This window comes from Castor canadensis, chromosome 3 (assembly GCF_047511655.1).
Source record: "Castor canadensis chromosome 3, mCasCan1.hap1v2, whole genome shotgun sequence".
NCBI classification, from domain to species: Eukaryota; Metazoa; Chordata; class Mammalia; order Rodentia; family Castoridae; genus Castor; species Castor canadensis.
In genome coordinates this window covers 148,430,513-148,535,921 of record NC_133388.1, presented here as the reverse complement: position 1 = coordinate 148,535,921, position 105,409 = coordinate 148,430,513, and the positions used below count along the sequence as shown (strand labels likewise).

General features: G+C 38.0%; 2 protein-coding genes across 3 annotated transcripts; one reads left to right on the top strand and one right to left on the bottom strand.

Moving 5' to 3' along the window:
* Positions 1-14,796: 14,796 nt before the first annotated feature.
* LOC109696212 (small ribosomal subunit protein mS33-like) lies at positions 14,797-15,396 on the top strand. Of its 2 annotated transcripts, XM_074068794.1 has the most exons (2): positions 14,797-14,993; positions 15,057-15,396. In XM_074068794.1, coding segments are annotated over exons 1-2 (153 nt in total). In that variant the 5' UTR covers positions 14,797-14,841; the 3' UTR covers positions 15,058-15,396. The 2 variants fall into 2 exon arrangements, with proteins under 2 accessions (XP_073924895.1, XP_073924894.1); XM_074068793.1 differs by having other exon boundaries at positions 14,797-15,396.
* Positions 15,397-37,360: 21,964 nt separating this feature from the next.
* Atp6v0d2 (ATPase H+ transporting V0 subunit d2) lies at positions 37,361-86,001 on the bottom strand. The gene is made up of 8 exons (XM_020179171.2): positions 85,631-86,001; positions 74,389-74,560; positions 50,238-50,416; positions 48,750-48,829; positions 47,294-47,371; positions 40,876-41,052; positions 39,638-39,712; positions 37,361-38,101 (listed from the first exon to the last, which is right to left on the bottom strand). Exons 1-8 carry the CDS (start codon positions 85,758-85,760, stop codon positions 37,940-37,942), a joined length of 1,053 nt encoding a protein of 350 aa, XP_020034760.2. The 5' UTR covers positions 85,761-86,001; the 3' UTR covers positions 37,361-37,939.
* Between the last annotated feature and the right edge of the window lie 19,408 nt (positions 86,002-105,409).

Below are 105,409 nucleotides of genomic sequence, written 5' to 3'. Positions count from 1 at the left end.
GTATTTATTCTCTTTCTTCTTTTGTAATATTTTTAAATATCATTCAAATTTAACCAATAATATATTCAAGTTAGCAGGATAGATGCATCCATTTATATTTTATTACTTATTTATTTTCTAAGCCAGTTGCCCATGTGGGCCTTATGGTTCAACATTCCCTCCACATGAAGCCTCCATCACATCTATGCAACTCTATAACAGCATCATTTCCCTCTTCCTATGAGCTTCTAACACAGTAGATGGCAAAAATAACTCTTGAGCTTGGTTCCATAGAAGTCATTCATATTTTTTACATTAAAGGTCAGAACTTAAGATTTTAACTGCCTGAAGATATTTGGATAACACATGAAAAGAACCATAGATTTGATTGATATCAGAATTAGAAGAAAGCTAGAATGTCTATAGCACCCTTGTAAAATAATTCACTTACCTAGGCTTATACACTTCTAGGTGTGGGGAAATCATAACCTGCTAAAGATGCTGGTCCTATCTTTGTTTTTCCAGAAGCTTTGCCTAGTATGAAGCAGCAATGTAATGTCTACTGCTGGGGACATCCAATCCTCTTTCACATGTTGTCCCTTCAGACATGGAGTAAGAGCTGCCTCATGGGTCTGTGTCTCTTCCAGATTAACAACCTCTCTCCCCCCATATTCAACAGTTGATGCTTTTAAGACCTTTGATCCCTGGGCTGGAGGTGTGGCTCAAGTGGTACAGCACCTGCCTACCAAGTGGGAGGGTCTGAGTTCAAGCTCCAGTACCACAAAAAGCAAAACGTTGATCCCTAAAATGTTTGTGCTGTAAACCATGCAGTCTTTCTAGATATTATCTGACTATGAGCAGATAATAAGAACCGAGCTATTCCTTTGGCTCATTCTGAATATTATAATTTTGCTCACTGTTTTGGCACTACTGTAGACTTAGGCCTCCTAAGCCTTTCCTGTGAATTATGGCTGAGACATGCCATCTGGGCAAGTGTGATAAGCCAATAAAACTTCTCAGGGAAATTTTTATTCTATAACAAATTAGCAGGAAATTGGTTGATGGTAGGAAATGCAGGGGCTGTTCTAGGTCATTAAGTTTTTATATCATTTTGGGAACTAAGGCCTATTTGCATAGTAAAACTTCTGCTTCTATCTTCTTTTGTAACACTCCTGACCATCAGTGAGTTCCCTTCCAGTCATATTTACTTTGAGAGGAGTCTGTTTTGATGATGGCAGGCAAGGGCTTAATTGCTCAAGTAGGGTTAATGACATTTAGCTGTTTGGCTAGAGTGTACCATGGAGACTTGCTGGTTGTATATGACCACACTTTCAAGCTGAAGAGTAATCGCATGGCTACCATGCAAGTAATGCCTCAGCGATATTACTTCTTGTCTGCACCATGAAATTAGCAGAGCAGACACCACCTGAGAAGTTTATGCCTCCTTTCTTTCCAGAACAGATTTAAATATCTCTGTAGGGCTGGAGATGTACCTCAGTGGTGGAGTTCTTGCCTTAGGTTTGATTCCCAGCACTAAAAAAAAAATTAAAAATAAAAAGCTCTGTGAGGGGGTATTAGCTTTCTAGAGCTGCCATAACAAATTTGATAGCTTAAAAACTACAGAAAGATATTCCTTTGCAGAGGGCCAGAATTAAGGTTATGGTAGGATTTATTCCAACAGCAGGCTGCTGTCGAGGGACAATCCATTCTGTTTCTGCCCTAATTCCTATTGGTGCTAGAAGGCCTTGGTGTTCCTGCACTTGGAGCTGCATCACTCCAACCTGTGCTTCTGCCCTTACCTGGTTTTCCCCCATGTTGCTCTGTTGATATGCTGGAATTTTCAGGTGGTGAGGGTCCTTGTTCCATGCTTAAATGGAAATCAAAGGCAGACTTGAGCAGCAAAGGTCAGAAAAGTTTTATTTGTAGAGAAGAGAAAGGAAAGGCCCCATGGGGTCGTGCAGTGGGAACTGGAAACCAGTGGTCCACTGAGTCAGGTTGGAAATTGGGTTATATAGCTTTTTATTGCCCCAGGACAGAGATTTTGGCAGGACGGATGTTGAAGGAGAGGTGTCTCTGTGGTGTGAACAGATGTTTCTTGGGAAGGAGAAGGGGCATTTTGCCCCTGGCTAATTGTCACCTTTTGGGAACATGTGGACCTCCCACAGTCTGGCCTTCACTGTACCATCTCATCTCAACATCATTAATTGCATCCATAAAGACTCTTATTTGAAATAAGGTCCCATTCTGATGACATTTCTTTGTGTTTCCTGTTGTGCCATATTTTCTCCTTTTTCAATGACTGGCCTTATTCACAAGTATATTTGGTGTCAACACATTTACATATACTAATGGTACACAAGGCACAAAATCTATCAAGCCTGACTTACTGTTTTATCACTCTCCAGTCCCACATTTGTAGGTTCATGGCATATTCAAAATTTCTATCTCGGTTATAGTCTTATGAAAGATAAAGTGTTTTGTGGCATGCTAGATAATTCTTTATTGTGTGGATTCTAGTGTGTTAGTAAGACCCTAATGTTTGCCCCTTTCCTTGCTATGAGAAAACATTTTGTGCAGGGAAAAGGCAAAATCATTCCCACCTTCAAGGGATGAACCATAAATGATCTTAACTAATCACTGTAACCCATCTTTTATTCTCTGTGCTTTGGTAGAGGCATGCAATCCAATTTTTGTCAATGAAATGAAAGGGAAAGTCAAATATAGAGTTTATAAAATTCTCCTTCCTAATTAAAAAAAAATGAGAACAAGCTCTCTATTTGTCCCTTTCATAGGTAGAAGGTATGATGCTGGAATTTGTGATAGCCATCTTGAGGCCCAGAGACCAGAACCCTGGGAAGAGAATCACCCTGTTGTTTAGTTGCGGACGTGAACAACCCTGGGACTGCCTGCCTCCAGACTTCCTGTTATGTGACTTCAATGAACAATCTATGGCACAAACACATTTACCCAGTTCCACTTCAAGCCAAAAATGGTTTAACCAGTACAATTGGTGGTCACTTAGTGATGAGAGAGGGTAATCAACTTAAAAATTTAAGTCTGTCTTATTATTTATCAATCAGAGTTAATATTAGAATTAGATAAGATAATATATTAAAAATAAGAAAAGTGTTTTTCTCAGTGCCTGACACATGATAAATACCAAATATCTGGTTGTTAAGATTATGCTAAATTAATACCTCTATTTTCTTTCTTCTTTCAGGTAAAAGTTTTATTAATTGGAAGGAAAAGGGAGTTCAGGAAAGGGGGCGACACTGATTATGGGAGATGAAGGCTGTCCTGCAACAGAGAATAAACCAGGCAAAGACCTCTATTTTCTTTCATTTTAATAACTATGCTAATAATTATTACTCACGGTATGGCCTAAGGAGGTTATGCGAATTATAGACAGGCACGGCTATTTTTTATGGTTAAAATATGGCACATACTAAATGCTCCATAAAATTTTAAAAACAAGTGAACATAACAGATGTAAGACTTTTATTAAATGAATAAAAAAAAGAGTGAGTGAATAAGTGTTAATACTTTCTAATGACTATTTGTCATTTCAAATTGCTAGAAGAAACAGTGGCATAGTATCCAAATAAATACTGTGGAAAACTTAATAGACACAGTTCCTTTGGAGAACTTACTATAGCATGTTAAGTGACAAAATATGAACACTCCATAGAAAACTTCATGGTGTCATTTACTAGTGATAAAGTAGTTCATTACATAATGGGAAATTCCTGGAGCCCCTCGTGGGAAATCTCTGAATTGTATTAAGATTAGAACTTGTCTCCCACCCTACCTGGGATTTTATCTGAGCATCTTACATGTTTATGTAGCATCAAATTTGAATTTATATAACACACAGTTAGTAGTTTGCCATAAACAGAACTCATTAAGATGAATGAAATGCAGCAGTGAGGTTTTCACAGAACAAGGAGTTCCTCCTCATAAAAGCCTATGGCTTCTATAATTCTCTTCTCTTTCTGAATTGGTGGGCTCCTTGTGAGCTCAAGCAGAATCCCAACAAGAATTTCGTCATCTGTTGGTCCCAATCTTATCACAACTGTTTGAATTTTTAAAAGAAATACTTAACATTGAAAGATAACATTATTTTCTTTTGCTCACAGGAAACGTGCACTGTGTTTTTCACTGAAAAAATTCTGGCTCACATACTTCTTGACGTCACACCTGAACTCAAAGTCCATTCTTGTTTTGGCATTTTTTAAAAGCAAATTCTTCAGAAGTCATAATTTACAAAATACCAGCTCAAATCCTGATGATGTTTTTGATGCTGATTCAACAGAATCTTACTTACCTAAGGTCAATATAAAGGAAATGACTTAAACCAATTATTAGATTTGTGTAAAGTTCTCTGGAAAGAAGTAAATGACTTATGTGTAAATATTTTATGAGCCTAAAGGCTGAATTTTAGAGACAGGGCTTTGAAAAGCCAAACCCATTGAAGAATTAGCACTGTAGTTCCTTTTATTGCTCTTGGGGAAAACCATTGAAAGATTTTGGGTAGTTCTTTGTGGTTGAGGGAAAAAAGCTGCTAATGGGACAATGCCATAGACTTTCTTCACCCTGTAGATGAGCTGGAAAATGGCCTTGGTTTAGTTCCAAAGAATGAGTAGCCTTGAAGGTCCAGGCAGAGAAAGATTCAGCTTTGGTCTGATGAGTACAATGTTCATTCACAAACTTGTGAATTCACAATGGCAGAAGACACAGTTAAGGTGACTTAGGTAGAAACTGACTGCATTGAGGAAATTTCTAGTTGCAGTAAAATGAATTTGAACTCTAGTATGGGAGACTATCCAGTCAAAAAAAAATTTTTAATTAGGGTATGCAAAAAAAAAGTTTGAGAATGACAATTATCACTCTTTGCATTAGAGATGGAACTTTTGTTTGCAGGTTCATATTGACAATACCCATTCTCCTAGGATTCGTTTTACATAAATGAAATTATGCATACAAATTCCTAGTCTACAATAAGAGCCCAGCAAATGTTAGTGGATACTATTATTATATGTGCTGTACAAAATAGTTATTGCAAAGACCCAATTATTTAGATTGTCTTTAGACACTACTATAAATCATGCAGCTGTGGACTGAATATGTTAGCCATTTAGTATCAGGCTTCCATGATTCATATTTTGATAACAAGATAGAATGGATGAAAGACTTTCTGACATTTTGAGAGAGAATTACCTTTCATTCCACATATATTAAGGGTTCTTAAAAAGCACTAGAAAATGTTCAGTGAAGTTGAAAACTGCTGTGGTTTACATGTGATTTGAGTGCATTCCCCAAGAGTTTATGTGTGGGGAGGCTGGTCCTCAGTGTTGGCCATGTTAGGGGGTGGTATGGAACCTTGAGGAGGTAGAGGAGGCATTTAAGTCATTGGGAACATTGACCTCAAAAGAGTGAGTTATAGAAGAGCAACCCTGACCCCTGAATCTCTCTCTTGGTTCCTATCTCACCAGGTGACCTCTCCTTCTCATATGTATTCCTGCCATGATGCCATGTTATGCTGTAGCCAGGGGCACCCTCACCAAAGCTGGCACCATACTGTTTAGACTTTTTGCTTCCCAGCTGTAAGCTCAATAAACCTATTTTTATCTGTCTTTTTCTTAATTAGTGTATATTAATTATACAAATAATTGGTTTCATTATGATATTTTCCTTCTTTTTATTCAGTATTGGGGATTGAACTCAGGGCCTTGCAATTGGTAGGCTATCAATCTACAACTTGAGTCATGCCTCCCTCTCCTCCTTATCATGTGTTCATACATATATATAATGTACTTTGGTCATATTCACTCCCTCCATTGTACTCTCTTGTCCCACTTCCCTCTATGTGATAGTTCCTTTCCTCTTCCCAAATAGTCCTCCCCTACTATAATGTTTTTCTTTTTTAAAAATCTAGATTCTGCATATGAGAGAAAACATGTGATATTTATTTTTCTGACTCTAGCATATTTTACTTAGCCTGATAATTTCCAGTTCCAAACGACTTCTTATAAATGAAATAATATCATTCTTCTTTATAGCTGAATAAAATCCAATGTGTACCACATTTGTTTATCCATGCATTGATTGATAGGCACCTAGGCTGATTCCATAACTTGTCTATTGTGAACAGTGCTATGATAAACATGGGTGTGCAGGTGTCTCTATTGTACACTGACTTACATTCCCTCAGATATATACCCAGGAGTGGTATAACTGAATTATATGGCAGCTCTATTTTTAGATTTTGCAGAACCTCAATACTGATTTCTGAAGTGAATGGACTAATTTACATTCCAACCTGCAGTGTTAAGGGCTCCATTTTCTCCTCAGTCTTACCAGCATTTTTTGTTCTTTGTTTTATTGATGATAGCCATTCTGACTGGGATGAGATGCAAACTCAATGTAGTTTTGATTTGGTTAAAGAAGTTCAATGCTTTTTCTATATTTATTGGCTATTGTATTCTTAGAACTGTCTATTCATTTGCTCATGTATTGATTAGATTGGTTTTTTGGTGTTTAATTGGAGTCCTTCATATATTTTTAATATTAATCCTTTGTCATTTGAATAGCTGGCATTCTGAATAGTCTCCCATTCTGTATGTTGTCTCTTCATTCTGGTAATTGCTTCCTTTCCTGTGCATAAGCTTATTAATTTGATGTGATACCATTTGGCAATTCTGCTATTATTTCCTGAGTGAGTGGAGTCCTATTCAGAAAGATGTTGCCTATGTCTTTACTGTGTTTCCTATAGTTTCAGAATTTCATGTCGTATCTTAAAGTCTTTGAACCATTCTGAGTTGAATGTTCTGCAAGGTGAGAGGGATCTAGTTTCAGTCTTCTACATGTATATATATAGTTTTCCCAGAACCATTAGTTGAATAGAATGTCTTTTCACCAATGTATGTTTTTGGCACCTTTGTTGAGCCCCTAGTTCTTTTAGGCTTCAATTTTTTTTCAGATAGGGTCTCTCATCTTTGGCCATGGGCAGCCTTGGCCTTTAATCCTCCTGCCTATGACCTCCCATGTAGCTGAGATCACAACTATGTGCCACCAAACCTGGCTTATTTATTAAGATGGGGATCTTTCTAATTTTTGTACAGTCTGGCCTTGAATTGCAATCTTTCTGATCTTGCTTTCTGAGTAGTTGAGATTAAAGGTATGAGCTACCATCCCTGGCCACTTTTGGCATTTTAACTGAAGTGATATGGAGTGGTTCTTTCCTGGTTATATCTATTGGGGTTTCTAAATGTGTCAAGTACTTGAATTACCATTGTTTCCCTAGATTTGGAAAATCATTTGCTATAATTCCATTGAATAAATGCTCTATGCCTTTAGTCTGCATCTTGGTTCCCACTTCTGTACCTCACATTCACAGGTTTGATCTTTTAATCATGTCTCAAAGGTCTTGCATATTTCAGTCACAAATGCTTTTTTTCTTTATTACTATTTAAATGCAATAGTTTCTCAACCTTGTCTTCAATTCCTTTGCTCTGCCTAGGCTACTCTATTAGTGATATTTCCATTGACTTTTTAAAATTTGACTTATTGAGCTTTCATTTCCAAGATTTCTTTCTTTGTTTTTTTCTTCAGAATCTCTATCTCTTTGCTGAATTTCTTGTCCAAGTTGTCCAATTTCTCATCCAGGTCTTGAATTGAATTCTTAACTTCAGTCATCTGTTTATTTGAATCCTCTTTGAGGTCACTGATCAGTTTTAAAATGAGACTTTTGAATTCTTCATCTACCATTTCTACCATTTAAGTATCTTTGGATCCAGTTGTTGAAAAGTTATGAACTTTTGGAGGAGTCATATTGCCTTGCTTTTTCATATTTTTTTTGTGTTTCTAAGTTATGATTACACATTTGGGAATGGATATCTCTACTAGTTTTATTTGGGGGTCTCCATAGCAAGCAGCCTTCTCTTTTTTTTTTTATTGTTTTATTATTCATATGTGCATACACGGCTTGGGTCATTTCTCCCCCCTGCCTCCACCCCCTTGCTTACCATCCACTCCGCCCCTTCCTTCTCTCCCCCACCCCCTCAATACCCAGCAGAAACTATTTTGCCCTTATCTCTAATTTTGTTGAATAGAGAGTATAAGCCATAATAGGAAGGAACAAGGGTTTTTGCTGGTTGAGATAAGGATAGCTATACAGGGAGTTGACTCACATTAATTTCCTGTGTGTGTGTGCGTTACCTTCTAGGTTAATTCTTTTTGATCTAACCTTTTCTCTAGTTCCTGGTCCCCTTTTCCTATTGGCCTCAGTTGCTTTTAAGGTATCTGCTTTAGTTTCTCAAGCAACCTTCTCTTAAGGGCTCAATCCCCAGTACCACTAAGAGAGGAGAAAACAAACCATTATAATAGCAACAACACCAAAACAAACCAGGTATAAAAATAAAATTAAAATCAATTAAAGTCAACTACTGCACTAATAACCATAGAAAATAAAATGGCAAAAACTATGAAGTTAAAAATTGATTAGAATAGAAGTATTAATAACAAATAAATCAAGGGACATGACTTAAGTGGTAGAATGTGCGAGGCCTTGAATTCAATCCCTTGTACCACCAAAAAAAAAAAAAAAGGGCTTCATATACATATACAAAATGTAATGATGAAACCTCTTGCAATTGCTTTAAATAGGGGGAGGAGAGGGCTGTAGGGGGGTAGATGGTGAGGGCAATCTAACCAATGAATAATTCAAGGCTATTGGGAATTGTCACAGCGAATCCTCCTCTGTACAATGAATATGTCCGAATAAAAATGGAAAAAAAAATAAAAACAAAAACAAAGGAGGAGGCAGGGAAAGAGAAAAAAGAAAGAAGCATGGTTAAAGGAAAGAAAAAGAAGAAGAAATAAGATTAATGGGAAGAAAAAGAGAAAAATCCTATTACAAAATAAAGAAAACTCACAAATAAAATTAGAGAAACAAAAGTACAAAAGATTAGAAAACTATACTAAATAAAAAAACAATAACAAGATAGTAAAAAGCATGTGAAAGTTAAAAGAATGACAAAAATTTGGAGCCACTTCTTTCTGGGTTCTCTGATAAGAGACTTATCCCAGGCAGAAGTCATCACTGGAGTCTATTGTAGATCCTACAGTTCATCTTGGTGCTGTATGAGGGCTGAATGCTGAGCAAGTCAAGGGTCACTTGTCACCTTCAGGGCTAGTTCACTTTAGAGCCACTGCTGACCCAAAGAAGTTTTGTGGCCTGTGAGCTGAGCAGGTTCCCACTTGCTCCTGAGGCCCCCCGTTTGTGCACGCAAGGGCAGAAAACACTCAAGACTTGGGGTCTTGTGCCCTGGAGAGAGGAGGAAGCAGAGCACTGACACCTCCAATGTTGGGAGAGAACCAAGAGAACGCAGTGCTCTTCTGTCCTCAGCACTGTTGGCTTCCACCCAGCAGTAAACCACCCTGCAGGATAGAGAAGGCTGTGGATATCCAGTGATCCAACCTCGGAGCACTCAGTCCTAATCAGCAGCAAACCACAGATGGCAAGAGGCAGTTCCACAGGCCTAGCAACCTGCCAGCTCTCAGTCTATGCAGCAAACCTCAGACCACTGGGCTTGCTCCTGTCACATCAACCACTAGGCTCTTCACAAACTCAGTTCCTGCTGCCTAAACTTCTCAGTGTGTCCAAGTCTGATCCTTCCGCTGTCTATGACTGCCTCATGCAGTCTCCCACCCAGATATTGTGCTGAGGTGTTCTAGAATCCCTAACTTGTGAATGTTCCTTGTTTTTGGGTCCCCAGAGTAGCTTGGTATCAGACAATAGGGCTCTCTTGATATGGTACCTGGCTACAGCTCTCTCAGACATAGGGAGCAACAAAATGGATTTCTTCTCCAACACTGGCCTTGTGCAGGAGAAGTCATTGTCACACCAAATTCTCACTGTGGATTTAAGGATTAGAACGGGGGGTTTCTCCTATAACCAGGACTGCCAGTCTGTTGTCACCAACGTGCCTGGCTTATCTTATGGTTGTGGCTTGGGATTGTCTTCTCCCTGGGGACCTGGAGTTGAGAATGGTTTTTAAATTTTCTCTGTGTCCCATTTTCCTGATGCTCTTCTCTTACTCTCTTTGGAACGTAGTCTCTCCTTTGTTACACTGATTCCCCACACTCCCTGGCCTCTATCGGTACTGAGGTTTGAACTCAGGGCTTCACACTTGCTAGGCAGGCACTCTAACCACTTGAGCTGCTCCATCAGCCCTTTTTGGAGATAGGGGCTAACTTTTTGCCAGCCTGGACTGCAATCCTCCCATTTTAAGGTTCCTGCCAGTCATTGGGATGACAGACTCCCATGCCATTTCGCCCAGCTGTTGGTTGAGATAGGGTTTCATTAACTTTTTGCTTGGGCTGGCCTTGAATCATGATCCTCCCAATCTCAGCCTCCCAAGTAGCTAGGATTATAGGTGTGACCCACTGGTGTAAGCTGGAGTGAGCTTCTCATCTGATATCTGATCCTGGAAGTCCCAAGTTCTAAACTTCTTTTCTTTTTTAATTTATTTCTTTTATTCATATGTGCATACAATGTTTGGGTCATTTCTCCCCTCTTCCCCCCACCCCCTCCCTCTCCCTCCAGACCCTCCTTCTCCCTCCCACCCCTTTGCTACCAGGTAAACTTCTTTTCTTCATAAGTTATTTAGCCTCAGGTATTTCATTATAGTAAAAGAAAATGGACTAATAGAAAAACTATATTGTGAGTTATTATAATCAGAGCCTATTGACCAAATAGTGTGTCTGAGGTTGTGTAGAATAATCTTCCTGTCCCTGTTTTGTCTATCTCATATCCTCTCCCTTCCCACCACTCTCTCACTATATCTTGCTAGATTTCTACTCACATCATTTCAATATTTTCAATAAGGATAAGATATGGTTAGCTACTTGTGGAAAAGTTGAGTATATTTAATGATTGCTAAGCTATTATTATTTTCATTTTTTGAAAAGGTACATTTCAAAATATAGAAAAGCAGAAAGAAAAGGAAGCCCTTTAAAATGACATACAGCAGCAAAGGAAACAGGCACCAATCTACGGAAACCACACAGACAAAAGCACTACTTGTCTGTAGGTCAGTGGTAGCATGTCTTCTATAAATTGTCTAAAGGTAATCCATTCAGGGATTTGCTTATACTTTGTATTTTCTTCTTGTCTTGGGAATCACTGTTTTCTCAACTTGCTTTCTTGATAATGAAAATGATTTCCAAATGTTTGAGTTTCTTTTAAAAGTTATCCGAGAAATGGCCCAAACAATGTATGCACGTATGAGTAAATGAATTAAAAAAAAGTTACCTGATAGGGAGGATAAAATGTCAACATGAACATGTCCCTTTGTTTTGTGCTGGTTTAGCCAGTCTCCACGAAGACATTTTTTTAATACGGTATGAAATTGTTATGCAACTGTCGCCTAGTATTTCCACCTGCCTACTTGAGCTATGGAATGTTTCACTGTATTTCAAACTCAGCATGCACAAAATTGAATGTCTTCCTTGCCAAATTTATTTTCCCCTTCAGCTAGTGGCATCAGTCATCTCTCAGCAATGTAGACTCATACTTAAGAGTCATCTCTGAGTTCTTCCTCTCCTCACCCTCTCATATTCAGTCAGCTATCCAAACTCTATTAGTTCTACCTCGACGGTGTTTCGCGCATTGACACTCCTACTTCTCTAGTAAGAGTCCTTAATATCTTTTTCTAGCAGTTACTGTAATTCCTTCCTAATTAATCTTTCTGCATTTCCTTGCATTCCTTTCCAATCCATCATTCTCATTGGTAGAATTTCATATTCTTGAAAGCATAGCTATGAATGTCATTCCCCTGTCAAAAATTCTATGATGTTACCCTATTAAGATTAGGACAATGTTTAAAGATCTTCCATGATAACTGCATATCATATATTATTATTTTTGTTGTTGTTGTTGTAAATGGGATCTCGCTGTGTTGCCCAGGCTGGTCTTGAACTCATGGGCTCAAGTGATCCTCCTACCTCAGCTTCCCAAGTAGCTGGTACTATAGAATATGCCACCATGTCTAGCTTACACTGTGATGTTTAAAATGTCCATGTTTGTTGGAAGTATCCATGTCATGAGATGGTAGAGGTTTCACCTGTATTATTTTTATTTCTTGTTATTAAACCAATGTGATAAGACTACCAACTGTCCCATATTCCTTTGGCTTGGGCACGAGTTTGGGAAGGGATTCTAGTTATCAGGAAGGTTTAGTTGGCCAGGGAGACTTCCAAAGATGACTTCAAGGCTCATACAATATTGCAGCGTGCATCAGAAATTCCCTTCTTTTTTTTCATGTTTCATATTTTTGAGATAGTGTCTTGCTATGCTGCCTAGGCTGGGTTCAAACTCATGAATTCAAGTCATCCTCCTGCCTTAGCCTCCCAAGTAGATAAGACTATGGGTATGCACCACTGCACCTGGCTAATTCCTTCATTTTTAAGACTGAATAATTTTTCATTGTATGCATATATTATATTTTGCTTATTCATTCATCTATACATGGATGATTGGTCAATTCCACGTTACATAAAATAACTAGAGTAAAATGCTGCCTTTCTCCCTAAGTGTGTGTGATTTGGATTTTATTGCTAGAACCTTGAGCATGAACAGGGCATCCTGAACTTTGCTTAGAATTTCCTGTGTAGGGCAGGAGAAACTTCTCACCATTGTTGGGGGCCAATTCCATAGCAGGTGATGGAGACTTCCAGTCTTTGCATGAGGATGCTGAGTTAGAGAAATAATGTTGAGTTCCTCACCCATCTTCTCCATCCCCAACTTCCTATCCTTCACCTCCACAGGCTAAAAATAAGGACCTTAATAAGGTCTGCATGCAGCTATTTTATGTAAGACGATCTTGAAGCTGTTTGAGCCAGAGGTGGTACAGTGCCAAACCAAGAGCTGATCTTAAATCTCTCTGTATTAACGTTCACACTAATACCATCACATTACCTTTTACTTAGAGATAGCCGGATTCTCACACCAGAGTGAGGTTCCTGGGCCTGATGGAGGGAGCGGCTGCATTGCTGGTGGAGAGGGAACGAAGAAGGCTATAAAGTGTTCATAAAAATGTACCATTCTTTGAAGTCTCTCAAGCTGATGATTTCATATTTCTTTAAATATATATTATATATATAAGTATATATATTTATCATAGTTTTAAAATTCATCATGTTAGCATGTTACCTTAAAAACTGTGATATATCAATTTTAGAGAAAGTGCCCAAAACAATTGCTTCTTCTCTTCCTACCTCTTGTTCTGATAAACAGAAGTGTCTCCTTTCCTGGTCTTAAAATTTACAACTTCCAACATATATCCACGTGAGGATTAGGGTGCCGTAGTTGCTATTCCTTCAACATTCAAGTTACTGTTCCATTTCCACATCTTGTTTACAGTATTCCCACCTGAATGCTTTTCTTTTGTCTCTATGTTATTAAAAGGTAGTAGTTAGAATCCTTCCTTGAAATCTCTGTTCTCTAAGCATTAGTAACCCTGTCTCTAATGAACTCTGTTTCCTACAAGACTTTACCAAATCCCAGCATGTATTTTAGGTAGGCTGTTGATGACCATTTCCTCATTTCCAATTATAAGCTTCTAGACGGCAGGGATATATTTTAGTGTTAAGGTATAATTTTCAAAATGATAATATCATGAATCTTATGTAAATGTAAAATGAATATGTATCAGAGGGCTTATTTACATCATTAGTTATTGAAAGAACGAGAAAGATGCTAAAAGACTGGTTCGCCTCAAGTACTGTTTGAAAAAGGGTGGGAGGAGAAGAGGGCATGGGAATATAATGGAGGGGTGAACTTGTTCTAGGTACACTGTACACATGTATGGAATTATCACAATGAAATCCCCCCTGCATTGTTAATATGTGCTAATTCAAAAATAAATTTTGAAGAATAATTTTAAAAACTGGTTCAAATGTGAATTTGACTTACAGAGATTTATATTCTTAATGGGACAGAATTAATTTGCATTGCCATGGGATTAGTCTGTTTTTCATTGCTTTGGCAAAATAACTGAAGGGAAACTATTCTACAAAGAACAGGTGTTTATTTAGCTTTCAGTTCTGGAGATTCAAAGGGCTACATCTAGTGATGGCCTTCTCACTGACAGTGTCAAGGCAGCACAGGGCATTACATGGTGAGAGACAGAGACTAACTGTTCCTGTGTATCCTCTGGTTTCTCTCTCTTTTTATAAAACCACCAGGATTCAATTAGGAGTGGGGGAGCACCCTAATGACTTTATCTAATCTTACTCACTGTCCAAAGGTCCCACTTCTAAACTCTGTAGTTAAGATTAAATTTCTACCCTCTTAAAACCTCACAATGGAGATTGGATTTCAACACATGAATCCTTGGAGGACATTCTCAAACCATATCCAGCCATAGCAGCCAGACCAGAGGAATTATTTATATTGTTATCAGCTTTCTACAACTTAACTTCTATCCCCACAGAGTTATAAAAATCTTATTTGACCAAAATTTTCCAATAAGGTTTTCATTTATTATTTTATGTGTAGGTTTTCCAACTTGTTTTGTAGTACTACTGAAGGGATTTCTAAAGTCAAATGATTTTAGAAGTTTTGGATAAAGCTAGATATATTTATTTACTGAACCATTTAGGAGAAGTAGATTCTTTGAGGTAATACCAATCAAAATAATTTGGGAATGCCCTATGTATGATTTATTTTATTCACTTAAAATTGATTAATTTTCATTGGTCATCATAATTTTAGATGCCTTGATTAAGCTAATTAAAAAACCAGATGAGGTGGGTGAAGAAGGTCAGGACCAGGGAATTTTGTTCCTTACTGCTCAAGAAATGTCTTCACTTTCAGAATATGCATCGCGCATGTCTCGCCTGAGTGCCCGCCTCTTTGGTGAAGTTGCCAGGCCTACCGATTCCAAGTCCATGAAAGTGGTGAAATTGTTCAGTGAACAGCCCTTGGCTAAGAGGAAGGAGACTTATGACTGGTATCCAAATCACAACATGGATTTTGCACTCACGGGCACACTCCGTTTTCTTGGCCTCTACAGAGACGAGCATCAGGATTTTAAGGATGAGCAAAGACGTTTAAAGAAGCTTCGTGGAAAAGGGAAACCAAAGAAAGGAGAAGGGAAAAGAGCAGCAAAAAAGAAATAGTGCCAGCCCATCAAGAAACAACATATCTTCTTTAGTGACTGAGAGGAGGAACATAATAGAGGAACATACTTCCTCAATGAAGATTATTTGGAGAACTACATCATCCAATCCAGTTAAAGTGTGACTGGTTTCTTGAACATACTCTTAATTCTGAAAAATTATTTTGGTCTCGGTTTTATAATCTGAGGTTTACCTAATCCTCTAAAAGAACAAATAAATTGTTGTTTAATGACATGTTTGGGGTAGGGATAGAATGATGCGGGAGTAGAGAGGAAACCTTATTAAATGTGTGTCCCATACTTTCCTCATCTCTTCCTTGCTTCCCACTCATCCAGCCCTAACTTTCTTTCATCACTCTGGCCATTCAGCCACTGTCTCCACCACCAAGCTCACAAACTTTATGGCTGTCTTCACCTACTCCTTTGAGGGTATCTAAGTGGGATGAAAGGCTTTTCTGGGAAAAGAGTACTTAACATCCACTGTATACAGGTACTGGGACACTGATGATACAACAGTTAACCAGATAAACAGTTTCTGCCTCATAGAACTTTTAGTCTATGGGACAGACTAACAAAGTGACATACAATTGTATTAGATGATACAAAGGAAAAAGGCAGACTTCTGTGAGAGGCTGAATGGATGAATGTATGGATTGCCAAGGTGATTCTTCTAAACTTTAGGAAGTTTAAAGAAGGCCTTTATAAAGAAATTAACTTAAGCTGAGTCCTGAAGAATAAATGAGAAAAGAAAAATCTTGAGAAAGTATTTGAGGCAAAGAGAACACCATTTGTAAAGCCCTAAAATAAGAAGAAATTGTTTCATTCAAAAAAATTGAAACAAATCACTGGCTCAAAGTTGGCAATAAATATGCAGATAGATAAAAGCTTGGACATAACCAACTTAACCAGAGGTCAGAGAGTAAGATCTTTTGTTTGGAGATGATTGTTGTATGTGTTTAAGTAATTGCTAGTTTTATTGTATTATAGCCCTGAATTCCAAAGAAGTTTTGAGGGGTTTGTGTCCATGTGTGTGTGTGTATAAAAATTTAGTTATTCTGAATCTTACTATCCAGTAAACTTTCTTCTTTTTCCCTCTTTATTGTGGTTAAAAAAAAAAAAAAGAAAAGAAAAAAATTAACATCTTTAAGTTGCCACAACAGTGTTAACTATATGTAACCTCTGTTTCTACCTCTCAGACAAAAAGCAAAATGTAGCCAGGCATTGGTGTCTCACCTGTAATCCTCGAAATTTAGGAGATTTGAAGTGCAAGGGCAGTCCCAGGCAAAAAGCAAGACACCATCTCAGAAATACCCAACACACAAAAAAGGGACTGGCAGGATGGTTCAAGGGGGAGTTCTCCTGCCTAGCAAGTGTGAGGCCCTGAGTTCAAACCCCAGTATTGAAAAAAGAAGCAAAGTATATAGACAAGAGGAGATACAGCAACCCTCCAGATACAGCTGTCTTTCCCTGCAATACTGAATGACTCCTGGACTAGTGAGAATCACCAGTACGTATGTTTAGACAATGTTATTTATACATTATGTAAATACATATGTTAGACAATGTTATTTTTAAAGATGCATAAACCAGATGGTATGGCTGGGGTGTATAGCCTGTTTAAAAAAATACTACCTAAAATTGGATGATTTATGTCTAATAGAACCAAGTTCAAACAGAAAAAAAAAAAAAAAAAAAACCAGATGAGTTGGGACTGGAAGTGTAACTCAGTGGTAAAGCGCCTTCATTCAGGGAACATTTCTATGCCTTCTGTTTGATGGCCAAAAGCTTTTTACCACTTCAAAAGTGTTCTTAGGGTGAAAATGGGAAGCAGATTGATAAATAGGAAGCTACAGCTATATGACCCATTTAACATAACAAATTTTCTCTACACAGTAATGTTTTTATTATACCTGGAGAAAGTGCCATGAATCAATATAGAATTTACATGATATGGTTTCAGTTGAGATTAAAGACAGAGCTACTAACAGACCAGATCAGTATTGTGTGTAATGTAAGATCAAGCTTATCTCTGTAATTGGTCCAGCTAAAATTACTTAATTAGTCAATATGCCGAATTAATTCATAAAAGGAGACTCCACTGTTACTGGCCTCAGACTTTCAGAGGAAAATGCAGATCAACCAAATGGTTGATGGATATATAGACCTGGTCAGATATTAAAATAACAATTCCATTGTGCCATTTGGCTTACATTCTCCTCCTTTCCTAGATTAGTCTATGTAACAATTTTAGTAGCTGGAGAATTTTCCAAGGAGCTGGAGTCACATGCCACCTTCAAAGCAAAAGTCTCAGAAGCTGTTGCTAATTGATGTTAATTGTGGAGTTGGATGAGGTACTTCAGAGTAAGGCCTACTGGAAGGAAGACAGGAAGAGAGCCTCTGGTGATCATTCAGTCTAAATAGCAGCTGAGGAGTGACAGGGTGAGATGTATAACCCTTTATGTTCAATTAAGGAAACTCTGATAGAGAACTTAAATGAAATGGGGTGCCAATGTAAAATGAATGCATATTAGCTGAATGGGTGTTTTGGCTTTAAGTTAATGTCCGAATTGGAGAACAGCTGATAATGTGTTTATATGTAAACAGTACTTTTAAGAAGCATTTAACAATTTTTTTTTTGCAGTGCTGGGGATCACACATAGGACCTTGTGTGTGCTAAGGCAGGCATTCTACAACATCGCCAGCCTAATAATCTTTTTCAGTAGCTATTGAACTAAGTACTGTGACATCAAACTTTCAAAATAAATGTTTTGTAATACAAGGAATCTGCTATAAATTTATTGTATGTCTTTAGAATTCTATGTTCTTTAAATGAAGGGCATTATCATATCATCTTTCTTTCCAGAAATGCCCCCATGAATCACTAGGACCATTCAGATAACCATGACAGTCCACAAGTTACTTAGTAGCTATTGGTCTTCTTGTCTCATACATATGGGCAAACTCTTTGGAAATAGAAATATTAAGTTCATGATGAACTATAGATAAGGTTCTTAGGAGAACTGTGGATCTCTTAACTCTTTGACAAGTTAACACAAATGAGAGTCAAATAACAGTAGCTCAGAGAAAGATGATAATGCTTTTCAGAGTAGGGAGCTCCATCTTTAATTTGAGATATTGTTTCCTTACTGTATGACAATAGTCCCTTCAAGGTACCTCTAATGTCCTCTGACTCTGTCCCATAAAGGGGCACAGGCCACTGCCCATGGGCTCCAAGAAGGATAAGGTGCAAGCCCACTCTTTTTTACTGCCATCCATCACTACAACACACAGAAAAGTCTTCTCTTACTTTATTATACAGTTCAGTGTAATTTAAAGTTATTAACAAATATGCCTGAAATATGACTTTTCCTGGTATCCAGAGAGACAAAACACAAGCAACTTAAACATTCTTTAAGGATTCCCTTTTGGGAACATCCACACTTCTTATTTGGCTCTTTCCACTCCATGAAGTTTTTCTGACTTCTACTCTGCAAATCTTTATGAGAATACGGCCCACAATGAGAAAGCAGAGACTCATCAGACACTGGGTCAGTGTTTGAAATTGGGCTTCCCACTTCCAGAACTTCTAGAAACACATTATTTTTTAGGTGTTGAGGATCCAACCCAGAACACTGTATATGCTAGACAAATGCTCTATTGAGTTACAGCCCCAGACTCCATTTTTGTTGATCAGAAGCTACTCAGTCTATGGTATTTTGTTACAGCAGCCCAAACAAATAGAAACCATGCCTTTCGTCCACTCCTTCTCTTTTAACCACCCCGTTCTTCTCTTCCACAGCAGTATGTTTTCCTAACTGTGAGTCATTTATTTGAAGTAACATTCTTGGGGAGGGTGGGAGAGATTCAACAAGGCAATCAATGATCTGTGCTGATACTCCCTAAGTAGCTTGGCAACATTCAGGTTGGACATGAGTCTGCCTGGATGGATTAACCCATGAAAGCACTGGAAGTTGATAGAATGGCAGTTTCTTACCATTTTTTACATTTAAACACACACACACACACACACACACACATACACACACACATATACACACACAAACACACTCCCAAAAGTATATATTAATTCTGAGAGATAGTGAATTCTAGTTCGGTAATAAAGCAGAGAAATATTTTTCATCCATAACTGAATTACTATTACACATTTTTAGGGTAAGCATCCTAAAAAAACTAGGTTTTTTTTTTCTTCCCTTGTTTCCAAATGTTCTTGTTTAATGGGAAGCCTCTTTTTTTCCCACAGAGGCACCGCTGAAGATCTTGGATGACTTTAGCCTCTGGGCGGGGAAGCGGGGGAGGAAGTTCTAGTTACTTCTTGTTCCTACAGCTCCATTTTAAAGACAACAACTCAGGAGAATCACTATTTTTTTTTGTTCATTTACTGATTCATTCAACAGACATTTGTTGAGTATTATTATGCATTACTTAGTGCTTACATGAAATAAAAAATTTTTAGTCCACAAATATTTCATAATATAGCTACCTATAGTGACATGTGAAATGCTATAAAAAGTGCTACGTGGGCACGGAGAACATTGCAATTAAATTTTACTTGAAAAATAATGAGCCACTTCCCATTTATTTTATTGATAATAGGAAATAGCAATTCAGTCATAAAAGAAATGTTTCTTTTTCCTTATTATGGAAATATAATTAATATTCTATTAAACTATATTACAGTTTATACTGCACTGTGTCTCAAAATTCATATTTGTTTTTTGCAGATGTGTGACACGTGTGGGTGTTCACAACCCTTTCTGTTCAATGAGCAGAAGGAATGTCTGAGCCTTCAACTTTGAGCGGTGGATGATGCTGTGAAGGATGGCTGGACCTGGACGACCCCACCTGCCTGATTATATTCTGAAATGTCTTCATATCATCTTTTTCCCCCATTTTATTAGGATATATTCATGTTCAAGATGGTGGTGAATTCAAGTATGATATATTAGATTCATTGTAAGGACCTTTGTAAATGCCACAATGTACCCCCACCCAGCACAACAATAAAGTGAGAGAGAAAACAAAAAACAAAAAACCCTAAAGATTCTCACACATAAGTAACATAAGTATCAATCTCATCAGCTTTAACCTAGCAAGAAAGTTGCTTCCTGGCCTCCAGAATAGCCTCTCTCACATTTCTGTTAAGTCTTCTGGACCTGGTGCTCTTCCTCTTGATTCATCCCTGTCTGATTGGGAGAAGGAAGGGATTAGGGTCAAATATAAATGGTCAGTGATGGGTATCCATCCATCCAGTGGGTATTTATGGTGCTTAATCACTGTGGAGCAAGCAAGCACTGTGATAGGTGCCAGAGATACAATGTTCAATAATAACAGACTGAGTTAGTGGCAAAAAGCTAGTTGTGTCCCCATATTTAATGTCCTCTATTTATTTCCTAGTGTCAGTGGTTGCCAGCTAAAACCTACATTTCCCAGGTCTTTTGTAATTAGGTGCAGTCAAGTGACTAAGATGCTGCTCTGCAATGTGGGTAGAAGCCTCATTTGCTACTTTAGGGAACTCACTTTGAAAATTATTGAGCTTGTGCTCCTCTAGTCTTGCCCCTCTTGCTGTTGACAGGAATATAACTAGAACTTGGCAGCTCTCTTGACTCAGAGGTAGAAGCGTGTGTTGAGGAAAGCAGAGCCATCCTACCAGCCCCAGACTGCTTCACACTGGATTGTTATCTGAAAGAGAAGTGGACTCACAGTTTGTACAAATTGTATCGTTTGGGGTTCTCTTGGTTAATGCATTCAAGCCTGTAGCTTAATTAAGGCAATCTCTGCCTTCAAGGAATTTATAGTCTACAAGAAAACTCAGACATTAGTTGAATAATCTCAGAATAAATATATGATGATAAACTGAAATAAAAGTTATGTATGAAAAGAACATGGGCTAAGAGTGTTTAATGAGGGACTTGATCTAATCTGAGGGTCAGAGAAGACTGGAGAAAGAGCAGAAATGAAGTGCCAGAGATGTATTAGGCACAGTATTTGATAATTTAAAACGCAGTGAGTTTTACATCAGTTGTTCAATGGACTAAGTTACTTTTCTGTCTGATTTTTCCCTGCCCAATATTGTCAATAAACTTGAAGGAGCAATTACAAATGTCTTGTATAAAGAATGGTCCAATCAAATAATACAATAAAATAAAAAATATTTAGTGACATAAAACAGTGAATTAGGATATATAGTAAGATATATGTTACAAATCTTATTAAAAAAGAAGAAACTCCTACATTCAAACAGAACAACTATTAGTACTCAAATGATAATGGTTGGTTTAAAAATAAAAGGCAGAGAAAAATGTTCATTTAAACATATTAGGGTAGCTGAGTACATAGAAAATCAAAGCAAAAACTACAAGTTATTTCTCCGATTCAGAAGAATGAGGTTATTTTTTGATTTACATTGTTGGCTTGTTGTCTGTAACCATCAAATGCAACTACAAGACTGTAACCGTGTGTTCACTTTGTGTAAATTTGGAGCCAGGCTAATTATACCAAATAGTGTGTCCTGACAGGGAAAGACGACATTAAACTAGAGCAATGCTTCACTGAAGAATAGGAAAGAAACACATTCAGAGTGATAGACACACAGTAAATTTGATAAGGTGATGCACAGATGTGCAGTTTTGCAGCTGAGGGACATTACATTGTTGGATAGCATCCAGATAGAAGAATACAGAAAGCAGTGAAGAGAGGCCAACTCAAAGGTTAAGAGATGACCACTTACTCTGAAAATTCTAGGTTGTCTTTGTTTCTGTTGTGTCTACTATGGAGATAATTTGGACTTGAAAATATAGGGGAGTTACTAAATCTCCAGTATTAATCTGAAACATATCTACCCAATCTCAACTGATACTAACATTTTTTTAAAAAGTAATGAGTAATTGTAGTAAAGTATAGCAATCATTCCCCTATACTATCTCATGTTAGATCATTTAAATTATCTCATGTTAATCTCCCTAAATTAAGATGCAATAATAGAAGAAATATGGAAGAAATAGATACATTAAGAAAAAAATGTGATGTTTGCAAAAAGTGTTGCCTTAGCTAATTAGTTCATATGCTAAATTAATATATGATTTGCATTAAGTGCCATGGGTACTATTCATTGGGAAGAAGAGAACAGCATGAAAAATGTATGAATAGTTAAAAGAATCAATAGAGAAATAGTACCAAACATACTTTTCCATATGTATGGATAATTCTGCCAGTGGATATAATTTTGATAACTGTAATGATGATGCAATTTTCACTTCATTAGAAGTTACTGGAAGTGTTTTCTAAGAGAGTTCTGATAATTTACATAGACATATTTTAAGAAGAAATAGTTTAAAATTATGTTTGAATCATATCGGCATGTGAAGAGAAGGAGTGTCTTTCTGGAAAGCTGACTTTTAAAATAAGAAAGAAAAAATTTCATAAAGTCCATTGTAACTATCATCCTCATCTACTCTGACATGATTCTGTTATGATAATAAAGTCATATATAATTCAAGTTAAATCATTAATATCTAGTTTAGTTATGAGTGTTTTGCAGAAATAAAAATTTCATCATTTATAAAATTAATCAAGATACCATTTTAAGTGGAAAATAGAAAAAGCTAATAAAAGTAGAAACTCATTTGCTCAAGAAACATATTTGAATGATTTATGATTATTTCTAATCATATCTGTGCATTATTTTATCATTGCTTAGGTATGTGAAGTCCGTGTGAGAGCAGGTGCTTATCCACAGTTGGTTATTAAGCACTAATTATGTGCCAGGCACTGATTGGCACCAAAGATGTAATGTTCAGCAATCACAAGTCACTGACTTCTTTGAGTGTATAGCTTCATGGGGAAGTGGGGCCGATATATTCATTAGTTCTTAAAAAGGAAGAAATATGACACATTTTAGGAGTTTAATATGATCAGTGTGGTTAAAGTATAGGATGGAAGAAGGAGAAATGGGAAAAGAGAAACTGGCAGGGTGTGCTGATAAACTGGTTCTCCCAGGGAAATATGCAAAACATGGCTGTCAACCAATTTTTCATCCTACAGTTTCAATTGCTGAAATGGAATTGGCTCTGTATTTCTTTAGTATAAAATCTAAGAATCTTTAGATGATAGGGATACTTTAACTCATTTGAATTAATTTGCCTCTCCTCATTCATTCAAGTGGTTCATGAGGTTGAGTTCTTTGGACAAATTTGGATTAGATTTACTGTGTACTGATTAACCCTGACCAGGGAAACATGACATCTCTCCTTATTCCTTTCCATAGAGATGGAACTGCTTTGGGAGAAAATGAAAAGAGGAAGGAGTTTCCAAGAGGAACTGGCTGCTCCATTCTCATTGCTGATGGTGCTTCCCTCTGCTTCAGCTCGCATGTGGCCCATGAGTCTTACTCTTGCCTCCACTCTCATGAAGGTGCTGAGTTAACTATGGTCTTACCTCTCACTTTTCTTTCCACAGCCCAGCTCACTGAAAGTGGAATCTATACTCATTTTAATTTTTCTTATTTTAAAGTCAGTCCTCTGCCTACCATAATTTGATTTACTCTTACCACTCCAAGAAACTACACTTACTAAGGCTGCCAGTGATTAATTCAATGGACACTTTTCAGTCTTAATCTTATAAGAACTCTCTTCAGTCTCATTGTTCACCAATTGCTGCATTAAAGATACTTCCAGTTGCTTCCCAGAATCCATTTTCCCCTTGCTCCTTAGCAAACTAAAACCTCATTTTCAGTTGGAATTATGGCTGTCCAGAGTAAGTTCTACATTTCTCAGCTTCTATTGAAGTTAGATGTAGCTACGAGGCTAAATTCTGCCAATCAGTCAAGTGCCACTGGCTGACTCCTATAATCCTACCTACTTGGGAGGCAGAAATCAAGAGGATCTCAGTTAGAGGCCAGCCCAGGCCTTGAAACTATCCAACACAAAATAGGGCAGGCAGAATGATATAAATGGTATAGCACCTGCCTAGCAAGTGTGAGGCCCTGAGTGAAAAAAAGAAACAAAAAAAAAAATGTCCTGCCAATCAATTGCAAGTAAAAGTGCTGTGTAAAACAAGTAAGTGTCTCAGGACGGATTGGTGCTCTCTCCTTCAGCATGTCCTCCTAACCCCAGGGACAAGACGCAAGTAGAATGTAAAATGAACCAGAAGATAATGGAGCCCCAAGTTAGGATCACCTGCTTAACCCTACACCCAGTCTACGTGAGTAAGGATTAACCTGTACTAAATCAAATTCTAACCAACACATACTCTTTCTTGAACTCCTTCCCCTCCCTGCTGTTTGCTCCTTACTGACCTTCTTCCTCTTATTCGTGGTTTTGTAGCTCAGTCTTGTTTTCCTTGACGCATCCATTAATTGTCTCTTGGGATCCAGGTGCAGCAGTCTGTGCTTAATCTAAGTATTCAACATATGAAACCTCATCAATACTCACACTTTGCACTGCTGGATTGTGTTGTTAACTCAGAAATACAAGGTTCTATTTTTTACTTCTTTTCCTGACTGCATATGTATGCATGCACTTGACCTTTTAATGGTTTCAACATTTTCAACCCCACTATTGGATCTGCTGCCTGAGAAAGAAGACTGATTTTCCTAGATGGCGCTGTTCTGCTCCACTGCAGAAGTCATCACTTATTCGAGATCTCCTTCACATTGCTCTCAGCATGGTAATTCCAAAATTAACCTTGATCGTGTCATTTCTCTAAATCATAAGTCATTCAATGACTCTCCATTGTGTAAAGCATCAAGTCCATTCACCCTAATGTTGCCTAATGGGCACTTCAGAGACCTGGTTCTTGCTCCAGGCTCACTTTCAGAAACTTCTTTGGGTTCCAAAGCTCCAACAGCAATGAAATTTTGCAGTGTTAAATGAGCCATCCTCCCTCTTTGTTGGCATTGTATGCTTTGAAATGTACATTTTCTTTTTTTGGTGTGACTGGAATTTGAACTCAAGACTTCACACTCGCAAAGCAGGCACTCGACTGCTTGAGGCACACCTCCTGTCTGTATTGCTCTGGTTGTTTTGGAGATGGGGTCTTGCAAACTATTTGCCTAAGTAGACTTCGAATCTTGATCCTCCCAATCTCAGCCTCTCAGATAGGAATAAGGCACCAGCACCAAGCTGAAAGGTACTTTCTTCCTATCTCATAGCAAAATCCCACTTACCCTTTGAAATTCACCCAACACATTCTTCCCTCCGAAAAGTTTCTGTGAAAAACCCTTCAGGTGTATCTAGATTAACATTTTTCTTCGAAGCTTCTAATAACTTCCTATATATGCACAGGCCTGATTGTATCTACTCTGGTACTAATCACTTTATTTATACTTCTGCATCTCCTACTTGAGTGAGAGCCTATCTTCTTATACCTAGAGTGTTGCCATCTTCCTGGCACACTATAGGTACTTAATAAAATGTTGAAATTATTAATCTAAAAAAGCAAAAAGCTAGGAAAAACAAAGTTCTGCTTATAGCCACATGAATCCAGATCCCAGTGATGTGCTCACCAGTGATAATAAACCCCAAATCATTGTCACTAGATAATGATTTTCTGAGAGGCCCTGTTGAGATTGTCTTCCCTTTTACATTCTCCTTATATCCTGAACATTGGCTATTAATCCAAGGACTGAGATGCTCGATCTGCCTTGGCCAACAGGATACTCCATCCCTTGGCATTTGAGAATGAATTGAGATGTGCAGACACGAAAGGCTCTCGGCGCTGAGTCATCTGATGTGAGTGTCCTCACACAGACAAGGTTCAAGAGCAACCAACCCCCATGGTTTGGTTTCCCTGGATTGGTTCCCATTTGTGTTCTCTTCAAGAGCTGTGTACCCTGTTCCTTCTTTGACTTTTGTGAACAGTCCCATTAACACACCCCTACTTTGCTGAGATGAGTTACAGTCCAATTCTTTTGCTTGCAAATAAAAGAATCTTAACCAAAGCACCAATTATAAGAGCACTGCACTGCTGGCTGATTCTCTGCTCTGAAGGTTAATGATGAGGTTCTCACAAATCCATGTGGTGAAGCTCTTTGAGCATACAAATTTTATAGCTTGCTAAGAGATTATTAGATCTGGCAGAAACAAAGGCAGACAAATTCACAATAGTTTTTTCCACAAATCACATAAACTCTATTTGAGTTTTTCTTTTTGAATGTTCTTTTTCATGTTTTCACAAAAGAACACTTTTTTCCCTTTAACAAAACAGATATTCCATCTGGGCATCGTGGTACAGGTCTGTAATCCCAGTCCTTGGGAGACTGAGACAGGAGGATTGAGAGTTTGAGGTTAACCTGAGCTACACATCAAGACTCTGTCTCAGAAGAATTAATAATAATAAAATAAAATAAATATACTTTCCACTTCAAATTTAAAATGCCATGTTAACTTAGAAAAGGATAATGCTTATATTATTCCTGGATGTTAGGACCACTTCCTCCCCATGCCAATTAAAGTGAGGCGTGTAGTGTCTGATGTTTCCATAGCAGCTAGCAGTGAGCAGCCTTACTGACTAATTGGCTTGACAATGCACTGCAAAATTCTTTCTACCCAAAGATGAGAGGCTCTCAAATGTGGCCATCTTGTAAACATAACCTTATATGACAGGAAGCCAAAAAAACCAAAATTTATCCCGATGAAACAGAAAGGGGAAATGTGCTCAGCCAAAGTATTACATTCAAGCTGAGATTTGGCAGAACACTGGGAAGAAAACATTCTCTCCAGTTTTGTTATCACACATATGCAGTGGAATACCTAATAATCAGAAGGAATTAAAGAGTTGGTTTTGTAATGCAGTTTGGCTACTGGCATTTCCAGCACCCAAGGTCTCTCTGTATCATCACAAGACATTATTTAGTACTGTTGGAGGACATATCAGTCTGCTGATTCAGCAGCACCACATCCTGTCAACAATGATAATATAAAAATCCTTCATGTACTCAACGGTTATTTAACAAAGTAATCTCAACTCTCAGGAAATAGAGAATAATCCATCAACAAAAAAGCTTACTGAGAATTCAAAACAACATTACATGGTACTAAAACTTAGTCTGATATCTACTTACTCCTGTTTTATGCCTTATTCTAACTGTGATACAAGTTTAGTCTTATAGCTCCCAGTAAATAAGCATCAAAGCAAATGTAGTACAAGGAAGTTAGAGAAAAGTTAGAAAAAGTTAACGTCTATTAGATTGACAGTAAGAGAAGGGCAAAAAAGTGATAGGAAAATTATGCTTAAAATTACAAAACAGAGACTTGTTTAGAGTCATTTCAAAGAAGGGCAATAGTCCTATCCAAATTTAGTACCCCCTAAAGCAACCCTATATTATGAAGGGTGTGTGTGTGTATATATGATCATTCCTAGTCATTAAGACGAGTTCAAGGGCTGGGGGATATAGCTTAAGTGGCAGAATATCGGCCTAGCAAGCATGAGGCATTGAACTCAAAACCAAGTACCATTAAAAAAAAAAAAAAGAGTTCGTATCTTATACGGAAGTCTCTGTTTGAGAAAGCAAGGAGAGATATTTATTTAAATTTCTGTAAGAATTTATTACAAGTCCAAGCTGAGTCATGGGGAGGGGGAGGAAACTGAAAAAGGAGCAATGAATCCCCAAAGCAAAACAGATGTGATTCAGGGCTCCATTGTCCTTTCAGCAGACAGTGCCATGAAGGATTTGGGAGGGCAAAGAGGAAGGAGACTGGAAGAGGAGTAACCGGAATTGCAAGAGAAGCTCACAAATGGCTCCAGGGGTTAAGGAATGCAGGCTGTGGGTTGGTGACAAAGAAAACCATGCTGCTGCCAAGTGTGGGTGGATAGGGAGGATGAAGCTCCTCATTGATTATAATTAACCTGTGACCAGCCGTAATTTGAGAATAAAGTAAAATTATTTTACTTTCAATCTATACATATCAACATTCAATATTGAAACCAAAAGCTTGATTTTATTTTAAAAACATGTATAATTTATCTTGAGCAAGCCTTGTGCTGTGAACTAATGGGGACACAATGATCAATAGGAAACGGTGGTCCCTTTCCAGGTGTGTTCGATCTAGTGCCTGGGGTAATGACACACACGTCATTCCAAGTAAGGTGTCTGAAGGGGGTGAAAATAGAATGTTTATTTATGCCAGGCTGTTTACTGAGCATTTTGAACATATTATTTAATTTAGATCTGATAGAAATCTGAAGAAGTAGATATATTTATGTCACTTTTTAAGATGAAGAAACTGAATCTTAAAAGTTCAGTAACTTGCTAGAGGCTACACAGTTCTGGAAATTAGAGGAGGTAGATTCAAAATCCTTTGATTTGCAAACTAAATTCCTTGTTTTACTCTAATCAGTTAATTTCTTAGAGTTCAATTAGGTTAGTTGTTTCAAATCCATCAAGATTTAAAGCATTTATGTAAAGGCCTTTGTCAACTGGCCTGTGCCTAGGACAGTGAAGGCAACTGGTTTTGGAGGGCTGAGAAATAAAAGGTTGAGAGGGAGGACCTCCTTGGAGTTTGGACACCTTTCCATTATCCCACATTCACCAAAAGGTGACTATGGAGAACAGAGCTTACCTCTAAAGTCAAATAATGACTAGAACATAGAAAGTAACTTCGTATTTTACGATTTTCCTTAAGGTAGACTCTTTCATAGATTCCCCTAAGTTTATGTGTATTATAGTATTTGGACATTGAGCAGATTTATTTGGGGAAATGTACCCTTGAAGCTCTTTTTTGGAATGTGAGAAACATTTGATGAGGTTAGGTTTATTATTTAAGTGCCTGGTTGAAGCAGATAGCACTGAGAAAACAATGCCAGGGCTTGATGAGTGCACTTTCAGCCTTCCTCACCTCGAAAGAGAATTGTGCAACTACAATGTCTCATAAGACTATGTTTGTGTGGCTTTTGGTTTGTCTTTGAACAATACTTTTTCATTTTATCCTGTACCCAAAGGAGCCTGTTATGGAATGTCTCTCTCCCTTCCCAAGGGTTCCACATTTATGTAAAGAAAATTGTTTGTTTTGCATAGATGAGTAAATGTTACCTAATAATCAAAAGCACATACTATGAGCTCATAATAAGTGAGAGACTCCTCAAACAATTATTTCCAAAAATCTTCATTCTTATTCCTCTAGCTAAATAGTAGCCAACCTGAGTGCCTTTCTGTTCTTGATGGGATGAATAGTTTGTGGTTTGGTACTGGTACATAGACACTGGCTTTAGTAAAGTCAGGGGCTTTGGAGTTAACCTTAAATGGCTTTTGCAAATGCTTCAAATAATTTCTATCCTTTTCTCTTTTCTTACATCATTTATCTTTTCCCCCTCAATATTCTCATTAATTTTCATCAGTGAGATGGAAAATTCTGTGATTCTGCTTTTGCCTAGAACACTTTGAAGGTGAGACAACATAATTAGTTGAATAAACAAACAGTACATAGCAAAATAAATCTCACTTGATAATTCAGTCTAGTTTTTTCTCTTTTAATACACTCCATAAATGAGGGAATTAACCAGATCTTTATGTATTTTAGATTCTGATGACTTTTAAGGTAGATGTTAAGTGTTTGAGTAGCAGACAAATTAGATTGAGAGTTATTGCCTAGGTTTGTCTTGGTATTTGGGGCAACAGGGAGTAATCTCTGTACATTTACCTGCCCTTCGGGTTTGTCTTCTACAAACACCCATATTTGTAGACCTTGTGAAAAATGATAATTTAATTAAGTAGTTGTTGGTTGATGTATAAGTTCTGTTATGGAACTGGGCTGGCTTCTGACTGGTAGGTCGATGCCAAGTGTTCCTGAAGGCCAAAAGTGGTGATCTGGCTCTCCCCATCTCTTGCAGAATGCTGGGCTTGGTGAGGATCCTAGATTCATGGTTTTCCACCTTTGGCCAGAGGTCAACTGTGGGTGCCGATGTAACCATTGCTCCAAATGTGGGTTTATTCATTCAACAAGTACCTGTTGGATGCTTACATTGTGCTGAGCATTGCAGTAGGCTCCAAGATTTGTCAGTGAAGGAGACAGCAGGGTTCCCTACCTTTGCATGTGTTTCTGTGTGTTCATAGAGTGAGGTAGTGGCAATCTTCTAGTTTCAATTGCTTTACCTTCCCTATTCTTAGGCACCAAAAGAAATTTATGGATATATTTGCCTAGTTATGAGTTGATCTTTCCTTCCATGATTTGAATTAAACTTTGCAGATGGTAGAATTTACTCATTCCTTCATTGAAGAAGTGTATATTAAATGCTGCCATATGCCCCATATGCCAGGCTCTGTGCCAAATACTGAGTATATAGTAGTAATCAAAAGATAAATTTCCTACTCATGCAGAGCATAGTTGGATGGGGAAGACCAACACTGCAAAACAAACAAATTTATGGTTACAAACTATAGTTAGAGCTATGAGGTGAAAAACATGGTGTTTTGAGAGAGGCAATTACAAGGTACTTCTTTAAGATTGGAGGACCTTTTTGAGGATGTGGTACAGAATATTGTTATGCACTTGTGGTTTGAAGAATTCCCAAGGTAAACCTACCTCCTGAAGTTGGGCAACAGGTTGACATTAAAACCTAAGGGCACAAAGAAGCCAGCCATGTGAAAATCTAGTGGAAAAAGATTCTACATAGAGAGAATGTAATGGCCCTTAAATGAGTTTCAGAGCTCAATTGACTGGCAGTTTCAAAAGAGGCCAGTGAGAATTGGTTCTTGAACATGGGGAAACCAATTAGAAATGTGAATATAAAGGTGTTTCTGCTCATCCTGGGCCTTGTTAGTCATGATAAATATTTGGTTTTATTTCATATATAATGGGAAGTCATGAAAGTGTTTCAAATGAGGGGTGGCATGGTTTTTGGTTTTTGAAAGCTTCCTTGACTATAGAGAAAGGAATGGATTGAAAAGAGAGTAGATTTGAGTATGAGTTCCATAGTCCTAGTCCAGACAAATGTCAGTAAAGGATTGAATTTAAATAGTAGATCAAATGTTTTTGTTAGTATTATTGGAAGGATTTATTGATGTGTTGTACATGATAAGTAAGAGATCTTAAGATGTCATGATATAACTTAATTGTTAACATTTTAAACTTAAAATCTTAATAAACCAATATTTTGCTAACTAGAATTCCAAATAATTTTAAGGTTGAACAATGACAACATTACTTCCAACTAGACATCTTAAATTACAGAGCACAATATGACCTGGTAAATATTTAAATACACATTAAAAGAATGATTAAATATAGTAGAGAGTAGTATTTCTACTATTTAGATAAGTTATAAAGATAATTTAATTTTCAAATAATTTCCCCTGATTTTTCAAGTATTAGTGGAATAATAAATACTATAGTTGGAAAGGTTTACCTGAAATGCCTTGGCAACCCAGTTACCAGCAAACCCAGAACATTTGTGTTGCTATTGGATGAAAGGGACACTTGCTGCTGGGTAGATATGGATACTCAGTAGATTGTGAGCCAGGGCTACAGCCCATTTCTTTAACATTACATGGGGAAAGACAGACAAACAGAAATTTTTGAAGCCCTGGATCATATTCCATGAGCTCTTCATTTCTCTATGACATGGGACAAAACATTTCCCTTTTGCATTTTAAGTTAGTATAATCAGATGTCTGTCATTTTTCACAGAATCAAGTATTTTAGGAGATTATAATTGAAAGAAAAAAAAACCAAAACCAACACTAATAAGATCATATTTACATATGAAAGAGTGAGGATGCTTGACATTTAGTTTGTTTTTAAATTAAAAAAAAAATTTTTTGAGACAAGGTCTTACTATATAGCCTAGGCTCACCTCTGGTGAGTTGGAATTACAGATGTGTACCACCGTGCTAGATGTCATCTAATTTTAGCTCTTCTACCCTTCACTTTTCTGAATTTATTTATAGTAGAAAAATTAAGAGATTGTTTATGTATGTCAAATGATGTATGGGGATTTTTGTAAATATTTAGTTTGAATTTTTGCTGTTAAGACAAAGACCTAGATACAGAGACCGGTAATCCCTTAGGAACATATAAACCAAATTTTGCCAAACAGGTGTTTTGACATCTATAAAGGGTACCAAAAAGATAAAAATGGGCTCTGCTAGTCTTGGCTTATATCTCTTTGGAGAAACTATGACTATTCATCTGCTGTTCTGCTTGGTTAAAACTGCTTCCCTATTTTCCACATCGTTTGCACAGAAAATGAGAACATTGGTGTGGCACCCAGGGGTGGGCAAAGAAGGTCAGAGGAACTGGAGACCATGGTCATCTTGAACCTGTGGGCTCACCATTTCTATACCCCGTAATCCACATGGGGCCCAGCTGTGTACTTTGACATGCTGCCTGAGAAACTCTGGTTTAAAAAGTAAATGTGACAGGTAGGTCCCCATTAGTGTTTTTCTTCAAACTAGTACTCAAAAATGCTTCTTCTTAAATGATGGCTTCAGGCTTGTATCAGTGGGCTATATCATTTGATCCCTAAACTTAATATAGCAGGGCTGCGAGGACATTTATAAGTCTGAAAAGAAAAGCCCTCAGTTGACATCCATTTAAACAATAAGCAGACTCTTAGAATTTCTATTTCATCAGAAGAGAAACTGTGCTTGTACCTACTTTTTTTGGTGATAGTGGGATTTGAACTCAGGTCTTGGTGTTTGCTAGGCAGGTGCTCTGCTGCTTGAGTCAAGCTTCATCCCTGTACCCACATTCATACAGTAGGTGATCACTTTCTATTAACCATTTCTTGAACTGGAGGTGAGTCTTCTTAATGTACATGTAGGGCTTTTAACTAGCTGCTTTTAACTGGCAGGTGCCTTGGATATTTAGCAAAAGTTACAGTACTGCCTTCCCTTGTGTCCAAGAGGTTAAATCTTGTTGTTTTCATGGTGTTTTGTGAGTTACATTTAAAGTCAGCTTTATTTTTTATGCTAAGTCTATTCTTTTCAATTAAGTTTTTTCTTATACTGCAATGGTTTTATTCCACTGGGAAAGTTATAGGAAAGTACCCCTAAAAATAGAAAGAAAAAAAAAACCAGGAAAACAGGGGGAAAATGTTAAAGCATTTGCTTGACTTAAAAAAGAGTGAAGAGTGTGCTATGTGTCTGACATTGAGGTGTCCACTTATTTTTCCTTAGTTAATCTTTACAGCAGACAATTCTCATGGTTCCAGTCTACAGCTAATTTTGAAAATATCACATACTCTGTTGAGTTTTCCACTGGGCTGACTAAAGATGTCTACTTTGTTTTTAGAGGCATCCCTTTTCTCCTTGCTGCTGCGTTCCCATATTTTCAAATGACTACAGTCTTAAGTCAGTTGAGGCTTTGCATGAAGCTCAGCAGGGGAGAGCTACTGATTTATATCCAGTCACTCTCTCCACAGTCTTATCTGAAAATGGCCTTCTCATGCAGGATGGCATAGGCTACTTCCTGAACATAAAGATATATGCTCCCTTCTGGGAAATAAACTGATTTAAATTTCTGCCTGCTTTTCCTGGATTGACAGTATTTACTGAGGAGGTCATGCATTTGTCCTGCTAACTCTTTACTCTTCCACTTGACTTACTTTTATTTGGCTTTATGCAGTAAATGATGACTAAAAAGAGAAATGATTCATTTCTGGGAGACATGAGGGAATAGGAGAGCACAATTTTCTTTTATCTCACTGAAGATGAAACCTTAAAATAATATTTCCCACTTGATCATTCAATTCCAGAGATATGCTTCAGGAAATATTTCTGGTCAGCATTTATTTCTTAACCAACTCACAAAGTTTTCACCTACTCTTCTTGCAAACTCACAAGCATTGGGTAATGCATTTCATGGATTGGAACAACTATAATTTTAAGAAGTAACACATGCATGCTTTAGTATTGGAGCAAACTGGTGATGGTCTTTGCCCCTCCACCTGTCCATGACTGACATGCTTTCTTATGTTGGCCAGATGGGGAGCCCTTCTCCACCTAGGCTGGTATTTCCTTGAAGCTGCTTGTTCAGCTTAACAGGATGCCTATCTAAGCAACTGGAAAGGTATATGAGGACTTATGACTTATTTTTCACATCCCATCACTTTCTTACCCATGATTGTCTTCCATTCTTCAGTCTCTGCGATGGAGATTTCTAACCTGTAGTCTATACATCTCTAGTTCTCATGGATGGATTGTAGAGGATTCAAAGTCCTTTCATATATTACACAAAAATTTGAGTGGATATGTGGCTGTATATTATTCTGAGGGAATGTGTCTTAGTGCTCATTAGATTATCAAAGGTCATTTGGACTCAAATTGTTGGAGTCACCCCAATGACTTATGTTGAATTCTGTAGCTAACTAAACCTGATAGTTCACTAATTATATTCAGCTCAGGGAATAAACTGTGAAGTGTTAATTCCCTGTATTATAATTTATGCTTATTTAATTAATTGCATGTATGGATCTAATTCAACTTTCCTATGACTTTTCTGCTGAAAGCCTTTTGAGGCTCGAAAGGATTTATTCTGCATGCACTGTGCTCATCACCCCACCAGGCTGAATCCTTGTGCATAATGACATGATCTGGACATGGATAGCTGGGATCCATGGCCATTTGCCTTCCATACCTCCTCAGCTCTTAAGAACTATTTATGGCTGAGGGTACCTCAGAAGGTAGATTGACTGCCTTGCAAGGACAAGGCTTTGAGTTCAAATTCAAAAAAAGAAATGCACTATTGAACTTAAACAATCTAATTATGAAGATTATTAAAATCTCAGTTTGTAGCTCAGTGGCAATAGTGCTTGCCTAGCATGTGTAAGACATGGTTTCAATGCTCAGCACTACAGAAATAAAACAAAACTTTCCTCATAGGTTACTTTTTTTATTTTAAAATATTTTTTAATTTTTAAAAATTCCTGATGTTGCAGAAGTAAACTTAAATATGTATGTGTATCCACTCTTACATTTAACAAAAAATAAAATTGTTCAAAAATCCAAATTGAACTAAGCATGGTGGTGCATGCCTATAATTCAGCACTCGGGAGACAGAGGCAGGAAGAGCTTGAGTTCCAGGCCAACCTGGGCTCCATAGTGAGACCCTGTCTCAAAAAAACCAAAACTAAAGCAAACCAAACCAAAACACAAATCAATACAATCCCAACATATAAAGCAGTGAACACCTTACATAATGAGCTATGCATCTCAGTGTTACTGAGCAGAGAAATAGATGCTTTAATTTTAAAAATCCTACAAAAATAGAAATGTAGAAGTTACTTAAAATCAAGAATTGCTGTGTGTTCACAAGATAAGAAAATTAATAACGACTATTGTTGTTGAAGAGCTAGACCAATGTGGGAGAATCTGGTGCTGACATCAGATTGTCAATAAGACAGCCACAGTTTATCTAGCAAGTTCCACCAATCAGAAGTCTACTACAGCCATTGATCTACTAATGTCTTTGGCTCATTTGCCAGTAAGGTTGGCTTTTAAATGGCATTTGTGGATCTGGATACACTGATCATGCTCTGGAGACATCTTTCTAAAACAATGGCATGCACACTGATCTCTACATGCATCTTGGACTGGAGGAGTGGCTCATGTGATAGAGCATGTGCCTAGGAAGTACAAGATTCTGAGTTCAAACCCCAGTACTACCAAAAAAAAGAAGACATCTACATGTACCTTTTTTCCTTAATCTCCTTTCTTTCCAGAGATAATTCCAGCTTGCCTTCCTTAGCATAAGCAGCCAGGGGTCACCCATGTTGAACAGTCTGGTATGTTGAACTTCAGCCAATGATCAAACCGTCAGTGAGTGTTGATAACTGAATACTGCAGCATGAGGGACTGAGCAGGCAGAAAGTAATTGATGGGTGGCCAGAAAGAAGAGCGAAGACATGAAATAAGAGAATTGATTTAGGGAAAGAGATGTGGGCCTTACTATAGTGTCTAGATTTTATTTTTGTGTCTATATAAAACACATTTTATGGCTATGCAGTCATCTGAAATGACATCAAAACTTCTGGGCTCAGCTATTAAGAGACATAAAGGATGAAGTCACTAAAGAATTATGCCCTTTGATAATGTCACATATACTTCCTAACCATCCTTATTATATATATTTATAAGTATTACTATTTCCATTGGCTACAGAGAAAATGACTTGAAATGAATTACACAATAGGGACAATTTTGTCTGGTCCTGAAAGTAAGTAAGACAAAAGAGGGTGAAACTATAATTGTAAGCTTCCCCTATGTCTTATTTGTGAATCTAACATATTATTAACAGCATTTTGAAGTGGTAAACTTCAGAGTGACTATTAACAAAGGCCCTCCAATCTAATCAGCACTGAGGTTTTTTCTCCACTGTTCAAAGATATCATTTATTTTTCTCAATGTCATTTTACACTGCTTCTGTGCTGGGCAGAGGAGAAGGGGCACTTCAGACTGGTCAACTGAATTCCTTCATTGTCTAAAACTGCCTATGTTTGGGCCAAACTCACCCAGATTCAGGATGGTCAGCTCCAACTGCCCTGGTTCAGTGTTGCTCATTCCTAAACCATTTGGAACATGCTTATATTTCTTCTTAGATATTCTCTAAATGTCTTGAGAATTGCAACTGTTACATTTGGATCCCTTAGAGTGTCACAATTCTCCTGGTTGCAAAATCTTGTTGGAGACCTAACAAGTTCCAGCAACACAGATAGTCTAACCATGAGATCAATGCTAAAGGGATGAGAAACAGAGAGCAGAGGATGGGAATAGCCTAAAGAACACACAAATGTGTACAGGTAGGCTGGCTACAGATTGCTGCAAGGAATTCTGGGTATGGAATTCATTGTAATATACTGTTCGAGCACCAAATGCAACAGATGATAAAGGCAGAAATTTGAGATTGACAAAATGTTGGGAGCAGGTTGGGGAAGTGATTCTGAGGAGTATTAGCTTAAAAAACTTACAGTGAGTTGGGCACCTAGCACAGGGAGGCAGAGGTAGGAGCCTCGTGTGTTCTAAGCCAGCCATGCTACATAGCAATACCCTGCCTCAAAAAACCCATAGCCCCTATATAAACCAAAAACAATTAATTCAGAATGAGAAACAAATTTTGGCCTCATTGTTTTCCATGTTTCTATATTTCTGACTTTTTAACATCATATGATAAAATATTTTCAAAAGTCCGTGTTATCCATTGTAAACCATTTCCCTGACCATGATGGGTAAAGTATGAAGAAACCACAAGAAAGAGAGATATATATTTTATTCAAAGAAAGTTGCAGGAAACTAATTTATTAACAAATTTAATACTACTCACATCTAGGGAATTGTGTAGCTTTCTCAAACCTAAGATCAAAATGTCTTAGAAAAAAAATTGTGATCCATGTTGGTTACACCCAGCTGTGGAGTTTTGTGGATGTGGGGAAGGAAAAGACCACTAAGAAGGAAAGCAGGATGCTCAGTATTTGGGCATGTGGAGGAGCATGGAAAAGCAAAAATGAAGCATTTTTACTGGGTCTAATTTTAACATGACCATATGACAATAGAAAAGTACCATAGGGTTCATTAGAATTAATGTGCCCTTAAGGCCCAGTGAAGAATGAGACATACAGAAAATTTAAAGCTGCTGAAAAAAAAAAGAGAAATGCTTAGCTTCAGGTATTGATTTCTGGGTCTCCAGTGAATCTACATGAAGTGCAGCGTGTGGGGGGGGGCGGCGGGTATTTTTGTATAACCTAGGTAGTATAACACAATTCCCTTTATTTTCTTCTATAGCTTCCTTTTAATGCTTGTGGTTTTCTGCATGTGAGACCTCTTTGCTGGCTTATAAAATTGGAATGTAACTGTTGATTTTAGTTCGATGTCTCTGTGAAATGCATTCCGCTATCCACACAACATTTCTCATTTCTTGTTCCTTCAGCTTTACATACGCATAAAACACTCCATAGTGGAACTGCCTGTTAAATGCCAGCACATTCATTTGTACCTGAGGAAGGAAAAAAATAGCATGAACCATCAATCTATTTCAAACTTACTATACTTACGAAAATGATATTAAGCAACAGATGGCCCTATGCTTGTAGGGTGCTTATTTGTATTTAAATGGACAATGTCCAATTGGACCAAAAAGAAGGAAACAGAGGCGACTCAGCAAGTTCTAAAACAAAGGGGTCACTTTGACAGATGCAGAGAGCAGTGGTTTCAAAGATAAGGTTATAGACCCAGAAGACAAGTTTCAAATCTTAGCAGTCTTGCTGGCACAAAGGTTTCTAGGTATATGTGGAGTGTGTGTAGTAGTATTTATCTCATTGTTAGTTAGTGGACTTGCCTCATTTAGGTAAAGTATTTCTTCTTGGCTACAGCTTTTCAAATTTTGAAAAGATATTCAGGCTGTCTAAGTCCCCTCCAGGGCAATGATATTAGCTCTTTTAGGATGCTCTGTGCAACCTTCCATTCTGTTGAACTGTTTTATTCTGCAAAAGCTAAGTGAGCAAAAGAAAAATTTCAAAATAAATATTTTTAAACTGGAATAAAGTCAGAAATAGAACAACTCCCTCATTCTTTTCCATTTCAACATTTAGGATGGAAAAAAGCAGAAGATGCACTGAGTCCCTCACGCAGCTCTGAAAACCTCAAGCAAGGCAGTCAGGAGGGGGAGACTACCTCTGTTCTCCGGAAGGGACACTCATTCTTTTTGCCAAGTGAAGCTTCCAGAACAGCCTCCTTTGCAGCCATGGTGCAGCAACATGGTTATTTTTAAAGATTCCCAATAAATTGGGTAATTTGCCTTGTTTTTATTTCTTTTTATAATAAACACTAGAGAGCGGTTGGAAAATGTCTGAAGTCTAGGTACAAGAAGGTTCTCAAAGTGCTCTCTGGAACCAGCTCAACCTTAAACTTTGAGTCTTTATTAGTTTCAATCAGATCGGGATGGATGGTCAATGGTTTTAGAGAAATGGATACACTAGAAAAATTCTGTAGATTTTGGGAAACTTACGCAGTAAGGGGTGAATAAATCTTTCTTTAAAACAATACAGTAGCTATACATAGTGACTAAACATGGATTATGCAGGCTTCTGCCTTTTGTAGGGAAAGAGAATAGTCTAGGCTATCTGGATGGACTGACAAATGAATAATTCCTGAGTAGGAATAATTGTGCCCATGTATGATAACCATGGATAAATCCTTCTTGCAGGAGAGATGGATTAGACCAAAGTACAACAAACAGTGAAGATGGTAATATTTGAGGGGGAGAGTGTCCTAGCTTTGCTTCTCTAGTGAACTAATTGTGGAAAAGCTATATTCCTTCTAGAGCTTCACTGTGTGCACAGGACAATTCCAGGTGAAGCTATCATTTGTGAGCCACAGGGCCCTGGTGCTCCGAGGAAGTTATTAATATACTATTGATTGACAAGCAGTCAATTGGCCTGATCAACTGTAAGAAGAAAACCCAAAGAGAATACTTAAAATCCACAATAAGAGAAAAGTATATAAACTAGCACTATTTTTGCATATAACATACCTCATGCTCATAAAACACATCTTCCAATGTCTTTCCCCCACTGCCACCTACAGCCTCAAACAAAGGTTTGTATACCTTAAAAACAAAGACAAGAGATTCATTTTTACAGAAATTTTCATTTCTTATAAATGTATATGAATATATTTTCTTAGCAATTTAGAAATTGTGCACTTAGTTTTAAAAAATCTATACCAGAAGACCTGAATTTTCTTTTGGTGGAGGGGGCTTCCTGACAAAATACTAAAAAACTTCAAATACCAAGAGTGTGAAGGAAATTCTAATCTATTGGCTTATTCAGGGCTACAAGGCAAGAGGCAAAAGCTATTCTATTCTCAAAATACTCTGTCAGAGCAAATTTTTACCCTCAAGTTCGCTGGGCTCAATGAATGCTTGTATTTGATCAGTATGTGTTCACAGGTTCTTTGAGATGACAACTGACAAAATTCACATGGAATTTCAAGTGTGGAAGGGATGCAAATGGGGGGGAGCCCAAAATTTGATATTATGTTGAAGAGTCTTGTGCAATCATAGGTGATTTGTTACAAAGGGTTATGCATATTTTGCTGACTTTTATCTTTTTCTGGAGGGCCATAGAAATCCACAGAAGAAGAGACAAATGTCATTTTAGTACTGGAAAAGCAACCTGGCAGGTACGCACTTAACTATCCACAATCCCTAAGTCAGAGAGAGTAGAATCTGGAGGACGCTTGGAACCTCCAGCTGAGAAGCTGCAGGCTGTCTTGGGGCAGTTGGCTGCTGGAAGAGGGGAAGGACATAACAGCTCAGCAAAGGGAGTAGAAAAAAACCCATCCATGTCCCTGGAATGTCCCCAGAGTCCACATAAATATTCTGCCTCAATTCTGTTTCCCCAATGGGTACTTGAAAGCGCACCTAGGTCAGACTATTTTACGTAACTCTGACATGAGCTCACATTTGCAGAACACCACCCCAGTCTTTTGGGGAACCTGCTTTATCAAGCACTTCAAAGAAGTGCTCACATGACCATTCCTTGGAGAGCTAAACAAGTAGTTGCTTGGCAGGAATCTTAAAAAAACTCTAGCTTGGACTGGAAAGTTGAAGTAGTTCTTTGGAAGATAGAATTACAGCAAGAGGCACTGCTTGCTATCTCCAGACATTATAACTTCTTAGGATGACAAGTATAAATTTGATATGTGAACTTTTAAAGCATGAGTGATCAACTAGCACAAGGAGCCCTGGGGACTTGTGGAATTACGTACACCGTAAAGATCGGCTACTCTCTTCATCTGGTCAAAGTCTTCTGCTTGAGCCAGCAGGTGCAACCCCTCAGGATAGAGCTTGCCGCAGGTGGGGAAGAGGGTCTCCCGGTCTTCTTTGCTCAGCTCAGTGCCAAAGGAGTTGAGGGTGATGATAAAAGCACGTCTGTCGGCCTCAAACTGAATTTGCACAACATAAAATCAGTGAAATTGAATAACCTGCTAAATGTCATAAACAGCACCCTAAGTAGACAAATTCATTTATTTTTTTAATAAAAAATTGTATTTACTTGGAATTATTCAGAAGGTTAACAAAACAATTGTTTTGCAACTTTTTTTTGCAATTACAGAGTGATACTTAACAGAATAATCACTTTGTATAAGCTGCATCAAAGACAACCGAAGATGAAAAGCTACCATCTCCATATATAAGTAATTTGTGCTGTGCTCCAACAAGAACCTGCTTTAAGTTTCCATGCCAATTTGCAGCCTCCATCCTGTACCAGGCAAGGTTAGTGGCTACTGAAAATACTACCAGGACAGGGCTACCTAAAGACACACTTGGTTATATAGTTAACAACTAACAACAACAACAAAAAAGACAATGTACAGTTTAAAAACAAATCTTACACAGCCTTAGACAAATTCATTTCTGAAGTGATTTGCTTTCTTTTTTCAACCTATACCTGCTTATAATGCAGACATGGGTTATTAATATTCCCTTAGTTTCTTCTTGGAATGGAGAAACTTTGCCAGAGGAAGATCACACAGAGCAGTGATAGCCTATGACTCTTGAAACCCCACCAAGATTTATATACCAGGCACCCTGCAAGGAGTCACCCCTATGTGTCTGTCACGTAGGTTACCAGAGTCACAAATGTCTCTTCCATAAAAATGAGAGTACTATCTACTATAGACCAGTCAGGGATAGAGTAAGATCATGTAAGTGGAAGTCCCTACACTTTTTTGTGTTTGGACAAAAAAAAGGTCCATGTCAAGCATGTTAATATCCCTTTCTAATCCTGATATCAGTGTTGGAATTATTATCATTATTAATATTTGTAGTGTTCAAGATCAACCCAGGGCCTCATTCATGTTAGACAAGCACTCTACAATGGTGCTACATCCCAGTCCATAATTTTTTATAGTAAATTTTATGCTACCTACCATTTGTTTGTATTTTCACAGATTTGGTTTTCTTTTTTGATGTTCTAGGCTAGATATAAAAAACAAATCTAACTGTGTAGCTAAGAATTATATGGCTTGGGATGAGTTATTTTTCTCTCAGGACCCCTGTGTGCTCATTGTAAGGTGATGGGGTTGACCACATGCTCGTCAAGGAAGCTCAACGTGTACCCATGAGTTGTGCTTCCTGTGCTGAACACTGGGCACCTGAACTCATACCACCTCGAGCCTCTGATTTCCTCTAATCACTCAGTCTTTCTTGATGTTTCTTTTCTATTTCTTTGCTCTCCATGTTTCTACTCTCTTGATTCTCCTCCCCACTTTGACCATTGTGTCTCAGTCAGATGCCACTTCAGGGTCACTGCCTCTGCTTACCCTGGGTGTTTGCTGTGGTGCCTCTGGGCTCAGAAACTGTAGGTCCTCAAAGTGACCTGTATTTATCCCATTGTTTAGAAATCTGTGACTGTATTTTCACACTCACTATAACTCCTAGTGAACATGTCTCTCTTGTAGATTTTTGAATAGTTAGTCCCTGTCACACAGGAATATCTTAATTGTTTACTGAATCTAACAGAACAGTCTATGGTTTCACTACTTTTGAAATTCTCCATAAAATTGTTACTCAAAGTCATGCCTTAGTAGTTTTGACATCCCAAGGAAGCTTATGAGAAATGCAGAGTCTCTTGCTGCAGTTCAAGCCTGAAAAACTAAAATCTGCATTTTACAAGATTCCAAGGTTATTTGCATGTGCACAAAAACTAAAAAGGATTGCTCTACACTATCCTTCATTACTTTTGACAATTAGCCAATAACAAAACTGGCTTGCAACAGATTTTACTGGAACCCTTTTGTTAGAACAGGTGTTTCCTATCAGAAGGAGAGTGAGCGTCCCCTCTGATGCCTTTGATTGCTCTCACGGAAATTATGGGTGGGCCAAAAGCAGGGAGTGGCCTTATTTGGAAGCAAAGGCAGCTGCCTCTGGCTACCAGTCCTGTCAGTAATTTTAGACCTTTTCAGAATAAGAGAACAAATGCAAGAAAGGGATTTCATGGCAAAAAGAAATCTTAAAATAAAAATTAGGACAGAAGGAGCAACAATAGAGGTAATTATCCCAGATGTTCTTTTATGTGCCTTCTAGTTCTAAGATCTCAGGATTTTATGGAGAGAAACAGGGAAGGGCAGGCAGCACTGCAGCCATGCAAGACAGCAGAAGGTCATGCTGCAGGAGCGATCTGCATGAGAAGAACATAACTCAAATACTGGGGAAGCAACTGAAGAAGTGGATGGACAGGTAGCTGGGGAGAGAACACGAGGGCTTCATGTGCCATGTCAAGAAGAGTGGACTTTGACTGATATGATAGGTTATCTGAATACTTGCATACTGCCTGACTCCTTGAATTTGAACTTTGTCCTTCTACCTACAGTGCATGTGTTCCATTCCCTGGCTCTGCATGCTGAAATCTGGACCTGCATTGGAGAGTCCCATGAAAAGCCATTGTTTTCATAATAAGGCCTTCTGTTCTTCCCTAATTGGGTGTGATTTCCTTTGAACTCTTATTACACTTTAGCTGCCTTTACATTATAACTATGTGCACAGCTACCTTACTGTTTTCATCAGGACGTTTTGTATATGAGTGTGTGTAACCTCGTAGAGAAAACAGCTATAATTTTAGAATTGTAAAAAACAAGCCTGATCTTTGATCATCCCTAAGCAGAATCTGACACAGCAGCTGATTATAGGAGACTAAATAATGTGGTATTAGTTTGATTTAGCTCTTGTTTTCTTTGTGTGGTATGAGGTATATTGGATGTCCCATATCTTTCTCTTACTCCTCCCTAGGAATATTCATTCATTTCTAAGCCATAATATTTTGTCATTATTGTATTATAAGAGAAAACAATAATGTTGACTTATTCAAAGTCATTAGAAGTTGCACTTCATAGAGTTGGACTGATCAGGTCAAACATTCATGCCTGTTCCTTGGAGGAAGAAGGGTACACCTGGTGGAGGGCAATGACAGAGGTGTTGGTGGCACTGGAAGAGTGAGGTGACTGCAATCAAGTCCAGTCTTATTGTCATGTGCAGTGTCCCATTAGCCATGCACAGTAAATGGGAGAGCAGGAATAAAGGGCAAATAGTATGCTGCAATGCATTTGCCTTGAACGTGAGCCAGTTTCTTTTTTTGAATACAAAAATTATAATCTTGTAATCAGGGCAAATTTTCACATTCTTTCTGCAGTGCTGGGAATCAAACCCAGGGCCTTGTGCATGCTAGGCAAGCACTCTAACACTGAGCTACATCACCAGCCTTTTAGTGCTCTCTTTTATCATGTTAACTCTTTTGAAGACTCCTGTCAAATGAGATTAAATGAGTTTGTACATGGAACTTTATAAATTGTAAATGCTCATAGCTGCACATAAAAAGGAAGATAATTACATGATCTAAAATACACGTGTAAAACTGACAGATCTCCTGATCATATTAATAGAAAAATTGTAATTGCATGCTATATGTAGTTAATATTTCTATATGAGTGTATTAAGGTGGTTGAATGGACTTTATTTTTCATGCTCTTTGAAAACAATCTAATCTAATCATGAGGGCAGGAAAGGAAAAATGAGATCACTGCATATGGAGCAGTTCGATCACATTCTTCCCCTGACAAGCACTTTTCTAATGCTATACTGGCTTTTTTTTTTTTTACACTATTTAGGATTACAAAGACATAATTCTGTCCTATTTCTGATTTTTATAGGCCATACAATAGGATCTTGCTTATGAATGACCACCTACTTTTATACAAAAGAACTGTGAATGGGAAATTGAATGCAGAGGTAATATGGCACAGTGGATAAGCACATAAGAACGGGAGCCAGGCTGCCTGCGTTCAAACCCTGATTCTACCACTTGGTAATGTTCTAGCCTCTTGTGTCTTAGTTGCTCCTTCTGAAAAATAGATAGTAAAGCACCTACCTTGTTGAGCAGTTTTGAAGTTCAAGTAAATTCATGCGTATAAAGCACTCAGAATGTTATCTTAGCATACGGCTAATGTTAGCTATTTTTTGTTTGGTTTTTATGCTGCTAGGGAGTGAATCCAGGGGCTCACACATGCTAGGCAAGTGCTCTACCTCTGAGCTATATCCCTAGCCCAATGTTAGCTACTAATAGTGCCGTTATATACCCTCTGTAAGGTTATGAGTTCCTTTTTTTTGGTATTGCAGCGGTTTGAACTCAGGGTCTTACGCTTGCTAAGCAGGCCCTCCACTACTTGAGCCACTCCACCAGCCCTTTTTTTGTGCTGAGTATTTTTGAGATAGGGTCTCTTGAACTACTTGCCAGGGTTGGCTTTGAACCATGATCCTTCTGTTCTCTGCCCTCTGAGTAGCTAGGATTGTAGGCCACCAGTGTCTGGCAGGTTATGAGTTTTAATAAAACTTCTATTTCAGATATTTCTAGGTATTAAATACATAAACTATTTCTAAACCACAGGATTATGCTATAGAGAAGCTTCAGTTTTGAACTACAGAGAATGTGGCTTTTTCAGTGTGGCTAGTCATTGCATTTATGAAAAGAATGGAACAAATTTACAGGGTCACTAGGTTACTTATGTTATGTTACCAACCTAACATTCTGGCTTTGAGTATGCCATGAAGAGAAACACTACTTACTTCTTCAGTGCTAGCTTTCCATGTGATATAGATAAGGACAAAAATATTTTTAGTTATCCAATGATAAGACTTTTACTTCAAGGACTGCTTTATTTTAAGAATTTCATCAGGGGATAACAAAGTAACTTTAACTGTAAAATGTGAATGATTAAATGTTTTGAGAACTAATTTTATCATAGGCAGTTGCAGAACACTGGGCTAAAACATATACAAATGACATTAATAGATGTTTCTTGTTTGCTCATTTGTTTTGCCTAAAGGACACTGCTTATGAGATTTTGCTTGAAATAAGGTCTTTGAGCTATCAGAATATCTGCCCACCAGTAAAGTCACTGTAACAGATTATCTGGTGATTAAAAACATTCCTTAGGTAAAATTTAGGTTCAGAGGGCAAAACAAGAGCTTAGAAAAGCTGCAAAGTGTTATTTCTTTATTTTTCAAGTGGATCAGGAAACCAGGGAGAAATGTGTGTGAAACTCTCAATGCAAACTTTGCCCGTAATGTCCACAGACCCTCCTGACTTCCACCCAACCTCCCATGCATTTGCATGGTCAACTTTCTGGCAAGAGGACTCCAAGCATGGATGGAACCTGTGGTAACAAAGGGAATTCAAAGGAGCCTTGCATTGCCATAGAGCAGGCATTGATGGTGGCATCTGATATAAAATTAAATGAGTTTGCCCACTGTGCATCACCTCACTGAAGTCTTCGGAAGGTGAAACACTGGAGGACTGCCTGGGGCAGCCTTTATTTTAGGATTTGTATAAGGGATGATATTGCTGTGACTGGGACTACCATGGACTGTGGTCCCGAAATATCCCCTCTTTGAGTAAATTTGAGTGATTATATAAGATTACCTATTGTCCATATTACACAAAATTAATGATAATCTCTCTTCCACATACTCCACCAAAATGAATCATGACCAAACTGTTGTCAGCAATTTTCCTTTGCTCTTTGGCAGTCCTGGGATTTAACTCAAGGCCTCAGGCTTGCTAGGCAAGCACTTTACCACTCGAGCCTCACTCCCAATCTTTTTCTTTTTCTGTTTTGCTTTTAGTTTGTTTTTCAGATAGGGTCTTCTGCTTTTGTGTGAGCTGGCCTTGTACTATAATCCTCCTACCTCCATCTCCCAAGTACCTATGGTTAAACAAATGCACCACCATACCGAGCTTTGTTTCTAAGATGGTTCTCTCTAACGTTATTTTACCTTGGCTGCCCTTGAACCTTGGTCCTTCTATTTCTGCTTCCTGAGTAGCTGAGATTACAGGTATGAGTCACCATGCCCAACCCTTGTCAGCATTTTTCTTTTTTTGTTTTTGCATTGCTATGGATTGAATCCAGTGCCTTGCCTGTTAGGCAATTGGTATATCACTGAGATACATGTCTAGCCCCCAAGAAAATACTACTTTTAATTGAAGATGTTGATTGATCCATACAATAATTTGTACTGCTTATTTAATTTCTAGATAACTTTTAAGATAAAGAAATATAAGCAGGGTCAAAACAAAGAAACATATGTAAGCACATTTATTTGGCATAGAAAAATCCAAGAACTCTGTCTTACCTCAAGAATGGGACACATAATATCTGCTGTGACATCACCATGATTCTTGCAGAATTTATAGAATGCCTCCAGGTAAGACTTAAAAGGAGAAATATCATAAAACAATAAAATGAATAGTTTTCCTTTTGGAAATTTCTAGATCATCTTTTCATGGTTTATTAAATGCTTTAATGGAAATTGAATTCTTTCCTCATAGGAGATATTTTATGATAAATTTCGTAGAAACTCTCATGTTGTAGCATGTTGCATAGACTTAAAAAAGAACCAAATTGCACTTATCATAATTTACAATTACTTAACAAGCATTTTTTTTTCTGGTAAGGTTTTTGGATTAGTTTGTATGGTTAATTCTGGCTATTGTAACAAAAGTACCAAACTCTTTTTTGAGCTCAGCAAGTGATTTTCATGGCCCTGACATTTAATCTCTTAGAAACATATGTTGGATGGTTCCAAGTGTGGGATATATTGGAAAGGCAAGTCTGGGCTGTAGGGTAGACAGCCTGTGTTTGAATCCTAACTCCACTTCTTACTAGCTAACAGGCTTCTGTCAAGAAAACCTTACTTCTATGTGCCCCAGTTTAGTGTCTGAGGAGTAGGCATAGCAAATATCTCACAGGTTTGCTGCTATATTAGGTGAATTAAAGCCTATAAATGGCTTAGAACAGTGCTTTCTTCTGTTAGTTATAACTGCCTCCTCAAAGCTCATATGTTTCTTTATAAAAAGAAAAATTTCAGGTAATACAGTGCTTTTTAATAACAGAGATGTCTCTTTATGAAAAAGAAATTTCCTATAATTAAAAAGACTAGGTGTTTAACTATAACATGCTACTTAAATGGCATGACAGTATGTATTCATTTACTCTGTGAGGGTAACCAAAGATGCGATATTGTATGAGTGAAAATTAGCAGATTTTGCTCAGCTTATAACACCAGCACTACTCTACTGGTGGCAGCACAGTCTAGATAGTCAGATTATGCATAGTGTACATAACATCCACCGTTTAGTCATTCTGGTATGCTGCACACTCTAGTTTAAAACTCATGAGCAGGTTAACTGTAAGATTCAAAGATTCTATAATAGAGATGCACACTGTGTAATGGAAGATTTACTGTATATGCTGCTTCCCTTAAATGGATTGATATGGTTTGCCTCACTCAGTTATCTGTCTACCTACTACCATCCAATCAATACCTTTTATGTTCTGGGCATCATATAAAGATAGGAATACAAAAGAACAGGCCATGCTATTTCTTCTCCAAAATCCTTCTGGTTGGGGGAAACTGACATGCATAAACATAACTAGAAGATGGGCCAAAACAATAAAAAATTATTCCAAATCTCTATAGCTTCATATTTGCAGAAGTTGGCTAATAGGAAAAGTAGCTTTATTAACATAGAGCACTAGTTATGACAGATCATGTAATCAAGAAAAGTAATATTTGGGAAAGCCATTACCTTGTAGAGTTTATTGCGCAGTAATTCAATATTCAGTTCATCAAGAGTATTTTCAGACATACAGTCTTGAAAGAATGGAGCTGAAAGCAAAAGTTATCACACAAAATACATGATATGAATCAAAAGCAAGACTATACACTGTTTCCTGGACCCACCACCCTTTGTTCACTGTTAATGAGAACACTGTGGAGTTGCAACCCCCAGTTTCAGCAAGACTAATGGCAGCCAAGGCTTTATTTATGAAGCCTTTCCTGTGTGAGAGCCCTAAAAACTGAATGCACTTTAGCTTATTTAATCTTCACAGTGCCTTGGAAATATTCACTTTTTGGAATCTCTCCCTCACACTCTTAGTTATCTAACAGTAATATTAACAATCTGCAACATAACTTGCACCAAGCACGAAGTTGTACTAAAATTATGTTTTATTTTATTTTCAAAACTCTGTCATAGTAAGATATGATTATTTCTGAAATGAGGAAATGGAGGTGAACAGAATTGCCTCAAGTCATCTTGTTGGGACTAAGAAGAGCCTGGATTTATGTTCATGGCTGTCTGATTTCAGACTCACACTCTTTCCACCCGGCTATGCTGCCTGGCTGAAATTTGTGATGCTTAAAGGTGACACAAACATTTGTTTTTGCTTTTTTTTCAAATTTCTATTTTAAATGCAACTATTTTGGTTAGAGGTAGGCTCAGTGGTAGAGCATATTCTTAACATGCAAAAGGCCGCAGATTTAGTCTCCAGCCACCCCCGCCCCCAATTAAGATAAAGGCAAACTATTTTGACAGACTATCAATAGTGAATTGCTGCTCCAGACGTTGCAACAATACAAGATAAATAATGCTTATAAAGTTATCCACTTAGCATTTTGAATAATACAAGTGTCAGTGCTAAGTAATAATTAAATTAACATTCATTTCATTGCTTCAGATCACTCGACAGATACTCCTTTTAGAAAATCTTTTAGAAAAATGACATTTCTAAATTTCCTAAAACAAGATGCTTTTTAAGTGTGACTTTATTTAGACAGAAGTTTAAAATGAAAGGAGGAACTAATCACATAAAACTCAGCTTCTAGGTTAATATTTTAAAAATCACAATGCCTATCATTGATTTGCTACTGTCTGGTAGAAAGTTCAAGGGTTTGGAGGTTAGGAGATGTGCCTGAGCAACTTCTCTGCTATAAATGGTTCTTACCTATCCTGAGCAGGTGGCCTTATTTGTCTTGATCTGACAAATGAAGGGGCAAGAGGAGATGATTCTTTTTTGGTGGGACTGGGGTTTGAACTCAGTGCCCTGTATTTGATAAGCAGGTGGTCTACTGCTTGAGCCATACCTATAAGGTTAGGTGATTCTTGAATGTCCCTTCTGCAGCTATGAGTCTTTATAGCATGCAACTGCATTCTTAGAAAAAACTATGCACTGAAGGTACATTTGTGATGACCGTGATGACATACACAGGCTGTTATTTACTTGTATATTCATACCTAATGGTGTTTCAACCAGCACGGCGTTAAAGAGATCTGAAGTGGTCTCTGCAATGTTGACAGCTTCCATTTCTGTGAAACGGCCCAGTGGGTGACACTTAGACAGAACTTCTTTCACTGATTTTTTTTGCAACGCACCATTCATGAGTAGAATCACATTGTCTATCATGTAACTGCATCTGGTTCAGAAGAAGATGCAGTCATCAGGAAAGCAATAGCATGAGGGTAAGGAGCATCCCACAAGCACAAAACAAAGTTCAGGCACACACTCTTTCATTAAAAAATACAACTTTCTTTTTTATTTTAAACTCTGAAGTTTAGGAGATATGTGTGGGGAAAAATATCCCAGAAGATGCCATAGTTTGAAAAGCCACATTCAACTAACTACAGCAAAATAGAACCTTGGCTGATGGGTAATGCCAAAGATGGCCCTTATACAGTGATTATCCCATGTGATGGGTGGGGTGAGGGGAAAATTGTTTTGCTTATCGGAAAGGACTGTGGTTTTGAAAAGTTGAGCAATACAAACTAGAGCATCTCACTCTATTTTAAAAAGTTGTTTGAATCTGCAAAGAAACCTATGATCTGGGGATTCTAAATTTATGCTAAAATATTCTGTATTCTTTTCCTCCTTTAGACCAGATTTGCCAGCATAAGCTAGAAAATTCACTAGCATAAGCTAGAAAATCCTCATATCCCCAAGAGTTCATAAGTTCATACTTTATGTGGTTTCTTTACTAAATATAAGCTCTGTCCAGGATACTCCGGATATGTGTGCCTGTTTACTCACATTTTCAGCACTTAGAATATTCCAGGATGTGAGGTGGAGAGAAGTAAAGGAGACTCAGTCCTGTCCTTCACAAGAAAATATAGTTAAAAAGAAGAACTGGATGGTTGACTGCTGGTGGCCCATGCCTGTAATCCTAACTATGCAAGAGACAAAGATCAGGAGGATCAAAGTTCGAGGCCAGTGGCTGGGAAATAGTTTGAGAGACCCTATCTTGAAAATACTCAACATAAAAAAAGCCCTAACCCAGTCCAGGAATCAGACTTCAACCTGAAACCCCGAGTAAAAAGTAGGAGGGCCTGAGAAAGAGGGGGAAAGAGTGTTTCAAGGCAGAAGTAAGAAGTGCATTTGAATAGACCTTGAGCTGATGGCACAAGAATGTTCAGGATTTCTATTGTCTGGGCCCAGCACTGGAACAAGGTGGAGCTGCCCATACTGGGTCCTAAAAACCAGATAAGGAACTTGGATGTTAAGGGCAATGGGAGACACCGAATGCCTTTAACCTGAAGGGAACACTAGCTGGGTGTGCCAGCACACTTCTGTGATCCCAGCACCCATGAGTTGGAAGCAGGAGGACTGTGACTTTGAAGCCAGCCTGGGCTGCATAGTGATACTCTATCTCAAAAAAGCCAACTCTCCCCCTCCAAAAAAAAAACCGTAAAAGGAGTAGTAACTTTATAGTCTATGCATTAAGTACTAAGGAGACACTAATAGAGGAAGGTGCTTTATGAAAGCTGGTAAAAACACTGTACAATAAGTACTATTATTATTTCCATTTTACAGATGAGAAACCCACGGCCCAGAGAGACATAAATGTAGTCCAGGATAACACTCACAATTAACAAACAGGACAGCTGAGAATCAATCTTAGGCAGTCTGCTTCTGGGACCGTAAACTTAACCCTTAGATCATATTGCTTTTAGTCATCAAGGATGGCTTCATGGGTTTCTAAGTTTAATGGTTAGGTTTGGGCTATTGATTGAGATGAGAGTATTAAGGGAAGGGAGGGGAGGTTGCAGTGGGCAGATGAATTTAAGGTGCTCAGGAGATAGCAAAGAGGCCAAGTGCTAAGAGGTCTTAGATGTCTGTGTCCTGAAGTCACCTGCAGACAAGAGGCTGCTGAGAGGGTCAGGAAGGGTGTGTGTACCTGCCCCTACCTTCCCTTCCTCCAGTGTTCTCATCTAAATCAATAGCCCACAAACCTAACCATTAAGCTTAGTAACCTACTTTGATGGAAGCCAAAGTCTTGAGAATAATTATGTTCACATCTTAGAGGGCATATAAAATATTTTTTCCTAATCCCTGGGAATCCCAATATTTAAGGGCTTTAAAGGAAACTGACAGGAACGACCATATAGAAGAAGGAGAACCAAATGGAGCGAATTCTAAAAAAGTTTTAGGAAGAAGTGGTAGAGTGTCAAAGGCGACAGGTACATCAAGGTAGACACCGAAATAGACATTCTCAGGGTATAGCAACTAAGAGGTTATCTGAGAATACAGAGGAACATTTTCTGTGGGGTGTGTTTGTGGGAGAGAGAAGGGAAAGGAAGGCAGAAGCCTGACCACGGTGTGTTTAAGTGAATGAGAAGTGAGGAGATCAAGGATAGAGAGTTCATACTCCAAGTTGACCTTAAAGTAGGAAATAGCTCTGTGGAAACACAAGGGCCAAGGGAACTTTGGTTTTGATTAAGGTGGTAGCTAAGTGGAGAAGTGTAAGTAGGAGGGGAACGAGGCAGTGAGAAGGTGAAGTTGCAGACTGGAAGAGGGAAGGGACAGTCCATTGATGAACTGAGGTCCCGAGATTTAACAGAGGTGGGAGGTTGAACCACAACCACAAGGTAGACTTGAAAAATGACACTTTACACCAGAATTAAATTAACCTGGACACTTAGAAGCACTGTCGCTGGAGCCCAGCTGCGTGGGTTACAGACTTCCTAAGCAAGAATTCATTTCTGGGTGGAAAAGCAAGTCTGCTTCACTGTGGAACGTCTGCAGCTTACCCAAATGAAAATTCTAGCTAAAGAAGTTCTTGAAACAGGCAATTATCCCTTTATAAAAAGCACATGACTAGAAAGTTTCTCCACCTCCAAACAGCAGTGCCAAATTTAGACACTATGGAATTTTAGAATCCTTTTTATCTCTTGAAAATTATATTAACATGGAAGTGCTTATTTAACTGTCCCTTTATGACTCAAAAGCCATTACCTGAGAGGGGAATTACCAGCACTTAATAATCCTTAGCAGGCTGTAGACATTTAATTGTTCCCCACAGCACCTCTGTAATGTAAAAGCATATGAGATGCTAACATTTCCAATTTGCAGAAGACTGGAAGACCAACACTGACAGGCAACCAATGTCAATGCGTGAGGCTTTCTCCCACGTCTAACATAAACTTATGACTACACAGTGTGTGAATAGTGTGTTCCCTGGATATGCTTATTTTTGTTATTATTTTACTAATGGAGAGGTGATGCCCTATATTGCAAAGAACAAGAGTTGTGTAGATTGGATTCTGTTTTATTTCAACTTACTCTTTGAGTGGACTTGTTTCTAAAAATGGGATGATAACACCAGTTCTCACAGTGTTGTTCAGGAAATGAGTGAGAACCCAAGGCTTGATTTGTGCTGGGGGACGGAGGTATCTCTTTCTTAATCTGTCCCTTATCTCCCACTCTCAAACGCACCAGGAACATGATTATCATCAGTTGTTGGGATAGGGAGACAGTGTCTCCAGAAGACAGTCCACTTTCTCCAGCTGTAATCTTTATAGACCTCCCTCCAGGGCCATGCATACAGTGGAGAGGAATGAAATAATTGCTGGTGTTGCCCAACTAATGTCTGATCTTCAACACATGTGATTAGACACTTAGTTAAAAGCCCCATCTTTTAGATATTGTGTAAGTAGCCACAGAGCCAGGATCAGTGCCTATTCAGTCAGGTTAATTTTTTTTTTTTTCTAACTCATGGCCTACACAAGCATCTTTATTTTTAGCTCTTTCTAAATGTTTTATTCTACAACTTTGATATGGGCACCTGTGAAAATCATGAAGTCACCTAAAACTATGATAGAGTTAATGAGACAAGACAAAAATTTTTAGGTTGTAAAAAAATATTTTTAAGCAGGGGGTGGTGGTTACTGTAATCCCAGCACTTGGGAAGCTGCAGCAGGAGGATCACAAGTTGAGGTCAGTCTGTCTCAAAAAATGGTAAACACTAATCCCTTTTAGAGGATTTTACTGTGTAACAGGAATTATATATATTTTCTCTTTCAAATTTCCCAACAGTTCAATGCCATAGGACCATTATTAGCTGTACTTCCCAGATAAGGGAATGGAGGCGTAGAGGTATGAAACACCTGGCTTGCAGACTGTACTGCTCTCGCTTGTTGCCACTAATGCTTACCTGCCTCACTATTTGGGTTCCTTGGCATTAGAAGCCCCTGCAGATGTGCCGAGCATGTTCCTGTCCCCTGAGTGTGCAAAGCCTAGGCCACACTGAAGCCAGTGGTAAATAAGCAACCACTTTTCCAAAGCCTCAGGTTCCTGTATCAAGTAAAGCAGTTCAAGCCAGACAATATTTTTAACATTTCCTTTTGGTCTTAGAGTTGTTCTTTCTCCTCTTGTTCTCTAACTTGTTTAAGGATCTTAAAATATTTTTCTATGACCATGACCAGATTCTGGGCTTTATGGTCAGATAACGTCTAATTTGCTGAGTTAGAGGCACTTTCTTCTATGGATAAAAATTTTAGCACTTCAATGTCCTTAGCAATAACTAGGAAATGACTGTCATTTGCTAAGCATGCTGGCACAAGATAGAAAAAGACAAAGGCCTAAGACAAAATCATATCAGCAAAGATCTCCCATCATCTATACCGTCATACCACTTCTTCTCATTCACCATTCTTAGATCCCAGAAAACACAAATCTGTTCTCTCCATAGTTTTGCGATTTTGTGATTGATATATAACTGGTCACACACATTATATGACATTTTGAGATTGACTATTTTAACTCAGCTCAATGCCCTTTAAGTTGTTGCATATAAATCGCTTATTTCTTTTTTCTGGTGTGTAGTGCTCCATGATTTTGATATATGACAGTGAATTTAATTATTCACCTATTGAAAGGTATTCGATGGTTTTCTAGTTTTTGTTTATTACAAGTGAAAAATGGTATGGACAATAGTATCCTAATTTTTATGTATAAATAAATTTTAATTTTCTGGGATAAATGTCAAGAAGTATAGTTTTATGAGTCACACAGTGAGGATATGTTTAAGAAATTATGAAACTGTTTTCCAGTTTAGCAATACCAGTATTAGTGCAATGTAAAAACTTTACTTCATTTTAAGTTTCTTTTATTTGTTTGTTTTTAAGACATGGTCTAGGCATGTAGCTCAGGAGGGCCTTGAACTCACAATCCTCCTGTTCCAGACTTCCAAGTGTTGGGATCAAGTGCCTGTGCCTGGCTCTCTTTTAAGTTTCTTTATCTTCCCTATTTATAATTGTCTTAAATATTTCCTTTGTGGACATTGAGAAATGCACCAAACAATGTCATGATTTTTGCTTCAAATATCAAATACATTTTAGAAAACTCAAGAGGACAAAGTCTATTGTATTTACCCAGTTGGGGACATAGGAGGCAAAAGGAAAACCCAGAGAACTTGCCACCAAAACCTTAGTGTCCTAAAATTTCAATACCTCAGGGCTACGGTTTAGAGGGAAAGGGGACAATTGTGAACAGAGAGGAGAAAGGGGGCTCAGATGGTACCCTGAGCTTAGGTGTTCTTAGGTAGTTTCAGTACGTATATTCAGGATCGGGAAGTTGATCACCTTACAATGATCCATCCTATCTCCATGGCACTTGGAAAGCCATCCCGGCAGACACTTAACACAGCTGGAAGATTCTCATATCAGGCAGTATTCAAAATTATTCAATTTTAATTCCTTTGCCTTTAATTTTTATGTACACTTTTATTTGTTTATTTTGTGTTTTTGAGATGGGTTCTTAAGCATATTGTTTAGGCAGTTCTCAAATTCAAGGGTATAAATGATCCTCCCACCTCAGTCTCTCAAGTTTGGTGATCCCACATCTAAGTGTATATATTTATTAAATGCACATAGTGTATTAGAAAATGTCATGTGCATGTAATCAAATATATGGACATACTGAGCTGGTCTCAGTTTTTAATTGCTGGAATATATAACCAAAGGATGGTAATCACTGATCTAAGGGACAAAGGGACACTGACCACTACACAGTAAAGAGCTGCTTCTTTTTGCAATAGTAGAGATTGAACTCAGGACCTCAAACTTGGTAGGCAAGTGCTTTACCATGGAGCTCCAGCCTTTTTAAACTTTATTTTGAAGCAGTGTCTTGTTAACTTGCCCGATCGGCCTTGTACTTTTGATCATCCTGCCCTAGCCTCTGGAATAGCTAGTAGTACAGGAGTGAGCCTCCATGCTCTGTCTGATAAGCCCTGAGTCAGAGTGAGCAGGGCTTTAAAACAGAATAAAAGGGAAAAAATTGTGGAGGGGAGTTATTATGGCCATATAAAATATAACAAGGCTTTTCTGTAGGACTGTGGGGAGGAGAGCAGGAGACCAGCAGCTGGGCAGTGCATTCTTTCTCTAGAATACTAACAGTGAGGAGGATTTCATTCTGGGAAAGGATGCTTCTCAGGCTTGGTCGAGAGGACTTCAGTAGTAGTGGATGGGTTTGAGTACTTTTCCACTGCAGCTGCCTCCCACCCCGTCTTAACCTGAATTCTAGATAGGTGCTGCCTGTCTCGCAAGCCAGCCCAATTGTTTTCCTGTCTGTTAAACATTGCACACCCCAGGGTTTCTATCTTGTATTTTTTTTTAATTTGGGGGGTGCTGGGGATTGAATCTAGGGACTCTTGTATGCTATGCACATGCTGTGTCACTGAGCTACACTCTCAGAGTTCTGTTTTTCAAAAGTAATTTTAATATATTTTGTTCTTATAAAGCAACTTTAGATTCACAGAAAAAAACTGAGAAGATAGTGTAGACAGTTCCCATGCACCACACACCCCATTTCTGCTATTATTAACATCTTAAACTAGCAGGGCACGTCTGTTATAATTGATGAATCCATACTGATATATTATTATTTAAATTTATTTAATGATGCCTTTTTGTTGTTGTTGTTCCAGGATACCATATCACAACTAGCTGTCACATCTCTTTTGGGCGTCTCTGGGCTGTGGCCATTTCTTACACTTCACTCATTTTGATAATTCTATAATTTTGAGGAGTACTGCTCAGGTATTTTGTAGAACACCTCATTACTATAGTATCATTATTATTTTAGGGCTTGAGTTATAGGTTACTGGGAGGGGCTACAGGGGTAAGTTTTTCTTTTCATCACATCATATCAAGGGTATATATTATTAGCATCATTTGTCACTACTGATGTTGACTTAGATCACCTGGCTGAGGTGGCATGTGTCAGGTTTCTCCAGAGTAAAATTACTCCCTCCACCCTTTTCCATATTGCAGTTTTGAAGAGGAAGTCTCTGTGTGCAGCACATTTAAGTGGAGATCTGTGATTCTCCTTCAGGGTGGAGTAGCTACATAAATTCTATCCAATTCTTCTACAAGGGATATTTGTTCCTCCTCCTTCCTTGCTTATTAATTTATCTAATCATTTATTTATAATGACTCATGGATATTTATTTTTGTTCCTGGGGTGACAATTCAGTGCTACTTCCTTTATTTTGTTGCTCAAGTTGGTCCACACTTGTGCTCTTTCAGTTGGCCTCTTGCTCCTTTCATACCTGCATCCTTGTGGTTTTACTTGTTTTTGTTTTTAGCACTTCCTTTCTGTCTTGATCTACGAGACAGTTCATGCTCGTTTTACATATTTCCGGCTCCAGTTCTAGTACTGGCTATTTCTCCAAGATACCTTGGTTCCTCACGTAGGAAAATGATATTAGAACTAAGGGCTGGGCACTTGTGATGAGGGTGTTGTTTCTCTTAGACCCACTCAGCTGACAGCCAAGAAATGCATGTGTGTGTACTAAGCGAGCATTCCATTTTAATATTACTCTCATTCAGTATGTTCCACTCAAAGGTCTCATCCATGGCTAGGATTTTCTTCTATCACATAGAGGCAGACTACTTGCAAATCCTCAGCTCTAGGCAAAATCTCTCTCACAAGATTCAAATTCACAATCTTATTTATTTATTGCAATCCTGGGAATTGAACCAAGGGCCTCAACATCCACCACTGAGCTACATACTCAGCCGAGGTCTATACTCTCGTACTCCCTGTGGGTGGATGTGATGGCTTGATTGTCCCACAGGTACTTCAGTCACGTGATCTCAAAACCCAGATACCCTAATCTGTTTCTCTTTTCTGTTGTCCCTGTCTTTATCAGCAATGCCACTGTTTTCATTCCTAAGTATCTATCAATGGTTTCCTTCTGCCTTTAGAGCAAAACATCATTTTATACAAGGCCCTTTATTCACTGGTCTGTGATTACTTCTCCAGCTATTGTGTGGATAAAATCACTAAAAAGAAAGCTCAGTGGTAAAGTGCCTGGCATGCTCAAGGCCCTAGATCTGATCCCCAGCAATGAAAAAAAAAAGTGTACATTTTAGAAGAGGGAATAGGACAGACCTCTGAAAAATTTTTGAAGGCAGAAAGGACTTTGTAAGACAGAGAGTCAGAAGAGCAAAAGGAGTGAAAACTGTCATCATAGAAGGAAGAGACAAGAATGTTGGCAGCTTGAAATGCCATGGTGAGTTAGAAAGTATCCTTGGGTCTTAGCACCTGGCATGGTTTTAGTGTCATGGTTGGGTTGAAAGCAAGACTGAAGTGGGTGAATAAATAAGTGAGGAAGCTGGAGGGGTGGAGGAGAGGAAAGGAGGGAGATTAATCTTCAACATACAGCATCACAGACCTCACAGGGTGCTGTGCAAATTAAATCAAATCATGCATGTAAATAAATCCCAATGAGGTTGTCACAGTAGAAGGAGCCTTTAGAACAGATAAATCTAATTCTAGGCCTGGTTCTGCCACTTAAAAACCAGTTTAACAAGCACTCCATTTCCTCTTGTTAAGGATGGAAATATTTATTCAATTTTGAATGGCTGGCTCAGGATTAGTAACACGTATGAAAGCACAAGGGAGGCCTTGCCTAGTGAAGGAGGGCGACGCACTCTGAGAAGAAGGTATTTTCTTATAAACTAGTCTTTGCGTTGATGGAAGAAGAAAACTACAAACCACACAATCTTTGCAAAAATTTGCAATGCTTACACTCTTTTGTACTTCTCCATCTTTGTACTTTTACATTCAGTTGTGGCTAAAATAAACCTTTCAAAGAGGAGGTGAAATAGCCCTTGCAGTGTGGAGACCAAAAGCTGAGTATTGCAGTCATGTGGAAGTGAGGAACATTCACAAGATCGTTAATCATCTTACCTACTGGGAAATTAGCACCCAAATTTGATTCATGAGTATTTTGAAAAACCTATTACCATTCTGTTCTGCATCTTTTATTTTTGAGCAGGATCTTGCTATGTAGTCTACATAGGTTATCCTCAATCTCATGACCCTCATGCCTCTGCCTCCTGAGTCCTGGGATTATAGATGTACACCACCAAGCCCAGCTTCTTCTGTGTCTTAGAATCCTAGGTGACTTTGTGTGATCATCTGATGTTTTCTTTAAGATAACTTAATTTCAAAAAGTTCAATGCTACCTACCTCTTTGGGAATGTAATTATTCATTTCAAAATAAAATGATTAAAGTACATTATATTCGTCTATGAAAATGTCACAATGTTGAAACCTATCATTTTGTACAATTAATATGCACTAATAAAAAAATCCAGAAAACCCCATAAAAATGCTTCCTTCATGGTTGTAAATAGCAGTAATTTTTATACACCAAAAAGCCTGAACGTTTTTGTTAAAGAGATGCACTTCAAGACTCAGTCTGAACTTTTGATTCCAAATGAATAATAAATAACTTGGTTGTTATGACAGATTCATTGTCTAAAAGCATGGTGACTGAGATTTGGCCTATTCATGGGGTCACACCCATATTTCAGACCTTGATTGCTACAGTTTCCTTTCTACTAACTGTTCACATCAGCATCTCTCAGTGATGCTCAGTGATGCTCCAGTTCTGTTTTAGCTGCCCAGAACTCTGTAATATGTTGTTACGAGGTCACATTTATACACAGGTAAATACAGAGACAGGGACATAAAATGCATTTTCAGGAGTAACTGTTCACTGGAAAGGATTGGGGTGTGTTGTGAAATGTGTTTGGTATGTTCTTTGTAACTTATTTCACTCCTGAATGCAACTCTTCTACGAAAGGTTCTTAGTCTCCCATAATCGAGGTCCACCAGGTACTTACTGTGACATGGACAAGGACAATAAGAGCCATATTGGAAGTATTTCTCAGTGTATTAATTTTTAAATGGAAGTTTTTCTGGATTACATTGATAAATATTTTGGTATTTCATGGATTTACTCAATTCAGCACCAACCACAAATGCTCACATGGGGGAGGCCTGCCATTTTGCATGATTTGCTGTAAAGTCTGTTGAGATCCAACCTAGTCCCATAAATACTTTGCTCCTTCTTGCATTTTTGGTGACATTTCTTGTTTCTCTGAAGTTTATTTTTTAAAAATTAGAGGAAGTGAAAATTAATTGAAAAAAAAAACATTTAATTTTGCTGTCACATTAATTTTTCCTTCTAGCAAAATAGAATGCTGGAAAATTACTCTGAAGTCAGCATTGCCTACAGTAGCATATTTCTGAACAAGAATGCTGATCACTATGCCTTTCCCAAGCCCTTCCTAGTCTGGAACCCTCAAATTCTTTAGTTTTTAATATTCTCTACAGTCTTGGTATAACCTGTCTATTTGGATTAGAAAATCCTCTAATTTGTTTGTCCTTCTGTACATTGATATTTTTGTTCCTACTCTTCTCTAAACATATAAAGATGCTACAAGTCAAAATCCTTCCTGTCTTTTAAGGCCATATTCAATCTTATTTGATCTTAATCGTTTAAAATGTCCTCAGTGAGAAGTGGTATCTTTCTTTCTCTCTAAATGTTTGTATTTCTGTTTGTCCTCAGTAAAGTTAATTTTCAGCATATATTGGAGGTAGTAGTGATGAGTGCAGACAACAGTACTTTCATTCACAGATATTTATTACATATTTAATACAGCACATGACCTGGGTTCTACTACGAATTCTGCTACTTTCAACTGTGTGCTCTTGGGTAAGTTATTTTACATGTCCATCTCAAATATTTGTAGTTAATTCTTACCCATCTTAATTAACTATCATGTTTGTGAAGACAGGAGCTTATTAAATATATTTTTATGAACTTATAGAGGCCTGAGTACTGCTTTGCACAGAACAGGAACACAATTACCATTTTTATACTTGATGAATAAACTTTTCTCCATGTTTACACAAACACATTAAAATTCATTGAGTAAATAGAAGTAAAGGAAATGACTGGCTACCTGGTATCTTATCCTGAGTTCTCTTTCTAGGAATCATAGCTGCCTCTTTCTTGCATTTTCTGTAGTTTTTCCATCCAGATGAATTATCATAATATTAAAAAGATTGCCTCAATGTCCCTTCTCTTCTAGCTGTATATTCCAGTAACCCAGAAAAATGCCCATGGAGTGATTCTTCTTGTCAGTTAGATCAGGTAACCATGGTGTATCTATCACAGCCTGCTTTCCACACAGTCAAGGACACTGGTATCTCGTTTTTATTGTATTTAAAATACCAGTCAGAACAAGTTTCGGAGAATTTCATTTTTTTCTAACTAGGGGCAAAAAACCCCAGCTGAAAGGATGGGAGAGAAGCAAGACTTTCAAATATTGCTGGAGTTTTAGACAATGATCTGCTAAATCTGCTAGTATCTATCAAAATCTAAAACCTGAACATTCTTTGACAAAGCAATTTTATATTAGAGAATCTATCCTAAAGAAATTCTGGCACAAGAAAGTAAAGGTATATGTACAGTGGTATCGGTTATAGAACTACGTGAAACAGCAAAGAAATGCAACAATCTAAGCTGGGCATGGTGGTACACATCTGTAATCCCAGCACACAGGAGGCAGAGGCGGGCAGATCATGAGTTAAGGTCAGCCTGGGCTTTACAGGGATACCTTGCCTCAGTACAAACAAGAAACAAAACAAAACAAAAACTCTAGGTGGACAAAAAGGGACTAACTAAATAAATTATGATACCCCCAACATAATGGTATATACTATAGTCATTACATAAGACAGATCTATTTGTACTTATGTTCAAAACTTGTAAGACATTAAAAAAGCAAATTGTAGACAATACAAATAATATGGTCCTATGGTTCTAAAACCAACATGAAAGCTATTATATGTTTATATTTGTGTTTACATATAAACATATGCTTACATATATATGAAACTTTTTTTACATCAAGTTTATGAGTGGTTACCACTGGGCTTTGGGCCATTAGTACATAATTTATTTCCTTATTTCTAAAAATCCAATAAGAGAAACTAAATAGGGTTTTATAAGAATTAAGTGAACCTAATAGATGTAAAATGACTATAAAAGTATTGGCTTGTAGTGAGTATTAAATTTTAATTAAAAACTTTTTTTGACACTTGCTTCTTTTCTATTAAAAAAAAGTAAGACAAAGTAAAACTAGCGCAATTGATAACTGGATCAGTGCCAGAGTAGATTTTAGACTCTATCCTGAAAATAAAGATTATGGAAACAGCCTCAAATCTCTTAACTAAGCAATTGTTGGGGAAGGAGAAAGCTGGTTACCCGGATCAATTATGCCCCCTGGTGGATGATTGGTGGCTAGCCAAAAAGTTGAGAAAGTCCAAAGGAAAGAACATGGCACCTTGGCCTGATTTGTATCCCCTTGGGAGAACTGTTGTATTGATGACTCCTGAGCTTCTCCACATCCATTACCTCAACACCGTTAACTCTCGATGCTAATTTTGTTGATGTTGCTTGGCATCAGCAACCCAACAGCCATATTAGTTAAACCTGTGTTTTCTGTTCTCTCTGCCGGGTTTGCTTGGGCCCTGCCACATTCACATAGAAACATAACCCCATCCGACAAGTACATTGCAGATCTATTAATATATTGTAGATTTGTATACATATATGTATATATATATATATACATTATATACATATGATTGGTTTAATGTTTTCTTGAAATTATTAAACATTTCTTAACAAAAGGCCTTGCATTTTCATTTATAATTGGCCTCACAAAATACATACCTGGTCCCATTTTTAAATTAAAGTCACAACTCCATATTGTATATAATTACATATCTCTATTAGAGATATGGAAACCAAGGCTTTGAATGACTAGACTTTTTTCGAGGTCCCACAACTGGTGTATTGTATACCCAAGTTTAAGTCTTCCCACTGGTTGTGAATTTCTCACTATCAAAATGCAGATTCATAGAATGCATGCTGGAATGAACTAAATCATAAGGTTTGGAAGCATAGCCTTGGAGTCTTTCCACTGGTTAGAAAAGAAAGTCTATAGCGAATTCATTTCTGATCTTCACAACTAGCATAAACCTTCACTCTGCAGTCACATAATGAGTGTTACGCTGGTTAAACAAATATCATTCAGTTGTAGGCTAAGTTTTGCTTCTGCAGAAGAGTACTGGTGTTTCTGAATTCATGGAGTGTGTGAGTTTTAGATGCTCAGCCTTGCCAGCAACTGCAGCTCAGGCAGTCTTGCCTGCACTTGCTCCTCGTGGAACATTTCACTGGAACCTCTGGGCATAAAACCATTGGGTAGTGTGAGCTGTAAGACTTCAAAAGAAATTTCCTGGCCAGAGACTCGATCACAAATGCATAGTGGCGTCAAAGAGTAAATCTCAGAATAATACTGGGTATGTGAGGACTTAAACCAGAGCTGAACAAACTAAATACTATGCAGAATTTGTAGGAAGGAGGACACTAAATTCAACACACATCCAAAATGTTCCTGGCCAAATGGAAGACTATATAGGCATTTTAAATTATGTTGGAAAAATTTTCTGCTAGTATATGTAGTAAAATTAGGATTCAAAATTAAATATAGTGATTGCAGTTCTTCAGAAATGTGTAGAAAAGTATAAAATATATCAGATGATGGTGAGATGAAGCGTGATAATAATTACTTACATAATTTTCTCTCATTTAAAATGGGCTTTCTATTCTTTTTGGTTAGAGATAAAAATAAAAGCCTGCATCTTACTTGCATATTCTACCTTCCTTTTGCTAGGAATTCCCAGGAATCACTGCCAGCTTTCTCTCACTCATAAGTCAAGATACTAATTTCTGGTAAGATTACCTCTCAAATGTATCTAACCATTGTCCCTTCCTTCTTATCTCTACTGTTGAGATTTCTCGTACAAACTTTAGTTTTCTCTGCTTTAAGTCTCATTCCCTCAAAGCATCTTTTATTCTACCAGCAGAATCATCCTCCTAAAATATCTCATTCCTTCCACACTGTGAGGCAGTTAAAAATTGAAAAGTAAAAACAATAAATAAACATGGAAGAAAGGAAGGAAGGAAAGACATAGTACATTTTGAAGGCTGTTTGGAGTGGCCCAATCTCACATACGTGCTGTAGTTACTGGTTGTGGCTAGTCATGGGTTCATTATTTTTAAGTATGTCCCAGGAAATAAGGACAAGAGGAGCACTGCCAACTACTGACTGAGCACTATGTACACAATAATCCTAAGAACTGGTACTCACTACCCCATTGGCTAGATAAGAAAGTAATGCTTAGAGGTTAAACTGCGGAAGTGTTTCATCTAGCCAGACTTGTGGAAATGTTCCATCTCTCTGTCTTATGGTCTCATGGTGGAAAAATGCTCCTCATCCTATGGGGTGATGACTAGTAAGTGAGGAGTAAAGACTGCACATGTGAAAGGCACGTGAATCACAGCACCTTTCTGCAAGCCTTCCTTTCTTGACTTGTACTAAAAGTCAAAGCCAAGCCATGAGCCTAGGGAAGCTTTGGTTTCTTATCCCTTCCTATGCACTTTCTCCTCCTTTCTGGCCTCCAACCACATCTGAGATGAGTTCTTACCTCCAAACACAAAATCTTTTCACACCTCAGTTATTCCTGAAATGTTAGCCCATTTAAAATATTGACTCACACTCTACTTTCTCTGCAAAATCCTTTAAAGTCAGAACTACTTGTTCCAATTCTCTGACTGAATGCCCTGACCTCCGTGAGAGCTGCCACTTGATCCTGGCTTATTTCTTCACCATTTGTGGACATATCTGCTTGCGTCAGTGGAATGGAAGCTTTTAGCGAACCAGAGTCACTGTAAACATTTCTTGACTACCAGGTGGTAGGTAGAGTGACCAACTGTGCACTGCTGAGTACTTCCTGCTTTTAGCACTGATAGTCCTGTGATATACACCACTGCAACACACAGCATGGTCCAAAGCCCACAGATGATTTGTAACAAGAACTTTGATTAAACTTTATAAATGAATTTTAAATATTTGTTCAGTTGGCAGCCCTTAGCTTCTCAGTAATCTTAAATCCTTAAGCTAAGATTCCCCATTACAGTCATCCCTTGGTGTCTGCATTGGGGATGAGTTCCAGAACCCACTGTAGGGATCAAAACCCACAGATACCCAAGGTCCTTACATAAAAAGGCTTAGTATTTGCACATAACCTGCACACTCCTGCTATGCTCTCTAAGTCATTGCTAGATTATTTATAAAATCCAACAAATTATAAATGCTATGTAAATACCTATTACACTGTATTGCTTAGGGAATAATGACAGCAGAAAAGCTGTACATGCTCAGTGCAGATGCAAATCTTTTCTGGATGTTTTTGATCTATAGCTAATTTAATCGGCAGATGAAGAAGACAAAGATATGCAGGACTGTCTGTACCATGTAAGAATGTAAAATTATATTTTTTCAGTCATCTTCAGAAATTTTATAGTCACAAACTGGGATAACTTAACTGCTCAAGAGATTATTTTTTAAAGGAGAGTGGTGGAGGGGGGATTTCAAGTATAATATACTTGTTACATTGAACTTTTGTAAATGCCACAATGTACCCCGACCCAATATGATAAAAGATAAATAAATAAATAAAAAGAGATGATCATTTTAAAGATGGCTAATTTCAAAAGAGATGAGAAGTTGAAATGCTAGAAAAGTATTGGGTAGGAAGGAAGGAAAATAAAACAACCCAGGCCTATATTAAATACTCTGTGAAAATGCAGTTGGATCCATTCCTTTGTTTCATACACTGTGTGTAATTATAGTATATAAAACCTTCAGATCTTCCTGCTATTAAGTATTTAAAAATATCTGTTCCAGATTTCCAAAATAAGTTTCTCATGTACAGTAATTATATCACATAAAATGCGCAACGCCTTAGATTATATTTGTTACATCAACTTAAATTTAGACTGCCTCTCTTAGGGTTGACTTAGTCATTTCTCTAATGTTGCCATGGGCATTTCCAAGTAGGACAGGAAGTAATTCTATTTGATGGAAGTTTATGGGTACTAGATTTGTTTTGCAAAAAATTCTGGAAGAGAAATAGGATAAATGGTTTTAGAGCTTTGGGATAACTTTCCCCCGTTTGTATACCTTTTGTTATTGAAAAAAAATCTCTAAGTTCTGCAGAGAGCAGCTGGATACTCCCAGGGCTGGCAAGTCACGTGACATGACAACATGATAGACAAAACGTGCATGGACCTGGGCATGATGAGGCCTTACTGTAATCCCAGCACTCAGGAGGCAGAGGCAGAAGAAAAAAAAAAAAAAGGATTTTGAGTTTGAGGCCAGCCTGGGTGACACAGCTTGACCCTGTCTCAAAAAAAAAAAAACCTAAAACAAAGCTAACAACAAAACCCAAAAAACAACTAAGGGCTGGAGATGTAACTCAGTGGTAGAGCACGGCCTAGCAAGCAAAAGGCTGTGGGTTCAGTCCCTAGCACTGCAAGACAACAACGACAACCACAAAACTGTGAATGGAGACAGAGTTTCAGAAGACCTAGGGCTTTGGTGCAGTTGAACTGTCTGATCTCTGATAGGGTGATAATGCTACCCATTTAGATAACTGTCCAAAGAAACTCGTGGAAATAGTTGTGAAACTGATTTCCAAGTGGTAAAGTTGAGACACCATGGGAGACAGTTTTAATCAGAGCTGCACATCAGGACAATGAGGGCATCTTCTGAAATGCACATGGCCTACTCCATTAGGACCAATTAGACCAGAATCTCCTAAAGGAGAAGGTGCACAGTTTTTGAAGACCCACAGACATTTGCAGTTTTCTTGCTGTGTTATAAAATTCTAGGACAGTGGGAAATCACATACTTTCTAAGCTGATGGGCCTGGGATGGAATCCTTTCAAGTCTCTTAATTTTCTGACTTTGAAAATCCATCAATTCATTGAGTCTCAGCTTCTCTAGTTTAAGAATGGAGATATTAACACCTTCTTTGCAGCACTCTTGTGTAGAAATACAGGTAGAATATTTAGCTTACAGTAACTTTCTTCAGGGGTCTGATAAGTAACCTAACCATATAAAGCTTGAAAACAACAGGGAGTGTTAAAGACTGCAGCTAATTGGGGAGTACACGCCCTCATTAAGTGTAATCATCTTAAAAAATTTATTTTAAACACTGAGCTAAGCTGGGCATGGTGTGCATGCCTGCAACACAGCTACTCAGGAGGTAGAGGCCTAAGGATAGAGAGTTCAAGGCCTGTCAAAGCAAATCTAGGGAAACCTTATCTCAAAAATACCACAAACAAGCCAACACCAGTGGCTCACACCTGTAATCCTAGCTACTCAGGAAGCAGAGATCAGGAACATTATGGTTCAAAGCCAGCCCTGGGCAAATAGTTCCTGAGACTCTATCTCAAGAAATCCATCACTAAAAAAAGGCTGATGGATTCTTGAGATAGAGTCTCAGAGACTCAAACAATAAGAGTACCTGCCTAGCAAGCATGAGGTCCTGAGTTCAAACTCCAGTGCTGTAAAAACAACAAACAAACAAAACAAGAAAGCAAACCCCAAAATCCCCACTGAACTAGTGCCAGGGGTGACATCTGGTTTTTATCTAATGTATTGTCCAATAAATAACCATTTTCAAGTGTTATATAAAGTATATAATGCTGAGTTCTGCAGAGTATTTTTCTAGCTCTGTGTCAGGGGCTGCTAAATGCAGGATTACATAGTGATTCAACAAATAATGACAATTATGTACTAGTTGGTCCAGATAGAGACAATGAAAGAACTAATTTAGAGTAGATAGCCAATAGTGGGTGTAAACTGAACTGTGTCCATTGGTGACAAGAATAAGACTACCAAAACTCCTTTCCAAGTCCAATTTAATGCTAACATTCTACCTACGACTTTGTGACAATCTGTATGCATATAATAGATAGATAGATAGATAGATATACATGTATGTATATATAATATATATAACTTTATTAATGACTAGAACTATTTGGAATTTTAAATAATTTGTTGTTAAGAAACAGGAATGTATTTAGCATAGAAGTTTGTGAGGAAGCAACAACCACCACAGCAGTGTATTGTGAAAGAAGGATGCTTACTTAATTAGTGCTAAGGTTCCTTTCAGGTCTGAGGTTTTATGATTAGGAAACAACAAATCCATGGCTCAACACCTAAGAGGAACCACTGATCACATGAGTCACTGTCATTCTTAGCACTAGAGCATTTCCTGGTATAGTTTGGGCAAATTTCCTTTGTGTGATATCTGTCTCCCTACCTACAAGTACAGAGCCTGGCAGTTCTCTGACCCACTTCACACTGCCTTTTGTCATTACTATCAGATTTTTCTGAACTCAACTAAAATCAGAGCAAAATAATTTTATAAAGCTGATGGCTAATATTTATTTTAAATCATGATTTTTCCATTTGTTAGACCTGTGATCCTGCATTTCAGTTTTGACTTCTTAATCCTTATAATGGCGATGATAGCCATGAAGAAGAACGAAATGTTATCATTCGCTGGTAAATGGATGGAATTGGAGAACATCATTCTGAGTGAGGTTAGCCTGGCCCAAAAGACCAAAAATCGTATGTTCTCCCTCATATGTGGACATTAGATCAAGGGCAAACACAGCAATGGGATTGGACTTTGAGCACATGATAAAAGCGAGAGCACACAAGGGAGGGGTGAGGATAGGTAAGACACCTAAAAAACTAGCTAGCATTTGTTGCCCTTAACGCAGAGAAACTAAAGCAGATACCTTAAAGCAACTGAGGCCAATAGGAAAAGGGGACCAGGAACTAGAGAAAAGGTTAGATCAAAAAGAATTAACCTAGAAGGTAACACCCACGCACAGGAAATCAATGTGAGTCAATGCCCTGTATAGCTATCCTTATCTCAACCAGCAAAAACCCTTGTTCCTTCCTATTATTGCTTATACTCTCTCTACAACAAAATTAGAAATAAGGGCAAAATAGTTTCTGCTGGGTATTGAGGGGGTGGGGGGTAGAGGGAGGGGGTGGAGTGGGTGGTAAGGGAGGGGGTGGGGGCAGGGGGGAGAAATGACCCAAGCCTTGTATGCACATATGAATAATAAAATTAAAAAAAAAAAGAAAAAAGAACAGGAGGGTTCAGTGAGGTGATATTTGTAAAGCATTAGCAGAGCCCCTGTTATCTAGTAATATTCCAAAATGGTGTCTAGCATTTTGATTATCATTATTTCAACACAGCTAGGGCCCTTTTGTGCAGGGCTTTAGTGTCTTAATTACTCAAGTGAGGCATCTTTACAGGGGGCATTACTGTGTGCAAAGCCAGCAGCTGTTGAAGATTAGGTAAGAAGGGGATCCAACTCAGTCCAAAGCCAAGTATTCTTGCTTCACCCCAACCATTGTGGGGAGGTGGAAGAAGCTCTATGAGTAAATCTGGTAAATCTGGCCTCTTCTTCTGTCTCTTTTATATTTCAGATTTCTCCTTGAGATTTTAATATTTTATTTTTACAGACACCAACCAAACAACACAAACATATGCACGCACACACACACACACACACGAAAAATATTCTGATGTGTTAAGTTCAACTCCCTCAGCCCGGCATTGAAAACTTTCTGTGATTTGGCTGTAGTTTACTTCTCTAGGTTCCCTTCTGCACACCCCACTCCAGCCTACCCTGGCCTGAGATTCATGCATTTGGCACCCTTCTCATCCACATGCTTCAACCCCAGATGGTGAGCCTTCTCCCACATCACCAAATTTACCCCATTTCAGGCTTAGCAGCAATACCAGCCCTGTGGGAAGGCTTTTCAGAATCCCTGGACTGAGTCAGATCCAAGTTCACATCTTATCTTCATCCCTACCAGCTATATAATTGTGGATTTTAATCAAAGCCAGCATTTGAATCTTCCTATCAATAAGGTAGAGAGAATAATCCTAATCCATGGTGCTAATAGAAGGACTGATTATTGCCAACTATAACCACTGGCACTAATCACATATCTCAGGTATGTCAATTACTTCCTTCCTTGAACTACAGTCATTTCTTCTATTTACTTACTCGTAGAAATGGTGTGGGAACAACTGCAGAGCCATTGGGGAATGAGAGTAGATTCTTGGTCTCATTCATTTTTGGGGTAGAACTCAGGGCCTTGCACATGCTAAGCAAGTATTCTACCTCATAGCTACATTCCCTACTCTTCTTAGTCCCATTCTTTACCAAAATAAATTCTAATATAGACCAAAGTTTTAAATATTAAAAAAATGAAATATCAACAACAGCAAATTAATGAAAGAAAAGACAAGAGAATTTATTTATGAATCTGAACTAGAGGAGGCCTTTCTAAGCTGGAGATAGCCAGAAGCTAACAGATGAAAACATTGATGAATATGGCTAATTAAAATGCTCATTGGGGCTGGATGTGAAGCTCAGAGGTAGAGAACTGGTAGGCCCTGGGTTGGAGCATCAGTACCCAAAGGTTAATATTTCCACAGCAAAATAATAATAATAATTAATACTATAAAAATCAAATCAAGAAAATAGTTTTGCAACACAAATAAAAAGAGCAAACTTTCTTAATTTACAAAGTGACTCACATATCAATTAAAAAGGACTGAAAATTCTATTAAAATAGGTAGTCGGGTAACAAACACAAATAATAAATATGAAATAACTCATTTTCACTGCTAAATAAGCATATACTGAAGGAAAAGGATGCCATTTTTTAAAAAGTATATTAGACTGGCAAAAATTAAAAAGGATATATAACTTTGGTAATAGCATAAGAACACAGGCCTTTTCATCTAATGCTGTGAGGGTACAAATTGGTGCCACATCTGTTGAGAATAATTTAACAATATTTACCAAAATAAAAAATGCATTTTCATAGGCGGAGGCAGGAAGGTCATAAGTTCAAAGCCAGCCTGGGCTACATAGTAAGACTGTCTCAAAAACCAAAAGAAAAACAAAATCAAAACAAAACAAAACAAAATAAACCATCTCCCCCACCCCGCAAAAAAAAGAAAGCCCTTCAAACTCCCACTGTCGTTGTACTCATTACTTCTACTGATACAAATTAAACTCAGAAATAAATTCAAGACCTGCGTAGATGGCTGGGGATGTTGCTCAGTGGTTGAGTGCTTACCCAGCACACATAAGGCCCTCGGTTCAATCCTTTGCACTGAAAAACAAAACAAAAACCTTACAAGCTAATTGCATTTCTTTGAGTAATGGAAAAAAGATTTAGCTACTTGTCAACAGACAACCATAAATGGACAAATGACACAGACAAAACACAGCATTCTATAGTTATTTCAAAAGAATGATATGTACAGGATATTCCTGAAAATATTAAGAAGGGGAAAAGCCCAGAAGGAAAATGATGCGATTTGAATACAGTTGAAATGTGGGGTGAGGGAGTAAGTGTACGTACATCAATAGACACACATTAGCGTAAGTATTATTCTGGAAAAACATGAGAAACTGAGAAGTAGTTATTTTTGGGAAAGGAACTGGTAGAATAGTGCACAATTTTTGCTTTTCTGAACTCTTGGAAAGTTAAAATCATTTCCTTTCATATCTCTCCTCCTCTTCCTCCTCCTCCATCTTCTTCTTTCACTCAGTGCAGAGGATGGAACCCAGGGTCTTGTTCATACGAGGCCAGGGCTGCACCACTGAGTCACATCCCTAACATGATAGTACTCGTGAAGTAAAGCTGATCCCACAACAATGTAATGCAATATGAAATCCCAATCGAAGAGCCTTCCCTTATTTCTACTCTTACCCAGTATTGATAACAGAGTTTACATTGATTTTCCTCTGTGTCAACTGCCTGGGAGTGCAGTTCTGTTTCCGTGGAGTAGTTTCTGATTGCCATGTTCAGATTCCAAGAAATATCTGTACCAGCATGAGAAATCTTGCTGACTGGCATATTATTTCTCCTCACACTAATGCCAACGTGCAATAGTTAGAGCCCAGCTAGCTTTGCTCAGCTCAGCAAACACAATAGATATTCTTAGTTCTGTTCCCTTGCTCCCTGGACTCCAGGTCCAGAATGGATGATAGTGAAATGGAAGGATGGAAGAAGAGAAAAGAGCAGAGAATGAGTGTCTTTTTGGTCAGCCACACCGATTTTTCTCCTCTCTGGAACTTGAGGCAGCCAGCTCCATTATTTACATCATTTACTTGGTACAGAACAGTCAACCAGGCAGGGGCTGAAACTACTCTTTCATGAGGTGCCTCTGCCACCTGCCCGTCCAGCCTCTCTCTTACTTCCTGGAACCTGACTCTAAGAACCCTAGGTTGTCTCCCAGAGCCTCCCTGCACAGGCTCTAATGCTCCACTTCTTTTATTAGACATTTTTCGAATTTCCTATCTCTAGTGCTGAACACAATGTTTGACGCAAAGCCCTAATTCTTTTGTTCCCTTTTCACTGAGTTTTGGCTTATACAAACCAGCACTTGCTTCATTGTTAATCTTTCTACAAATATATTGAGTGCCTGGGTGCAGAAACCAGAGTGGGGCTCAGGCCTCATAATGGTAACTTTGTACCTTACATCTAAATGTTATTTAAATAATATACAGTTCATTTATTGTAGGCCTTTGTCCCCATCTAGGACACTAGAGAGAAACAAAGGTATTCCAAATGGCTCATTTGAACACTAGCTGTAATTTATGAACCAGATTAATAAAAATATAGTTGATTATCTTTAAAAAAAAAATGGAGAACAGGAAGATAAAACAGGTCCTGCCTGGAGGTTGGTACCACTGAGGGGGGCTGGATATGAGAAAAGGTTGTAGGAAGGCAAATATAGTGGAAATATCATGTACCTATATATGAAACTGGAAAAATGAGACCCATTAAAACTATTCCAGGAAATGGGGGAGGGGTGGATTAAGAGAATGATGGAGTGAGTGAATTCAACAACGATTTATTGCAATAACTTTTGTAAATATCACAATATACCCCAGTACAAAATAATATGATAATAGAAAAAGATAAAAAAGGAAGTTTCAAAATATCTCTGAACTGTAACTACATAAACTACTCTGAACAAAATATCTCTGAACTACTTTTACATAAAGTAAAGGTGATGTGTAAGATAAACCAGGAGTATAAACCCAGTAGTCCATTGTTATAAGGAAACATTTTTTTTAGCTTTGAAATACAAGTTTATGTTTTCTACATTTTTCTTAATTCTGGGAGTTTATATGTTTTTTTCAACACAATTGTTCTTAAATCTTGAATTTAATCAATAAATTCAATAGCAAAAGTTTTGTCAGCTGTGGGATTATGTAATTATTTTTATGTAATTAAAAAACTCATTTTTGGCTTTTTAAAAAAATACGATTTATTATGTGGAGGTTCAAACATTTCTTAGCATGAAGTGCCCACACATTGGAAGACTGGTCATGGGTAAAAATAAAACACATGTAACCGTGACAGGGAGCACTTGCAGTAGAACACTGGCAATCAGGAGAGTAGAAGTGACCTTATGAACAATTCGTGATAACTCAACCCTACCCCCTCAAATTATATAAAAATGTCATGTACAATTTACCTTCAGTACTAGCATGTTAAGCATCAGCTGCACATATTTTTTTAAATGAGATATTTAAACACTGCTTTATAAGAAGGCCACCATCACCTATGTTATCTTTAAATTCATGAAAATCTGTTTTTTTTCTAATGTGAAAATGTAGCTGTGAGATTATCAGCTGATAAAACTTTAAGGTATTCAAACTCACAACCAATGGAAAAGGTCTTAATCCAGTACCCTACCTGTAACTGTTAGGGTCATTTGCACAGTCACATTGGGGTTTAGTGGAGCTTCCTGCTGTTACTTATTACTTACGTCATGTAGGTAAAAAATGTGCTGAGTGGCTCCAGGGAATGATTCCGCAAATAGTCAAATTCTCTGCATAGCCTTTTCCTCATTTCAGTGTCGATTTTGGAAACAGTAAGAGGATTGGTTTGATTGGCCAAGAAGTTGCCATAATCAGTGGTCTGGAGATGAATTTTCAGATCTGAAAGTAAAAGAAACCCCAAATCAAGTTAAATTTTGAGAGTGTATTTGTGGTAACTTTAAAGTAAATACATACTTATTATCTTATTAGAATTTAATATAAGGTCTATACATTATTTAGACTTGAGTGAGAATCTCTAAAGCAATGAGAAGTTAATGCAGGTGTGAATATTCTAGTACTTCATAAAAATTTCCAATTAAGAAATCTGATATCATTTCAGAGCTTAAAAAAAAAAGAATACTAGTAATAACAAACACCTAATCCAGAGATGGCTTTGCCTGAACCAGTTTTAGTCATTTGGAAAACTGTTGCGACTACTAAGACTCCATTCCATCTTGATGGAAAAGAGAAATTTACTAGTAATAGTTAACAGGGGTGCAGGCAGCCAATACTGCTGAATTTCAATATACTTTCAAAACAGATGAAGAAACTGAAGCCCAGTGGGGCTAACTAGTGGAATTGTACAGGTTGATCTTAGACTAGGAGAGGAGGCTCCTTGTCTTAAAGCCCATTGTCATTTCTACCAGGCCACGCTGGGCATCTTTAAATGTCAATAGTTTGGTCAAGTTGTCAGATGACTGGGTTGAATTCCAACTTCATCTGCTGTGTCTTCCTCCTGAACAAACCAAGTGTTTTTCAGTATCTAAACTTCTGTTAATATTGACCCCGCTCCACTCTCTAGAATGCTCTCTCTTTTCAGATTTGCTCATTATAATGTATTCTTCAAGGTCTGATTATAACATCAAAATAAGTTACCTGTTATTGAGTACTTACTATGTACTACACTAAACTTGTATTCTCATTTAACAAATCCTCAAGTCAATCCTATGAAATAGGAGTGATTTTTATGTCCTTTTATAGATAAGAAAGAACACTGAAGCTGGGTGGCTTAATAACTTTCTCAACAGGGCATAGGTAAAATAGGATCTTAAGTGACTTCAAAGTCACTTGTATTTTATGCCAACCAGTGCCATCAGATTATCACAGCTTCTGTAATGCCTTAGTTCTCCCAAGTTCATTGATCTGAACTTGAAAGTATTTTAATAATACCTTTAATATATTAGCTACTATAGGATACTACCTAGATTTAACTAACATGCAAATGTTATTGAAAATATAGAATGTCTAAAATGTCTTTGGCTCCATCTAGCACACATAGAGCCAATACAGCATTTTAGTACTTATTGGTTCTTCCACTTAAACATTTATTGAGCACCTATGATGTGCTATCAACTACCAGAACCTCAAAGATAGACTAGACATAAATTCCTCACCCTGAAGGAAACTCACAGTCTGGTGGAGGAGAAACTCACCACGTCCTATTCACACAATAAGCTAAATTTGGTGAAAAGATCCTTGATTTATGGGACAGAGAGAATGGCACAGAGGGATGGGAGCAAGAGGACTTGTAAAGTGTCCTCAAGGAGGCTAAGCCATAAATGAATATTTAAGTGCTCTATACGAGTAGGAAGACCGTGTTCTATGAATTAGGACAGGAGCAAGAAGCTTTAAGCTCAGTGTTGCTCAAGTGTTACATGGAAATATGGAAATTAAAAACAGAACTATATATGATCCAGCAATTCCACTAATGGGGATATAGCTAAAGGAAATGGTGTGTGGAAAAAGACACTGCACTCCCATGTTTGTTTCAGCACTATTCACAATAGCCAGAGTATGAAAGCAACATAAATATCCATCCGTAGATAAATAGGAAAAGAAAATATATAGTGAAATGCTATTCAGCTATAAAATAGGAAGGAAATTCAGTTGTTTGTGACAATACAGATAAACCTGGAGGACATAATGTTAAGTGAAATAAGCCAGGCACAAAAAAGCAAAGAATACGTTATCTCATTCAGATATGAAATCTAAGAAAGTTGAACTCATAGATGTGTAAAGGGTAGAACAGTGGTTACCAGGGACTGGGGGTGGGGGAGGATTGGGGATGCTGAGACATTGGTCAAAGAATACAAAAGTTCAAGTCCCTAGAAGGAATCATCTCAAGAGATATATTATACATTATAGTGACTACAGTAAATGACAATGTATCGTATTTTGAAAATACACTAAGAGGATAAATTTTACTGCTATTCTCACTATAAAAAATAAGTGTATAAGAGAATGCATTTGTTAATTTGCTCAGTTGAGTCATCCTACAATGTATATATGTATCTTTCAAGATATTGTGTTGAAGTTACAGTTAGAGTAAGAAATTTGGGCGTGTTTTGCACAGTAGGTTGACTATAAATAGCAATAATGTACCGTATATTTCAAAACGTTAGAAGAAAGGGTTTGGGAGTTTTTATCATAAAGAAATGATGGTGTTTGCGGTACTGGTTTAAACAGTACACAGTGTGTACCCATTTTGAAGCATCATAAGTTACTCCACTAATATGTACAATGTTTACGCTTTATGTGTCACTTAAAAATAAACTAAATGCTGACATAATATCAACACTCTGTAATATCAGCACTCTGGAGGCTGAGGCAGGAAGATCATGAGTTCAAGGCCACTCTGGGCTATATTGTAAGAACCTATCTAAAAAAACCTCAATATTATTCTTATAAGTTTAATTTACACAAAAATTTTAAAAAGCACATTGCACACGATAAATAGGCAAATTTTGTTTTCAGTACTGGGCTTGAACTCAGGGCCCACACCTTGAGTCACTCCACCAGCCCTTTTTTTAGAGGGGGATGGTTATTTTCGAGATAGGGTCTTGCTAACTATTTGCCAGGGCTGGCTTCAAACCACGATCCTCCTGATCTCAGCCTCCTGAGTTGTTAGGATTATAGGCAAGAGCGACTGGCACCCAGCCACATAATTTTTATGTGTCATTTTTTAAAGGTGATAGAGAAGCAGAGGTAAGAATTGAAGTCAAGGAAATGGCATATGTTGTCATAAGGAGGGCTTGGTGTCTTTATCCTCAGGATAACGGGGAGCCACTCAGACTATGAAACAACTGCTCTGGTTGGGGAAAGGAGGGTTGGATCTGCAGTAAGGCAAGGTACGGGCATCCTTCCTCAGAGTCTGGAATAGATTTTGCCTGGAAAATGCTCTTTATTTGACTGCAGAACTTACTTGCTCAGATACTTATTTAATCCACTCAATATAAAACAATTATAGTTTTTTGCTATGCTCTTATTTTGGCAGTTCAGATTTTTATGTAATTTGACAGTTTGCATTCTCAGCACCAAGGAATATTTGCCAACAGAAGTGACACAAATGGTATTTCTTTCAAAACCATGATATTTTGCTCCATGACATATGTTTCTTTTAAACTAAATAAAGTTCAAACCTTTCAGCTGCCAGAGAGATCCTGAAATTAGACATTTCGAGTGTTTCAGACCCTGGAGGATCTTGGAATACTGACACGGGAAAGGCAAACGGTACAGAATCTGCCTCATGCCCACTCCCTTCTCTAGCACCAAAATGATCCAAGACACCTTTGCATGCAGATTCTAGGAAAATCCTAGGATCTCAAATATTTACTGTGAGATGCTGACAAATTGCCAATAATAACAATATCACTCATACTTTCATAGTTTTCAAAATGGGCTTATTTAATCTTTTTCTCTACATTACCCTAAATGCTTATCTAGATAGGTACGTCAGTAATAAAACTTTGTGGTCAAATAACTTTGAAATAAATAGTCTTCTTTACCATAGAATAAAAAGTCTTTAATACATTAATGTAAGAGATTTGTTTGAAAAAAGTATGGTATGAAGCCTCCCAAGCTATGAAAAAACACCAGGACAGCCTGGCCCACAGGACACACATGGGAAAATACACTACACTTTATCCAGAAAGTATGTGGCAAGTGGTGTTTTTTTTTTTTTTTTTTTTAATGAGGACGGGAACCCTACAGATTAAATCAATTAAATAGGTCCTAAATAGAATAAAAGAATAAAAGGAATCCATTAGGCTAGTCTCTCAAGTATCAGAGTGCATCACACAGAAGTGCAAATGTTTCCATGGTATGATATGAAACAGTGTCTTCCCAGCATTGCAACCACAGGGTTGAGGGAATGATCTGACATCACATGGCTAGTGAGTGAGTCAGGACGGGGAGCTGTGACTTTGTGATTACCCTCTCTTTATCAATTTGTTGGCAGTTCATTCTTAGAAAAGTTATGATTTTTTTTTCCATGCAGCTTCCTGTTTGGTCCTCTCCATAAAGCCAACATACGACCTTTCATTCTCCAAGGAGGTTATACCAAGGAATTACCTTTAGAGGTACCTGTCCAAGTAGTCAAGGGGATCCCCCTGCATTTCCCCCACTTTGCTGTTGCTGAATTTTGGGAGGTTATCTGTGCTTTCTGAACTCAGTTTCATCATCTACAAAATGGATGTAGACAGCTTGGGTATAGCTCAGCGGTAAGGAACTTGCCTAGCCTGCATGAGAACCTGGGCTTGATCCCCAGAAATACACACGGACACAGAGTCTATAGTTTCAGACTATAGCAGAGATTAAATTAGTGACATTATAGCCCTGGTTTAATCCCCATCTCAAAAACAAACGAACAAAAAAGATAATGCAGGTAGTGAAGAAACAGCATATAGAAGCTACTACAAAATATGATTTTTTTTTGCTTCCGATATGTGCCTGTTCACTTCCAAAATAATCAGATTCAGTTGGCTAAGAACTTTGATTTTTATTCTCTACACTAGGAATTTCCCAACTGATATATCGAATTCTTATATCAGATCTAATAGTTATTCAGACTTTAAATAAATATATCAATATCTATAAAACTTGATACTTCTTTTTCTTTCTTTCTTTCTTTTTTTTTTTTTTCCAGACAGGGTCTTATTATGTAGCCCAGGCTGACCTTGAACTCACAATCCTCCTGCCTCTGCCTCTGCTGGGATGACAGGCATCCCTACATTCCTCCATCTCTTCTCTGATCTCCACTCCTAATGGATGTGGCTTAGAATGACCATCTGACCCCTAGATTACTGATTTTCCCAAGTTCTTTTCTTCTCAGGAGCTCCCAAGCCTCAACTGTTATCAAACCTAAGAATTTTTAATTTTTATACTGATCTTACAAGTAGCTTGCAGCCACTGGAAGCTTTAGGTAAATTAAAAACAGACTTTCACAGTGTCTGTAGAGTGTTTTCATACCCATCACCTCTAAACTGTCACAATAGCCCCCATTTATAGGTGAAGAAACCGAGACTCAGCCAGGTGACTTGTTCACACTGTCCATGCTTACAAACATTTGACCAACTCTCAGACATGACTTGTCCGTATTCAGTGTTAGTTCAGTATCTTGAAATTTAAATCAGGCCTTCAAGGTCCTTCACCATTTTTCCCAGTCTAAACTCCAGCCTTCTCTCCAGGTAGTCTGATATTTCTGTGGAGCTAATTTACTCCCCACCTGAACATGTTGATATTTTCCTCTCAGTACACTGCTTTTCCCTGCCTGCCTGGAGTGTTTTGCCATTTTAACTCTTTCCCGAATGACTTTTTCTCAACCATTCTTATTCAAGATTTGTTTTACTTACAGGTTTGAGCCATTTTTGTATTTTTATTTATTTTTTTAATAAGCTTTGGTTTTTTAGACATGGGCTCACCATGTAGCCTAGTCTGACCTCGAACTTGAAACCTTCCTGCCTCAGCCTCTGGAGCACTGGGATTAAGGCATATGCCACCATACCTGGCTTGTGTTTTAAATTTATATTTATTCTTTACATACTAATCATGTCTCCAACTAAATAGCTGCTTAGGTAGTGAACAGGTGTACTGATTTTCATATTCTCCATAGACTGAATACAATTTTGACACATAGACAAGCCTCAAGTATTAGATTTGATTTGTGATTAAAACCTGAGATCAACAGACTGGTAGTCATACAGCACTGTACATATACTCTATGACTGTTAACAGAGTTGGAACTTTTTGTTGTTGTTGCTTTGTTTTATTTTGATTTGCTTTGTTTTTAGACACAAAGTCTCACCCAGTCTTGCCTCAAACTTGTGATCCAACTGCCTCAGCTTCCCCTGTGCTGGGATTACAAACATGTACACCATGTCTGGCTTCCTCATTTTGATACAGAATGAACATTTCTAAAAGTGCTGTCTGAAGGAGAACAGAATGAACTAGTCATATAACAAAAACCATTAACAAGACCATGAAGTGGGAAGAACCATTTCAGGAACTGCAAAAACTAGCAGAAGAGATACATCTAATTCTTGTTATATATGCACTGCAGATCAGAGGCAAACCCTCCGAACAGAGAGGACTTAAGAATTGTACTTTACAGAACATCTTCAGATAGTTCAGATGCTCCCCTGAACTGGAGATAGGCCCAGGAGATATCACCTAAGTATCAGATAAGAAAGTCTATGCTAAAGATACTCAGCTTGCTTAACATCCAGAGCCAGGAAGAAGAAGAGCCAGGACTCGAATTCAAACTCGGGTATTTCTAGTGCATGCCTTCAGATTTGTACTATACAAAGGAATCTTGGACTGTAGGAAGAGGAGAAAGAAAAGTGTAAGGTGCGTTTTCTGTCCTGAGGAAACCTACAATAGGGCTAGGGAAGTAGCTTAGTGGGAGAGTGCTTGCCCAGAAAGTGCCCAGCAGGCCCCAGGACCTGGCTTCAATCCCCAGCATTGTAAAAAGGGAAAAGAGAGATGAAAGAAAGAGAGAGAGAGAGAGAGAGAAAGAGGGAGGGAGGGGAGGAAGAAAGGAAGGAAGGAAGGAAGGAAGGAAGACTGCTGAGTCTTTTAAGCTAAGAGTGAGGTTTATCTTGCCTGAGAGGAGCCATCAAAGTATTTTTGAACAGAGACAGTGTTGGATATGCATTTTAAGTACAAAACATTTAAAAAGGTGCTATAATTAGAGGTACAAATAATGTCTAAGGAATTGTAGAGAAAACTGTAAAATAAAAGTCTTCCTCCTATGTGTATTTTTAAAATTTTAAAGTAGGTAGAAGGCATATACACAGGTAAGCAGTGAAACTTCTCCTACAGTTGTCGCATACCCATCCACCACTCCCTGCTACTCATTCCTGGCCTCAGTTAATTACTAGTTTTTCATTTCTTTTTGATCCTTCCATAGTTTTTTTTTTACATCTAGACAATCATATAGAAAATGCTTAAAAATTTATTTCCCCTTTGTTAATTAAAGAATTGGTACCAGTGGGAGAGGGGAAGGTAAAAGGAAGTGGTGTAGGAGGGTGAATATGGTGAAAATATTAGGTACTCATGTATGAAAATGAAAAATGAGATCTGTTGAAACTATTCCAGGAATGGGGGGAGGAAGGGTTAAGGAGAATGATGAGGGAGTGAATTTAACTAAGATATATTATAAGAGCTTTTGTGAATGTCAAAATGTACCCCCAGTCAACAATAATATGATAATAAAAAAATGATAAAAAAAGGGTATTGTGCCACACATGTTTCTTCCCCTTGGGAATCTTGGTAATCTTTCATTCCCACCCTCCTGTATCGCTCTGTGTGCTTTTTTTCATTTTTCCTTGCTGCAGAATATTCCAATACATGCAGGCTCTGTAACATACTTTACAGAGTTCCCTAAAGAGGGGCATCTGATTTATTTCCATCTTTTGCTTTTCCAAACAATGTTACATGAGGAGCCTTGTACAGCTGTCATCTCACCTTTGGGCAAGTCTTTTTGTGGGACTTGCAATTTCCAGGCTGAGTGTATAGGCATTTGGGATTTTGGTATGTATAGTATGGGCCAACTGCCTTTATTAAAGGTTTCTTATTTTTCTAGTACATTTTTTTTTTCTCCAGAGTAGGAACCCCTTTAAGGCAGGAACTATATCTTACTCATCTTCCTTGGCCCTTGCTAGAAAGTGCTTACTATATGGTTAGTGAATTAATTCCTACCTGAAGAGAGTTGGAGAAGCTCTAAATGTCAAGTTCCTTGAAAGGGATACAATTGTTAGAGGGATGGAATGGATTCCTTTCGCTCCCACCAATAACCTTGTGGCAAGGAGGACAAAGTGAAAACTCCATCCAGCGTGCAGTCCACCCCTGCAACCTGAGAGCCAGTGCACACTTTTACCATGTTTCAGAAAAGACCATTTACTGCTAATCTAAGTATTCATTTCACCATCTTGTGTTTGTCAAAGAGGAAAGAATTTTTACACAACAGTCTTATTTGTGATTAAGACTGGTAAAAATAGTGGTGTTAATATTTTTAAAAAGAATACTAGCTTCCTTCTTTTGTACCTAGGAAAGACTGAGTCACAGTGGGTGCCACTGATTGGTTCAGGCCCCTGTTAGTCGGGGTCAGACCAGCCTTGGAATAGATGAGTACTTTCGACCACACATGCCCAATTATGTACACAGTCCAGCACGACTGTGAATACTAAGACTTGCCAAAGCCTTTTCTCTTTTCTGAATTTACCTGAAGCCCTATGTGTTCCTCATAAGTGCTTCTAAAACAGTCTGCTCCTAATTAGGATACAAAAGACTTTAAGAGTAAAAGCAGCTTCACCCTTTGCCAAGTTAGTTTTTTTTTTTAACAGAATGCACCTACTTCAACATGTGGTACTGTAATGACACAGTTCCCCTTCTCTTCTTTACCCATAATTGACATAATGCATACTTTGTGCAAAAGTAAACAGAAATCTTTACGTCCTTAACTTTTACTCAAACAAAAGCCCTTGACTGATTCCCACTCCAAATCTAGCTCAGGAGGTGGCTGGGTCTCTAAGAACATTCCCAGAAGCAACAAGCACACTATTTTCTGTGCGTTGTTCATTTCCCAACATCCTAAAATATATTCAGGAATGGAGGTCCATATTATTGTCTATTAGCAAAATGGAGTAGACATCAAAGCCCCCCAGGCCTCTATGTACCTTCAGCTTATACTCAGGAAGCAGTAACATTTTGTGAAAAAAAGAGGCAGGAATCTCTAACCTCCGTCACTGGTAGCCTGCAGTTGGTCACAGTCATTCTGAGCCTCAACTGTTAAGTGAGGACGTGAAATTCTTTTAGATTTATCTTTTTTGCAGCCATGACAACCCAAACGTGTTGTTAGTTCATATTTGATATTTCTGAGAGTCTTCAAACATCGATTATACAAAGATTCAAACACAGTTGGGAAATGAATAATTGAAAAAGTATATCATATTAAAAGAAAGATAGAAACCATGAGATAATAAGCAATAAAGCAATAGTGTATGTGGAGAGGTTTCTTAACCAGGGTGCAGGAACCTTTGGGTGGTCCCCAATCCCCTGACCATGTGCTCGCTACATGTGCACAGCCACGTACAGTTTTCCAAGAAGCTTCTTCTGAGGTTTCCAAAATGTCTGGAACCTGTTCTTCTCTCCCCCAAAATGAAAAACAATTTACTACATTTAGCTAAATGCCTATTCCAATAACAGATTTATTAATTTCATTCCTTTTTTCTTTTATTTCTCCTTTCTAAACACAATCTTTTGGTCAAAGGATCCGTGGCAGGAAATATTATAAGCAACTTTTAATTTTTGCTTTTTATCTTTTTTAACTGTTTATTCCCTAGAATTCTTTCTGTGGCTTTAGATATCCCTGTTTTGATATCACATAGGTATTTTATGTTTTTCCTGCATTTAGATTTGCACTCTTTACCTCATTTAAAAGCTTAACTGAAAACTAAGAAGAACTTATTCAAATGGATTCTCTCAGAAGCACTTACTGCGCCCTGGGTTCTTTCATTTTTCTACTTAAAGATATACAGATTTTTTCATACATGGTTAACACTCTCCAGTCACCAATCTCCTAATGGAATATGTGAAGGGATTTAGCATTTGGAACTATATAGGTTGATTTGTAGCCAACACAGTAAATGAGTTGAAAGATTCTAGCTGTTTCCAATGCTAATGAAAGGGCTGAGTCTACTTCAGCTGGGTAGTTTGGCCTTAGCTCTGGCTTTCACTGGTCACAACAAAAACAGGTGGCCTCAGCCCTAGGAAGCTTGCAAAGTCACCTTCAGAAGGGCTTAATGTTTGTTTTTGCCTGCTAGTACTTTTTGTAGGAGGCTTCATCTTTCTTCTACAATAACCAGGAAGTTTTAAAACACCTTATCAACTTTATAAGGATGCTTCAAAATGAGCAAGTAAAACTGTTTTTAATAATAAAAATACTACTACAGATGTGGGTTCCTTGGTAAAATTTTGAAAAAAAAATGTGATTTAAAGATAATTTTCATCTATTGAGTGTCATCTTATCTATTTCTTCCTATTCCTCAGATGAACAGGTGTTCTAATCACATTACCACCGAGAACCTTGACACTCATGGAGTCCCGGGTCCCCTGTATAGAAGCAGCAGAGGTCAAAGCCAGTGCTTTTGAATTCAGGACTGGGCTCACCATAGTCCTGATTTTTTTTTTTTTTTTTAAGCTTCACTTAAGGCAGACCTCAAACTAGACAAAAATGTTTAGATTTTTTTTTTTTTAGAGATCACCTGGCAATTTGATGAAGCCCTTCACCAAGTAGTGTTTACAAGTACATAGAATGAAAATACAAAGGATTACAAAGAAAACCAAATATTTTTAAATATAGTCATAAGAATGTTTTGTTTTGAATTTTTTTTTTGAGCTAAGATATTGCTATGTAGTCCAAACTGGACTTGAGTTCACATCCTCCTGTGTGCTGTGATCACAGGCGTGTGCCACCATGCCTGACTCAGAATGTTTTAAAGTGTATAGTAAATATTGGGCTTCCTTATTAAAAATATTAAAAATCAAACTTAATAGGTGAGTGTAATATCTACTCTAACTTTAAAATAGAGAAAACATTCATGAGATTTCAGGTATCTGCAAGAATTTTAAAAAAGGAAAACCACAATATTGAATTTCTGTTGGGGACAAAGTTGCAGGTACTTCTTATACCAACCACAGTGATATGCAGCCTTAATGAAAGGAATTATTAAATTTCCTTTGGAGAATATTGAAAATAGAGATTTAATTTTCTTTCCTTATCCAAGTTCATAAACACCAGAAATCTGGATCCCAGGAATAAGAACTTACACAGGAGTCTCAGGCCATGGGATCATAGTCCCTTCTCCTTGCTTCCTTCTTTTTCTTTCAAAGGGTGAGGAGAGCCACACTTACCTTCCAGGGTTTCACACTGCACTAGGTTGATGTAGTCCTGCTGGGTCAGGAGGCTGGCCTTGCACCCTCGCACCAGGCCCTCCAGGTAGCCATGGTCCACATTGAAGTACAGCTCTGCACTCTCAAACATGGGGAAAAGATCAGCCAGTTCTGGCTAAAACAGTTCTGGGGACCTGGTCAACTCTGGAAGACTTGCAGTAGTGTAGGAAAAATTCTGGTGGCACGGTCTCTCCACTGAGAGTCAGGATTTTGTGACTAGTTTCCTCTGGTTTCAGTGGCTTTCTGCACTGTGCACTCAGCCCTGTTTTTACAGTAACAGTGAATCACCCAGATGACCCAGTAAACCCGGGAAGCAATCCACTACTGGGAGGGGAGTGGGAGAGTGAGAGGGAGGGTCCTGGCTCAAGTCTTCCCCTCAGGTAGCACCAGCCCTGACTGCTTTGCCATTGGAAGGCACCTGAATGTTTTGTAAACATCTCCACCCCACTGGAGCTTTCCACTGTAAATGACATTTGCTCCATATTTTTCCCCTGAGGACTTTTAATAAGAAAGAAGACTAGGCTTTTTTTTCAAATTAAAATTTAATTTATAGAAGTAGATCAAATGTGAGCAGACAGTTTGAAGAATCTAGATACACCAATTCCACAACAGAGTAGAACAAATGGTTAGTAATGTCTTAAAAGTGCCAAAGATTGGTAGGTGCTTCTTATTCCACCAAGAGACAGAGCTCTATGATTCTGTAATAATCAGTCACTACCTCTGCAACCCGTACTGTTTCTTATGCATGCTTCTGTTTTACCCACTGAAAGAGGGATCTGCACAGATAATATTACTATCCAAATCACAGATAAGAATTAGCTCTCAGAAGCTCTAACACAGGCAGCTGAAATTGCACAGCTGGAAATACAGTAGATATTAATGAAACAGGGACTTAATTACTGAGGCTCATGCTCCAAAAAGGAGTGCTTGTTCTCCCAGAATACTTAGTTCAAAAATTGTGTCAACAGCATTTCCAGACTCTTTGGGAGGAGTTTTAAAAAAAGTGAATCAATGTAAATTTTGCTTTAGTTTTTAAAAAATCAGATAAGCAAGCTTAGCTTTACACAGTGCCCAAATTTGAATTCAATGGTTAGCAGAGGTTCTTATTATCTCATAATTATCTACCCCTCTCCCCACAATTCCACAATCCTCAAATATCCTGAGTATGTTTTATGTTGAGTCATTTGAGCTTATTTATCACTTTGATAGTTCTAAAGATGGCTACATATCAGTTATTTTACATAGTTGAAATTAGTGGAAACTTACCTGAATTTATTGCTTCCTTATCATTTTAGTATGTTTTACTATTATCTGTACACTTGAGGTTATTATGTCTATTATACATGTATGGTAGATTTTCTTTTTTCTTTCTTTCTCTTTTCTTTTTTTTTTGCAGTGCTGGGTATTGAACCCATGGCTTCCCACATGCTTCTACCATTGTGCTATACCACCAGGGAAGTAAGATAGATGTTATGTATTATCCATGTATATTCACCATCGATCTCTTCTTGGCCAACCATTGCAGGAGTGTTTATACCATGAAAACAGGCAGATGCAAAACCAAGTAAACACAAGGTCAGGACATGATTTGTTACTCAGACTTGAGAAAACAATGGAGAAAATGTCAATAAAGCAAATTTAAGTTCAAAAGCATGTGCTGTTAATAGCTTTTATGTTGTGAGCTGCAAAGAAAATTGAAGACAGTTCTTTCAGTATTTAAAGTTTTAGCAAAGAAGCTACTCACATTATGCAGAACAAGTGACATTCTAACTTTCATTGTTTCACTTTCATTTCATTAGTGAATATAAATGAAAATAATAACCAGCATTCCCATGGGAAGTACACTTACCCATCAAGAGCTGAGCAACAGGGCTGGGGTTGTGGCTCAAGTGACAGAGCACCTATCTAGCAAGTGTGAGATCCTGAGTTCAAACCCCAGTACCACCAAAAAAACAAAGAGCTGAACAGCAATGAAATCAATAAAAACATATTTTGAAAATCAATTATATAGAATTTACAATAGTAGTATTATTTTACTGTTATTTGTAAATTGGGTAATAAAAGATTCTTTCACATAAGTAAAACTTATAATCAATATGCACACATATATTTTTGAGAATCAGTTATTAAACATGTAAACGATGAAACCTTCACAATTTTGCCCAGAGACACTGTTTATATTGTCCAAAGACCAATAGAATTTTGCTGAGTGTGTAGAAAATAACTTTTTAATTTACCATATTTTACATAACTTTTTTACCTATTTACAAAACTAACAGCAGTTCTTTTATTTTCAATTTAAGCTTGTTTTTCTTATAATATCTTCTATCATGGAAAGTTTCTGTCATTTACAAAAGTAGAAAAACAAGTATAATAAATGTCCATTATACACCTTCAAAATCACACATTTTCAACTAAATTTGTTTCATCTATCCATAAATTATTTTGGTGCCTACACCAACACCATATAATTTTCTCTCTAAATATTCACTATGTCTCTCTAAAAGAGTTAAGACTTTCTCAAAACTCACAACTGTAACACCATTATGACATCTGAAATTTAACAACAGTTTCTTAATGTTTATATTAATAACCATGTTTGTTACTATATAAACTACATGACTACATAATGTAATATGGCATAAGCTTCATGTTAACTAGTCATTTATATTTCATATTCATTGCCTCGCTTTACATTTATACATAGAGACAAGTTTTGAAGCTGTGTGTGTGTGTGACTAGGGTTTGAACTCAGGGCTTCATGGCTGCGAAGCAGGCACTCTACCACTTGAGCCTCACTATCAGTTCATTTTGCTCTGGTTATTTTGGAGATGAGGATCTCATGAACTATTTGCCTGGGCTGGCCTTGAATCACAGTGCTTCCAATCTCAGCCTCCCAAGTACCTAGGATTACGGGTATGAGCCACTGGCACCTGGCCCAATATTCCTTTAAACTGAAAGGCAGCTATGTTCTCTGCTATTGTGAAACTTATGGATGAAGCAGGCTGTGCTCCCACTTCCATCACATTATCCTTTTGACCTGGCAGAAGAACACAAGTCTCATTCCCACTAGAGGTACTCATCAAACATAGGATCAAGGTCATGAAAGATGGGAGGAAACCCAATCCAGTGACAAGATCCAGAGCTTCTTTATAAACAGGTCCTTATGGCAGAAATAAAATAAGAAATTTCTTTTTTGAGTTTACTAATGACATTTAGAGAGAGGGCTGTATAGTGTGACAGGCCTGAGCTTAAGTTAATATAACTTACCTCCAAGGTTGTTTTAAAGATGAAATGAGATAAAATTCTTAAAATGCTTAGCACATGTGTGTGAAATACCCCATTAAAGAAAGCTATAGAGATTCCAAGATGGCGGCTAGAGGTAGGAAGCAGAAAGCGACCCTCCTATAGTGAAATCTTGGAGAGACGCTGGAGACACACTTTGCAGGCATAACTTTGACCCCTCCACATCTCCAGCCGGCGCAGAGAATCTCCACTTCACGTTAAATGGAGAACCGAGGAGGGCCCCCGGGGCCGCCAGTGGCCGGCGCCCATACGGCTTGGGAAGACGCGGACCAGGTGAGCTTCGCGGTACCGCAGTAGCCCCACAGACAAGCCTGGGCCAGAGCAGCATAGCCCCCTGGACAGACTGACCTCCACCCGGGAAAAAAAAAGAGAAATTGAGTAATAAGCAATAAGAACAGTTAAGACACGCTGGAAAGAGGGTGGGGCGCCCTGAGCGCTGAAGATTGGGGGAAGGGAATCCTTCCCGGGACTGTAAATAAACAAGCCGGGAGGGCCGGAGAGGCTCTGGCGGGAGCGGGGCATGCACCCAGCAACCAGGAGCAGGGACGCTTGTGAGAGTGGAGGAGGGAAGACCCACTTCCCACGTGAGCTGTAAACAAACATGGTGGCCGGCAGGAGCAGCAGCACCACCCGGTAAGCAGGAGCAGGAAAGCTTCTGAAAGTGGCAGTGGGAGGAAAACTTCAGAGGAGAGGGGGGAAGACCCACCTCCCACATGAACTGTAGATAAACACGCAGGCCTGACAATGCGGGGGCAGTGTCACCTTTCCCAGTGCTTGGAAAGGGGAAAGCCTGTAGCAGAGGCTCCCACACAGGAGAACTCTGAGCAAACAAAGCCTGTGGGACCAGGTGAGTGCTAAGCTCACCCCAGAGATCTGCATAAATAACGCCACCAGCTACAGGCTGAGAGCAGCCACAGTTGCAGATACCACTCTCAGTACTGTCTCCAGACTCTTTTTTTTCTTTTTCTCCCTACCTTTGATGAGAGAACAACCGAATTACACCTGCAAGCCAAAAAACTTACTGAAACTGTATTGCATTTGAACTGGGGACACTTGGTGGGGCTTTTTTTGTGTGTGTGTGTGTGTGTGTATGTGTGTGTGTGTGTGTGTGTGTGTGTGAGTGTAGTTTTGTTCTACTTTATGCATCCCCTTTGATGAGACAACTACAGAACAACATCTGAGGCACCAACTCCAGGACTGGAGATTGAGACAGACACCCAAATTATTAAGACTGAAACTGCATTGCATATAAACTTGGAATTTTTTTTTTCTATTTTCCATTTTATTTTAATTCATTTTTATATATAGATATTACTTTCATTTACTTATTTTTTATTTTTTTATCTTTGATTTTCAATCCTCTCTCTGTCTCTCTAATGTCTGTTCAGCTTACTGTCGATTAGTACACTAACACTCCCTGTTTATACCTTTGAAACTCTCTTGTCTGATACCTTATTCTGCTTTCTCCCTCTTGTCTGTATATTTGTTTTCCCCTTTTCTTTAACTTCTTGCTTTCCATCTCAGCTCACTCTTCCATTCTAAATATTACCATTGTTATTATTACAAGCTAGAAAATACTTAATTACACACAGTACAGGGACAGTAACAACACCAAGGACAATGACGGGAAGACAGAAAAAACAAGGAAACCAGTTTCCCCACAGCAAAAAATTAGTACAGGAACCAGAGGGGAATGAAGAGAACAGAAACTCAGATCCAGACTCCAACAAAATGAAGATAAACTATGCCAAAGGACCCAATGAAGCCCACAAGAATAATTTAAAAGAAGACATACTACAAGTACTCAATGAGAATTTTATAGAGATGATACTGGATAGAGTCAACCAAAATGGACAGGAGACACTCAAGAAATTCCAAGACAATGAAAATAGAGAATTGGAAAGAGCAAAAGAAGAAATAAAGGAAACCATAGAAGCACTGTATAAACACCAAAGTGAAAGAGAGAACACAATGAATAAATGGATAAATGAACTCAGGACAAAAATAGACAACAATAAAGAAGAAAACTGCCAGGATATGGAAAACCTCAGAAAAAAGAACGAAACAGAACTGCAAAACAAAACGGAAGGCCAATCCAGCAGAATAGAACAAACGGAAGACAGAATCTCAGAACTTGAAGATGAAATGGTAATTAAAGGAAAAACCGAAGAACTATTAATTAAACTCAAGACATGTGAAAAGAAAATGCAAGAACTCACTGACTCCATCAAAAGACCAAACTTGAGAATCATGGGCATCGAAGAAGGAGAAGAGGTGCAAGCGAAGGGAACGCGTAATATATTCAACAAAATAATAACGGAAAATTTCCCAAATCTAGAGAAAGATATTCCCATACAGATGCAAGAGGCCTCCAGGACACCAAACAGACCAGATCAAAATAGAACTACTCCACGACATATTATCATTAAAACAACAAGTTCAGAAACTAAGGAAAGAATATTGAAGGCTGTAAGAGAGAAAAAACAAGTAACATACGAAGGTAAACCCATCAAAATAACAGCAGACTTCTCAACAGAAACATTAAAAGCAAGAAGAGCATGGGGTGAGATCTTCCGGGCACTGAATGAAAACAACTTCAACCCCAGAATACTCTACCCAGCAAAGCTATCATTCAAAATAGATGGCGCAATAAAAGTCTTCCATGATAAGCAGAAACTAAAACAATATGTGACCACAAAGCCACCATTACAAAAGATTCTGCAAGGGATCCTGCACACAGAAAGTGACACCCAACTTAACCATGAAAAGGCAGGCAGCACCAAACCACAGGATAAGAAAAAGCAAGACAGTAGAGAGTAACATCAAGTTAGGTACACACAATCAAACCTTCAAACAACTAAGACAACTAAATGGCAGGAATCACCACATACCTATCAGTACTAATGCTTAATGTTAATGGACTTAATTCACCCATCAAAAGACACCATTTGACAAAATGGATTAAAAAAGAAGATCCAACAATTTGTTGCTTACAGGAGACTCATCTCACCGACAGAAATAAGCATATGCTTAGGATGAAAGGCTGGAAGAAGATTTACCAAGCCAATGGCCCCCGAAAACAAGCAGGAGTAGCAATACTTATCTCTGACAAAGTAGACTTCAAACCTACATTGATCAAACGAGATAAAGAAGGACATTCCATACTAATAAAAGGGGAAATAGACCAAAAGGAAATAATAATCATCAACCTGTATGCACCCAGTGTCAATGCATCCAATTTCATCAAACATACCCTGAAAGACCTAAAAGCATATATAAACGCCAACACAGTGGTTGTGGGAGACTTTAACACCCCATTATCATCAATAGATAGGTCATCGAAACAAAAAAAATCAATAAAGAAATCCAAGATCTAAAATATGCAATAGATCAAGTGGACCTAGTAGATGTCTACAGAACATTTCATCCAACCTCTACACAATATACATTCTTCTCAGCAGCCCATGGAACCTTCTCCAAAATAGATCATATCCTAGGGCACAAAGCAAGCCTTAGCAAATATAAGAAAATAGAAATAATACCGTGCATACTATCTGACCACAATGCAGTAAAAGTAGAACTCAACAACAAAAGTAAAGACAAAAAACATGCAAACAGCTGGATACTAAATAACTCATTACTTAATGAAGAGTGGATCATCGATGCAATAAAAGAGGAAATTAAAAAGTTCCTGGAAGTCAATGAAAATGAAAACACAACCTACTGGAACCTATGGGACACAGCTAAGGCAGTCTTGAGAGGAAAGTTTATAGCCATGAGTGCATATATTAAAAAGATTGAAAGATCCCAAATCAATGACCTAATGATACATCTCAAACTCCTAGAAAAACAAGAACAAGCAAATCCCAAAACAAATAGAAGGAGAGAAATAATAAAAATAAGAGCTGAAATCAACGAAATAGAAAGCAAAAAACCATACAAAGAATTAATGAAACAAAAAGTTGGTTCTTCCTCTTACACTGTTGGTGGGAATGTAGACTAGTACAACCACTCTGGAAAAATATTTGGAGGCTACTTAAAAAGCTGGACATCGATCTACCATTTGATCCAGCAATACCACTCTTGGGGATATACCCAAAAGACTCTTACTCCAGAGGCACCTGCACATCCATGTTTATTGCGGCACTATTCACAATAGCCAAGTTATGGAAACAGCCAAGATGCCCCACCACTGATGAATGGATTAAGAAAATGTGGTATCTATACACAATGGAATTCTATGCAGCCATGAAGAAGAACGAAATGTTATCATTCGCTGGTAAATGGATGGAATTGGAGAACATCATTCTGAGTGAGGTTAGCCTGGCTCAAAAGACCAAAAATCGTATGTTCTCCCTCATATGTGGACATTAGATCAAGGGCAAACACAACAAGGGGATTGGACTATGAGCACATGATAAAAGCGAGAGCACACAAGGGAGGGGTGAGGATAGGTAAGACACCTAAAAAACTAGCTAGCATTTGTTGCCCTTAATACAGAGAAACTAAAGCAGATACCTTAAAGCAACTGAGGCCAATAGGAAAAGGGGACCAGGAACTAGAGAAAAGGTTAGATTAAAAAGAATTAACCTAGAAGGTAACACCCACGCACAGGAAATCAATGTGAGTCAATGCCCTGTATAGCTATCCTTATCTCAACCAGCAAAACCCCTTGTTCCTTCCTATTATTGCTTATACTCTCTCTACAACAAAATTAGAGATAAGGGCAAAATAGTTTCTGCTGGGTATTGAGGGGGGGAGCGGGAGGGGGTGGAGTGGGTGGTAAGGGAGGGGGTGGGGGCAGGGGGGAGAAATAAACCAAGCCTTGTATGCACATATGAATAATAAAAGAAAAATGAAAAAAAAAAAAAAACAAAATATCCAAAGCAAAAAAAAAAAAAAAAAAAAAAAAAGTTGGTTCTTTGAAAAAATAAACAAGATCGATAGACCCCTGGCAAACCTCACTAAAATGAGGAGAGAAAAAACCCAAATTAGTAGAATCAGGAATGCAAAAGGGGAGATAACAACAAACCCATGGAAGTCCAGGAAATCATCAGAGACTACTTTGAGAACCTATATTCAAATAAATTTGAAAATCTAAAAGAAATGGACAGATTTCTAGATACATATGATCACCCAAAGCTGAACCAAGAGGAAATTAATCACCTGAATAGACCTATAACACAAAATGAAATTGAAGCAGCAATCAAGAGTCTCCCCAAAAAGAAAAGTCCAGGACCTGATGGATTCTCTGCTGAATTCTATCAGACCTTTAAAGAAGAACTGATACCAACCCTCCTTAAACTGTTCCATGAAATAGAAAGGGAAGGAAAACTGCCAAACACATTTTATGAAGCCAGTATTACACTTATCCCAAAACCAGGCAAAGACACCTCCAAAAAGGAGAACTATAGGCCAATCTCCTTAATGAACATTGATGCAAAAATCCTCAACAAAATAATGGCAAACCGAATTCAGCAACACATCAAAAAGATTATTCACCACGACCAAGTAGGCTTCATCCCAGGGATGCAGGGGTGGTTCAACATACAAAAATCAATAAACGTAATAAACCACATTAACAGAAGCAAACCACTTGATCATCTCAATAGGTGCAGAAAAAGCCTTTGATAAGATCCAACATCATTTCATGATAAAAGCTCTAAGAAAACTAGGAATAGAAGGAAAGTTCCTCAACATTATAAAAACTATATATGACAAACCTACAGCCAGCATTATACTTAACAGAGAAAAATTAAAACCATTCCCTCTAAAATCAGGAACCATACAAGGATGCCCACTATCTCCACTCCTATTCAACATAGTACTGGAATTCCTAGCCAGAGCAATTAGGCAAGAAGAAGGAATAAAAGGAATACAAATAGGTAAAGAAACTGTCAAAATATCCCTATTTGCAGACGACATGATCCTATACCTTAAAGACCCAAAAAACTCTACTCAGAAGCTTCTAGACATCATCAATAGCTATAGCAAGGTAGCAGGATATAAAATCAACATAGAAAAATCATTAGCATTTCTATACACTAACAATGAGCAAACGGAAAAAGAATGTATGAGAACAATTCCATTTACAATAGCCTCAAACAAAATCAAATACCTAGGTATAAACCTAACAAAAGATGTGAAAGACCTCTACAAGGAAAACTATACACTTCTGAAGAAAGAGATTGAGGAAACCTATAGAAAGTGGAGAGATCTCCCATGCTCATGGATTGGTAAAATCAACATAGTAAAAATGTCGATACTCCCAAAAGTAATCTACATGTTTAATGCAATTCCCATCAAAATTCCAATGACATTCATTAAAGAGATTGAAAAATCTACTGTGAAATTTATATGGAAACACAAGAGGCCACGAATAGCCAAGGCAATACTCAGTCAAAAGAACAATGCAGGAGGTATCACAATACCTGACTTCAAACTATATTACAAAGCAATAACAATAAAAACAGCATGGTACTGGCACAAAAACAGACATGAAGACCAGTGGAACAGAATAGAGGATCCAGATATGAAGCCACACAACTATAAGCAACTTATCTTTGACAAAGGAGCTAAAAATATATGATGGAGAAATAGCAGCCTCTTCAACAAAAACTGCTGGGAAAACTGGTTAGCAGTCTGCAAAAAACTGAAACTAGATCCATGTATATCACCCTATACCAAGATTAACTCAAAATGGATCAAGGATCTTAATATCAGACCCCAAACTCTTAAGTTGATACAAGAAAGAGTAGGAAATACTCTGGAGTTAGTAGGTATAGGTAAGAACTTTCTCAATGAAACCCCAGCAGCACAGCAACTAAGAGATAGCATAGATAAATGGGACCTCATAAAACTAAAAAGCTTCTGTTCATCAAAAGAAATGGTCTCTAAACTGAAGAGTGGGAGAAAATATTTGCCAGCTATACATCAGACAAAGGACTGATAACCAGAATATACAGGGAACTTAAAAAACTAAATTCTCCCAAAACTAATGAACCAATAAAGAAATGGGCACGTGAACTAAACAGAACTTTCTCAAAAGAAGAAATTCAAATGGCCAGAAAACACATGAAAAAATGCTCACCATCTCTAGCAATAAAGGAAATGCAAATTAAAACCACGCTAAGATTCCATCTCACCCCTGTTAGAATAGCCATCATCAGCAACACCACCAACAACAGGTGTTGGCGAGGATGCGGGGAAAAAGGAACCCTCTTACACTGTTGGTGGGAATGTAGACTAGTACAACCACTCTGGAAAAAAATTTGGAGGCTACTTAAAAAGCTGGACATCGATCTACCATTTGATCCAGCAATACCACTCTTGGGGATATACCCAAAAGACTGTTACTCCAGAGGCACCTGCACATCCATGTTTATTGCGGCACTATTCACAATAGCCAAGTTATGGAAACAGCCAAGATGCCCCAGCACTGACAAATGGATTAAGAAAATGTGGTATCTATACACAATGGAATTTTATGCAGCCATGAAGAAGAACGAAATGTTATCATTCGCTGGTAAATGGATGGAATTGGAGAACATCATTCTGAGTAAGGTTAGCCTGGCTCAAAAAACCAAAAATTGTATGTTCTCCCTCATATGTGGACATTAGATCAAGGGCAAACACAACAAGGGGATTGGACTATGAGCACATGATAAAAGCGAGAGCACACAAGGGAGGGGTGAGGATAGGTAAGACACCTAAAAATCTAGCTAGCATTTGTTGCCCTTAACGCAGAGAAACTAAAGCAGATATCTTAAAAGCAACTGAGGCCAATAGGAAAAGGGGACCAGGAACTAGAGAAAAGGTTAGATCAAAAAGAATTAACCTAGAAGGTAACACCTACGTACAGGAAATCAATGTGAGTCAATGCCCTGTATAGCTATCCTTATCTCAACCAGCAAAAACCCTAGTTCCTTCCTATTATTGCTTATACTCTCTCTACAACAAAATTAGAAATAAGGACAAAATAGTTTCTGCTGGGTATTGGGGCGGGTAGAGGGAGGGGGCGGAGTGGGTGGTAAGGGAGGGGGTGGGGGCAGGGGGGAGAAATGAACCAAGCCTTGTATGCACATATGAATAATAAAAGAAAAATGAAAAAAAAAGAAAGCTATAGCAGTGACTTCTTTTCCTGAAGTCACTAACAAATGCCATAATCCTAGTCACTTAGCATTAAATTGAGTTCCTCAAGGCTTTATCCATCTTTCTTTCAAGTACTTAGCAGCATGGCTTGTGGTGGAATGGGTATTCAGTGCCTGTTTGCTATATTAGCCAGAGTGAGGATTCTAAAGTGACTTAAAATTGCTTTTACAGAACCTTGATTCCATGTTTCTCTAAGAAACACTGCACTTGTTAATAAATGTATTTAAATAGTGAGAGTACTTTGTGGTTTTGTAGCTTAATATAGATAGGTCAATAGTTGTGGATATGTGTCTAAGATATGTAGCATTTACTGTGATTTTCTATCAATCTTAAGGGCTCCCAAGAGTCATTCGCTTCTAGCATTAGAAGATCAATTTATTCTTCTATGGAATAGAGATGTTCCTTGGAGAGACATAGTGTCTTATGCTGGGCATAAAAACATTTCTTTCTGGATGTAGTGGACTCTACAAAGTACAGTGAGGAAGCAAACGGATGAAGGCTACTGTCTGTTTGTCATTCTCTAGGTGTCTGTGATAGATCTAAGGCAGGCTAAGGCCTCATGGTGGGCAGACCTACCTCCCCTCAAATAGGCTCTGGGAGTGTCCTCAGAGGCAGTGTGGTGAAGGATGCTCCTCAGAGAGGAGCCAGGATGCAGCCTTTAATGATTTAAAAGTCAAGCCAAGTCAATGTCCTTTTCTAAGAAAATCATCAAGTTTTAAAACTTTGGAACTTTTCATTACAGAATTTCAAACAGATAGAAAAGAGAACTCTACCATAATTGTCCCCTGGTCTCCATCAGCCAGCTTCAATAATTATCTACTCAGTCTTGGTTCAGCTCTACCTGGCATAAACAAGCCTTTTCTGTGTGGTCAAATAGGAAACATTTTAGGCACTGTGAGCCAGACCAGCTATGCGATTGTGGAGAGGCTATCATCCACACAAAAATGAATGGGATGACTATGTTCTGATAAAACTTTATTTACAAAACCAGATGGTGGGCCAGATTTGACTTCTATAACCTTGCTTATTTCCTCTCAGCCTGGATTATTTTCGAGTAAATCTAAGATACATTATTTGTTCATAAACATTTCAGTAAATATCTCTAAAAGATAAAGACATTTTTATAATATAATCACAATCCTATTAAAATACTTAAGTTTTCTTTAATTTTGCAATTTCCTCATGTTCATTTATTTATTTATTTCTTAGTTTGTTTGAATGAGGAGACACTTCAACTGGTTTATATGTCTCTTAATTTCCCCCCACCACTTCTGCTTTTTAAGAATGTGGGTTATATCTCCTATAGAGTATTCCACAGTTTAGAATTGCAGATTGCATCCCGAGGAGTCATTTAATATATCACTCTGTTCCCTGTAATTCTTACAAATTTGGTAGCTAGACGTGAAGACTAGATTGCTATTATGTTAGAATTTCTTGGCCAGAACACTCCCAGCAGTGCTGAATAATTCATTAGGATTCAGGGAACATCTGTCTCCCTCTCACTTTTTCTTTTAACCAGTCATTTATGACCACGACCTGGAGCCAGTATTTCATGAGGAGTAACAAAATACTTATCTTTTAGTTTCTTATCCCTTCATTTTAGCAGAAATATTTCTATGAAAAGATACCCTTCAACATCAGCTACTGGTTATCCTGTGCATGTTTCTCCCTGAATCCTGACTTGTGGGCTGGGGACATGGCTCAAGTGGTAGAGTGCCTGTCTAGCAAGCCTGAGGCTCCTCATACTACCACCACAAAAAAAAAAGGGAACGGAAGAGAAAGGGAGGGAATGGGAGGGGAGGGGAGGAGAGGAAAGGGGGATGGGAGGAGGTGGAGGGAAAAGAGAGGGGAGAGAAGAGGAGGGGGAGGAAAAGGGGAGGAGGAGGGAACGGAAATCCAATCCTGACTTGATTAAAGTGGATTTCAGTACCAGAACCCAACAGGTGAATCAAGATGGCTCCCTGGACCTTCATTCAGAAAAGCTGCCAGGTTCTCAGGCCCAGCTGGTTCCTGGTTTAAGGCTTCTTGTGGACCTGTGAACTGGCCTCAGAACCATTGACTTTCTGGGCTGCTTTAGCCATTAACATGTCTGAGTTTAGAAGAGCCTTTACTCTTTGCTGACTTTGGATAATTTAAAGTTCTAAGGGTGTTTAAATATTTCCTTTTTTCCAGAATAGAAGACTACTAGGAATTCAGATGCTGGTCAGCTATGAAATCAGTCAGTGATTTGTAATGTGCCATTTCTCTTTCATGTTTTTGCCTTTACATATTAATTAAACTTGGGCTTGATTTAGTACATGCCTTTCTTCATAATATCTCATTGTTCTTCACGACCTTATTTCATTTCTTTTACAAAATCTGTTCTATGGCAAGAATTTTTAATCTGATTAAAAAAGGAGAAATCGATCAGCACTTATTAACAGTCAGATAAAATATTTACTTAGGTACAACTACAAAGCGAAGGTCAAAAGTTCAAAATCACAGGACAGCTGCTTCTTTCAAATGCTCAGTGGCATTACTTAGCACTTTAACCCAAATTCTATATTCTCAGGCTTACAGAGAAATCAAAAAATTACCCAAGAAAGTTGATCATTTTTTCCTGTATTTTACTTTGTTCTCATTTTGATTTTTTAGGTGGCACTGGGGTTTGAACTCAGGGCTTTGCACTTGCTAAACAGGCACTCTACCCCTTGACCCATGGCCCTAGTCCTTTTGCTTTTAGTTTGTTTTTTTAGTTTGTTTGTTTTCTTACACCTTTGCCCCAGATTGTGATCCTCCTACCTCTGTCTTCCAAGTAGCTGGTATTGCAGATATATACCACCACGTTTGGCTTGTTTTCTTGAGATAAGGTCTTGATAACTTTCCCAGGCTGACCTCTAACCACAATCCTCTTATTTCTGCCTCCAGAGTAGTGGGGATTACAAGCGTGACAAACCATGCCTGCTCTCTTTTGTTTGTTTGTTTTAAGACAGGATCTTGCTATGCAACTCAGGCAGGCCTCAAACTTGTAATGTTCCTTCTTCTACCTCCTTAGTTCAGGGATTACAGATATGCACCACCATGCCCTGGCTCTTATCTTTTCTACTTACCAGAGCAACATGTGCTTTTTGCAAAAATTGAACCACTATAGAAATCACCATGTTGAGAAGATATTCATTAATAACACTTTGGTGAACATTGAATGAGGCTACTGAAGCAACAAAATATTCCTGCTCAGGGTGTCAGAGCTCTTTTCAAAGGGTCGTTTTGGTGTTGAGCCACAAGAGGTCACCATAACATCATAGCAAGCACCTAGCCTATATAATTTTTTTAATTTGAAAAGTGTCACATCAAAGCTTTAACAAGTGGCTTTCGGTTGTTTGAGATTCTTTAGACATCTACCAAAGTGTGAGGGAATTCTGCTGTCGCCTTACTTCTTTCCCCAAACCACCATTATCGCTGCCACCGATGATAAGCCCTGCTCTTCTTCCTCATGGGTACATGACTTTTTTTTTCTTTTTAACCTTTTAAAGTGTTATTTCTAAATCTGGTTTCATTTACTCTCTCTGTTCCTGTGATGAATCTTGTTTTAAGGATCCCTGAGAGATGCATTCAGGAAAAGAGCGTCCTATGAGTAAACAGTTTGGGAAACACAATAGATTGTGGAAGCCATCTTGGACAGTCAATGTGCACACTAACAGAGTCAAGACTCTGAGAAATCCTTCAGGTATTAAAATTGCTGAACTCTAACCCAGCATCGCCCAAACAATTGATTGGACAATGTTTAGGTAACTAATACCTTTAAAAATCTGCAAATGACTTAGGAATTCTTATGTGTAACATTACTACTTTTTAAAGTTTTATAAAACTCATGTACTATTTTATAAATATTCATTTTTAGCTTGAAGAAATTATATTTTTGAATTCAAATATATTTTAAAAACTTAATAGCCTAAAAATGTTTTCTTCTTCTCTGCAAACAATTCTCTTTAAAAAAAAAAAATTTATACCTTCATGGCAGTGGTCCCAGGAACTGTCTTGCTGTAGTGGTGACTTGTATGATAATAGTATGAACTAATGATGGAAAGTTCACCAGAGGGAATAATAAATGGCATTATTATGCTAAGAATATTAATTCTAAGAGAAAATATGAATTAAGAAAAATGAATTATAATAGGTAGAAAGGTCATTATTTTGTATTATAAAACTAGAAATATGTCGCAGAAGAAAGATTTGTAACCAGAAGATGTTTTATGCTAACAAATCTTACAATCTTTGTGTAGGAAAGGACCTCCTGGGTCATTTGATATTTTGTCACACCAAATGCAGAAATCAGAAAGAACATACGACTTTTTGAGACTGTTCATTAAAGTTTTAGATATCTTTAAGTAATAGAAATATCTGTTTCCTGGTAAAGAAAAAAGTGTTTCCATGAAACTATGATCCATGGGTTCTATTTCTTCACGATAAGTTTTTTTCTTTTTTTTTTAAGACTTGGTTGTCCAAAATTTACTATGAAATGGCTTCCAAAATATCTTAAATGACTTTTCTTTTTTCTGGATAAGAAATTTCTTGACATAAAAGGACTCCAAAGGCAACATAGAATAAACTGTAGAACATATTGGAAATGACAGGAACTTAGAAAAACCCCTTAAAGGAAGGGAAATCCAACTTTTAATAAGTTAAGGAATTCTTTTTAAACAGACATCACAAACCAATAATGATAGGACTGGGGATAAAACAAAGAGGTAGTGATTCCAAGCTTATGGCTCCTTCCATTAAAAGTGATTTATAAATTACATGTAATTTTACAAAAGAAGATTATTCAGTTGAACTTGGAGCTGTATTTACTGTATTTTGAAATGGGGTAATTTTGTGGAGAGGGACCTACATTTCTATCATTGCTACCCAACAATTCACCTGCAGAACCTTAGGACTCTATGTCTAGAGTAGTCAGCAGGATCAGTGATGTGGTCGGTGAAAGGCAAAGTTGACCACAATTGGGTATAAAGATTTGAGTGAGCAGACATTTACGTAGGGAGACCAAGATCATTGCTTTTTCACCACTTTACTTCTAAAGCAATAAGAACCAGTTTAATGACATTGAACCCTGAGATACGATTTGCTTTGGTGAGTTCCCATCTGTGTGGTAAGTAGAAAAGGAGAAAGTGTTTAATTAAAAGAACCGAGAAGATTACACAGTGAACATCAGAATCTATCCAATGTAGAATGCCCTCTGAGTACTGTGCAAAAGGCAGAAACAATGAAGGGAAAAAGTGGAAAGAGTTCTCTGTAAATATTGAGACACTGATATGTTTGAACATTATAAACAAAACTGAAAGGTCAGAGGATCAATATTTTTTTGTGATTCCCATAGGCTGAATCATCTGTTATAAGGGAATGTGCTTTTGGGCAGGCCTGGTTATATCAGATAAAACTTACTATCTTTAATTTATAAAGAACAAATTTATAAAAGAAAGAAAAACTCACAAAGGGCAGACAATTGTACAGAAGCAAGGAAGGAAGAGCAGACCTCCCCTCCTCCCACTGCAGGAATAACACACAGAAGAGAGACGATTCACAGACAGAAGTACCAATGGCCAAAAATGTCAGGAAAAAAGTTTGCCTTTCTAATAAGGGAATGTAAATTCTTTTATTTTTTTAATTAGGGGGCTCCACATTGCTCTAGTGATCCTCCTGCCTCAGACTACATCCCAAATAGAAATATAAGATCTCACTCGTAGGTTTTTTTCCATGTCTGTGTGTGTGTTTTGTTTTCTGAGACAAACATTGATATGTTGCCCATGCTGGCCTTGAACTCAAAATCCTCCTGCCTCTGCCTCCTAAATTCTGGGATTATAGGCATCTGCCATCACCCCCAGCATTACTACTAGTCATTATTAAATTTGTCATAAAATAAAAAAATTGGTACTGCAGGTTGGGCTCCCTAGGAAGAAGGGACTTTTTGTTAGTTTATTTTTAATTTCTATTAGTGAGCAGGACTTCATTAGTGAGGTCTCTTGGACCAAAACTGTGGAGAGGAATGGAAGGAAGTAAAATTGGGCAGTGAAGGAGAACTTGAGCTCTGATGCAGACTCAAAGAAAGCCTCAGCCCCCACCTACACACACACACACACACACACACACACAAACACACACACACACACACTCTGGCACTGGGATGTCTTCAGAGTTGTCCCAGAATAGGGACAAAGGATCAGGTTGTCATATCTTCTGTATATCAGTCACTGAATGTGCAATGCCCTGGAAGGAGTGTGACCTTGGGCAAAGCAATTTTCTTTAGCTGAGACATATCCAAAGACAGAGCTGGAACTTAGGAAGGGTGAGACAGTAGGAGCAGTCATTCCTGGGAGCAGGGAAGCATGAAGAGCAATGTCTGTAGCTAATTTAAAAATAATAGTATAATTAAAACCACACTAAGATTCTACCTCACCCCTGTTAGAATAGCCATCATCAGCAACACCACCAACAACAGGTGTTGGCGAGGATGCGGGGAAAAGGAACCCTCTTACACTGTTGGTGGGAATGTAGACTAGTACAACCACTGGAAAAAAATTTGGAGGCTACTTAAAAAGCTAGACATCGGTCTACCATTTGATCCAGCAATACCACTCTTGGGGATATACCCAAAAGACTGTGACACAGGTTACTCCAGAGGCACCTGCACACCCATGTTTATTGCGGCACTATTCACAATAGCCAAGTTATGGAAACAGCCAAGATGCCCCACCACTGACGAATGGATTAAGAAAATGTGGTATCTATACACAATGGAATTTTATGCAGCCATGAAGAAGAACGAAATGTTATCATTTGCTGGTAAATGGATGGAATTGGAGAACATTATTCTGAGTGAGGTTAGCCTGGCCCAAAAGACCAAAAATCATATGTTCTCCCTCATATGTGGACATTAGATCAAGGGCAAACACAACAAGGGGATTGGACTATGAGCACATGATAAAAGCGAGAGCACACAAGGGAGGGGTGAGGATAGGTAAGACACCTAAAAATCTAGCTAGCATTTGTTGCCCTTAACGCAGAGAAACTAAAGCAGATATCTTAAAAGCAACTGAGGCCAATAGGAAAAGGGGACCAGGAACTAGAGAAAAGATTAGATCAAAAAGAATTAACCTAGAAGGTAACACCCACGCACAGGAAATCAATGTGAGTCAATGCCCTGTATAGCTATCCTTATCTCAACCAGCAAAAACCCTTGTTCCTTCCTATTATTGCTTATACTCTCTCTACAACAAAATTAGAAATAAGGGCAAAATAGTTTCTGCTGGGTATTGAGGGGGGGAGCGGGAGGGGGTGGAGTGGGTGGTAAGGGAGGGGGTGGGGGCAGGGGGGAGAAATGAACCAAGCCTTGTATGCACATATGAATAATAAAAGAAAAAGGAAAATAAATAAATAAAAAAATAAAAAATAAAATAATAGTATAGTTGGGCATGGTGGCGCTTTCCTGTAATCCAATGACTCAGGAGATAGAGGCAGGGACATCTTGAGTTCAAGGCCAGCCTGAACTAAAGATAGTGAGACCCTGTCTCAAAAACTAAATACAAACAAAAAGACTGGGGATGAAGCGCAAGTGGTCGAGTGCTTGCCTAACCTGCTTGGGCCTCAAACATGGGGTTCAATGCTCATTACCATAAAAAATAGCAAAAAAATAATACAAGCAGGGTATGGTGGTACACACCTGTAATTCCAGCAATCAGAAGACTAAGGCAGAAAGATTGCTGATTTGAGGTCAGCCTGGGCTACATCGTGAGAATTTGTCTCAAAAAAATAAATGAACAAACAAACATCAAAAACAATAATATACACTGTCTAAAAAGTAGGTCTGGTTTTTAATACCATCATACATTAGCAATTCTAAACAGAGGTTGTGATAAAATCCTCTCCCTACAAATCTTTTGTTGATCCAAGATCAAAATAATTGGGTTTATCATGAATCGCAATAATAACTACCTAAGTTCCACATTCATAGACTTTTTATTTTTTCTTTACTTATTTGTGGCATCTTGATGTAAGAAGAAATATGTAAATAGAGTGGTCTCTGCTTCCAATTCCTGCTTTAGAGTTCATAAAACCCTTGTAGGTAGGACACTGGGAGAATCTTTTGTTCTAATAATTAACGTTTTGGTCTTGGACCTCAGTTTTTGACACTGATCTCCCAGATCTCTTGGAATTTCATGGGTGATATGTGCTTTTTTGTCCCCAATGAAGTGACTGTTGGGGCTCCTGGGTAGCCTTTGTATGGGAGGGGGTGCTGGTTGCTAGGGG

Coding starts and splice junctions, on each gene's coding strand:
- LOC109696212 (XM_074068793.1), top strand. CDS start 14,842: ATGTCTTCACTTTCAGAATATGCATCGCGCATGTCTCGCCTGAGTGCC.
- Atp6v0d2 (XM_020179171.2), bottom strand. CDS start 85,760: ATGTTTGAGAGTGCAGAGCTGTACTTCAATGTGGACCATGGCTACCTG. Junction 50,417..74,388: donor ACATTTTTTACCTACATGAC/GTAAGTAATAAG, acceptor CTTCTGAACCAG/ATGCAGTTACATGATAGACA. Junction 48,830..50,237: donor GCTGGTTGAAACACCATTAG/GTATGAATATAC, acceptor TTTTGCTTTCAG/CTCCATTCTTTCAAGACTGT.